The sequence below is a fragment of the Cupressus sempervirens genome, chromosome 6 (assembly GCF_028749045.1).
Source record: "Cupressus sempervirens isolate cs-2001-9-10 chromosome 6, ASM2874904v1, whole genome shotgun sequence".
NCBI lineage: Eukaryota > Viridiplantae > Streptophyta > Pinopsida > Cupressales > Cupressaceae > Cupressus > Cupressus sempervirens.
This window is the reverse complement of record NC_143123.1, coordinates 688,217,490-688,361,668: the sequence shown is the minus strand read 5'-3', so window position 1 is coordinate 688,361,668 and position 144,179 is coordinate 688,217,490. Positions and strand designations below refer to the sequence as shown.

General features: G+C 36.1%; 1 protein-coding gene across 2 annotated transcripts; it reads right to left on the bottom strand.

Moving 5' to 3' along the window:
- Positions 1-57,764: 57,764 nt before the first annotated feature.
- On the bottom strand, positions 57,765-121,575 carry LOC149554070 (U-box domain-containing protein 13-like). 2 transcript variants are annotated; one of them, XM_089789404.1, is made up of 5 exons: positions 121,317-121,575; positions 120,708-121,202; positions 120,109-120,225; positions 59,855-60,274; positions 57,765-59,766 (listed from the first exon to the last, which is right to left on the bottom strand). In XM_089789404.1, the coding sequence occupies exons 2-5, from the start codon at positions 121,107-121,109 to the stop codon at positions 58,693-58,695; spliced, it is 2,013 nt and encodes a 670-aa protein (XP_089645530.1). In that variant the 5' UTR covers positions 121,110-121,202; positions 121,317-121,575; the 3' UTR covers positions 57,765-58,692. The 2 variants fall into 2 exon arrangements, with proteins under 2 accessions (XP_089645530.1, XP_089645529.1); XM_089789403.1 differs by having other exon boundaries at positions 120,708-121,575.
- Positions 121,576-144,179: the final 22,604 nt, after the last annotated feature.

Genomic DNA, 144,179 nt, shown 5'->3' with positions numbered 1-144,179 from the left:
CTAGGGTTCGGTAAGATTTAATGAATCTATCCACTTTTCCATTTTTGTTTCTCTAGAAACTTCCTCTATCATAAGGTGTATTAAAGGGGTCACTCAACCATCATGGTCCATAGCTAATATTATTGAAAAGACCTGATCCCTTCTTGACATATTTGAAAGTGTCCACATCACCCATGACTACAAGGAAGCAAATTCTATGGTGGATTGGTTTTCCAATGAACTATTAAGGCAAGAAATGGGGATGATCTAGAATTCTAGCAGAAATATCCCTGAAGAAGTGAAAAGCCTGATTGAGCTGGACCAAATCTAGGGAGGTATGGTAGATATCTAACTGCTACAATGGTATTTAATGAGAGTTAGGGTTTAAGTAATTATAATAATAGTATTTACAAAAAAAAAATTTAGATGAGGTTATTAGTGTCACATTGACACGTTTCTTGGGTCGAATTCTTTCTCTTTCTTTACCATTTTGGGGGTAAAGAAAGACATATTCGTGATTATCAGAGAGGTGACCATAAGGGTTTTCAGAGGTTGGAGAAGGGTTATCAGAAGTTGGGGTTTATAAGAATAGCGAGTGTTGAAAATTTAGAAATGGTGGGGGAAAGAATTAGAAAGGAACCTATTGGTGAAGTAGAAAAATGGAAGCAAAGGACAAAAGTCTGGGAAAAGCTAGAGAAGGGTGGTATAGCCAACTACATTACTAAACTTCATGTCTTTGACCCTGTGATCACTAACAGTATGGTGGATTCATGGAAGGATGGAAGGGTTAAAGTGGAAGGAGTTTCATTTTAGGTCACTAAGGAAGTCATTTCTCTGGTAACTAAAATTTTGGTAGAGGGGTTGAAGTTTTATAGGGATAAGAAGATGTCAATGAACATTGTGAAGGAATTTGCAAAGAATACAAAGAAGAGAAATGAACTAATAAAGTGTGAAACTTACTACAAAATGGATTCTATCAAGAAGCTATGGAGGTGTGTTTTATGGGCCATTATAGAGTATATTTCTTTGGACACTAGATTTGATAGAGGAAGAACACATCACTTTGTTTTACTCAATCACTTTCGCTATGGTGTCAAGATTTTGTTCCCTTTCTACTTATATACTTCAATGTGTAAGAGTATTTCTAGGCATAAGAAGAAATCCTCAGTCAATATAGCCCTACATGAGGGATTATTGTTTCTAATTTATGAGCATTTCAAGGCTCAGACCATAAGAAAAACCCCCTGCAGGGCACGGATGCTTCTGTGGATACAAGAAGCTCTAGTTTCTTGTCTGATTTCGAGGATGTCCAAAGTATTAGTTTGGAGGGTGAAGAGAACATTACACCTACTAAGAAGGCTAAGGATGTAGACAAGAAGTTGCCTTCATCAATAAAAACCCTGAGCAAGAAGAGCCCTAGAGGACATGGGTCTAAATCATCAGGCCAAGTAGATGAAGAGTATAATGAGGAAGGGGATGATATGAACACTAATGAAGAGGTTGAAGAGGAGGTAGAAACTAATTCAATAGAACAAGTGACTAAAAAATAGAAGAGGTCAAAAGAGAAGGATCTAGAGGGGATTGTGGATTTTGGGTTGGAGCTCTCTACCATTACTCTTTCCCCTATTCATCCTCAGGAACAGGACAAGGAGAAGAAAAATTGTGAGGGAGGAGAGGTGGTTATTAAGGATAGGTGCATGGCTTGTAGAAACTTTAATCTTAGAACTTCTAAAATGGGTATAGTAAGAGAGGCAATGAACCCACAAATTTTAGAAGAAAAATAGGGTCAGCTCCAGTTAGAGGATCTCATTGATCCAGCAATGGTGGCCATAACAGATAATGCAAGGGAGACTTGCATGAATTTGCTTAATAATGTTAGGAATAGCATGATTGACAATTTTAGGTTGATCAAATGGCTTTACCATAAGTTAAAGGAGTTTAGAAAAAATAGGCCAGCTAGAACATAAAAGGAAGATGCCAAATTGTGGAAATTTCAACGAACAAGGAGATCGACTTAGTTTGGTTGAGAAGAAAATCTAGAATTTGAAAAATTACAATCATAATCTAGCAAATTAGATGATTACCATTTTGACTTCTATCAATGATAATATCTCGTCCCTTATTGGAATGCTGAAAACTAGGGGTCTTCTGGATGAAAATGAGGAAAAGGACAAAGAAAGAGTCAAAATGGAAGAGGAAGTGATGACTAACATTACCTTCAGCAAATTGGAGTGGGATAGTCAGAAGAAACAAGAACAAATAGCTGTGGAGATTAACAAAGCCTATGAAGCAGTGGAAACGAGGCAGGAGCTAGAGAGAAAGATAGATGAATAACATTGGTTTTTCTTTTCCTATCTTTTGGACTGTTAGATTGTTGTAGTTTTTTGTCTAGTTGGTTTGTTAGTCTACTATATCAGCCTTTAGGTTGGCCTTCATTTTCTAGCTGTGCTTTATCTTCTTATTATTAGCATTTGGCTTTTTTGTTGTCTGTTGAACTAGCCCTTTGGTTGGTCTTCTTTTACTAGTTGGGTTTTAACTGCTTATTATCAGCCTTATGATATGCTTTAACTCTTGGGTTTCAGGATCCCTGTTAAAAAAAAAATTCTTGTCAAAAGCTTTCTCTATAATCTTCCTTAAATTCACCTCAAAACAATTTACCTTAAATTCTATTCTACTAACTCATTAAGCTTATCTTCTACATGCTTCGCATAATTCAAGAAATCAAATTAGTCAGCTCAAATTTATCAAATCTTTGATTTAACACTTTTTGTTGTCACTCGACTTCTACACTATTCTATCACTCAAACAACACTAGTTCACTTAGCATATACTAAAGTTTACTAATGCTTGGTATCAACTAAACTTTACTTGACTTCCACTATTTTTCTTCTTTGTTTGGCACCTATTGATTTTCACTCAGCTTCTACCATTTTCTGCTTAGCTTACACTGTTTTCTCAATTAGGCTTAGCAAATACATTTTTTACTTGATCTTCTTCCAGTCTTTTGTTGAGTAACCTTTCATTACAGACTTTAAGTAGATAAATATACACTATATTATCAATCTCTTACTTGGTCATAGTGCTCATTTTATACACTAAATAACTCAACCTTTCTCTAATTTCTCTTGTTATCTTCTCTTTTCAAATCCTCTTCATCAATCAACCAAATGATAGCATTTAGACCAAAAAGAAATTGTCTCACTAGCAAGTATAGGTTTTACATCATTGACAAAAGAATGATTTATTTTTTATAGGTTTTACACTTCAAACAATATCTTTTCACATATTTTGCTATAGAGGCAACCAAGGAGATGATATGGCTTTAGCTCTTCCTAGAAAAATTGGTACACCCTTAGAGGGATAATTATTTTTTTACTAATAGCTAGAGATCCATTCATCTTGCGAATAATTTTGCTATGCATTCAAAGATGAAATACATACAGTTATTCTACCATTTCATTCGGTAAGTTTTGGATGATGGACTGTTAAAGCTAGATAAGATACATAGAGATGACAATCTGGCAAATATGTTTACAAAGGTAGTAAAAAAGGAGAAGTTGAACTCCTCTTCAACTTTGGTTGGTCTTCTTGAATAAACATAATAAAAGAATAGCTAAGTCCAAGATGGTTTCATCTAGTGGGATCCTTATGGAGTAGCGGCATTGCTACGAGATTAGTCTCCAAATGGGAGATTGTTGTATAGTGTGGAGCCTAATCAGTCCCCAAGTGGGAGATTGTTAGTTTTTAGTGATTGATCAAAGAAGTATTGTACATACTCCATAATTCCTTGTGGGACCCCAAGAAAAAACTTTTGGGGCTATTTTATCGGCATGTTTAGGCTGACATGTTGAAATTATATTTAACCCTAAAGCAGGAAAAGTACTTGTATAAAATGGCTTAGGGTTAGAGATTTCAAAAGGTGTGATGTGATACTTTTTTCTTCTAGTATTATTGAGTTGTATAAGGGATTATAGATTGTAATCAAGTTATAACCACTAGATAATAATAATATTGGGCTTGTTGTTTGGTGGACGTAGATCAAGGATTGGGTGAACCATGTTAAATCTTTGTATCTTGTGTTCTCTTCTATGCGATTTATTATTTTCTATTATTGGTTATATTTGCATGTAATTGTTATTTATGTTTGTGGTTAATTGTAACACAATCCTCAACAATTTTAACATTTTTACTCATCCTAAATATAGATGATTTTTTTCACTTAGTCATATTCATTTGGATTTCCTTGAATTTCACTCATATGTTCAATCACATCTCATCTTTCAAACATTGAGTCTGCTACTAGATGTTTTATGCATCATGCCATCCGTAATTCAGCTTTTAAACTTACTTCTCTTGGATCATGAACCTTTCCTTGAATCTCTTCCATCCAATCTTATCTAACCAATTTCATCTCTAGATTTCATGAACAAACTTTTCCTTAGAATCTCCTAGATTAATCCAGATACTCACTTGATTGTCTCATAATTGATATAATCAAAATTGTTCTCCTTTAATTAACTTGTGTTCTTCCTTCACCAAATAACCCCATCTTCTTGGTTAACACTATGTACTTGGTTGACACTATCTTGTTTAATAACACTTTCTTTCTTGGTAACTAATTTTAACCCTAAAGTAGAAAATACACATATATAAAATGGCTTAAGGTTAGGGATTTCAGAAGGTATGATGTGATAATTGCTTCTTATTGTGGTACTAAGTTGTAAGGGATTACAAATTGTAATTAGGTTGTAATCACTGGATAATAATAATATTGGACTCATTGTTTGGCAGACGTAGCCTAGGGATTAGGTGCACCATGTTAAATCTTGGTGTCTTGTGTCCTCTTCCATGTGATTTATTATTTTATGATATTGGTTATATTTGCATGTAATTTTTATTTCTATTTTTTGTTAATCCTAATAAATGGTATCAGAGCAAGGTTTTTTCAATTATCCTCTACAGAAAAGTCTCATGGTTGAAAGGGAGTGATAACAAATGAGGGTAAGTTGAAGGTTAAGAAGTTTAATGGGTAGAACTTCTAGTTATGGAAAATGAAAATGGAGGACTATCTTTATCAGAAGGATTTATAGAATCCATTGGAAGGAAAAACAAAGAAATAGGGAACTATGAAAAATGAGGACTGGGAGATTTTAGATAGAAAGTCACTTGGAAAATTTTGATTGTGCCTAGCACCATTCGTGAAATTTAACATTAAAAAGGAAAAGATGATGAAAGATTTGATGCAAACCTTAGCAAACTATATGAAAATCCCTCCGCTTCAAACAAGTATTTCTTATGAAGAAATTATTTAATATAAAGATGCAATAAGGTAGATCTATTGTAGATCATTTAAATGAGTTGAATATTGTTACTAGTCATTTATCTTCTATGAATGTTAATTTTGATGAAGAAATTAGGCTCTCTTGATTTTTTTTCTTTGTCAGAAAGTTGGAATGGCTTGGTAATGGTTGTGACTAATTCTATTTCTGGATCTAATACCCTAAAATTTGATGATGTGATTGGTGTTATTTTGAGTGAGGAAACTTGTAGAAAAACCTCAAGTGGATCTAAATCAAGAAGTGCTTTGAATGCACAAAGAAGAGGTAGAATGACTAAGATGGGGAAAAATTATTGAAATCATGGGAAATCAAGAGGAAAGTCAAAGGGAAAGAGGTGTCAATCTAGAGGGCCAAGAGATTTTTGGTACTATGGAAAACTAGGGCATAAGAAGAAAGATTTATGGACTCAAAATAATAATGAAGGATATAAACCAAAAGGTAACAAGGAGGAAAATTTCATAAGTAAATAAATCTAAAGAGGGTACTTTTCTTATTTCTTTAGAAAGTTTTGATGACTATGGGTTTTAGATTTTGGGGCTTCATTTCATGCTCCACCTCATAGAGGTTATTTTATTTACTATGTCCAAGGGGATTTTGGGCTTGTTTATTTGGTGGATAATGAAACCTATCATATTGTTGGAAAGGGGCTATGTTGACTCAGATTGGTAGGGGATATTGATACCAGGTGGTGTACTACAAGTTATGTATTTACCATTGGTGAGGCAACAGTGAATTGGGTTTCTCAATTATAGAAAGTGAATGCTCTATCCACTATAGGGGCAGTATGTTGCTATTATAGAGGCAGCCAAGGAGATGATATGGTTTTAGTTCTTCTTGGAAGAATTAGGACACCCTTATAGGGATAGTTATTTTTTTATAGATAGCTAGAGTGGCATTCATCTTGCAAAGAATTATGCTCTGCATTCAAATAAAAAATACATACAATTGTGGTACCATTTCATTCGGTCAATTTTAGATGATGGATAGTTAAAGTTTGACAAGATACATATAGATGACAATCCAACAAATATGTTTACAAAGATAGTGACAAGAGAGAATTTGAACTTCTCTTCAACTTTGGTTGGTTTTCGCGACCAAATAGAATAAAAGAATAGTTGAGTCTAGTGTGGTTTTATCCAATATGAGCCTCATGGAGTAGAGGCATTGTTATAGGATCAGTCTCCAAGTGAGAGATTGTTGTCTAGTATGGAGCTTGATAAGTCCCCAAGTGGGAGATTGTTAGTTTATGGTGATTGATTAGTGAAGTGTGTACATAATCCATAATTCCATGGTGGGCCCATGAGAAAAAACTTTTGTGGCTATTTTATTGACATTTTGGAGCCAACATGTTGAAACTAATTTTAACCCTACAGAAGCAAAAATACTTGTATAAAATGGGTTAGGGTTAGGGATTTCAAAAAGTTTTATGTGATAATTACTTCTCACATTGGTATTGAACTTTAAGAGATTATGGATTATAATCAAGTTGTAATCACTGGATAATAATAATATTGGACTCGTTATTTGGTGGACATAGCCTAGGGATTGGGTGAACCACGTTAAATATAGGTGTCCTGTGTTCTCTTATATGTGATTTATTATTTTTTGATATTGGTCATATTTGCATGTAATTTTTATATATGTTTGTGGTTAACTCTAACACAACCCTTGGAAACTTTAACATTCTTACTCATCCTTTATATAGACAAAAAATAATTTCTTAGTCATATTCATTAAGATTTCCTTGAATTTCTCTCATATGTTCAATCACATCTCAGCTTTCAAACATTGATTCTATCACTAGATGAGACATTTTATGCATCATGCCATCTATAATTCACCTTGTAAATTGAACTTCTCTTGGATCACAAACCTTTCCTTGAATCTCTTCCATCTAACCTTACCTAACCAACTTCATCTATAGATTTCATGATTAGAATCTTCTAGATTAATCCATATACTCACTTGATGTTGCCTCATAATTGATTTAATCAAAATTATTGTGCTTTACTAACTTGTGTTCTTCCTTCACCAAATAACATCATCTTCTTGGTTAGCATTGTTAACTTGGTTGACATTATCTTTCTCAGTGACACTTTCTTTCTCAATAACACTTATAAACTTTTCTCTCAAACTTGTGCCCAGTACACTTCCACCAAATAATGTCTTTGCTAACCGCCCACCATTTCAAGCTTGGTAGCACTTACCCATTCCTTGTCCTTGTACTTCACATTTTCAATACTTTCTTACCAACAAATACATTTGACCTGTACATATTTCTAACTCTTCATCAAATCATGTAAAACAATAAAACCATTATTACATTGTCAAAGAATAATTCATCAATTGCCCATTTAATCTTATATACTTAACATTACTTCTTTATTTCATTTTATGTCTATACCAAATATTTATTTTCTCAACACCACATCCTTCAAATGATTTTGCAACTTACGTAAATTAGTAAGTCAATAGTCTTGACATCAATGACAAAAGAACAACTGATCCAATTCTCCTACATACCATTCATAGCTTAGTGAACTAACCTTTTCACATTCTTAGCATCAGTATTAGGTTGGCTAACATGTGTCTCACCTTTATTTATTTATGTGATTTTCATTTCTTGGTAGATTTCTCTTTCCTTTTCCAATCAATTTTTCCATTAGATTAGGTGAAATATCATATAGGAACCAACCTAGGATTTGGAGGTCCAGAAATTCAAGTAGTTCACCCACCAACTCATGGTTGTTTCCATGTTCTCCAAAAGTGTTGATTTATTAGGAGCTTAGTATCAGGTGCACCTTTAGGAGTTACTAGAAACTTTATGAAGATGCCTTTGATTGAGAATATTTTGGGGAGAACATTAACAAGGGAGTGATTAATTTTTTTCCTAAAGTAGAAAATAAAACAAAAATTAAAAAATTGGAGACATGTTACATTGTTAAACTTGTCATAAAAAATAGTGGCTAAGTTGTTTTCCATGTGATTAACTAGTATTTGTAATAGGATTGTCTTAATGACCCAAACCGGATTTATTAGGGGGAGATACATCTAGGAAAATTTGATCACCGGCTAGAAGGGCATGAAATGGGAAAAAGTTAATGGTCATATAGTGGGGTATGATTTTTCTTGACTTTGAGAAGGCATATGATAGAGTAGAATGGCCTTTTTCCATTCGTACATTGAAAGTATTTAGATTCCCATAATATTTTTGCAAATGGATCTACTTTCTCTTCAAATATTCCTCCACAATCATTGAGATTAAAGGTGAATTGTCAAAATATATTATGTTAAAAATGTCAATTAAATAGGTATGCCCTATTGCCCCCACATTATTTGTAATTGTTTTTTATGCTTTACATTATATTCTCATAGCCTCATAGATGGGGCCCCAAAATAAGGCTTTTAAGATACCCAATGTGGAGGATATAATAAATATGTAATTTGCAAAAGTTACAATACTCTTTGTGGAGTTGCTTGAGGAGAATTTTGAGAATGAAATTAACAAACTACAACTCTTTTGTTTTGCATCAAGAGAAAAAAATTCTCCTCTTAAATCTACAATTATAGGGTAATCTAAAAGTAGTCTTAAATGGATTTCTAATAGAGGATGGCCATGGGTTGGTCCTATAATCACCTAAAAATGGTCATCTAGACTACTAGTCCCCTTCTCAACATTTTGGCTAAATCAATTAATCATTTTCCTAGGTCAAATTGCTAAAAATCAATTAATTTGGTTAAAATATATAGTTTGAAACAACAAGAGGCTTCCTAGACCAAGGCATCTTCTTTTATCCTTTCTAATGTTATTTACGGTGTGAAACAACAAGAGGCTTCGAAATCTCAAACATCTAAAAAAAAAACAAATTTGCTAAGAAAAGACATGTTTACACACACATGGGAAAACCTTATGAAGTGGTCTTGAAGACCTTACTGCAAAAAAAATGGTCAATCTTCCAAAAAATTCTCAACCCTATAAGTCACCCATCATACCCCCTTGGTGGAGAGAGGACCATATCTATAGTTATCATAGGAGATAAGGCCACAACACTGGAAACTTTTTTAAGCTCAAAGATGTCATTCAAGATCTCATCGATACTGGAATAGTCATCGCAGAAGGCCTAGTCAAAAAGTCTGATCACAAAGCTTTCAAACAACCATTACCCAAGTATGAAAAAGGTGAATCATCCAAGGCCAACAAGAAAAACCATGAAGCAAAGATAAACTATACATACACTAACACTGACAATGTTATAAACATGATAGAACCTATTGAATATCTTTGCATGGCGGGTCCTAACTCTAACAAGGAACCCAACTATGATACAGTTGATGAAAGGCCCAAGGTTATCCTAAAAATGAGAAGTTCTCAACAATGACATAGGGACACTTGACCTAAGGTAGTTCTTAGAGTGGCACAATCTTCTTCCTCAAATGGTGAGCAACTTAATGCTTTCACTAGGGGGAATCAAAAGTCATCCTTAAAGTTGTCAATTATCCTAAAAATGCTTCATCATCTAAACAAGCAGCTACTCCAGCAATCTCTAGTTATGATCTTGTTGGTCAGCTACAATGAACCCTACTACAAATATCCATCTTTGAATCATTAGAGCTATCTCCTTTACACAAGGATATTCATGAAAAAGCCTTACACTCTACCAACATCCCCATAGATATTGACACATAGTGGTTCCAATCTATGGTGAATCGCATTTCTTCACCCCATTATCTCACATTTTTTAAAGAAGACGATAGATCTCTCAGTCATCCCCATAATCTCTCCCTCCAAATAGAAGTCCAAATCTTTCATACTTGTGTTCTCCAAGTCTTGATAGAAAATGGTGTAGGGTTAAACATTATCTATTTCAATGATATCCAAAAACTAGGCATCTCACTTGCATATAATTTGTTGCTAGGAAGACCTTGGATTCATGATATGCAAGTAGTAACATCTACATACCACTAGTCTATAAAGTTTCCTTTCAATGATACTGAGATAGTTTTTCCTAGAGACAACTCAATATATATCAATAAACTATCTATTGTTGAAACACTGGTTCCTCACAATCACTCTTCTCATGAGCTCAAATCATTTTTTATAGTGTGAAGAAATTTGAAAATGATGAGCCTAGGTATGGTTGAGTAAACTTTGGATTCTATTGCTACTCTACATGTTTCTCCTTGATCTTATAGGAAACGTTCTACCAAATCAAATCCCTCAACTTTTTCTATGATTGTTTGGCACTTTTGTTTAGTCCTCATTTCCCCTACAAGCATAAACAAAAGACCAAGCTATCAAAGATTAGATATATAAAGAAGAGGAAGTTGTGGAGGAAGTCACGGTCAGTACTCCTATCTCTCCTAAGTATTATGGAAAAGAATACAATTTTTTTTTTTAAATGGGCTATCAGGGCCATGGGTCCTTAATTGATAACAAAAAACCTCTCATAGAACCCTTAAGTCATACTAAGGGTCACAAAACTAGAGATATTGTTGGCCTAGGCTTTGAGATAGAAGATGAAGTATTAAGATTTGACAAAAGAGCTCCCATGTTTAGCAAATTAGAGGATGATGAACCATATTTCACTAAAATTATTCTATAAGAAGAGGATTCTATGCCTCCCACTTCTCTGCTTTTGGGAGAAGAATCAATGATTACTTGCAATGATGTTGAGGCTTCTACCTCTAGACAGCATGAACATGATGACTCAAACAAAGAAAGGATAAGAGAGAATATTGTTCACTTGATTGCTAGGAACCAGAGTACAAATTTTGGTGAGTATGAATAGAAAAGTCTCTCAGATGCATCTTGCAAATTAGGAATGGATGTTATCCATACTATGCTACCCAACTGAATGTAGTTGAAGATTCTAGTCTAGGGACTAACTAGTTTGGTTTGCAATTTGATTTAGTGGATCACATTGATTCCTTTAGGTCTATTCCTGATCTAGATGCCTTTAGGACTTTCACTATAGATTCAACCTCTCATTAATCCATCCTAATCTCATAGATTAGTTTGCTCAACATCAAAGACCTAAAATATCATCTTTCTAGAATGACTATGAGATCACTTACTACCTCAATGCTATCAAACCTATGACATCTTCTACTTGTGAACCTGTGGTCAACATGATAGAAGCAGATATCAAGTACCTCAGTCATAAAATTAAAAGAAAAAAAAAATGTGGTCAGATGGAAAAAATCACTTTGTGGTGGTGTCCAAACCATAAAAAAGTAAAAATAAAGATGTATACAAAGGTGAAAACCTCTTTGAGGTGCCTACAGATGAGGTACTTGCTAGTCTACCAAGCTATTTCTAGGATAGATCTTTGGTTCTCATCGAACCCATGCAACCTATCAACTTGGGTATAGAAGAGTCTCCTAAAATCATTCATGTGGCTCAATCTCTATCAATTGAAGTAAAAGGTAACTTCACTAAGTTCTTTCAAGAAAAGAAAATCAATTTTTTGTAGACCTACTTAGATATGTCAGGTCTTGATACTGATCTAATTATGCACCATCTATCTATTTCTCTTGGTGTCAAGCCTGTTAAACATAAGTTGAGGAAGATGCACCCTCATGTGGCCCTTTTGGTCAAGGAAGAAATTGAAAAAATTATAAGTGCAAACTTTATCAGAGCTATTGATTATGCAGAAATGGATCTCCAATATTGTACATGTGTCTAAACATGAAAAGTCTATTTGAGTATGCATTGATTTTAGAGACTTAAAAAATTCATGCCTAAGGATGACTTTCCACTACCCAACATAGACATGATAGTGGACATGGCTGCAGGTTATGAAATGTACTCTTTAATGGACATCTTCTCTAGGTATAATCAAATCAAAATTGCTCTTGCAAATCAAGAAAAAAATAGCCTTTACATGTGCATGGGGTACCTTTTTCTTGAATGTCATGCCCTTTCGGCTAAAGAATGCTATGGCCACCTATCAACAAGCTATAATCACTATCTACCATGACATGATGCACAAAAATATGAAAGACTATTTTGATGACACATTGGTCAAATCCAAAAAAAAAGAGAGACACACATCTTGATGACCTTAGTTTGATATTGGACCGTATGGAACAATTTCAGCTTTGGCTAAACCCAAAAAAATGTGTCTTTGGTGTCATGTCAGGTAAATTTATAGGCTATATCATATTGGAAAAAGGCATAAAAGTTGATCCCAAAAAGGTGCAATCCATCATGGAAATGCCTTCTCCTAGAAATATTAGTCAACTCAAAAGTCCTTAGGGACATTTGTAATCAATTTGGAGGTTTGTATCTCATTTGACTGATAAAGCTCAATCTTTCAATAAAAACTTGCATAAAGGCCCTACTTATATTTAGAACAAAGATTGTCAACAAAACCTAGATCATATTAAAGGGTATTGGGCTAAACCTCCAATGTTAATGCCACCCATACCAAGAAAACCTTTGATTGTATATCTCAGCTACAGATTTTGTTAGTGTAAATTATTATTATTTATGCTTTACTTAAGTTTACTTAGTTAAATGCATTATTTATTAGTTTGTTATCTAGGAGTAAGAATACTCTTACATGTTGATTTGTTAACAACACAAGAGTTTGCACCTACCTTGTCATACTTATCCTCTCATCTACATGGAGGATAATCTACTTTTTGTAGATGTATGCTTAGTTGTCATGCTTATCTCCTAGCTCTTTCTTGCTCATTCTAGAATCATCCTAAAGGCCTTTATAAACAGGCTCTCCTAGTTTATTTTTAGTATAGCAATTTCATTTTTCATTTTTGGAATATATTTTCTCTCACTCCATTCAGACTCTCCAAGCCCTACCTTTCCTTCTTTGGTTTCTCTTCAATAGGTTATTTGCATGCAGGTGGTCTTGGCAATCTGTGAAGTTGGTTTTCACAACTTCTACATGGTACCAAAGCGTCCCTACTACTTCCTAGTTTGAATATTTCTAAAGTCATGATTTCAAGACACAAACCCTAGCTTGTTTGAGGTTTTTTCTTCAATCAGGAGGAAATGTTTTTTTTAGGGTACTTTGGGCAAAAATAGACACTGCCATTGCACTTAGAAGGCTTGGTATAGTCAAAATTCATATAAAATTTTTGAATTTTGGTCGTTGTAGCATTGAACAAAATTATTTTGGCCTCTTAGAGGGTCATACGGATGGAAATTGAAAAAAAATTATAAAATTATAAAAGGCAGCCACTCATGCTGCTCTGCCCAATAACCACTACTCCACCATCCCAGTGCCACCTGGTCTCAGCCACAGTAGGTTGTGTAGTCGCGACATAGCCTACACCCATCTATTTTCGATGGACCACCTTCTGGCCATCACTACCTAGCTAGGTTGTCACCTCTGTCACTGAGTAGCACCCACACACCACCGCCATGCACCACCCGAGACCCCACCACTGATGCTAACATCACCTTGATGATACATGAGATTATTTTCCATCACTGTGATGTTAGTTTGTTGGCTACACACATCACTTTTCTGACTACACACATCATCATTCTAGCCAAAAAAATTTGTTGATGCTGATAACATTTTTTGGCAAGGTGATGTCATTTTCTAATTGCTAATGTCAGCATTCTAGCTATTAGATTTTTTTCGACAATAGTTAGTTGAAAGTCGTATAGGCGTCAATTTTTTTTGCAATGACTATATTTTACTAGCAAGCTTGTTTTTGGAGTAGCATTTTTTTTTGTCATAACTTGAGCATACAAAACTCTTTTTTCAATACAAAAGAAGTGTCTGAAAGATGGTTCCAAGATGGAGACAATGATGCTAGTTTCATTTCATTTTGAGTCTATTTGAGCTCTTATTTTTGGGATTGAAGTAGAGGCTTTAGTCTCCTCCCTCTCTGTATCTAGAATCTAGGTTCTTTTCTCATTTTTTGTGCTTTCTATAGTTGTTTCTTTGGTATTTGAGGGATATCTTTATATGTTGTGGGGGGAGACTTTTCTTTTCTATAATTTACTTCAAAATAGATCCTTTTGCTTCTCTCTTCTTCTCTTAATGTTGAATCCCTCTATGATCCAACTAATGCTATACAACTATCACACCTAGAAAGCACAATGACTACGCTTCTCATGTCATGAGGCTTATGGTCATGTCTGGATGAGAACCACCCTATTATGTAGCACCCTTTTGAGGTTCTTCAGCACAAAAACAAAATGGATGAAGCCATGGGATTGATTGCATTGAACATCTTTGATAGTCTACTATTTCACTTGGATGGTTTGACCACTCCTCGGGCTATTTGAACCAAGTTCCACAACTTTTTTGGCATAGTGAATGAATTTTTGGCCCTATAGCTTGATGCAAAGTTGACTTCTTTGACACCTATCAGCTTCCCCACTATTGAGGACTTCTTGATGAAGTTCAAATCTTTGTGTACAATTTTGCAAGGATGTGGGAAAAATAAAATAGATGATGAGTGTATCTTTTTGATACTCTCAAAGTTGCAAGGATAGTATCAGAACTTCTCTTCCACTTTCTACTCCACTATGGATTCCTTGGGTGATAGACATTAGATGCCTTCTTTTGAGACATTTTGTGATTAGTTGACACAAGAATAGGTAAAGATCCAACAAATGGATGCCTTTGGCTCTTCCATCCAAGCATTGGTTGCTCGGTCTTCTATGGGAAAATCAAAAAAGAAAGCCAAACTAAAGAAAGATACACCAAGTACTAGTTATAAACCTCTAACTAGCCCTCCCAAGGGAAAAGATTCTTCAAAATCTACTAAGTCTACCTCCAAGACCAAGAAGAAATCAAGTAATACTTGCAATTTTTGTGACAAGGATGGACATCCCGTTTCTAGGTGTTGCAAACATTTGGAGGCTTTAAAGGAGGCCATGAAGGAGCATCACATTTCAGCTCCTTAGTCAACATCCCCCTGTAGGGAAAGGTCATGATCTTACTACTCAAGCTATGACTTCTAAGCCTACCTAGGTTCTTGATTATGGTGCCTCTCACCATATGAAAAACACTCTAAAGTTGGTCACCTCACTTGCTCCTTGTGCTACTTCAAAAATTATTGTTGGGAACTCATAATATTTTTTTGTTATGGGTTCTAGTTCTATTGCACTAGCTAAGGGTTCTCTACATGATGTTCTTTTTGTCCCTGACATTTCAATGAACCTATTGTCCATTTATCAAATTTGTCACTCTGGCTCTAGTAAGATAGTTGAGTTCTCACCACATGATGTGTTTATTTAGGACTTACATTATTCTAAGATGATTGTGGCTACTAGGAGTGTTGACTCTACATCTCGCCTCTATAGATTTGATGGATTTGAGTCTTCTGATGACATAGGTTCATGTCTAGTTGCACATCCAAATTCATAAAGTAGACTTTGGCATGAGTGTTTCGGCCATGTCAATTACAAGTATCTTTAGCAAATGAGCACATAGGCTCTTATTCTTGGGCTTCCCCAAATTTCTTGTATAGATGTTTTTTGTCAGGGTTGTGCACTTGGAAAGCAACATAGGGATTATTTTCCACATGGATGAGCCACTCGTGATTTGGAACCTTTGGAGTTGATTCATAGTGACCTCATGTCATTTCCCATTCTTTTTTCGGTGCTAGATATGTGCTTACTTTCATTGATGACTTCTCTAGACACACATGGGTGTACTTTTTGAAGTACAAGTCTAATCTCTTTGACTCATTTTGAGTCTTCAAGACATTTGTGGAGAAGCAGTCTGGTCTTTCTATTCAGCGAATTTGCATAGATGATGGGGAGGAGTATGTGAACCAAGATTTTAGGAATTTTTTTCTCTAAAGATGGTCTTCAACATCATTTTTTAGTGCCTTACACCCCTCAACAGAATGGTGTGGTAGAGAGAAAGAATAGAATAGTTTGGGAGATGGCTAATTGAATGATTCAATCCAGGTCCATGGATTCACGTTTTTGGGCAGAGGCAGTCAATTATGCCAACTATATTTAGAATCAGATGCCTCACAAGGTAGTTTGACATATGACTCCTAAGAAGGTTTTGTCTCATGTAAAGCTTGATGTATCTTCATTCTAAGTTTTTGGTAGTGTAACATGGGAATTTGTACCTAATGCTCAAAGGAAAGCAATGGAGTAGAAGAGTCAACCTCTCATTTTTGTTGGCTACTATGAGGATGTTAAGGCTTATAGGTTGTTTGATCCTAATTCCAGAGAGGTCCTATTTTGATAGGATGTCTAGTTTGATGAGAGCCTTCCTATAGTCCATACCCTACCTCCAATGTCTCCTTCACTTACCACTCCTCCCTCATCTCTTCTAATTTCTTTTTCAAATGATGAGGATGGTGATCTTGGTGATTCCCATTTACCATTGCCATAGGATCCTCTATAGATGCCTAAATGGGCTTGGGCTATAGTTGAGGTTGTAGGATCTCTAGCTGGTGACCCTTCTACTTCTTGTTGCACTCATTCTCATACTATGGGTTTGAGTCTTCTTAGTAATGCTATTTTTGATGATCCTTAGACATTTGTAGCAATGACAAGACATCCAGAGTGGGACCATGCCATGTAGGAGGAGTATTCTTCTTTGATGTAGAATCATACTTGGGAACTTTGTCCTCTTCCTAAGGGAAGAAAGCTAGTGTGATGCAAATGGATCTATCATACCAAGTTTTTTGTTGATGGTTTAGTTGATAAGAACAAGGCTCATCTTGTTATTAAGGGTTTTTCACAAGGTGAGGGTATTGACTACACCAAGACATTCGCCCCTATCACCAAGATGAATCCTATTTGCCTTGTCTTATCCCTCACAGCTTCATAAGGATGGCCCATTTTTCAAATAGATGTGAAGAGTGCCTTCCTACAATATGATCTAACTAAGGAAATTTACATGGAGCAGCCTCCAAGATTTGCACAAGATTCCTCCTTGGTTTGAGAACTTTGGCACTCATTCTATGGTCTAAAATAGGCCCCTCAAGCTTGATATGAGAAGATCAACTCCTTTCTACTTTCTAGAGGCTTCACCTACTACTATTCTGATCCTATAGTGTATATTCAGTGTCTTGGAGCAAAGATTTTGATTCTTGTCCTATATGTTGATAACCTTATTCTCATGGGTAGCTCATTGTCTATGCTTTAGGATGTTAAGCATGCATTGATGGACTAGTTTGAGATGACTAATCTTAGCCTACTACACTATTTTCTTGGTCTCCAGATTGTTTAGTCCTCTACTAGGATTTTTCTTTATTAGCAGAAGTATGCTCTTGACATGCTTCACCACTTTGATATGCTTGATTGCAAGCATGCTCCAACACCTTTTCAGTCTGGTGTCACCTTGACTACCTTGTGCTCTTCACCTATATTGGATGCCACCTTGTACCTACAGTTGGTCGGTAGCTTGTTGTACCTAATATGCACTCATCTTGATCTCTCCTTTGCAGTTGACCTTGTCTCTCAGTTTTCCCAGGAGCCTCCTAAGATTCATTGGCAAGCTACCAAGCACATTTTGAGGTATATTCATGGCACACTTATGTATGGAATTCATTACACATCAAGGACTCCTTACATTTTTGGCTACATTGACTCAAATTGGGCCGATGATGTCGATGATCAAAACTCTACTTCTGGCTTTGTTTTTTGTCTTGGCTCTGGTCCTATCACATGGTCATGCAAGAAGTAGCATGCTTACGTACTTTTATCTGCAGAGGTTGAGTATAGATTAGTAGTGCTTACTAATCAGGAAATTTTATGGCTTTGGTAGTTCATGAATGAATTTGGATTTCCTCCTGATTGTCCCACTATTCTATGGTGTGATAATCAGAGTGCTATTCATATTTCTCACAACCTGGTGAAAAATCAATGCACTAAACACATTGAGTTGCATATACACTTCATCTTTCAGCTGATCTAGGATGGTTTTATCTCTCTCGAGTACATTCCAATAGACATGCAAATTGTTGACATCTTCACCAAACCTTTTGCATTGCCACACTATCTTCAATTGTTGTCTATGCTTGGGATTATGGAAGTTGTCCTTGGGGGGTCTTGTTGAGACCTTCCTTCCTTCATATTTTTTCAGCATCTTTGTACTTACCTCTTTTTAGGGGAGGGTTTTTCCCATGAGGTCTTCCCTCTTTCCCCATTTTTAGAGGTTGCATCTCTCTGCATTTGTACATAGGTACCTAACATGGCCTAGTTGTTGGGAACCATTATGCATTTCATCATAGTTGTTGTTAGCTTAAGTGCATTCCCCTAAGTTTCACTTAAGGGGGGTGTTAGTGTAAATTACTATTATTTATGCTTTACTTAAGTTTACTTAGTCAAATGCATTATTTATTAGTTTGTTATCTAAGAGTAAGCATACTCTTATGTGTTTATTTTTTGACAACATGAGAGTTTGAACCTACATTGTCATACTTATTCTCTTGTCTACATGGAGGATAATCTATTTTTTGTGGATGTATGCTTAGTTGTCATGCTTATCTCCTAGCTCTTTCTTGCTCATTCTAGAAGCATCCGAGAGGCCTTTATAAACAACCTCTCCTAATGTATTTTTAGTACAGAAATTTCATTTTTTGTTGTTGGAATATATTTTTTCTCACTCTATTGAGATTCTCCAAGCCCTACCTTTCCTTCAGTAGGTTATTTGCATGCAGGTGGTCTTGGCGATCTATGAAGTTGGCTTTCACAACTTCTACATATTCCTCACTAGGAGCGCTATTAGTACAAAGTGATGAGATTGGAAAAGAATGTGTTATCTACTACATCAGTCGCATCTTGGTGACTTATGAGATGATCTACAACAATATTGAGAAGGCTCTCCTTGTAGTGGTATTTTCCTCCCAAAATCTTAGACACTACATGTTGGCTCACATAGTCCATCTCATTGCTAAAATTGATCCCCTAAAATACTTATTGAGTAAAGATATACTTACCATCCCTCTGGCTAAATGGATGATGATTCTCTCTAAATTTGGCATTCAGTATGTTGAATACAAAGCTATCAAGGGGTAAGCCATAGCTGACCAACTGGCTAATTTCCCAGTAGAAGATATAACTCCCATACAAATTGAATTTCTAGATGCTTCCATTATGTATATTACTAAGAAAATTTGGAAGATGTACTTTGATGGTTCTCATACCTAGAATGGGGCTAGCGCGGGCATTCTATTTATCACACCTCATGGTTACACAATCTCAAATGTTAAAGAAGGAGATTATTGAGAACATATTGATACAAGTATGATCAATATGTTTCAAACATTTTTTTGTCATTGATTTCAAACCTACTATTTTTTGGTAAGACAACTTCTTATATGGTTTAAGTACTATCACTTATTTGATCGATGAAGAGGATTTGATCAAAAGATGTAACAATAGCACCTAGAGGAAAGGTTGAGTTATGTTATGTAAAAGAGTATAAGAATTAGCTAAGATAGTGATAACATGGTGTATTGATAATCTACTTAAGGTTGCAAAGGTTGGTTATAGTAAGCAAGTTCAAAAGAACAAGTTAAATAAAGTTTGTCTACAAAGCTTGACCGAGTGGATAGTAGGTACCGAGAAAAGTCATTGTAAGCTAAGTAGGAAATCAATTGGAGTTGAGTAAAAGTCTATTCTAGTGTATGCCAAGAAAAATAGTGGATGTTGAGTAAATTTTAGTTGATGTTGAGCACCAATAAACTTTAGTTCTTATCAAGTGATTTTACAGAGGATACCGAGCAACGTAGTTTGTGTTGAGCATCAAAAGAAAGTTAATGCCAAGTAACAACATTATTTGAAAGATCATGAATTCTATGGATCTAAGTTGATAAGTTTGTTTTCTTGGATTGTGTGAACCAAGTGAAAGATAATATTGATGATTTGGTGGTACAAAATTCATGGTAAACTATATTGAGGAGAATTCAAAGAGGATTGAAGAAGAAGTTTCTAGAAGAGTTATGAAATATGGGAAAGATTCATTGAATCTTACCTAATATGTCCTAACCCTAAATTGGACAATGGAGAATGAATTGCAAAAGATCTTAGTTTCCTATTAAAAGGAATGGTTGGTCAGAAGCAAACATTTTCATGTGTGATAACCTTATGAAGACAAGGATTCAAGGGGTATTGCTTCATCAAGTGACCTAAGTGAAGAGTCTACATTAGCATATTAAGAAGGCTTAAGGATATGAATGATTGAAGGGTGAACAAGCTATCAAAACTAAAATGTATGAAAGCCAAGCAGAATGGAGGACTAAAATAGTGATATGTAATCCACAAATGGAGTTGTAAGTTATTATTAGATCAAGCTTTATTGTTACTCTAATAATTTTATCAGCCTAGGGTAAATTCTTTGGATTAAGGTTGACCTAACAGTCATTTGTAAATCCTTTAACTGGGTGACATTCCAAGTGAATGCTCTAAAGTCCTCTAACACGGCTCACTCCTAACAAGGTGATTGAAATCCTTTAACAAGGTCAAATTTAATATTGTGTATTGTAACCTTTAATAGGGTTGGCCTTTCATAGGGCATCACTTCAAAAGAATGAACAAGAGTAGCATGTTACTGGTGGTTCTTCCCAAATTGGGTTTCCACATAAATCATTGTGTCAAGTGTGTTGCTAAATTTTTTATGTTTCATGTTTACATTTCTGCAAATTGATTTGATAGTAACCTACAAGTTTTAAGTGATTGCATAACCTTATGGATGAATGCATGATGATAAATGTTTTATGGATTCACTAAGTTGTGAAAAAAATTATTTATACATCTGGACCTTGGATAACTAATTCATCCCCCTCTTAGTTATTCTAAAGAATTCCAACAATTGGTATCAAAGCTATCTACTTAAGAGGACTAGTTTCAAGGTACTAGAAGCACAAAGATCAAGATGTCAAAAAGAGAAGTATCCAAGCTTAATAGAGATAACTTTCCTGCATGAAAAATTTTGATGAAGTTACACCTTGGAGGACTTGGAGATCATGCATAATCTACCATCACTTCTGAGCATGTTGATTCGGTTGGAGCCCTACCTATTGAGGATATGAAAAAGAAGAAAGAATACAACTGGGCAATGCTAGAGATTGCCTCTGTCCTAAGCTATGTTAAATTTGATGTTATCAAAAATCTTGACAATGCAAAGAAAATGTGGGATGCCTTAACCACCATCTATGGACGAGACACTAATGTTCTAAGAGCTAACGCTAAAAGTCTTAAAGGTAAGTTTGATGATATGAGAATGCAAGAAGGTGAAAATATTGCTCAATATGCCTCGAGAATAAAAGACATTGTTAATGCAATAAGAGGAGCTAATGGCATAATAGATGATGATATTGTACTAAGAAATTTTTTAAAAACACTATTGCCCATATATGCTATTAGATTTTTGGAAATTCAAGAACTAAGATGTATACTAGGAAATAAGCTATCACTTGAAGGTCTGGTAGGTTGGCTCACTACTTTTAAACTATCTAACTTTATAAATTATAAACCTAAAAATATTGAATCTACTTTCAAAGCTAAGTTGTCATTGAAGCAACCCAATGATAAGAAGAAGAAAAAGATAAAGTATATGTCCAATGATAGTGATATAGATGAGGAGGATGTAGATCAACTTGAAGCACTACTGGCAAGAATATTCCACAGAGGTAAAGGCAAGTTCAAGGGTAAATTACCTATCATTTGTTTCAATTGCAATAAAGTTGGTCATATTGCTACTAGATTTCCTAAGAAGAACTACAGAGGTGGTGAAAAGTACAAAAGTGGAAGAGATGAAGACAACAAGGATTACAAAGACAAAGGCAAGAACTCTTGCTACATTGTTGAAGAGAAAACAAGAGATGAATCTAATGAATATGATGATGAAGTGGTGTATGTTTCAATGAAGTATGAATTTGATCAAGATGAGGCGCACCTGCACTTGTGACTTGTGTCAAAAAGAATGATAGGTGGATCATTGACAATGGATGTTCACATCACATGACTGGAGATAAAAGTAAGTTCATTACCTTGAATTGTTATGATGGAAATAGTGTAAGATTTGGTAATGATGCACCATGTTTGATAAAAGGAAAAGGTTCTATCAAACTCACAGAAAAGATTTTATGTGACAATGCATACTATGTTAAAAGACTCAACTATAATCTATTGAGTGTGTCACAATTGAATAATTTAGGATGTAAGGTTGATTTTGAAAACAAGATTGCTAATATATATGATAGTGATGGAAAACTGATTGGAAAGGGTGATTAGACTAGGAGTAATCTATTATATCTTAATCTAGAGGATGCTACTTGTCTACTTGTAAAATTTGATGATGTGTGGCTATGGCACAAAAGGTTATGTCATATTAATTTTGATTACTTGGTTAGTATTAATAACATGAGAAAAGTTAGAGGTTTTCCTACTTGAAGAAGTTTGATAATAAAATGTGCAAACAATGTCAGTTAGGCAAAATGACAAAGTCAAGTTTTAAGAGTAGAACTCATACCTCTAAAGAAATACTAGAGATTGTTCATACTAACTTGTGTGGACCAATTGAAGTGCAAAGCTACAAAGGAGATAAGTACATTATGTTGTTTATTGATGATTATTTTAGCATGATGACAGTTATGTTTCTGAAACAAAAATATGATGCTTTCCAAATGTTTAAGTGGTACTTAACAAGACTTGAGAAGGAAATAGATAAAGGACTAAAATGTTTGAGATTTGACAAAGGAGGAGAATTTACATCAAATGAGTTTGAGATGTTTTGTAATGATAGAGGAATCAAAAGACAAACAGGTGCTCCTAGAACCCCTCCACAAAATGAAATTGTTGAAAGGAGGAATAGGTTTGTAATGGACTATACTAGGACACTCATGATGGAGAAAAATGTTGTCTTGAAATACTGGAGAGAAGCTATAAGTATAGTTGTCTATACCTTGAACCATTGACAAGTCAAGAAAGGTACTCATTCAACACCTTTTGAACATGGTATGGATACTCACTGAATGTAAAATATTTTAAGGTATTTAGAAGCAAATGCTATATTCTAAAAGACTTTAGGAATGGTAAACTAGATGCAAAAAGTGAAGAAGGTATATTCCTAGGATATTCCACAAGAAGTAAATCTTATAAGTGTTTAAATGCTAATACTAACAAAGTTGTGGAAAGTGAAAATGTGAAATTTGATGAATATATAGAAGTATATGAGGCTAAACCTATGAACAAACCAAAAGAATACAAATCATTTGTATACTTTTATGAAGGTATGGTTGCTGAAGAAGATGTTGCAAATCAAGCTACAAACCAACAGCAAGTTTCAGTGATTGTCGAGTCACATACTATGAATGTTGAGTTGCATTCAGGAATGAAGCCACATTTAGATGTTGAGTTACAAAAAGAAAATTAGGTACATTCTGATTCTAAGATTAGTGTACATGAGAGAGATGTTGAACTACCTGATAGAGATGAACATAGTGACTTTGAAGTTGAAAGATCAAATGAAGAAACTAGACCTGAACCAAGATTGTCCAAATATGTCAAGAGATGTCATCCTGCTACATAAATTATAAGAGATAAAGATACCAGACCAATGACAAGGTACAAATTGAGAGATGATACATTTTTATTGAGCATGAAAGAACCTAAAATAGTGAAAGATGCCTTAGAAGATGTAGACTGGAGTAAAGCCATGGAAGAAGAGATTGAAAAAATTGAAACAAATAAAACATGGACTCTAGTTCCTAGACCAGAAGACAAAAAAATGTGATTGGCACCAAGTGGGTATTCAGAAATAGGCTAGATGGAAATGGTGAAGTCACAAGGAACAAGGAAAGATTAGTTTGCAAAGGTTATGCAAAAGAAGAAGGAATTTACTATGGAGGAACTTTTTCTCCTGTTGCTAGATTGGAAGGAGTAAGAACTCTGCTTGCTTATTCTACATACAAAGGTTTCAAAGTTCATCAAATAAATGTTAAATCTACATTTATAAATGGCATATTAGAGGAAGAAGTTTACATAGAAAGGCCAAAAGGATTTTTTGATGTCAACAATAGGAATATGGTATGTAGATTACACAAAGCTCTATATGGTTTGAAACAAGTACCAAAAGCATGGTATGAGAGACTTCATAAGTATCTTGTAAATATTGGATTTGAAAGGACTGACGATAACAACAATCTATACATAAAGAAAGAGAAAGAAAAAGGTATTTTTTTATCTGAAATTTTTTTTGATGATATCATATTTGAAGGTCAAGATGCTTTATATAAGGCTTTTGCAAATGAAATGAAGCAAGAATTTGAAATGTCTATGTTTGGGTAGATCAAATTCTTTGTGCATTTGCAAGTATATCAGATGAAATATGGTATATACATCACTTAGTCAAAGTATGTCAAGGAAATATTGAAAAATTTTGGATTAGAGGATTCCAAACCAGTAAGTATACCTATGGTGATAGGACTTAAATCATCAAAGAATGATGATTTAGCTAAGGTAAATCAAATGTTGTACAAGTCTATGATTGGAAAATTACAATATGTAGTTCATAGAAGACCTAATATTGCATTATATATAGGGATAGTTGCAAGGTTCTCTACTAATCCCAAGGAGAATCATTTGATGGTTGTAAAGAGAATAATGAGATATCTGAAAGGAATGGAGGAATATGGTCTATACTATAAGAAAAATGAAAAATTTGAATTAAGAGCCTATACTGATGCTGATTGGGCTATAAACATTGATGATAGAAATAGCACCAGTGGAGAAGCATTTTTCTTAGGCAAGAGGCTGGTTACATGGACCAGGAAGAAACAAAACTACACTTCACAATCTACTATTGAAGTTGAATATTTTGTTGCTTCTATAAATTGTACAAACATTCTATGGATCAAATTGTTGAAAATATAGATGAAGTAACTGAGAGGGGAGGGGTGAATCAGTTACCACAAAAACAAGTCCAAAAATCCCTTAGATGTCTAAAATGCTTATTTATTGCTAATAGTTGGTAAATAGTGCAGAAATACTTTAACTCGGTAAGTTAATTAGTTACTGTTCATCTAGCATTCAGATGTATTAATATGCATGCAAAGATTAACTAAATGAACACAAGAGACACTAGATTTAACATGGAAACCCAATATGGGAAAAACCACCAATTAACTAGTTACCAATTTTCACTTTTCTGAAGTGAGCCCTGTTAGGAGCCAACCCTGTTAAAGGTTATAATACACACTGTTAGGTGTGACCTTGTTAGAGGATTTAATCACCCTGTTAGGAGTGGCCTAATTAGAGGTCTTTAGAACAATCCAACTGAACTGTCACCTTGTTAGAGGATTTACAAAATGGCTGTTAAACCAACTCTGTTAAGAGATTTGAAGTCATTGCTACAATGGTTAGAAAGCAACAATGAATTGACCTGAATGATATGCAACTTATCTTTTGTTGAGTACAGATCTATGTTCTACTTTACTGGATCCTTGCTAATTAAATACAACTTTGCAGCTCCTCTAGGATATCTAATCCTTTATCAAAATTTGCTCAATTCGCTTATTCCAACCTTCTCCATATATTCTCATACACACACTCTGATTCACAACTAGAGTATCTATATATATACCTTTTAGATTTAACAAGTTGGCTTAAATATAGGTTCCAATAACTAAAAAATCAGTCGGCCACATGAAGCAATTAAACTTAATATCAAAACAGTAAAATCTTTTGCTGGCTGACCAAGCTCGGTAACCACTGCTTCAGAATGGTTTTCTAGTGTTAACCAAGTGAAGCTCAGTAAACACTGCAAAATATTGCAAAAGTCCTTTGGAGACCAAGTGAACTCGGTGAGCACTGACTTTCCTTTGCTATCGTAGTGAACTCGGTGGAAGTTAACTTCCCGCCGTATTTCCTTCGATGACCGAGTGAGCTCAGTAGAAGCTAACTTTCCTTTGTTGACCGAGTGAGCTTAGTAGAAGCTAACTTTCCTTTGCTAGCCTTGTGAGCTTGGTAGAAGCTAACTTTCTTTTGCTGACCGAGTGAGCTCGGTAGAAGCTAACTTTCCTTTGCTAGCCTTGTGAGCTCAGTAGAAGATAACTGATGATTGATATGACATTTGTGTAACATCAAAGACAACCTTCAATTAACAATTGTATCCAACACAAATAACTACTCAAAGGCATGAAGGAAGAGATCACAGAACCGGTGATACTTTATTATGATAATATAAGTGCTATAAACATATCAAAGAATTCATTGATGCACATAAAGACTAAGCACATTTCAATCAAGTATCATTACTTAAGAGAATTAGTTCAATATAAAGAGGTGAAGATGGAATATGTTAACACAAAAGATAAAATAGCTTATATCTTCGCAAAAGAATTACCTAAGGATGCTCATGAGTATCTAAGAGGTAAACTAGGGGTGATACCCCGAACAAAGGCTATCTAAGTAACAAAAAGAGTGTCCTACATCAAACAAGTTGATTTTCATATGTTACAAAATAATGCAATGGATCTTACTTTAGGAGCTGCCTAAAGTAATCAAAGAGATGGAACTACATGAGCAAGGTGATAGAGGGAGAAATTGAAGAAGTTTATAGCTACATATTAAGATGTCAAGTCTTTGGCATTGTTGTTAAAGAGGGAGAAACATAAGAGTTAAACTTATCCTAGAGGAAGAGATATACAAAAAAGAGGGAGCAATCAGAGATTGGAACTAAACAAACAAAGAGGGGCAAATCCTAACACATAGTATGAGGGAGAAATATATCTATTGATTACATCTACCTAGCAAGAGGAAGATAATGTAGAGGGAGATGTAAGAAGTAATTAAGAGGAGTCATAAGGATGACACAACAGAGCTCTGTAACCTATTTAGAAGATGGAAGTTGTTGATAGAGGAAGAGATTTCAATACAAGGAATTATTTTCTTTTTGGTATTTTGTTGGTCTTACTATTTTAACCTAGTCAGTTTGGTTGATCAGTTTGGTTTTCCATCAATGCCAAAGAGGGAGATTATTGAAGAAGGATATTATTGAAAATAGATTGATACAAGTATGATCAATATGTTTCAGTCATTATTTTTTCACTGATGTCAAACCTACTATTTACTAGTAAGACAACTGCTTATATGATTTAAGTACTATCACTTATTTGATTGATGAAGAGGATTTGATCAAAAGATGTAACAATAGCACTTAGAGGAAAGGTTGAGTTATGTTATGTAAAGGAGTATAAGAATTAGCTAAGATAGTGATAACATGGTGTATTAATACTCTACTCAAGGTTGCAAAGGTCAATTACACTAAGAAATTTTAGAAGAACAAGATAAACAAAGTTTATCTGCAAAGATTGACTGAGTGGATAGTAGGTGTCAAACAAAGTCAATGCAAGCCAAGCAGAAAATCAATTGGAGCCAAGTAAAAGTCTATTCTTGTCTATGCCAAGCAAAATAGTGTATGTCGAGTAAAGTTTAGTTGATGTCGAGCACTAGTAAACTTTAGTTCATGCTGAGTAATTTTACAGAGGATGTCAAGCAATGCAATTTATGTTGAGCATCAGAAGAAAATTAATGTCAAGTGCTAGCATTATTTGAAATATCATGAATTCAATGAATCTAAGCTGACAAATTTATTTTCTTGGATTGTGTGAACTAGGTGGAAGATAAGATTGATGAGTTGGTGGCACAAATTCATGGTAAACCATTTTGAGGTGAATTTGAAGAGGATCAAAGGAGAAGTTTCTAGAAGAGATAAAATATGGAGTAGATTCATTGAATCTTACCTAATATGTCCTAACCTAAAATTGGATGATGGAGAATGAATAGCAAAAGATCTTAATTTCCTATTTAAAGGAATGGCTAGTCAGAAGTAAAGTTTGTCATGTGCAAGAATCTAAGGAAGAAGAGTCAAGAGGTATTGCTTCATCAACTGACCTAAGTGAAGAGTCTGCATAGGCATGTTAAACAAGAAGGATTAAGGGTAGGAATGCTTGAAGGGTGAACAAGCTATCAAAACTGAAATGTATGAAAGCCAAGCAGAAGGATTGAAACAGTGATCTATAATCTGCAAATGGAGTTGTAAGTTGTTATCAGATCAAGCCTTATTGTTACTCTCTATTAATTTTATCAATCTAGGGTAAATCCTTTGGATTAATTTTGACCTAACAGTCATTTGTAAATCCTATAACTGGGTACATTCTAAGTGAATGGTCTAAAGTCCTTTAACAAGGCTCACTCCTAACAAGGTGATTGAAATCCTTTAATAGGCTCACATTAAACAATGTATATTGGTATCTTTAAGAGGGTTGGTCTTTCATAGGGCATCACTTCAGAAGAGTGAAAAAGAGTAGGATGTTACTAGTGGTTTTTCCCAAATTAGGTTTCCACATAAATCATTGTGTCAAGTGTGTTATTGAATCTATTATGTTTCATGTTTACATTGCTGCAAATTGATTTGATAGTAACCTACAAGTTTTAAGTGATTGCATAATCTTATGGATGCATGCATGATGATAAATGTTTTATGGGTTCACTAAGCTATGAAAAGTTTTATTTATACATCAAGACCTTGGATAACTAATTCACCCCCGCTCTCAGTTATTCTAAATAATTTCAACACCAAAGTCTTACAAACTCATGATTCCTTGTACTAACAATATTGCAGAGTATAAATCTTTAACAAATAGGATCAAAATGGCTTTAGAATGGAAGATCATAGAGTTGTATATCTATGGAGATTCTCATCATAAACCATGTCAACAATGAGTATCAAACCAAAGATTACAAGTTGCTCCCCTACAAAAAGTTGATTGATGTTCTACGAAACTTTTTGATGTAGAGAGCATTGATGGTATGCCAATTTGCATATCTTTTTTTCTATCTCTTTATGAACATAGATTAGAGGCTCATGCCTTCTTAATACTCCCATAATAATAATGAAAATTTTAACAATGTAACACCAACCATTATAGTCCATAACTTAATCATTGATTCATCTTACTAATATTTGATCATAATACACTCAATGATGATCCTTAAACCAACTCACCAAGTAGATTTACCCTCAATGGTTGTTACATGCCTCATGGCTTCTTGACAGATTGTGGTTATACTTACCACTCGATAATAGTAATACCAATTGCAGTATCAAATTTTCTAACCGACTTACAATCAATGATACTTTCATTTTAGGAATGATCATCAATATCATTCGCATCACCAAATACAAGTAACTCGATGACATTAAATTCTCCCTTTTAGTCTCTTCTCCAAGATGACTTTCATACGTAGCTCTCGGCTTCCACGCGGGCATGACCAAACATATCAACTTCTCAATAACCATTTCAAGATTCAAAAAAAATCATTACACTAATAGTATGATGATTCTTGAAACTGTTACAGACTTAAATAACATCATGAATCAACAATAAATTCTCCATAGGTAATAACAGCCTCTATCATCCCAAATTGGGATTATGGAGACACCCAACACAATAACTAGAATGGCTATTTCATAGTGGTTTTCAATGCTTCAAAACCCAATCCATTATGATGTTAAATTCTTCATCAAAACTCAAATACAACTTACAATAACTAGTTGATACCTCTAATATTTATGCATGGCTATGAACCAATTTAAAGAACTGAACACTTAGAGGTTATTGTAACATTTAAGCATTTGACAAATTTAAATCAAATTTGAATGAATGAGAGAAAGAGAGAAACCACCATTAATCGAACACAAGACATTTCCTATTCTTTTCATAATTTTTCTACTCTCTCTCGTAGCCTAATCTCCCTCTATTGACTCTGCTTCTATTTGATTACATTTTGGACCATTTTGTAATTCTCTTGGGTGGTTACAAAGATTATTCACATTCTTGATTAGTTACACATATCACATAATGTCTTTTTCTTGAATACATATAATGTAAGTTAACAAATTTATGATCTCATGAACTTTTTAAATGACTAATAAATAACCCATGGCTTAAATTATATAGAACTCTAAGGTGGAGGTGGTGTCCCTACACTACTATTCACATTCATGACATATAAACAAATTCCTAGAGCATAAAACAAGGTTGCAGATGTTATGGCCACCCTAGCATCTATTCTTCGATTACAAGAGCATGAGTCATATTTTGAGTTTCTAGTGGAAAAACTACATCACCCCACTTATGACTCCTATAATAACCACATGATCTTCACCATTGTTTTTCATGATTCATCTCTCTATTCGACCATTTTCTCCTACCTATATGATCAGAATATTCCTAAAAATCTCACGTGAAACCAAAACTTCCAAATCCTTCGTAATGCCTTGCACTACACCTTGGGCTCTGGTGACTTGTATAGGAAATGTCTAGACAGAATGCTTCTAAGGTGTCTAGATCTAGAGGATTCTAAAAAGGAATTACCCAAACTCCATGATGGAATTTGTAGGGCACACTCCAATGGCCTTGCACTTCTCAAAAACTACTTACGGAAAGTTGTTATTGGCCAACCATGCAGGATGACATTGATCAACATGCTAAATCTTGTACAAAATGTCAGCTTTACGGTAACTTGATTCAAGCTCCTAGATGTGAGCTCATACCTTCTATTACATATTGGCCATTTCAGCAATGGACCTTTGACTTGGTAGGAAAGATTCATCCAAGTTTGTCTAGTGGTCACAAGTTTATTATCACAGTGACTGAATACTTTACAAAATGGGTTGAAGTTGTACCTTTATTTGCTTCTATAGGAAAACATGTTGCCTTATTTATACTCAACCACATTATTTGTCACTACCACATCCCATCTTCCATCATTACTGATAATGGAGCACAATTCAAAAACAAGGACCTAAAATATTTGTGTAAGAAATTCAAGATCAAACAACATTGGTACTCAATCTATTTTCCCCAAGGGAACGGCCAAGTTGAAGCCTTTAATAAAATATTTCTCAAAATCCTACACAAAACAATTCACAAATCAAGAAAAGACTCATACTTGCAAATCAATTTGGCACTATGGGCCTATAGGACCACCCTACATACTCCTATAGTGGCCACACTCTTTTGCATATCAGTTTGCATCATAGGCTCATTTTTATCTTAGTCTTACATTTTTTCATATGGGGAGAGTTCTCTCTTCCTTTTTCAAATGGACATATCGGCTATTTTCTTTCATGCATCCTTCACTTTCTTCTCAAACATGTCTTTTCATCCTCTTGATCTTTCATTTTGCCTCTTTGCTATCCTATCATCACAAGGGGTTAATCTAAAAATCACATCTGATCTATCCAAATATTTAATTTTCAAAACATGAGTCTACATCATACACATAAGAGCTAAAATAATACATACATGAGTAGGAAACTAAAAAAACCACATGGAAACATAAACTCAAAAATGTTGAAACATCCATATACAACATTCATAGAATGAGGCAAGTACACAAGAACATCACTCGAATCTAGTAGCTCATATATATCTCAAATATGTCACAGCACATATACAATATGGGATCCAAAATCTAGATGAATGTCTCAAAATACTTATAGTACAACAAAATTGTCATCAAAACATTAGCCTGGACCTAAGACTAGCTTCCCCCCTCATGATTTGGTTGTGTCTGGGGAGAAGTTGATGGTGCCCTCAATGTGGCTGATCTGATCTACAAGCCCTCTCTGAGTAGATAGGTACTCATCAGTCCACTTGAACTGTCACAATATACACATTGTGTTAGTATGCCACCTTGGCCATTTTTCGCTCCACCTCCTACTAGGCTTTTGCTAAATCATCCCTCAGATATCTCTCTCGCCTATCAGCCTCTACTCGTACATCCACTAGCTAATGGTTTATGATCGCTATGGTCATCCTCAACCCTTGTAACTCTACCTCTAGGGCCTAGATCCTAGTATCCCAATCATTCTCATCTCCATCTCCTTTGAAAGGCTACTCCTATCATGCCTCCACCCACTGCACTTTCTTGTGTTTTAGTGGATGCTCCTTATCCTCATCCTCCTCATCCTCTCTCATAGCCTAGGCCCACATCTATCTCCTCCCACTAGATTAGGAACTACTCCTGACCTCCACACACCTACCACCCCTACCTCCACCTCTACCACCATCTCATTTTATCTCCCCCCTATTCTACTACCACAGGTGTGGCATCTAGTCATGTAAATCTAGGGAAAGGATGCCTTTAAATCTCTTACATATATGTCACATCTGCTCCCACATTTTCCATGTCATGTAGTAGTCCCACTGCTCCTGTATCAAATTTATTGTATCCATCAGGGTCACTTGATAATCTAGCATGGGCAACCAACCATGTGCCTTCTCATCATCAAACTATTCATAAGTGGTGGTCTCCACTAAGATCCCCTATCGCTAGCCAAACTGGTGCATGTTGTCCAATTTTCAATTCCGTTCTCTTTTTCTCTAGGATTGCATTCAATTCAATCTATTAATGTCTTGATTTTGAGTCTATGTTACCTCTAGGAAGATCTTCTTCTCATCTACCCATCAAGAAAACTAGGTAGGAAATCATGTAAGTGTGCAATTATTCAAGTGGCTAGGCGATTAGGGTTTGGGTGCAATCAAGCTTTCCTTGATGAGAAGAGGTCTATAGTTTCTATTAATCCATTATTCTATATTCTCAAGCATGTTAGAAATGAAGATTCACATTGGTCTATAGTTTAATGGTGAAGGATTTGGTCAAAGATAGTAAGAGTGAGCATGGAAATCAGATCAGTAGTGCATCTTCATTTTAGAGAGTTTTCCTACAAGTACAAGTCTATCTGTAAAAATCTCTTGAATTAATTCTACATGTTAGATCAAAATTTTTTGCATGGTTTCATTTGTAGTTAAGATTTTCCCACTTTCGATGTTACAAAGAAAAGACTGGTGAAGGATCGTAAAGGTAAGTGTTGAGTCTCCTGATCTTACAATATCCCATATAATTGTAGCATCGTGAGGGTTTTTTATGAGGGTTTTGATCTCATGATTGTCCTATTATTGTGTCATCATAAGTATCTTATGGTAAATTAAAAGTGATACGATGTTACGATAGACTAAAGGCGGTAAAGGCTTAAAAGAGAACCCATGACCATACAAAAATAGAAGGATTGTGAGATCGTAAGAACATAAGGTGTTGAGATTTTTTTAGGGTTAAGATCTTATGATAAATGGAAGATTGTGTAAGCATAAACATTCCTAAAGAGACTTTTGAAGATACGAAAGTAGGGAAATTGTAAGATCATAAGCAAGGAAATGTCAAAGTTAAGTGATACAATGCTACTGAGTGGGGCTAGGCACATGAGCATAAAGAATTTGAGACATGTGGCAATTAATTCTACCAAAGATATGAAGGTCAGATGATCATGAGATCACAAGGGAAAACTATGAGAGCTTCTGAAGTTACGAAGAAATGCCAAGTGTATGGTCATAAAGGATAATGAAAGTTAATTAAGAGTCTCTGAAGTTACAACAAAGGGGAGATAGAAGCTAGCATATAATCAGAAGGTAAAAGCGGCTATAAAGAGCCAAAAATAAGAAAATTTAGTAGATCACACCGTCGCATGAATAATCCATAATCAAAGATTCTGAGTTGCGAAACTGCAAAGAGTACATGATAGTTAAGATTAAGGCTATCACATCTTCCCAGCCATCAGATCTTAAAAGATCAAAACCTCTCACTTTCTCACTTTATAAATTTGCATGATAAATAACCAAAGCAAGAATGCAAGAATTCAACACATGGAGATGGTGGGACTGGACTCAGTCGTGGGCCGTAAAAAGGAATGTGTCAGAATAAGTTGTCCAGATGGCACGCTCATGTTGGTTGGAATTTTTTATAAAAGATCTTCACTTTGTAAAAGTAATTGGTCAAAAGAAGATCAGCACCTATTTTTTTCTCACTTTCAAAGATGCATGAAGGATAATCAAAGTGAGAATGCGGGCATTGGACACGTGTACATAGATGGACCCACAAAGGAAGTCGTAAAATTAAAATAAGGAGGATTGCTAGGTTTTAATCATGATCATTGATTTAAGATTGGTGGAATTCAAACTTGTTGTGACCCTTGAGAATCAAATTACATGGATTTGGTGCCAATAGCAGAATATAAAGGAAATGAAGATTTCCACAGGGTTTTCAAAGCTGCATGAAGATAAACAGTTGCCAGGTATTCTTAGAAGTGCCATGGGATCAGGATCATCATTGGGAAAGATGTCACACATCCATACCATGTTTTAGATTAGATATTTTCATATTTTATTCATATTTTCTTTCTATTGTGTAACTGTTACACTACCAAAATTGAAGAATGACATAAAACTATAAATATAATTTCGTCTGATAATGAAAAGGTTGGAAAATTTGACAGTGCAGAGTTGGTAATTCCATTTACCTTGATTTGGATTTCACGTTTGTTGTTCCAATTATAGGTTAGATTAGGTTTGCATTGAGGGCTTAAAGACAATTACATTTGGTACTGTGATTTTCTCTTGGATTCCATTCCATTATGGTGATTACAGCATAGGTTTTTCCATTTATCTTCCATGTGTGGTTCTTTTTTTGTACCTCCCTACTATATCTGCATTATTAGAATTAGTAGTCATGGTTGTAGAAGTTAAAATAGTTGCTAATTAGAAGTTAGATGCTTGAACTTTAAGATAACTTATAACAAACATTCCATTGGGGGTTGTGAGTTATCCAAATCCAGATTTTCCTAAATCATTTGTTTCTACAAGAATTTTGGTTAGTAGCCTCTTCTAATCTCAAGTCAAGAGCTTAACCTTTAAAATCATGATCAAATAAAGACATCAATTCATTGTATATTATTTCAAACTAAAGGGAGTTGTACCTTGTAATTCAAAGGGCAGTGATATAACACATACACTGACCCATTTTTTGGTGACATCTCTTTTGTTCCTCCAAATAATAGTTATTAAAAAGAGTCAGGTTATAAAACCTAACAGGAAAAGAAGCTGTTAACTAACAGTTTTTGGCAACTCTATTAAGAGAATTCAAAATGAAAGAGCTCTAAAGAATTACCTTTCATAATTAGTTTGCACTCTAATTCCTTATATATTTTGAGTTGCAAGATAGGTCTTGTGGAGGTGAGGTGTACCTAATACCAGTTTTATAGCCTCAACCTACTAGAAAAGGAGAAGGTAATTCAAAATTTTCCTTGATCACTAGGGTTAAGGTAAACTCAAAACACAATTTTCTAAGTAATTGATTCATCCTAGATCCCAAATATACTAAGAGTACCAAGGAAAGAGGAAGGATTGACCTAGCATACGAGGAACTCAAGAAGGCAAACTTTCCTATTCTAGAAGATATTTTTAGAAAAGGAAGAGCACATACAAGGGAATATGTGGCTAAAAGGCTCAAACTATCTTGCCTGTAGTTTTTCTACTAGAACAAGGAGAAGTCAATCATCTGTCCCTCCTATTGCTAGAACTTCTATTTTTCCTATTTGTAATTCTTTGTTATTGCATGGTGTATCACTCCCTATTTCAGTCACTTTCCAAACAAATCCTATTATTGTACCAATAGCTATGGCAGTCCATTGGGGAAATGTAATTGGTCCTCTCAACCTTGGAGCTAATAATGACTTGCCAAGAGCATCAAGAAAAAATTTCCCATGATTCAATGGTGATGGTACAATCTCTACATAACAACACCTAAGTGCTTTTCATAATTCCTATGGTATGATGAATCCTAAACATGAAGATGTGGTAATTAGGATATTTGTGGATACTCTTGTAGATAACATTGTTGATTGGCTTCAAGATTTACCTACAGGGTAAATCATAGATTGGAGTGACATGAAGCAAAAGTTTGAAGAACACTATAACAGTACAAAAGGTGCACAAGTGTGGTTGCTACAATTGGCACAAATAAAGAAAGAGCCATCTATTTCTATGAGGTATTTAATGCAAGTTTTAACAAACCCATCAAGAGAATAACTACTGCAAGTGCACCAATAGATATAATAAGAAGAAATTCTACATCAGCTCTACGTCTCCTTATCTAGGATATCGAATTAGGAGAACAAATGTAGCAATTTACAAGCTACCCAAATGTAGTTGTAGTGATGGAAGATGACATGATAGCCTCTGGTAAGTGGAAAAGAGAACTTCAATATTGAACCATAGGTAATGCAACTAGTACTTCAAATAATACCAATGTCATGCTCTAAAAGTTGTCTAATGAAGGTTATTTCATTAAAGAAACAAATCAATAGGCCTATTCATTCTTTTCACCAACCTTATCAAGAAGGTTCTAGACATCCAAATGGAGGTAAGACTTTGCAAATACCACCTAATCAACAAAGGTTAGCAATTGAGGCCACACCAAAGAGACAGAAAATGTGTACTTTCCACTTAAGGGCAGATCATGATGGGGATACATGTGTTGACATGATCAGGTATAAGTAGATGGTGGGCAATAAAGAAAAAATAGTGGAATATCCAGAAAGTGAAGATGATCATACTCCTTGCGGTGACTCTGAAAAATTTTATTTGGAGTATGAATCGTATTCAAAAACTAGAGGGGACTATTTTGCAACTCTAGATTGACCTTAGTTGGCAGTCATGACTAGGGGTCAAAAGGATAAGAACCAAACCTCCAATTCAATTCATGCCAAAAAATCATGCACCATCAAACAAAATAGGTAGAGATAGTGGCATGGTACCTTCAACTTCACAAAAGGAACACAAAGGTATGTTATCTAATTCCTTCGATATAATACAATACTATGAAGAGGTGAGAGTTTAGATATCTCCACTAGATTATTTGAAGTCTAACCTTGATCAACTTCAAAGACTTGTTGAGCACTGTAATAATAAAGATGGACATCATGATAGTATGAATGCTAATGTTGATCATCACAACAAAGCTAGTCCAAGTGGAACCTCTTTGGTTGATGAAGATCTTGTACTACCTAAGTTGTTTCAAAAAGAAGAGTCTATTGTCTTAGCTACTTCTCCCAATCAAAAATGGATCCTTTTTACATTTCCTTATTTATTAATGGAAATAGGTTGAGTAATTCATCATAGACTCAAGGGCTTCTGATAATTTGATGCCTGCCTCTATAGATAAAGCTCTAGGTCTGCCCCTGACTAAAACTTTTGATCATTGTTACTCAATGGATGCAAAACAAGTACCCTTGCTTGGACAAATAAAGGATGCTCAAGCTGCTCTAGTTGCTTATCCTTCTAAAAGGATAAAACTCACCATCTTAGTGGCAGACTATTAGGATTTAACCACAAATAGAAATAACGATTACCTGCAAATATAAACAATATCATAAAATAATAGATCACACAAAAAAGAACACAAGACACCAAGATTTAATGCAATTCACCCAATCCCTGGGCTAAGTCAAATATTATTTCAATCCAATGATTATAACTTGATTACAATTTTTAATCCCTTACATCTCAATACCACTACAAGAACCAATTTTCTCATCACACCTTATGAAACAATCCCTAACCCTAAACCCTTTTATATGAGTATTTTTCCACTTTAGGGTCAAAATTAGTTACAACATGTCGGCCATGAATTGGTGAATATAAACAATAGCCAATTGGTGAATATTAGCCATTGGTGAATAGTAGCCCACCACTAGCAAATAGTAGCCCCAAACCCCAAAGAATTTATGAAGTATGTACAGTACTTCCTTGACCAGTCACCACAAACTAACACAGACATCCCTGCAAGTTACGGAATGCTCCTAAGTAGAATTTTTTTCAAGGACATAGGGGAAGATATAAAATTAGACTAGTCTTATGCTACCATCCCAGTTGGGAACAAAAGGGAGAAACTAGAACCAAAAGAAAAAGAAAAGTTCACTGTCCTAAAACCAGATGATCCTAGGTCTCAAATCTTATATCAAGAAATGCAATTTGGTAACTATTTGTTATTTTTCGATACCCTTAATATTCAATAAGAAGGAGAGCAGACTAATGATGAATAGTTGTAGACTTCATAATTTGATGGCAGTTGTGCCAATGCTGGTTCAAGTGCAAGAGTGGTTTTAGCATCACCTAGTGGAGAAATAACTTGTTTGGAATATAAGTTAGATTTCAAGAATAACAACAATACTACAGAGTATGAAGCCCTTCTCCTTGGCATAATTGCAAAAAAAACAAAGAGGGGTCAAAATACTCAAAGCTCAAGGAGATGTAGAATTGGTGGTAAGGCAAGTGAAGATCCAATATGCAGTAAAAAATAAAAGATTGAAAAATTGTCGTAATAAGTTGTGGGATGAGATTGAAAGTTTGGATGATTTCTCAATTATAGTAGTACCAAGGGAATTGAATTCAAGAGCTGATTATTTGGTAATCTATGCATCTTTGCTCCTACCACATCCTAACTTCAAAGATCAAATCTATAAAGTGGAATTTATATCCAGACTCAATGTTCCTGATAATGAAGATTATTGGTAGGTGTTTGATGATGAAAAATGCATACAACAATTCATTGAAGGGGTAGAACCTTTTGCAGGCCTATGTTTTGAAGCACTAATTCAAGTGGTGATCCATTGGCAGATGACAAAAGGAAAATAGAGCCAGATATGATCCAACTGAAAGGTAACAATATCCCATCTCGTCTCATTTCTTTGGAAAAGCTTTTTGATAGACATAATGCACACATTGAGAGAGAGAGAGAGAGAGAGAGAGAGAGAGAGAGAGAGAGAGAGAGAGAGAGAGAGATAAAAAAGGAAAATCTTGTGGTGAGTATGATGGAATAAATATAGGGATAGAAATTAGTCCAAAAATGATAAACATAGGGAAGTGTTGCATGTTAGGAATAAGGTATCTCAACCTTGGATAATTCCTATTCTTATTATTTGTTTTGTAAATGTATTTTTTGCAAATAATGTAATTAAGTTTGAGTGTACATGTCTAGTTGGCATATTAATGTGTCACTCCACTTGTATGCATCAGCATCTTGAATGGTGTGTAAGGAGATCATGACTGAAATGGTTATGACGGATTTCTCTGATGCATAAGAGCTATCTCTAGAAGATTTGATGATGGGTTTGTTTTACCAGAAGGTTTTTTCCCACCATCACATCTTTGTGTTTATGCATTTCCTTTCTCTATCTATTTTCTATATTCATGGTTGACTGCAATATTATTGTTTATATAATATCAAATTTGAAATTGTAAGGATTTAATAGGAATTTGTGCAATACTTTCCTTAAGGGATTAGTGTAGGAATTTTTTTTCCATTCCTGAGTTTCCTTACATTACACACAAAAGGAGAGGGTAGAAATCAAGAAATTACTCATTGAATATCAAGATGTATTTTCTTGGAGCTATGAAGATCTAAAAAAATTTATGGATGGGAAATTCAAACATGAAATACCCCTTAAACTAGGAGCAACACCATTCAAATAGAAAAAAAGGAACTACAACCCTATAGTTGAAGGAGAAATATTTATGGAGATTTATAAAATGTTGCAAGCTAGGATCATATATCCTATTCACCACTTTACTTGGGTAGATAACATTGTGCCAATGAGGAATAAAAATGGAGAGATAAGGATTTGTGTGGATTTTAGAAATCTAAATCAGGCTTGTCTCAAAGATAACTTTGCACTCCCCAACATGGATCACCTCTTGAAGACTATTGCAGGGTTAGAAATGATGTCTAGATTTTTAGGATAGAATCAGATTCAAGTAGATGAGACAAGTTAGTTCAAGACAAAATTCACCACACCTTGGGGTACTTTTGCATATAGTAGGATGTCTTTTGGCTTAATTAATGTAGGTGCAACATTTCAACATGCAATGAATTTCAATTTTGGTGGTTTGAAATTGTTGTGTACCTTGATGATATGATGGTCTTTTCCAAGAAAAGAGAAAATCACATCAAATACTTAGAAAGAGTGATACAAAGGTGTAGAGATCATGGTGTCTCACTAAATCCCAAGAAATCATTTTTTTATGTGACAGAAGGTAAACTACTTGGTCACATTGTCTCTCAAGAAGGTGTGAACATTGATCCAGACCGAGTTAAATCCATTCAACAATTAAGTCTTCCATTGAGAAAAACTAGAGTAAAGTCTTTCTTTGGCCAAGTAAATTTCTTAAGGAGGTTTATACCTAATTTCTCTGAAATAGTTAAGTGTATAGTAGATATGATGAAGGGTAATAAAGCCTTCAAATGGACTGACATTGGAAAAAGGTATTTTGAAGACATCAAAAGTGCTATTGTGAAATCCCATGTCCTTGTTCATCTAGACTACACTAAGGATTTCATCATATATTGTTATGCATCAGAGCATACAATATTAGCTATATTGATGTAGGGAGAAAAAGAAGGAATACAAGCCCCAACTACTTTCATGAGTATACCATTGAAGAATCAAGAATTTAAATACTCACAAATGGAGAAACGTGCATATGTAGTGGTGAAAGTACTCAAGAATTTTAGATTCTATGTGTTGCATTCCCATTTAGTGATATAAGTGTCTAATCTTACAGTTAAAAGTATCTTGACACAATAAGAGGTTGATTGCAATAATAGAGGAGTTTGGATAGAAAAGGTCCAAGAATATGATATAGAAATTAAGCCAACCAAATTTGTGAGAGGAAATGCACTTTGTAAAGCCTTGGTAGAAGATCAGCAAGTTGAAGTAGAAGATATCCCAAAGTTCCTCATGGTTAGTCTACAAGATCCTTGGTTTTCAAATATTGCATACTTTATGACCTATGGTGAGTGTCCTAATGTATTAAGTGCTAAGAAGAGGAGAGATATAAAAACAAAAGTCTTAAGGTATGTAATTCATGATGATGTCTTGTATAAGAGAGATATTGATGGTACATATCTAAGATGTGTTTATAAGGAACAGCAGGTGAAGCTATTAAGATCTTTCCATGATGAAGTATGTGGAGGACATTTCTCTTCCACTAACACCGCATTCAAAATTTTGAGGGAATGCTACTATTGGCCTAGTATGTTTAAGGATGCATATAAGTGGGTTGCCAATTGTGAGAAATGTAAGATGCTTACTGGTAAACCTCAGCTAGCTACCTTGCCTCTTAGGCCAGTGGTGATTGAAGCTCCTTTTCACCAATGGGGCTTGGATTTCATAGACCCAATTAATCCTCCTTCAAGCCAAGGAAACTCTTACATATTGATTGCCATAGATTATTTTAGTAAATGGGTGGAAGCCAAGCCAATGAAGAAGACCACATCAGAAGTAGTGTGTGAATTTCTTAAAGAACATATATTTGTCAGGTTTGGAGTTCCTATGAAATTGATAATGGACAATGCATATTATTTCTCTTCCTCAGAAATTCTTGAATTTTGTTATGATAATTTTATCCAAATTGGTCATTCTACTGACTATTATCCTGAAGGAAATGGGCAGGCTGAATCTAGCAATAAGAATTTGATTAATATCTTGAAGAAATTGGTCTAATGTAATCAAAGAAATTGGCACAAGAAGATACATGATGCTTTATGGACAGATAGGATGACACCTAAAAGAGCCATTGGTATCTCACCTTTTGAGTTAGTTTATGGAGTAGAAGCTAAGTTTCCATTGCCTCTAGAGCTTGCCACTTGTAAATTGAAGATTGTGATTGAAGATGGTATATGCAGAGATGGATTAGGAAAGAGAATTTTGTATCTCACCAAGTTGTAGGAGGAAAGAGAAGAAATGGTAGATAAAATCATTAGACATCAAGGGAGAGGTAAAAGGTTATTTGATAAAAGATCAAGACCAAGGAAATTCATGGAAGGTGATTTGGTCCTGTTGTGGGATAAGAGGCATAAACCAAGAGGAATGCACTCCAAGTTTCATTCTTTCTGGAAAGGGCCATTTCAAATCATGCAAGTGAACCAGAACAACTCTTTCAAGTTGGCATATCCCACTGGAGAATACCTACCATGTGCTTATAATGGGCAAGATTTGAATTTGTATCAAATAAATAACTGAATCAGGTAACCCCTACATAGTAGTTAGTTAAGTAGGTTTTTTTTTCATGCAACTTGTTATAGCTTTGTTGCTCACTTTCTTAGTTGTTTTTGCTTTCCTAGATCAGTCTGTTCTTTTTTTGCCATGTTGTAGCCATGTTTTGCAAAGCCAGAGATTATTAAGATCCTTTTAAGAATTTTCATGCTTAATCCCCAAACAAAGCCAGTTGTTGCCCAGTATTCAATTAAAATTCCCTTTTTCTCTAAGATTGCAGTCAAGTCTTGAGTCTAAGTCTAGGTTATCTCTAGGAAGATCTTCTTCTCATCTACCCATCAAGCAAACTAGGTGGGAAATCATGTAAGCATGTGATTATTCAAGTGGCTAGGTGATTAGGGTTTGGGTGGAGTCAAGATTTCCCTGATGAGAAGACGTTTGTAGTTTTTGTTGATCTATTGTTCTATATTTTGAAGCATGTTGGAGATGAAAATTCACATTGGTATACAGATTAATGTTGAGCAATGTGGTCAAAGGTAGTAAGAGTGAGCGTGAAAATCATATCAATAGTGCATCTTCATTTTGGAGAGTTTTCCTACAAGTCCATCCATGAAAATCTCCCAAAATAGTGCCACGCACATTAGATGAATTTTTTTTGCATGGTTTCATTTGCAGTTAAGGTTTTCCCTCTTTCGATGTTACAAAGTAAAGGCTGGCAGAGGATCGTAAAGGTAAGTGTTGAGTCTCCTAATCTTATGATATCCCATACAGTTGTAGCATTGTCAGGGTTTGTTATGACAATTCTAATCTCACGATTGTCCTATTATCATGCCATTATAAGTATCTTATGGTAAATGGAAAGTCATACAATGTTACGATAGGTTGAAGGGCACATAAGCATAAAGGCTTAAAAGGGAACCCGTGACCATACAAAAATAGAAGGATGGTGAGATCATAAGTACATAAGATGTTGAGTTTTTTTAGGGTTAAGATCTTATGATAAATGGAAGATCGTGTAAGCATAAATATTCCTAAAGATACTTTAGAAGATACAAAAGTAGGAAGATTGTAAGATCATAAGCAAGGAAATGAAGTTAACTGTTACAGTGTTGTTGAGTGGGGCAAGGCGCATGAGCATAAAGAATTTGAGACACGTGGAAATTAAGTCTCCTAAAGATACAAAGGTCAGATGATCATGAGATCACAAGGGCAAACCAAGAAACCTTCTAAAGTTATGAAGCAATGTCAAGTGTATGGTCATAAAGGATAATGTAAAGTTAATTTAAGAGTCTTTGAAGTTACAACAAAGGGGAGATAGAAGTTAGCGTATGATCAGAAGGTAAAAGCAGTGATAAAGAGCCAAAATAGAAAAATTTAACAAATTGCACAGTCACACAAATAAGCCATAATCAAAGATTCTGAGTTATAAAACTGCAAAGAGTACATGATAGTTAAGATTAAGGCTATTGCATCTTTCCAATCGTCAAATCTTAAAATATCAACACCTCTTTCTTTCTCACTTTATAAAGTTGCACAAGAAATAACCAAAGAGAGAATGCGAGCATTCAACATGTGGAGATGGTGGGACCAAACTCAACTATGGGGTGCAAAAAAGAATGTGTCAGAATAAGTTGTCCAAATGGCATGCTCAAGTTGGTTGGAGTTTTTGACTATCATAAAAGATCTTCACTTTATAAAAGTCGTTGATCAAAAGCATATTAGCACCTATCATTTTCTCTCTTTTCAAAGATGCATGAAGGATAACCAAAGTGAGAATCTGAGCATTGGACACGTGCACAAATGGACCCATAAAGGAAGCCATAAAAGGAAACTAAGGAGGATTGCTAGGTTTTAATCGTGATCATTGATTTAAGATTAACGAACAAAATTCATATTTATTGTGACCATTAAGATTCGAATTAATGGATTTGGCACCAATAGCAGAATATGAAGGAAATGAAGATTTTCATAGGGTTTTCGAAGCTGCATGAAGATAAACTGTTGCCAGGTGTTCTCAGAAGTGCCATGGGATCAGGATCATCATTGGGAAAGATAACACACATCCATAACGTGTTGCAGATTAGATATTTTCATGTTTTATTCATATTTTATTTATATTGTGTGAATGTTGCACTGCTAGAACTAAGGAATGACAAAAACTATAAATGTAATTTCTTCTAATAATGAAAAGGTTAGCAAACTTGATAGTGGAGAGTTGGTAATTTCATTTACCTCAATTTGGCTTTCACATTTTTTCTTCCAGTTATAGGTTAGATTAGGTTTGCATTGAGGGCTAAAAGACAATTACATTTGGTATTGTAATTTTCTCTTGGATTTCATTCCATTCTGGTGATTGCAGCATAGGTAATTCTATTTATCTTCCATGTGTGGTTCTTTTTCTGCACCTCCCTATTATATTTGCATCATTAGAATTGGTAGTGATGGTTGTAGAAGTTAAAATAGTTTCTAATTAGAAGTTAGATGCATGAACTTTAAGATAACTTATATAAAACATTCCATTATGGGTTGTTAGTTATCCAAACACAAATTTACCTGAATTGTTTGTGTCTACAAGCAATTTGATTAGTAGTCTCTTCTGCTCTCAGCTCAAGAGCTTATCCTTCAAAATCATGATCAAATAAAGGCATCAATTCATTGTATATCATTTCAAACTAAAGGGAGTTGTACCTTGTAATTTAGAGGGTATAACACATACACTGACCCATTTGTTGGTGACATCTCTTTTGTTCCTCCAAACATTGGGTATTAAAAAGAGTCAAGTTATAAAACCTAATAGTAGAACAAATTGTTAACCAGCAATGTCATACTTAGCTGATGAAAAAACACTCCACTATCTCTAAATGTCTCCCAATTAGTGACTAACTATAGTGCATATACTCAAGTTCCCACATGTTAGACCATCTGTGGCACTCACGATATAGCCACTAGACAAAAGAAGTGAGATGCTAGTAGTAAGTCACATCTCCACTACAGCTCTGTGTAATGAACCCTATATACCTAAAAGTGAAGGGCTTGTTTCACTCTCATGGCTACACCTAGGGTCAAATCATGGAAATATGCTCCCACACCCATATCTAGGCTAGCACTATACCACATGCCCATGTCTGCCCCTCTTGATAGGCTATCTCATGAAGTTTCTGATACATATCTGCAAGAATCATGGGTCCCTATGCCATCCTCTGGGGCTGCCCCAAAAATCTACTACCAGTTTGCCCCATCCTGATGGAAAGCCCTTATGGCCCCTGTCGGTAACCAGAGCCTGAGAAACTAGTGAACACAAAAGGAAAGGTAATGGATACTGTAATGCCCCGCCCGGAGATCCTTGGAAACAAGGATGAAAACAAGTCAGAACAAATTTTATTTTATTTTTACAAGTGTAAGTGCACAAGATACAACCTACACAAACCAAAAGATCACAACGGAAGACTGAAAGACAACCAAGCACCAACGGATCTCCAAACGCCACTACCAACTAGAACACAACCACGAAAACCACAAAGACCTACCAAGCTGAAAGACATAAGATGACTCTTGGAAACTGGCTAAGTCTGAAATCCTGAAGCCCTGAAAATTGGCTAAGTCTGAATTTCTAAAGCCCTGAAATATCCTAGAATCTACACCTTAGCTCGTAGAGGTTTGAAACCCATCTCAAATGAATCGTCGCATATATTAAAATATATCTTAAGTATACGTCAACTTATACTTAAACGATATATTTTAAACCCCAAAGGACAACAACACAACCCAAAAACTGAATTTCAAAAGAAACCTCCTGAATTCAAAATGCAACAACATAGGCTTCAAGAACACCCAAAAGGGTATCTAGATCAACTCTCAAAATGATCGAAACACTAAAAAAAATGCTCGTTGTTGGCACGCGCAGGTTTTGACCAAAAGGCGTGCAACACTTTTTACTAAGGGAGGGCGACACTTCTCCCTTACTGCGTGCGACACTTCTCAAGAAGGCGTGCGATACTGGAAAAGTATCGTGCGACATTTCTCATGAAGCCATGCGACACTCTTCCAGTGTCGTACGACACTTCTCTAGTAATGCGTGCGACACTATTTTGTTTCGTATGACATTATTTCTATGGGCGTGCGATACTTTATCAGTGTCGCACAATGCTGAACAAATGTCGCCCATAGAAAATAAAAACACTTTAAGAAACTCAAAAATAGAAAAAAATTGACAAAAGAACGTCCACACTGGGGAGTACCGGATCCACATCTCGAGGCCAGAATACTCGAACTAGAATTGAGTAACTAAAATACAGAAAATGAAATCTAACCATCTATCAAACAAGGAAGGGAAAGTACAGAAAGGAAACATCACATTCAACTGAAATAAACATCGCAATAACATAGATAACATTGCAATGAGCAAAAATAACCAACTAAGTACGCGGTTCCTCCCAACCGTCAATGGCATCATAGGACCATCGTGGGCCCTAGCCATCCCCCGCGCATAACATCCCAAGCCACCGCTCAAATCATTGGTGCTGTCATAATAGGGACGTCACTACTAAACATGCTACAATGTAAGTAAATAAAATCTAACATGCTAGTAGTAGGCATAAGATAAAACTGTAATCAGATAACATCATCTACTACATGCTAATCAATATAATGAGGAATGCGTTAAAACTAACATCATCTAAACATGATAACATCATAATGAGAGCATAAATCACAAGAAGCATACTCTGTATACCGAAGTACCAAGTGACACATCCAGCTATAGTCATACTAGGACAACAGACCGTATCTGTTCACCAGTCCCTAGCAGTGGTGAGGGTAGCTATGCCTCCCAACCATGTGGCACCCGTAGGTCCACACCCGCCGTGCTGATGGAGATAGTGATCCAACCGCAAACACACAAAAACACAACAACCATGGCTAACACTCATGCCAAGCAGTATGATGACTGAAACCAAGACATAAACAATGCATAAACTACAGGTCCTGGTCAGACACCTCAATGGGCTTACTATGTAGGGGCTGACATCATGGAGAGTCGCTTGGCATCGACAAGCCCAAGCTCAGATCGTGTGTCCTCAAACTTAATTGGGTGCTCACACATTGTGTCCTCGAACTTAATCGAGTGCTCACACATTTTATTATCTTAAATTTTATTACCTCCTAGTATTTTCTTTAATTATCACTTATATAAAACTTCCTTTGCCAACCCATGACGTCATGATCGTCGGGCTGCAAAATAGAAGCCCCCTCCATATGCTACCCTACCCTACCCATGCTCATCCCATGATGAGTGCCCGTAGGCATGCAAATTCCCAACCCAACCCCAATGATCATAACTTTCGAAAGTGCTACAGAAGGTCGGGGCTCGCAAGACATCCGACTATGTACGCACACGTACTCGTGTGTGGTGCACCACCATCACGAAGATCAAATAAAAGGACTGGAAGAGAACACAAAGCAACAAGTCCCTCAATTGTAAACAAAATCGAGAGGACGGATGCAACACGCATCCCAATGCAAAAAAAGATACAAAAGTGGTCTAACTGGTATCCAAACAGATCACCCAGATCCACGAACCACAATGTGCCAAGAAAACTTGATAAAATACGTCAGCACGCAAAACGAGGTAAAAACCTCAAATTTTGGAAAAATTCCAAAATTAAAACCCATTTGGCCCTTGGGTTCAAAAACCCCAAAAATCCAAAAATAAATAAAAACGGACACCGTATGCAAAAACGGCCAGCATAATGGCCCAAAAACCCAAAACCCCATTTCAAAAACAGGGGAAAATGTTCATACCCGACCAACCGGGCAGAACTAGCAACTAGAAACGGAGGGGAACACTAGTTCTCAAACTCCTAACATATTGCTACAAGAAACGAAAGCTGAAACGGAGCGAAAACTATAAAACGAGAAGGCCCTACCTGAAGGAAAAAGAGGCAGAAACTAAAACCCGCACGATAAAATAAACCACCCACCAAAACAGTTGAAAACAACGGCAAAGCATAAACTCCTCGAGCCGAATCCAACGAGACCAACCTCGCGCAGATCCCATGCTCACAGCTCCCAGAACGAGCAAAACAAGAATCCTTCAGAAGAGGTTTTCCAAATTTTGCTCCACAATTCTATTTTCAAATTGTGAAAAGTGATTTATAAAATCACTTTTCCAATACTTATTCATTTTTTTGGGTGAATAGTCAATTTTGGAAAATAGCTAGCTGGAGTAGTTAAACTCCGAATTGACCCAAACGAAAACAGGTTATTATCCGCAACGGGATTTCACCTAAGGCAAAGTTGCCAGAAATTAAATTTGAAAAGATTAAAATCCGAAAACCCCAAAAACATAGAAAAACACTTAACACTTTCGCGACAAATGCGAACTTCTAAATACACAGACACACTCACTGGTCTAATCACATAATGCAAATGAGTTCGAATTTACTAATCACCGAAAGGTTTTGATCTAAACAATAATAACAAGGGTACGTCGACCATATAGGAACGACATGGGTAAATATGAATAGCTGAATCACTAACTCCATGTGCCACTGCCAGGGATATAATTCCTGCACACTAAAACACACGATCAAGTGCAATGGCAAATAATATCATAGCCGAAGCAACATGTATTAAAATACCTATTTAATCCATTTACATCACTCACATTCGCAGAAAGCGTAAAGATACAAGAATGAAGTAAATAACCAAAGCATAGAATCCATCTCATAACATAATCAACAAATAGGTCCAATACATCATATAACTAGATATCATCATAGATCTATTGTCATCTCAAAATGGCATCCACATGCAAATGTGATAAACTGAACAGTATAGCAGTAAAGCATCTATGGTACTGAATCCAAGTATAACATCCGACCCTCGGGTCATCATAAGGTACAAAATAATAAGAGTATCAAGTATCTCTCGAATCAAAATAGACAAGGCATAGATTGCAAACATGAGAGGCACTATAGATACTCAGCCTCGTACTCATTTATGAGCCTCTTCTAGCTCAAGTGGTGATTCAAGATGGTCACATCTTGAAATATCTGTTGAATTGCTAATCTCCCCTCTGTTGGGGTTTGATTGTAATAAACCTATGACATGCAAAAACTCACATTAGTACATCTGATATGGATATCAGAAACTTAACAACAAATGAGCAACCAAACATAAAACTTATTGGATCTTCGTAGCATGGAGCATGAAGGATATGATATACATCCTCCAAGGTGATGGAAACCTCACCTATCGGTAGATGGAAAGTGTTGTGCTCATTGTGCCACTACTTAGCTAAAGCACTCAATAATCTGTGGTTTTCCTGTATGTGGGGCATGTGTTTCACCCACTTCAGCCTCATGCTCAATATAGCAACCTTCTCATCATCATTTAGATGTTGAATGACGTGTAACCCCACCACTTTGGGGGCTCTAATATGAAGCGCATGAAAAATAATCTATAAACCTAAGACAAATGAACATCAGAAACATTGGGATATGCTATAAACATCATCAAACCAAGTAAAATGATAGAAAATAGTGCTCAAACATGAAGAAAAAGCTCAAAAATAGGTTGTACGACACTTCTTACTATGTGTGAGTGATACTTTATGCTAATTAAGTATCGTGTGATACTTCTTATAATACCTAGGTGATACTTTTTGCCCAGGCAATATTTTGCACCATGTGAGACAACATTTGGGTGTATCTAGGGTGATACACTTTGTGAAGCCGTCTAATACTTTCAGTTTGACAGAAATATCGCATGATATTTCTTAAAGTAACTATGTGATAATTTTAAAGTATCGCACGATATCTTTTAAAAACCCTTAAAATACCAAATAAATGCAATAAATGTTTCAAAAAGGTGAAAAAAATTGATGACTTACCCAGGCCTCCTACTCAAGTGGCCTGTTCTGTAACCGGTTGCACTTGAAACTGCATTTGTGGGTCAAAACACCTTCTAAAGCCCTATTCTCTCTTCAAATCACTCAAAAGCTCTCAAAACCACAAAAGACATGAATTGAAAATAACCCTTGGACCCTTTTTATATAGTCCTCCAACCTCATTTTGACTCATTTTTCAAACTCCTCAGAATTCCACAAAAATTGTACCCCTAGCTAATTTCAATGTCCTGGATCCATTTTTGGGATCAAAATCAAAATTCAAGTTCATCTTGATAGTCAAAATCACATTTCAAAATTCTACCTTCTTCTAGGTAGTTAGCTGACCTTTTGAGTTCTAATCTTCGAATATTCATTGGGACATCTTCATTTCTCCATTTGTTCATCATTTCTACACTCCATACCCACTTCAATTCACATATTTCACTTTTAAATCATCTTTCTACTTGATTTGACCTAATTTGCATATTGTATCCTTCGTGGTCAACTTTGGTCAAATTGGGGCATTCTATCACTCTGTCATAATCACTCTTTGGTCCTAATATCATATATATCATCATGGACTTTCCTATATCTCAATTTGTTCATATCTAGATTATTTTTGCATTCCCTTTATGTCATTTCGATTTCAATCTCGAGGGGACAGAAATACTCTATCATCATTTGCTACAACTATATATTTCTCAGAAGCACATGTTTAATCTTTTCATTTGCTCTTGATCTATCTACTTTGCTTGGTGTTAGCACTCCTGTTGAGTTCTGATATCATCTATATCCTATTGTTTAATATTATTGCTATCAGATTGTACATTCAAGACTTGCTATCTCTTTATGTATTTTGTTCTTCAGAATTAGATCTCTCTATCTATTAATGCCTACTTGACTTATGTATTCTTTGATGTCATGTTTTCCCAAATCGATCACACATTAGTCAAAGAGAGGCAAATGTAATCACCTAAAAATGGTCATCTAGAGTACTAGTCCCATCTCAACATTTTGGCTAAATTAATTAATCATTTTCCTAGGCCAATTTACTAAAAATTAATTAATTTGATTATAACCTATAGTTTGACTATGTTGTTCTAAGTTCATATTTGATTAAAAGAACATGTCCCCTTTTAATTAAATAAAAGACTCCATTCTTCCAACCCGCTCAATGTGCACACATAAAGTCCTCCTTTTTCTATTTACAAATTAAAAGAAAAGGCTTTTGTCTCACATGAAAAGTCAACTCTTTTTCATTGGTTGACTTGATCTTACACATGGATCATGCCAAAAGTCAACCCCAACCCTTGATTGTCCATCCCTTGATCTTGATCTCAATTGACCGTACACCTTTAAAAGAATCCTATGATTTAATTAACAAAGAAATCACCATAGATCACAAATTTACTTCATATGACGAATTTAGAAGGTAGACAACTCATATTCTTTCCCTTCTTTTTAGGACAAATGGTTTAAGGATAAGATTTGAACTCAAGAGTTATCTCCCCTCTCTTACCATTGAGATATTGCAATAGGGTACACTCATCCTGGCAATTTAGGGAATTCGATACCTGGTACCTGCAATTTGTATAAGATCCATGCATGTACTATGAATTCGTCTTGTGGATCTATGGTGATTTCTCTGTTAATTAAATCAAATTAAAAGAATATTTAATAATTTAATTTAATGAAAAATTATTAGGATAATTCAATATGTAATTATATTTAATTAATTGAGACATTAATTAAATAAAAGAATTAAATTTAAAGATAAAGTCATAGTTCTAATTTTGGGGCGTAATAATATTTATTTAATTTAATAATAATATATTTAGGAGATCAATTTTTAAATAAATGCTAAATATTATTATTACTTAATAAATATTTTTATCAAAAACGCTTTGAAAATTAATTAAAGAGAGAAAGAGAAATTAATTGAATAAAGATATTTTAAATTGTGAAAAGTGTGCATGAATATTTAAAAAGTAATAAAATATTAAAAAGAATTTGATCAACGAGTTCCCCCTCGTGATTGCACAATCAGAGCCCCAAATTTAAGGAAGAACTCTTTATCAGAGATCTAGAGTTCATTTCGCAAGGACCGCGGTTTTGGAGAAGGGATTTTTAGAGAAGAAGCTTTTCATAAGGAAGGGGTTTTCTCACGTGCTTCATGCATTTGCATGCTTGCGTATTAGCATCAGATTCAAGTAGAATCTTGTGATTAATTTGCGCAAAAGATTTCCATTTTTCAATCTTTTGTCTACTTTGTGTCTGGATAAATCCGTTCTCAGAAAATTGTAGATTTGTTTGATATCATTGATATATTCCTATTGTGAATCTTGGTTTAATTTCATTTTGAAGATATCTGTGTTTGAGGAATTAATACTTTTGAAACCCTCATTCTTTTAAACTTTGATTAGATGAGTTTTGGATTACAAATCGAATTCTAGAATGTAAATTCGAATGCTCTTTCTAGGTTTCCCTATCAAAATATTGTTCACATATATATATATATATATATATATATATATATGGAGGGGAGGGGACATTTGTTTTGCTTTTTTTGCTTTTATAAAAAAAATTTAAAAAATTAAAAATATATGATTTTGGTGGGCGTGGCTACCAACCCCCCCACCTACCCCTTTTTTCTATCCCCTACCATGCACGACAATAGAGCTGTCGGCAGCCATTCATGGCTACACATGGCAAACCCTACTACCATGATAGCAGAGGTACTACTACGACAGTACTTTGTTGTTGCAACAGCAAAGTCTGCTGCGGCAGCCACCCATAGGACAAGCCACCTTTAACACTAGATTAGTTTTAATTAAATTTATTTTTGTTATTTTATAAATTTTAATTATTATTTGTTATTTATTAATAGTTTTTCTATTAATTATTGATTAATTAATAATTAATAATTTATTAATATAGATTTTATCATAATTATTAACTAAAATAATTAAATAATGTTTAATTAAATTTTAATTAATGATTAATACTATGTAATAAGGTTTAAATTTATTTATTATTATTAATTAACGAGTTTGATTATTAATAAAATTGTAATCACTTTATTCAATAATCAATAATTATTATTTTAATCATTTAATAAATAATTATTCTTAAATCATTTTATGGTATTTATTTATAATCCTATATATTTTCATAAGTTAATGGTAATTGTGCGATTTGTTGAAATGGGAAACAAGTTAAGTTGTAAGGGGAAATTCGTAAACCTTATCAGTTCAAAAACTTTCATTGAGACAAAAACTCAAACCTTACTATAAACTCAAAACTATGTGTTTTCAAAATCAAACAAAACTATGAAACTACATTGTTTGTTGAATGCTTTCTTGTATGTCGGGTTTGAGGTTGACCTAGAAGTGTTGACCAGTTTAGGATGTCTACCAAAAGCCAGGAGTTATTGATTTGATTTTTACATATGATGTTATGATTTGGTTTATGTGCACTTTCTTGGATCAGTCCTGTTAGGATGATTGATTAGTGATGCTTGTATTTTGACCAAGCGATCTTGGGACTGGTCAATTACTTGTTTAGAGAACTGATGTATGGTATTTGATCTTTTGAGATCTTTTTGCTTTGTTGAGCTTAGGGTGTGTTATTTGTATGTTATGTTGGGAAGTGGCTTGCAATGGAGGTCGAGGCCCTAAAGTGGTTGACGAGTAACCCATTGTAGGTTATTTTAATAAGTGATAACAGTACATTAAATGAGAGTAAAATGAACTAATAAGAGTTTTTGTCTCTCCTCGCCCATGCCTTGAGTGCTAGTATAGACTAGGATGGGAGTAGAGAGGACGCTTGGTTGCAACCATGCATCGTTAGTATGCCTTGTCAGTACTAAAGGATACTAGTGCCGCATAGAGTCATTAGGGGACTGGAGGATTAAAAGACTAGCTGGGTAACCTTAGAGTTGGCTCATGCGATGACACTTGCCCACTAGCATAGTAGATTCCCTATGTGTCATTGTAGCCTCGGGGTTTAGATGTCGTTTATATCTTGGTACCTTTGAGTTAGATTATTTTTAGGTTTTCCCTTGACCTAGATATTACTTTTGACTTTTGAGTTTGATATCATGTTTGGGACTTGAGACTATCTCCTCAGCGTAATGGGAGTGGGTTTTTTTGGGTTACCACGAGGTCAAGTGGTATTGTTATTTACTTTTACCATTGAGATCCATCTATTCGATTGGCGTGGTTAGAATTCCCTTTTCTTCATCTCTTTCATTATATTCTTATGTACTATGATGGATGGATATACTTATTGTATTGTATTTGATTTCGTGGATCTTATGAGAGGTTGTTGAAATCTATTTTTATGATTTATATTCTTTCAGTCCTTTATACCCTGTGACCCGTAAAGTGGATGAAGGTGCATTATGATTATTGCCAAGTGGCATTCGAGATAACTGTTTATTATTTAAATGGAATCATACTTGTATATTATTATTTGATGTGGATTTATACTATATTGTTTTTAGTATTAATTAAACTTAAATGTGATTCAATGTCATGGGATTCTTAAGTAATGAAATCTATTTATGTGTTACTTATGTATGAATGTATGTTATTGCTTCCACTATTTTATAACTATTGTTATATATTATCTTTAAATAAAAAATGTGTTTGGCAAACTTAGTGAAACTTTAGGTTAGTTCTTTTGGGTCCCTTGGTGGGGTGTTACACCAAACTTGTAGTTGAGCCCCTTATTGGAGCTTTTGATTGTGATAAAGTTGATGTGAAAATGAGACTAATCAGTTTGTGGTCAAACTTTACTTATTTTTCACTTTACATATTTTGTAATTAGCAATCCAAAAATATTTGATATGTATATATTAAGGGGGGTTGGTGATGTTGTATTGATACCTATATGGTATTACCTAGGTGGGGGTTTTTTAGGTAATACTACTAGTAATATTGTCTTAGACATAAATATAATGTTTTTTGACGTGTAATCTATTTTACTAACTATATTCTAGAAAAAAAAAATGTGGAAACGTTTTCAATCAATTTTATCCAAGCCTGTTGTTAAGCTCATGTTTATTGAACATTAGAGTGCATTTTTTATTTCTGGGTGGAGAATTGGTATATGTGTTCCCTATGTCTTTTGTGAAACTGAATTTGACTATCATATAGGAAAGATATATTTTGACTTATGAGCTTAGAATAGATTATCTAGGTGTACAGAGGGGAAGAGGTTTGCAATAGGGTCTAGGTTCTAAAGTGGTTGTCGGGGTAGCTCATTGTAATTTGACTTAATAACTAATAACATAATACATTTATTAGGCACACATTAATAAGATAATTGTGATCTCCACCCATGCCTTGAACACTAACATAGGCTACGATGGAAGTGGGAGAAGATGCTTGCCACCTAAGTGGACTAGATATAACATAGTCGATAACCTTGTTTGTATGAGAGGTTACTGATTAGCATTGAGTCACAAGGGGGTTAGGATCCAAAAAAACTACCATCTAGGTTTCCCACATGTGTTGGTTGTCTCTGGAATTAGTATTCCTCACCTTTCCATTTTGTATAGTACCTCTTGAGATAGAGAGCTTTTAGAATTGTTTGCCTAGGTTTTGTATTGTTATGGATTTGGTGTTTTGTTATGCAAATGAGACATGATTTTATTTCCTTAGCACATGGTCAGGTGGTAGTGATTCTTTTACCATTTGAAATTCCAAAAGACTTGACCAATGCTAGATAATCTTTGAAGCAATTGTACCTTATTTTTCATCATAACTCGAGACTTGCTCTCATCTTTGAAATGTTGTATATTTATCATTATATCAATTGTGACCCTTATGGGATGTTTTAATGTATTTTTGTATTTGGATCAATACTACATACCATGTGACTTGTGCAATAAATGTTGTACCATTGTATTTATCTTATAGTACATGTGTGTGTGTGTGTGCGCGTGTGCGTGCGTGCATGCACATGCATGTGTGTGTGATGATGTATTTGATATTCATTTATCAATGTGAGAAATTGTATTTATGGTTAATCCAAATAGTAAATTAATACATATGTGATTCTACGTTAGGGAATCCTTGAGACATGTAATATGTGTTGAATTATATTTGTGAATGGACACATTTCATTCTATTGCCTACACAATTTTATAATTATTGTTGTGTATGAACTTCTAAGTGAAAATTCTTCGGTAAACTTAGTAACATGTTTAAGTTCATTTATCTTGGTTTCCTAAAGGAACATTACATAAAAGCATACAAATGTTATAACAAAAGACTAAAAGAGTAGTGGAAAGTGCAAATTTTAATTTGATTAATCAACTAAATCAATTGAGACTCCAAAAGGAAATAACACAACAGAATCAATTCAAAGTGAAGAGAATCCTAGAAGTGAATCTCAAGTAACCAGACTCTGACAAGGTATGCTCAGAGGTATCATCCAGAAGATGAGATCATTGGAAATAAAGACAACATTATGACTGGGAGGAGAATATAGAGCAAATGAACAAGTGCTTTATGCCTTATCAATGGGTGAACCTATAAACTATATTGAAGTAAGGAGAAAGCAGGCAGCAAGCCGTGGAAAAAAAGTTGTCTCAAATCAAGAAAAATGAGACATGGGAGTTACTTCCAATACCTAAAGACAAATATGTCAAGCACCAAGTGGGTCTTTAGAAATTAGCTAAAAGGAGGATAAGTGAAAGGTGTGTAGAACTCATTAAAAAAGCCAATGGCGCAGCCAAAGAAAAACTCACCGAGAGAAATCAAAGATGAGAAGAGAAAATCCAACATCCTAAGAAGGCTCATTTAATATGTCAATGTAGATTTATAAATAAATAGTAGTTTAGTAATAAATTAATATTCAAGGGTTACTTCCACATATGGGCTTTTCAAGTCGCATTAAATCAAATGTAGATCCTAATAATACGATTAGGAATTCTAGTCTCAATATAATTAGTATTTGTGTTCCTCAGCAATTATGTAATTTTTAAGTTTTAGCTTTGCATGCACTTCTATTTTTACGGAAAACGAGACAATTTAACCTATGCAACTTATCTGCGAAAAAAAGGGTGAAAACAGCCGTGACTTAAGAATGCCAACTTCATCGTTCACAATACAATAAAATATCACTTGTTTCTAACCCTATTCCAAGTTGAGTATTTATGAGTACATCACTGTAAGAAGTACAAAACAGTATTACAAATTAATGAATATAAAACTTGGGCCAAATAACCAAAATCGAAAGTCAAGACAATTTTGTTCCTACAAAGACCAGTGTGGAAGCACAAACATCAATAATCGTGTATCCAGGCTGTTATTGAGATCGGGGTAAGTGTGGGCACACCATGGCTAGTCATTTGTGCCATTGACACCGTAGACAAGTAAAATAAGTTAAAAGAATATGCTCCACAAAATGAGCATCAGCTAAGTAAGATGATTGGACAGAGTCAGCATCCATGAAATGGAGAAAGTTGAGACATCTCAAATTGTATATAACAGCATTCACTGCCACAGTTGTGAGAGTAGGAGGATCTGTGTCTCAACTTTATCAAAATCATGTCTAACCAGCATTTTCCCCACCTATATCATCCAAAAAAACAAATCAATATATTGGATAAAAATTATGTGTCAATAATTTTTAAAATGTACCGAGAAGGATCAAAGAAGCCTTTGACAGAACTTTTTTAATAGAGAATAATACTTTCACTCAAAATCCAGAAGTTTCAGAGTTCAATTGATTGTTGCAAAAGATTCACTAGCATTATCAAACATTGATTTGAAATGTTTGCAGACAGTTTTGTATTTCTAGGCTGCAGCTCCTCTCAACAACACCGTTTATTGCAAAATTGAGAGTCAGTGATAAATTAGTATTAGGGAACATACTTTACATTTGAGTGATTACAAAAGTAACCAACATAATGAGCAGCGTCTAAATATTAGACTCTAAAAAAAATGCATTACTCTAATTAGATTAGTGCAAATGGCATAATAATCTTGTGAGTTTACTTTTCTTTCAGTACATTCAGAGTCCATTGGATTCAATTATTTTCTTTCCCATGTTTCTCTCTCGATGCATGATAGAACTTATCAGTATTAGCCCCATCTGACTTGGATTAAGCAGCCATCAGTTCTTCCCATCTCATCTATCATAGACATCTCAAGTGGTATAAACAGCATCGTTCCTCATAACCACACAATCGTAATTCTCCTTTCAGTTTGAAGTGGTCATACGTTGTAGAACAAATGGATAGGTCCTGCCATTAGAAACTTGATTCCAATTGGAAAAGGGTATATACAATACGTGAACAGACAGAAGGTAGAAGTTTGGCAGAACACGCTACAACTCAGAACCATCTGCCTCATCTGAAAAATATATAAACTTGAATCCAGATATCTGAATGAGGTCCATCAAGGCTGTTAGATATCCATTGATAGTCAGATATCAAAGAACCAAAAGACCCGCCTAACAAAAATCTCTCAGGTCTCAAAATTTACAATTCTGCCAGGTAACTTTGCTCATTTAGTAGTGCCAACTGACACCCAATTAGAAATGGAGCATGAGGTTTGAACATGCAATATAAGTTCATCTGTTTGGTGTACAATGGGGACAAAATGACAAACATTCAAACTTATGGAACATGCTCTTGTTTACTCATGAGATCTAGAAGAGTGGTTGCTTTTCGTCTGGCTCTAGCAGTGCCATTTCGAGAAAGTTCAACTAAGTCTTTATATACACCAAGCTGCAATGCTGTCAATAAATGTGAGGAGTCATTTATGCCCAAGGCAAGCAAAACGGCAGCAGCATTCTCTTTGTTGCGAGCTGATCCTGAATGGATCAAATCAACAAGAATATGAATAGCAGATTGCTTTCCGATAGTAATCCTACCTTCTTGATGAGTAGCAAGTATTGCGAGAATAGCAAGAGCCTCATCCACCATTCCAATGTTTTGGTCAACAAGCAATGCCATTAGAGGAGGGACAACTCCAGCCCGAACAGCCCTAGATTTGTTTCCTTGATAAATTGACAGATTGAAAAGGGCAGTAGCAGCATCCTTTTTCCCTCTTGGTGTTCCATCACGTAGTAGATCGACCAAAGGAGGGATGGCTCCAGAAGCTCCAATAGTAATCTTGTTCTCATCCACAACAGATAAGCTAAAAAGAGTCGCAGCAGCATTTTCTCTTGCTTCTGTGCTGCCATGCTTTAAGACTTCTATTACATAACTGATGGCTCCTGCTTGAACAATCAATCCTTTGTTACTACCATGAATAGATAAATTTAGAAGGGCAGTCACTGCATGCTCCTGAATCTTCGCATCAGTTGATGATAACAATTTCACCAAGTGTGGAATAGCTCCTGCCTCTGCAATTAAAATCCTCTTATCTGAATTCCTTTTTGCAAGCAATCGAATTTCTTCTGCAGCAGCTCTTTGCACATCTGTCTCTCTGCAAGAAAGTTTCTGAACCAAAATGTCGATACCTCTTTGATCTTCAAAACAAACAGCAGAGCTGTTACTGCATGCATTGGAGCCACTGGGACCAGCTTTGCTTGGTACTTCAACACCATGAGTTTCACACCATTGAGCAATCAAGCTTCGAAGTACATAATTTGGTGTCAAAATTATGTGAGGCAAGACTTGTTGAGTCTTGGGGCATGTTTTGTGGCCTGAATCGAACCATTTCTGAATGTATAATCGGTCATATGTCTACATAAACCAAATTTACACTTGATTAGTCAAATACAAAACAATTGCACATGCAAATCCAAAAAGATACAAATATTATGGTTCTTACCTGTCCTGTAGCAACGATAACAGGATCTTTCATCAATTCTAATGAAATTGGACATCGAAAATCTTCTGGAACAGTAGGGGTAGTCTCTAAAGCAAGACATTCGACAGCATACTTATCTCCTTCCAGGCTCCCAATCTCCTGAATACCTTTCATCTTCTTCAGAAGATAGATAATATGTTCAGCAGTTTCACCCATATCACTACCTCTTTCTTTCATGAGATTTTTCACTACTCTTGACTCCGTTGCTAAATCAGAAATTGTAGATAGCTGCAGTTTGTCTGCTAGCCTTTCTAGAACAGCAGAATCTGCATTTCTACTGTCCTTATGTGAAAGGGCAATCATAATATCCATGAAAAGCTCAATATCCTGTGTATCAGCTCTTCCCTTGGATCTCTTTAACTGGAGGTGCATTAGTTCAACCTGAATAGGAACCAAAGGCTCAATAAGTATTCAAAATTCTTGGGAAACACAAAAGTCCAACATAGAACGGAACTTTGTCCATGATTATGTGCCTTTCAAAGACAAAGTACAAATCGAACTGTCATCTTGAAAGCCAAGCCCAGAAGAGTTAAACACATATTAAGAATGGAAAATTATATATGTGGCCTATAATTTAAATCCGCTTAGAATAGAGACTTTAAGAAGAAATGCATGAGATGAAACACGAGATTGCAGATCCCATAACCTTTGCAGTAGGATTTCAAAGTTTCCTCCAGTTATAACATGAATAAAAGATATAACTAATTTTAGAACTCCAAATGAGGAAATACAAAGCCAATGAACCCAAAAAATTGATAATAACAAGATGCATTTTAGACTCCTTCCAATGTTCAAAAGAAAACTACAATTTGGTTTTTCAGTTTGGAGATAAACCTAAACAAAATAGGTGATAATCTATGTAACCTTGAATTTCCACAACTGGGATGGTAGGGGATGGGGGGATGCATTTCCAAGTCTCCAGTTTCTTGGGATCGCCAAGGGATGGCAAAGGGGTCGGCTATATAAAAATAAGGAAAAATTAAAATATTGATATAACACTGAAAGTATTCACATGCACATTGTCAAACCTTAGTACATAACATATGTGTCAAACTGAGAGTTCAAATTAGAGTCAAAGTCAAACAAATCACCAAACGTGACAATGTCAAAACTTAGTTTAGATTGCTTTCTTAGTTCATTCTAAATATGCACATGGCATTAAAAAATAGTATACGAGCTACAAATAATCATACTTGCACGTAGAACTGATCCTTTAACAAATGAAGCAAAATACTCTTCCTTTAGTCAAAGCTTTCTGCCTATGACTTCCCAAAATTTTGACATCATAGAATGAACTACAATAATAGAGTACATTAAATAAGTTTTTCAATGATACATAAAGCACCGAAGCTCAGTGGCAAAAACCTTGCAATCCTCATAAGGATACTATCAAACAACTCATAAGTGTTACATCCCAATTTTTTGACCTAGCTTGAAATATAGCTGTTGAGGTTCGCATGAAGTCAATTGGCAGTTTAATTTGATATAATCTGGCGAAATGGTAAGATAGTTGGTCGTTATGATTTCAAGTGAAGATGACATGTTAGTTGATCATTAATCGTTAATTCACGGAATTAAGATGAAAAGTTAACTGTTATGATTATTTATGACTAAATAATATATAAATTAATTATGAAGAATTTCCTTGCAGGAAGCATGTCGAAGGGGTGAAAGCATTGTCAAAAAGGAATTAGGCAGGGCATCACCATCACTGGGCAGATAGGTAAAGGACCTAGCCAGAATACATCTGCGGGACTCACATCAGTTATTTAATTAATTTAATTAAAATAATTGAATTAAAATATAAAACGTATCTTAAAGGATTTTAAATTATCTTTCATCGTAGTATTTTTAATAATTGTTTATATACGTGCATTTAAGTATAAAAATGTTTTGGCATTTTTATATTTTAATAAAGTGATGTTTATAAGTACATATAAGATTTTAATAATATTCGAATTATAATAATATTTGAATTATTTTCGAATTACAACCTTCCAACCCTATTCTTTTCGATTTAATATTATTTGCTTTTTGATAGCATTTGGCATAAGTAATCGATTTAAACATTTGGCAATTTGAGTTTTTCCAATTTCTCTTCTTTAATTTAAATTTTTGAGGTATTCGAAGGGCTTCTTGTAACTGAAGGTAGCCGTAAGGTCTGGCTCAATTCTTTATTATGGACTCCTCAATCGTCTATCGGCCATCTTTCTTCTCTCGGACTTCAAGCTCCTTAAGTTTTCAAAAAACTCCCTATTAGCACCCTCGATTTGCAAAGACCATCCGTATGTGCATACTGTGTTAGCCGACTAAGATCACTTGTCACGGGTTTTCAGTAACAGCTAGCGGATTCATCATTGTTTCGGCATTCTCTATCTGAATACCTCATCGACCTTCCTTATTCTTGGCAACTCATGATTCCTTGTTAGCTATTTACAGAGGTTAAAGTTCGACCCTATTTGTAATCCACCTTGAAATCAAATCAATTGTTTCCACCACCACTGAGCCAGGGTAGACGGATTGATACCAAAGTGCAGACTCTTCTCAGGATTGGATTTTAGAGAGAGTCAAAAAGCCCAGTGGATGGCAAGATGTCCCCCTCTGTTCCGGGTAGGGAGGGCCTTTCTCATTAGAGATCGTGAGGGGATAAGATGGTTCGAGGTTGGGAGGTTAAGCGCCTGGCAATGTTCACCTCTCCCCAAGATGTCAATAGTGCATCAGACAAAGATAGGCTTTGCAATCAATTGTTTATCAAAAACAAGTATTATCACTTTTATTTTTTAGGAGGTAAGATTGAATTGAGTTAATTTCATTGTTACCATTATTTTACACCTAGATGCAAGAGATAGATTCATGGATTGTTTTTCATTTATATGAATATCGAATATAAGTATTTATCTAATCTTGAGAAACTATCATAGTTAAGCAATTCGAATGGAAAGGAATCTGAAGTCCTATTGAATCCGTGGTATCGGAAGCCCTAATTGATACATTGGTATCGGAAGCCCTAATTGAATCCGTGGTATTGGAAGCCCTATAGAATCCGTGGTAGCGCAAGCTCTAAATTGAATCAGTGGTATCGGAAGCCCTAATTGAAATCCGTGGTAGCGGAAGTCCTAATGGAATTAATGGTTTTGGGAGCCCTAATTGAATCAGTGGTTTCGGAAGCCCTAATTGGCTCAGTGGTATTGGAAGCCCTAATTGAATCCGTGGTATCAGAAGCCCTAAGTGATAGAGCGGTAACAGAAGCCCTAAATGAACCAATGGTAAATGATGCCCTAATTGATACAGTGGTATGTGATGCCCTAGTCTAAAATATAGTGGTATTTAATTGTAATTATCATTTGATTTTGAGATAGCGGTTTTTAGATGTTAGTCATCATGTGAAATTGTTATAGTGTATTTGTGGACTAACCCGGGTGGTTGCAGAAGCATCCCTAGTTTGATTTCAGTCTCACTTTTCCAAGGTATGCGGTTTTCAACTTTTGTAGTAATTTCAATTGATGGTATTTCAAGTTTTTAGTTAAGAAATTTTGTCTAACTGATTTTAACGGTAAATCTTATTCACATGAACCTGAATGATATAACTGTCTTCCTATGAAACGAAGTAGTAACTGTATTCTTTGAGTATGTTGGATGTTAATTTAGACCCGGGAAAATGGGATGTTACAATAAGACTCCCAAATAAAACAGATTTTATTTTTTTAATTCAAAATAGAGCCAATAGATGAGAATCGTACCAAGAATTAACACTGCAAGGCCTTCCCCATAATATATGATATGGTTCAAATTAGCAAAACAAGCAAATAAAGCACACTACACACAAAAAGATGAGTAGAAATACTAGCATGGACATATCCAAAAGGGTGCCAAAAAAATTCACTAAATGAATAGGTACCATTTTCATAGCTTTTCAACAATGGCTCCCTTGATATATTTTACCACATTCTTAGAAAATGGTGAACTATACTTCATATTTTCTTAGAATTGAAAAAAACATAACTCAGCCATCCATACGCATGACACCATCTCCAAAGTACAATTAATCTGGCAGCATCAACAAAAAATTCATTTCCACATCCTTTAATGTTACTTTTTGAAGGCGATGACTGGCTGTCCCCAAGACCTTTAGGGGAAGTCATAGACATCCCCAGCCTTCCCAGGGACGGTCAGCTGGCCCCTACCACACCCCTCCATTTTAGGGACATTTCTTGCCTCCTTATGATTTCTCAAATTTGGGGGAGGGCTAAGGGATGTCCCCTAGGCATCCCACCGTCCCCAGAATGCTCTAGAAATGTAGAGGTGCCTAAGAAGGTAGGGGATGCATCCCTGAGTTTTCTTGGTAATAATTGTCTAAAATTCTGCTATGAAACTCTACAGAAAATATACTAATATTTTCTATTATTGAATGCCTATTTTCTGGATAGGTTTCTACTTTCTAGAATTGTGCTTTTTCAAACAATTCAACAAGCAACTAATGCTTATGAAATAATTATAAAAACAATATTTGAAGTTGTGTGGCAGTAGAAGCGGCTATGCAAGCATTTTCTAAATAATTCCTAGATCATTGCAATACATTTTGAGCTCATGTATGAATATATTCCTGACTGACCTTGTAGCACAGAAGACCTAAAAAGACACTGGTAATTACCAAAATTTGGAGGACCACCTGGAAAAGTTGAAATTAATAGAGAGGAGAAAGAAAAGAATTTTGCGTGATTCATATGAGAAGCCTAGCCTAAATCTTCAATGAATATGTTTGCAATGAAACCTGTTTGAAAATTACGTCTGCCCTTTTTCCAATTTGCCATCCCATAACTGCTAACACAGGAACTCTATCTATTTTCATCCTAAATTATATAAGACCAATTTTCATTACAATTCATGATAATAACTACTAGCCACCATGCACATTGCTTGCCAACTCACCACAAACCACATAAGTGGCATGCATGCTGATGGAAACTATCCACTAATTATAGCTACTGAAATAGAGACACACCGTACATCCATGCCAGATACCATTTCCATGTTATCAAACAAGAACTTTTCTGAAAATGATTCCAAAGATGAGGTGAATTTATTAATTTCCAACAAAAGACTACAAAGAGGGTCCAAGGGACTGCCAAAACAGGAAAAGAGGCCGGCCCACAGCAAGAACACCAAATGGTACCCGAGTAGAGAAAACGACAGAAACAAAAGAAAGAAAAAATAGATAATCAACTACCAGCTCTGAGCAGCCATGAAAAAATTTGGAACTGAAGAATAAGCTATAGGGCGAGAAGGGACCCCGAGCCACCTCTGAAAACCCCTGGAAGAAGAAGACTGTTGCTGAGTGGAATCTCTATGATACCTCACGAATCCCATATGGCCATAAGGAGGACCAAGCTGCTGCTCGGTACCATGCACTGGAGAAAGCACCACAAAGAAAGAGGTGATAAGCTGACCAGGGAGCTGAACCGTGGGGTGGTCCTTAAGTCTCGAGGCCTCCTGAGGATAAAGCACCAAACACCTTTGATCAATGTACATGAAGGAGCAGAGAGACTGTCTCCCTAAACAAGCAATAGAATCTCTCTCTAATCTCATAGTAGATAGGACAGCGGAATATGAAACATGTTTCCAACTCAACCTCTACCATGTTGCAAAGCTGGAAAATCCTGTCCTCCCTATCCATCGAATGGTCGATCTGGATGCTCAGTTGATGTGATCCCACTCTAAAAGAGCGTAGTACAAAGCCTAGAAAACTAGTAAACATGCAATAATCAATTTCCAGTGATTCTAGGGTCAAACAGAAAGCAAGAGTACAAGAAAAGTTAATGTTAGTATCTCAAAGATAGGAGTTACCAGCCAAGTAACCAAAATTGTCCAATATTAATCTCCTAAAGAACTAGGGAATATCTCTTCATATGAATTGATACATACATAATATTTAAATCAACAAAAAGAAAAGAACATGATAGTGCAATATGAATTGCAATGTGGATTGGCTGGGCTAAGAGTCAAGAAAGGGATGAATGAAGAGGATGGACAGCGTCTGCAACTCGTCACCGAGCTAGGGCAGTCGTGCCCTAGCTCCTTTTTGCTGTGACTGCGACTGCGTAGGTGGGGGGTGGTTGATCGAGTGTGTGGGGGGGGAGTCGTTTTTCTGCTGTCGACGGTTCTGGTTATCCTTTTCTGGTCGTCGTTCTGTGCTGAGACGGTTTTTTTGGTCTGTGTATGCGTGAGGGGGTATTGCTTCTGTGTTTGGCGCCTCTGTTCTCACCTTTTCTGCCTGCGGATCTGTGCAACATCTGTGATCTGATCGCAGTGCTGTTGTGACAGGTCGGGGCTGTGCTGGGCCCAGACGGATCCCATTGCTGTGGGGTGTCCAAGGCTGGGCGGGTTAATGGCCAAGGGAGAGCCCTCTAGGGCGGTGCCTGGTACAAAATTTCACGAAACGGTGGGTATGAATATGCCGGGCCAGGAAGCAAGGGTTTTTGAAAATGCCCTCTTCTCTCAGAATATAGGGGCTACGGATCCAGGCTCACCTGTGGGATCTCGGATCACGAAGATTAACGGATGTCTCGAAAGATGCAAAGATAGACCCAAACTGGTAATTCCCTTTGAAATGATTGTTGAAGATATTGAATATTACTCTAAACATTCGTTGTATTGCAAGTTCCTGGGTTTAAGAGTTTCTCTCCAATTTTTGGAGAACTAGGCTCAGAAAGTGTGGGAACCAGAAGGCGAAATGGAGGTTACGCTGCTAGCAAACAATTTTTTCATGGTAACTTTTCTTTGTATGGCTGATCGGAATAGGGTTTTTGAGGGTGGACCCTATTTTTATAACCAAGTAGGGCTATTTGTCAAACCATGGCATGCAGGCTTTAATCCTTCAAAGGAGCTTCCAAATCGAGTTCCAGTGTGGGTTCGGTTACCCAGATTTCCTATAGAATGCTATCGCGAGGATGTTCTCCATATGCTTGCATCGATGCTCGAGAAGCCGGTGGTTCCTTCAACACAAACCTTGGGTAAGAAAGTTATGACTTTTGCTCAAATTTGTGTGGAACTTGATTTGAGTAGACCACTGCCTGATGCGGTGGAGATGTGTGCGGGCTCACATTCCTGGGTGCAACAACTGGATTATGAGACCCTTCCTTTTCGATGCCGCCTTTGTCATGAATATGGCCATCTTGTGAGAAGATGCCCAAAGGCCAAGTCAGTGGAACAGCAACTTTCGCCTCCTCCTCGTGATATTCCTGGTGCGGACAAAGGGAAGAACCCTGTTGTTGGGGAGGGCAAGGATGCTGAGGGCTTTGTTTAGGTTAAGGCTCGAAATCGGAACAGAGGCCAGAAGCGAACTCTAAGGGAGCAACAGGAAGAAGATACCTTTAACAGGTTCGAGATCTTGGATGAATTGGGTCAGCCAAAAGTTAATCTTGGATTAATTATTGAGGATCAACATGCAGGGGATTCTAGAATGGAGACTACTTCGTCCATTCCTCCTGCAGATTCTCATGTGGAGCCTACCATGCCTATGGTCACGGATGGGCAGACAAGGGTTCAGATGATATTAGAGCCAAATGTTGAATTGGGACAGGGGGTAGAGAACGTTTCTATTCCTGCACAGAATGCAGCTCCAGATTCGGATAAGTGAGGTAAATCTTCTCCTCATCTGGGCATTCTTCAAAAAGATGGTAAGAAGGGGGTCTCAGAGAAAAATGTTAAGGCGGGATGAAAGAAGGACCTAGAGAAGATTAAGATGATAGGGGAGACATTGGTGGAGTCAAGTTCTGTGAAGACCTTGGATTCCCACTTTTCAACTCCTTCGAAATGATAGTTATTTCATGGAATGTAAGGGGCTTGAACAGCGGCCCTAGACAAAAGGCTGTTCGGGAATTAGTTAGGAGTCATTCTCCTGATGTTCTCTTCCTTCAAGAGACTAAGGTTTCTATGGAATGCATGATGAATATTGCATCTAAGCTGTGGAGGAATGGTCTATGTCAATGTATTGGAGCTCAGGGATCTTTGGGGGGTGTGGCATGTCTCTGGAACCCACGAAAGATCCATCCTGTGTCCTGGATTTCCTTTAAGTCCTCCTTATCCTTGGTTGCTCTGTGCACTGAGTCGGGGGAATCTGTCCTTTTTTCTAATGTCTACACTCCTATTGACTTCCAAGGTAAGCTCCTTGTCTGGAATAATATTTTTTTGGTTCGTAGTTTATTTCCTTACTTGCCATGGATTATTGTTAGGGACTTTAATGCTATTCTTGATCTCACGGAAAAACGAGGAGGTAATACAAGGCTGGATCCATCTTCTTTCTTGCTCCGAGATAATATCTCAGCACTCAATCTTGTGGATATCAAGCCTAACAATGGCCACTTCACTTGGAATAATAGAAGGGAGGGTGACAAGTGCATTGTTGAACGCTTAGACCGCTTCATGGTTTCCTATTTTTGGGTGGGTGGACTGTGGTCTTCCAATTCTGAGATATTAGATTGGAGAGGCTCGGATCATTGGCCAATAAAGCTTGTCATTTCTTCAGCTCGCTTGCCTCAGAAGCCGCCTTTTAAGTTCCAACTTATGTGGCTTCGTGACCGGGACCTCTTTGGTTGTGTTGCCGAATGGTGGCAGGTTGGTAGGGCGGCTTTTGGTACAGCAATGTATGTTTTTGCTAAGCTTCTCCAATATGTTAAGTACCAGCTCAAACGGTGGAATCGACAATGCTTCGGAAACATTTACCAGGCAAAACATGAAGCTCAAGTGGAGTTGAATGGTATTACCAGATAGATTAGGGAGGAGGGGGTGTCTGAGTATTTGTTGCAGGAAGAAGCCAGAGCTTTAAAAGCATTGGAAGAATGAGAGCTGAGAGAGGAAATCTTTTGGAAGCAAAAAGCTCGGATTGAGTGGCTTCAAGAGGGAGACAAGAACACTGCCTTCTTTTTCAATTCGGTGAAAGCCAGACAACATGGTAATGCTATCTCATCTTTGGTGACTAATAGGGGGGAGGTTATTTCCTCTACTCAGGGTATTGCTAATGAAGCATTGCAGTATTTTGCTTCTTTATTTAGAGAGGATGCACAGGGAGACTCTGTTGCAGAGGCCCAGGTCCTTTCCTGTATTCCTTCTTTGGTTTCTTTGGAAATGAAACAACATCTTATGAGTGTCATAACTTTGGAGGAGTTGGAAAAAATTGTTTTCCAAATGAAAAAAGGTAAGGTTCCTGGTCCAGACGGTTTCCCAATTGAGTTCTTCCAGGAATTTTGGGACATTATCAAGTTTGATTTATTGGCAGTTGTTCAAGAATCCCAGAAGAATAAGCATATGCTCCGGGCCCTGAACTCTACCTTCTTGGCACTCATTCCCAAGGGGGAGGGGGTTGATCGGTTAAGTCAATTTCGCCCTATTTCTCTTTACAATGTAACTTATAAAATTATATCTAAATTAATTGCTGAAAGGTTAAAAAAGTGGCTTACAGTGCTAATCTCTGAAGAGCAAAGTGGATTTGTGGAAGGTCGTCAGATTTTGGATGGGGTGGTGGTGGCTACTGAGACTATCCATTCCATGGCTAGTTCCAAAGCCAAGGCTATGTTCATCAAATTGGATATGGCCAAGGTGTATGACAGAGTTCGTTGGTCCTTCCTTCAGAAGGTTTTGGGTGCCTTTGGTTTTGAGGAGGAATGGATTTGTTGGGTTATGAGCTGTGTGGTTTCGACTTCCTTCTCAGTTTTAATTAATGGGGAGCATTCTAACCTCTTTGGGGCCTCTCGAGGTTTGCGGCAGGGTGACCCTCTTTCTCCTTACTTGTTTCTTCTTTTGGTGGAAGTTTTGGGAAGGTTGATTAAAAGGAATGTTGCAGAAGGCTTTATTCAGGGCTGGCAGTGGGGAGGGGGTATTCCTGTTCAGTCTCACCTACAGTTTGTGGATGATACAGCTTTGATGGGTTTGGCTACTATTAGGGAGGCCTCTAACATGCGCAAAGTGTTGGATGTCTACCTTGCTGCTTCCGGTCAGTTAATTAATGAGGGCAAGTCTTCAATTTTTTTCTTCAACACTCCACCTTCAATTCAACAAAGAATTGCCCATATTCTCAGGTTCCAAATTGGAAGTCTTCCTTTGCTTTACCTTGGGATCCCCATCTCTACTGGCAGGCAATCTAGGGATTCCTGGCAGGTTATTCTGGATAAGTTCAATGTCAAAGTGAACCACTGGACTCATCGCTGGCTGTCCTTTGCTGGTCGGGTCCAGTTACTTCAATATGTGGTGCAGGCTCTTCCTCTTTACAAGTGTTTGATTCAGGTGGCGCCGGTGAGCTTTGTTAAGAGCCTTGATTCCTTAGCCAGACAGTTTTTATGGGCTGGTAATTTGTCATCAACTAAGTGGAGCCTTATTAAGTGGGAGACTATTTGTAGTCCTAAAAGATTTGGTGGTCTTGGATTACGACAATCATTGCTTTCTGGTACTGCTCTGGCAGCTAAATTGTATTGGCGATAGTGTGTGGAACAGGATCGGGTGTGGGCTAGGATCTTGTCTCACAAGTACTTTTTTGGGATCCCCAAGCGAGATATCCCTCGATATAGCTTGGCAGGGAAAGGCTCGACGATTTGGAATACTCTCAAGAAGGGGGCTGCGCTTATTAAGGGTGGTCTCTTCTGGATTTGTAAGAGTGGGACAGAGGCACAATTCTGGCATGATTCCTGGGATGCCTACCCCCCCATAGTTTCCCAATATCCTCACCTGAGTGTATTGGCACAGAGGTTTTGCGAAGCTGGTTGGACTAGGGTGTGTGACTTTAAGTCATTTTTCCTTCAAGGGCAGGTGGTGGAAGCAAGCTAGAAGACTTCAAGGGAGTGGCCTATTTTTGGGTTGGAGGCTGAGTGTGCTAAGCTTCATAACATTCTTTCGGGGCGTAGTTGTAGCGCCCTTATGGACAGTGATGTTTTGGCCTGGTCCCCTAATCCCAAAGGTACATACACTGTGTCTTCTGGTTATCAGGTGCTGCTCTCCCAGCAATTTGCTGGGGGGGAAGTCCATTGGTGGAAGAAAGTCTGGAATAATTTCTCTTGGCCAAAATGTAATTGCTTTTCTTGGACTTTGGCTTGGAATAGATGCTTGACCTGGGACAATATTTAGAAGAGGGGTTTTGCTGGCCCTTCAAGGTGTGTTCTATGTGGTGGGGGGGAGGAAGATTCTCCACACTTATTCTTTAGTTGCCCATTCACACTGCAATTATGGCACTTCTGGTGGGATGTCTGGAAGAGTCAGTGCTTTCATGCATCCTCCCTCGCTGAGCTTTGGATGAGATTGGGAAGGCCCCCTTCCTCGGCTCCCTTCTTGCAGGATGTCTGGTATGCTGGCCCTATCTTTTTGCTATGGCAAGTTTGGTTGGAAAGGAATCGTAGAATCTTTCGGGGTGAACAATTGGAGATTCAACAGGTCTGGACTAGAATTATGGGAATGGTACAAGAAACTGTGAAAGCTAAGAGTGAGATTATTTTGCCGTTGGAGAAAGGCGATGCGGAGATAGTTAATAGGTTTGGTATACAGGGGATATCTCCAGCCTTAACTTGCGTCAGGAGAAGTAGGCGTGTGAAACATAGAGTTCAAAGGATGGGGAAATGGCTGCCCCCTCCTACCGGCTTTCTGAAAATTAACACGGATGGTTCTTCTAGGGGTAATCCTGGTCAGACTGGGATCGGTGGGATTGGTAGGGATTCTTCTGGATCTGTGGTCTTTATCTTCTCGGCTAATGAGGGCGTGCAAACTGTTAATAGGATGGAAGGCTTGGCTATTCTATATGCTTTGAAGCGAGCTTATGCCCTAGGGTGGTGGAAGGTGATTTGTGAAGCTGACTCTCAAGTACTGGTTAATTTGCTCCTTCAGAGGAAGATGTCTGAAGTTAGTTGGCAACTATCTATGTTAGTGCAACAGATATTACAGGTTAGCTCTGTAATGGATTCGGTGTCTTTTACCCATATTCCAAGGGAATGGAATAGGGCAGTTGATTGTCTGGCTAAATGGGCGTCAGAAGATATTGATGGTCGGAGGATTGATGAGTGGGAGCAGTTGCCCTATGAGCTATGTCAGGATTTGGAGAGGATTCTTATTGAAGATGAAAGTGGTGTTGGGGAATGAAGTTCTCGTTCTTGTTCTTTCTGTAATCTCTAGTAGTTCTTGGGGCTTTGGCCCTTTGTTGTTTTGTACTCAGCTGTTCTAAGTTTCAATAAAGTTTTTACCCCTATTTTTTCAAAAAAAAAAAAAAAAAAGAATTGCAATGTAGGTGGCATTAATATTGTGCACCATAAATGGTGCAGTCACCACAAGCCTAATTTAAGTTGACAATTGTTCTGAAGTGGTGTAACATACTACAGTACAAAACTATTTACTCAGTATGCAAATGTGAAATATCAGTTGAGGTATGATGCGATTTACCAGTAGATTAAGGTGAGTAAATATAAATCGGAAAATGCACGATAAACACATAGAAACTAGAATTTACATACAGAAACCTTTCAAGAAAAAACTCCATTACCAAGCACAAGTCTATATATTATAATATGCCACAATAAAAAATCTAACTTTTCCTTTCAACCTGAATCTCCCATAGCATGCTGACAGCATATTCTTATCTCACCAGAAAAAAACCTATAAAACAGTTATCGAAGGCATCTAATTCATAGAGAACCGATGAGGGTAAATCATAAATGGATTCCCAAAACCAAAATCCATTGTATGGCAAAAACCTAACAGCCCCATGTGACAAATATCCAATGCTTCCATGAATAGCAACCATAACTGACAGCATCTTTGGCTAATGTGAAGGGTGGTGACAAATAAACAAGTTTGGCCCTACAAAATGGAGTGGCCAACTTATTTGTACCCCACAACATATAAAAAGATGCTACACTCTCCCATCTACAGCTAGAATCAGAAAAGTGATCCAAATGCATTCCAATCACTTTGAAACTACCATTGTCATAATCCACCTCCCATATTAATGCCACTAAAACAAATGTTCAAAGTTAACCGGGAGAAAAAATTAATAGATTATTCACCCAGTTTCCCCCAAGGGATCCATTTATTCATTTGTAAGTGTGAGGAGAAACATGAAGTGCATAGCATTTGCAAGGTTAATATCACCTTAAACATAACATTCTCCTTAACCCTAATTCTACCAGTTAAAATTATCCTTTGCAAAGATAAATACAAATAGGAAACCAAACATAAAATTAGGTATGGGATGCCAAGCCCATGGCCTCCCCACACCAACTGGACATATTTGCTCTCAATGGTTTTGTAGGTGAATCTGCAACATAATCTCAAATTGCAACCTTATGAATCAAAACCTTACCACTATCGATCATCTCATAAACAATGTGATAATGATTATCAATATGCTCCATACAAGCATGTTACATGGGGTAACATACATGGCCTTCCCACACCAACTAAACACCTTATGGTACTAATATGCTTGTATGGACAAGTGGATGATCTTAGAACAAATATTATAATATATGTATGTATGTGTGTGTGTGTGTGTGTGTGTGTGTGTGGATATAAAGGTATATAAATATAGATACAATATATATAGATATATGCATACATGTACATGTGTGTGTATAGATGTATGTATGTATAGATGTATAGATGTATAGATATGTGTACTTAAAATAGCTGCATGGGGTCAATACAACATATTATCATTTCATCTATTTAAAAACACATAATTATTTAACTTTAACATCAATTTTAAGATCTCCCAACATCATAATTTTTATTTGTACAATCATAATTGATAATAGATTAGATCTGGGTTGCCTCTCAATCATCAACAAACAATACCAAACAGAAAAAATAAAGCCCCTCTCAACCTTAAGCCATCAAACTCCTGTGACCAATTTGCATCAACTAAGCCCTACATGTCCAATTACTTGCCCACCATTAAACCTTTAATAATATAAGTAATAATCAAGCCCTTTGCAGGTATCTATGTACACTCCAATGCTCTCTACCACAATTAGACATAAACCTATTAAAAACTTCCACAGCTTGGACAATATCCAATCAAGTTTAAACCATTACATATGTCAAACTACCAACATTATTAACATAAAGCACATTATACATGTCTTCAAAACCAACAACTTAGAACACATTCAAGGAAACTTGTTGCTTACAAGAGATACCCATTGGTTTAAAGTCGTGCACAACAACCTGCTGCAACAGAGTGTCAACATACTTACCTTGATTTAGCCAAAGTTTTCTTTAAACTCGGTCCCTTATTGATTTCCATTATCAAAATAAATTTTACAACCCCTAAATCCTTATATCAAATGCACCTTTGAGCTCCCCAATCATCATTTTATTGTTACAAACTAAGTTGCCAATTTGGATTCTGGTACGGATGCAGGTTCAAAATTTCTCCAAAAAAAACTGGGTTGGTTTTGGGTTCATTTTGGGTTCATCCTCGCAACAACAAAAAAAACTGAAAAAAGTGAGTGTGTGTGTGTGTGTGCGCGCGTGCATGCGTGTGTGCGTGTGTGCATGTGCATGTGCACGTGTGCATGTGTGTATCTGTGTCTGTGTGTGTGTTTTTGATACGTGTGTACATGTGTGTGCATGTGTGCATGTGTATGTGTGCGTGAGTGCGTGTGTGCGTGTGCGTGTGCGGGTGTGTCTGTGAAACACGTGTCTCTGTGTGTCTAAGTGTGTCTGTGTGTGTCTGTGTGTCTGTGTCTATGTGTGTATGTGTGATAATGCTGCAGCAGATAAGTTCATACACCACTATGCTAATATTGAAGCAACTTAGCAAAATACACAACATATATTAACAATTTAGTTCGAATGACATAACAAAATGTCAAAATACACTACCATATCATTGTTTAGGTTCAAATGACAAAAACAATAATGTCAACAATCATAATCAATCAAATATCATCAAAAAAGGCATCATCATTTGGTTGTGGCAAACTAGAAGCACAAATAGTGCCACTAGCATAGAGTTGTTTCTTGTGTCTGTCGAGTATAGACAATGTTTGAAGATTTGGAGACTCTTAGTCTGTCAAAAATTGGTCATAGAATGCCTGTCATAGATTATCCACAAATTGCAATGTAAAATGTCTGCCTTGGATTGTGGATGCCCTGTCGTAGAGTGGATACAATAAAAGGATGTCTATCGTGGATCGTAGATGCCCTGCCGTGAACAACTACGCTTTGTCATGAACGATAACTATGGTGAATGATATCTACGCCCTGTCATCAGCAACAATTATGGTGAACAATATCTATGCCTTACGGAGAACAATAACTGTCTCTTGAATGCAATGAAAAAATGATAACTAACAAAATAATAAAAATCTTACCATTTCACTCCTGGGGAAAAACAAATGTTAAGTTTTAATTAATAAAAAACTTTATTATTGTTGACCTAAGTCAACACGACCTAAATTCGTTGTGCATTCTCTCCGGGCTCGAGCGGGCATTACCAAAGTCATCCACATTCGCAGTAAAGTCGTACAAGGTTCTATGATAGATTCTCTCCAAGGTGTGCTTGCACAATTGCTATCTAGGGCTATACTAGTCCTAGCCTTCTCAAGACCCTAAGCTCACTTCTAGGCCCTTACAAGTCTTGGCAATCCTAGCCTAAGACTTCCCTAACTCAACTCTATGAGTGAGTTTCCTTGTGCTTCACCTTGAGGGATAATATCATTAAGGGTACTTCAAACCTTCACTTTTCCTTGGATGTCTCCAACGACAATTTCACCATATTATTGTTATCTCCCAAATCTGCACCATAAAAAATTGCCTTAAGTCCTAAAACTTGCAGCGATTTTGAAGAAACATGGGATCAGCCAAAAGTTGTGGGTAACTTGAAACTTGATTGAACCTCCGAATTCTAGGCCGGTTCCTATATGATGTATCTGATACCTTACTTGCTTTAATGGAAAAAATAAACTTTCAGAGGAAAAGGGGAGAAAAAAAGCCTAAACACGGAAAACTTAAAGAACTAAGATGATACACCAAGATGATGACACAAATCACTGCTATACCTGAGACACAATGAAAGCTTTGATAAGACAATCACAAGAAACCCTTTTTTGAAGATCTATTGATTCATATCAATAATTTAAGAGAAGGTTTATAACTTGAAAATACATGAAAGGAAAATTGATTCACAATCGAATATATCAATAACGAAAACACAACTCAAAACCTATGAACAGCTATTTCGAATAAAGAAGATACAAGATAAGACATCATTCAGACAGGTCTATTATGAAAAACACAATTTGAATAATATCAATCACCTCCACGCATACAACTTAATCTGTTAACTCCAAATTTGGTCCCAAGGAAAACTTTTATTTCGATCAAAGGCCTCAAAAACAGTACATCTGCATATGGATCAGAAAAACCCAGACAAAAATGCTAAGGATGGGAATCACATAAGCACTTCTTCTCCCAATCTCCCTCTCTCCCTCCAAAATAAGAGGAGTATATATCATGAATACATTGTCCCCAAACAGGAAAAGCTGGGTCGAAATAATGAGTTAACTCATTATTAAAAACCACTAAAACTCCAAAAAAAAATGCTCAAAATACCCCAAACTGAGGTTCCACCATACATGCATGAGAAAAACTAGAAAAGCTCCCCAAACTGCCAAAAATCACTCCATAATGCACTCTAAAGTCTTCAGTCTGAACTGGGCGTCTAAAAATATCAACTGCAGCTGCCCCCTTTTAGCTTGCCTTGACTCTAGACTTTATTATTTTTAATTGCATGAATGTTTATTATTTTTAATAATTGATTTATAAGACTATCAATTATAAAAATAATAATTACAATCCCTTTTGTATGTTTATGCAATTAAAAATAATAATATAAGTCAAGAATAAATCTAAAATATCACAATACAAAGTGCCTTTCCTTATACACTTTTAATTCATCATTTATTATTTTAATCACATGAGTTTTATTATTAAATAATTGAATTGCATAAAATCAATTATAAAATAATAATTCCATTTGAAGCATGCGCAATTAAAATAATAAACTAAGAATTACAAAGGTTGAGTAAGATAAATAAAACAATGTTTTAAACAAAACATCTTCACCGCTTAACCTTCGGACCCGAAATGCTTATCAAATACGATTATGGATTTGATAAAAAGGAACAAGGTCTTCATTTTTGTTATTTCGAATGCAAGAGCTTGTGATAGGAAGAAAAACCCGCGGCTGGGTTAAAAATGAAACCCTAGCCGCCATGGAGTTCATTTCCTGTGCTTTTCTCTGTTGCTCAGACGCCATTTTGGTGCATTACGCTGCTGTATTCGGCCTTTACTGGTGAATGTGCTTCTTTGGCTTCTATTCTGGCGTATCTGTGACTTTCCAGCATGAAAGTGTATGGTTTTAAAGAAAGCCGACTGGTATTTTGAGCATGTTTTTTTTTTTTTAGTTGAACCCGTATTTCTTCTTAATTTGTCTCTCCTTTAGCTGAGTCTTTAAAGTTCCTTTACTTCCTTTGCTGTCAGTATGGCTGAAGATACACATTTGGTATGAAAAATAAAGGGGCTTTGCTGTAGCCATGGTTTTATTTGGCACTTAAAAGCTGAAAGTAAGTTTCTCTTCTCTTTTTGTTCTTAGCTCGTTTCATGGATAAGCATAAATATAAAAATGAACTACAGCTGTCTTAAAATCCTTCTTGTTGCTGTATATAAAAATATTTGCAAGACCTGTAGCTGGGTTTTATCCTTTTCCTCCTCATCTCCTTGTGGAAATTTCCTTGCTTCATGGGTATCTAAGAAAAATGATTCCAGCTGTTCATCTTTTCTTTCTTTTGCTGTATCTGGGCACCATTTACTAAGTTTTGAAAAGGATTTATCAAGCTAAAAGATACAATACCTATACATCATTTTACCAAGTCGGGCTGTAGCTATACCTTCTCCATCCGGGTTCTAAAACTTACAAAAATATTCAAACCTACCTCAGATCTGTGGTTTATAATGAGTTTCCTGCTTGTTTTGTCCTTTTAAGCATTTTCCCACCTTCTGTTTCTGCTATAGGCTATCAAGTATATAGATGCTATACCTCTCTCAGACCTGTGTTATATTTTGAAAAGATTTTCTACTGTGATTGAAATATCCATGAATTCCCCCTTTGTTTTCCTCAGCTTCATATGACATTTCATTAAGCCATTTGCAAGAAACCTGTATGTGACTGTGATACTCCATTTGCTTTAACTCTGTATTGGTGCTTGAACAAAATTAATGAGAGTTTTCTTTCAGCTGTCACACCAGATTTTCTCTATTAGTCCCTACTTTCATTGCTGAAAGTTGCCTGCTGTGCATGAAAAACAAACACCGTATATTCTTGCCAAAAAAATATATTGAGGTACTGCATTGATTATATTGATTATATTGCTTAACCTGTTTTCGCTTTACTGAAAGGAAAGATTCATACTAGAGTTGATGTTTTGCCTCTTTGCTGTGTATGAAATCCTATGTCACAAAAGATTTTAGTAAAATCTTTGAACATTGCTTGCATCAATAGCACGTTTCTGTAACATCCGTTCCTTCTCCTTTTTACACCACATATCATACTTCTTAAAATTCAGACCTCTACTAGCTACTTGCTCTGATCCTTATCTGATAATGATATTTGATTTGCTCACTCTGCTCTCTTTTAGTTGTTTATGCATTTCTTGATATGCTTTTATTGCTTTTACACTTGCTTTAAGTAAAAGGTTTCAGACTAAGGCTAGTTTGTCCCTTTGATACTTATATTTTTCTGCTATTAATTTGCATATCAATCTCTATCTGCTACACCTGTCTTGTTTTCACCAGCTCTTAATAAGTAAAAGGTTTCAAAACAAAGATGAATTGTCCCTTTAATACTTTAATTTTTTCCGATTGATCTCTCTAATTGCTGATGTATGCCTGTATTTTACTGAGATGAATACCATGTAGGATGATGAAAGTGAGATGAAGTGAGCTATCAGTATTGCTTAGATCCATTGGATCTAACCTATTCTCTTTTGTGGATGCAGGGATTGGAAGCACGGAAAGGGCGAAGTCCAGAACAACAAGAAGGTGGATGCGGATGGATGCCACTTCACCAGTCATTACAGGCAATGACTGGTGCCCATGACCTTTTTCTCCTCTTACTCTTCTTTCATGTTACTGATTTCAATAGAGTATAGGTGTATATCAGCACGTAGGGACTACTCTCACAGTCAAATGTGTGGGAGAAAATTACTTTCAGCATTTAAATTCTTTTCATGATTTGCTCTATTACGCAAATACTGAATATTATTTCAGAATGAATATAATATCTTACTTTAATGCATACTTCTGAATTTTACTTTGAAAATAAGTAGCATGTGTCTTCCTTCATTTGAGCACGTGTAAAAAATGAATAACATTTTGGCGACCTTTGCTGACTGTCTGCCTGCTAGACACATTGATCAGTTGCCTTTGACATCCATTGGGCATTTAGAGTCTGAAAAATGAATTCCTGGGACCTAAACCAGACCTAAGACGACCTTCTAAAGTTGCTGATATGGGTCGGGATGTATGCAAATGAGTCTAATGATAACTGACAGGTTATTATTAGACTCATTTTTATGCATGATCAGACTGTAGCATCAACTTTAGAAGTTGAATACATAGTTATCCATCCCAATCATGCATAAAAATGTGTGAATTGGATGGGTGCAGGTGATTAGTATACGTGTGTGTGTGTGTATGGTTATGGCTGCCAGGTATGTATGAAAGTGAAACTGAAAATGACTTAGAAAATGCAGCCCTAGGCGTATGCATATGCATGCGTATACTAACCTACATGTATGTGTTCAATCCATGCATTAGTGTGCATGATTGAGGTGGGTGAGTATGATATGAAACGACCAAACCAGCAACTTGACACCCCTAAAAACCTAAGGAACAAAAAAGGAAACTACTCTAGGAAAGGAAACAAAAACCGACATGTGCTTGGACAGCACTTTAGGGAAAACTTTAAACTAATATGCAGATGCATTTATTGAAAGCATGAAACCTAACCTAGAAAACAAACAGAAATAGAATCATACCTCAAAGCAAGCCTTGAGGTGAATCCCGTTAACAGGAATCGGTAGAACATCTCCTTGAATAGTGGCAAGCTGGAAAGCATTGTGTTTCTTGCATTCAACAATCTGAAAAGGGCCCTCCCAAAAGTGATCAAACTTAGCACGCTGCCCTGGTCTTGCCTTAAGTACATCCCACTTAAGCACCATATCTCCTTCTTTGAAATGACGATCTTTTGCCTTTTTATCAAATGTTCTCTTCACCTGTAGCTGCTGGTATTCCATTTCCTGCAGTGCCTTGCTCCTTTTCTCCTCTAACTCCATTAATTTGGCAAACCTTAGCTTAAGAGGATCCTATTCTTCAAGCAATATCAGCTGATCAGCAAGCTGTAACGCAGGAAATTCAGTAGTAACAGGTAACTTGGCCTCTTTCCCGTATACTAGAACGTAAGGAGATGTTCCAATAATTCGTTTAGGAGTAATCCTATCCAACCAGAAGGCAGATTTCAACTTTGCATGCCAATTTCTTTTATTCTCCTCTAATGCTCTTTTAATAATCCTTAAAAGGTTCTTATTTGTACTTTCAGCCAAACCATTACCTTGAGGGTAATAGTTTGATGAGGTATTCAGATATATACCTTTCTTTAGCGCCCATTCAGATACTCTTGCTCCCACAAAGGCTAATGCGTTATCAGAAATGATTGAATCAGGAACACCAAACCTTGTGGTCAACTCATCATAAAAATTAAGTACAGCTGATTCATTTGCCTCTCTTAACGCTACTGCTTCAGTCCATCTTGTAAAATAATCCGTAGCTGTGAGAATCCACTTGTGACCTGAACTAGAGTTTGGATTAATTGGGCCTATGAAATCAATACCCCACTTCATGAATGGCTGCTCAACCAAAATCGGTTTCAAGGGTAAGGCTGCCAGCCTTTCCTTGCCAGCAAACAATGCACATTTTTGACATTTTCTTGACCAGCTATGGGCGTCTTTGAACAGATCAGGCCAATAGAATCCCACCCTCAACACTTTATAAGCTGTCGTCTTTGGGGAAAAGTGACCCCCTTCATCATGAAACTGTTCCAGGATCTTGCTAGTCTGATCAGCACTTATACAACGTAATAACATACCACTATGGTCTTTTCTAAACAAAACATCATGAACCAAGACATAAGGAATTGATTGAAGTCTGAAATACCTGCGTTTCGCTCTATCCAACCTCAAAGGACACTCCCCTGTTTGCAGAAAATGTGTCATTTCAGTCAACCAGCAGTCCGATTGATTACCTTCAACCTGATTATTATCAACCAGCAATAGATTTTGGTGGATTTCTACCTCTTGAAAGCTATTTTCTGCCAACTGTTCGCATATTCCCTTGCCCCTAACCAGTTTGGTGATATGGATATCAACATCATACTCCATCACCCGAGTAATCCAGCCTGCTCTTTTCTCATTTAAATCTTTGCTTAACAAAAATTCTTTCATGCTTGGATGAGAAACCATTAGATGAATTTTGCTGTTGGAAACCAGGGGTTTGAATTTTTTAAGGCTTTTAATGACAGCAAAAACATGCTTTTCAACAAAGCTGTACCTTTGTTCGAAATCTTGCAAACCTTTGCTGGAAAACGCGATAGGTTGCTCCAAACCTTCATCATTTTTTTGTACCAGCATTGCTGAAATGGCGTCAAAACTGCCATAGGCATACAATATAAAATCCTTAGTAAAATCTGGATTAATCAAGGCAGGGGCAGCGGACAAGGACTCTTTAATTGCTTCAAAACAACGCTTCCCCTCCTTTGTCCAGCTGAAAATTGTATTTTTCTTTAACATTGCTGTTAGAGACTTCAAAAGATTAGCAATATCAGGTATGAAACGTCTCACAAAATTTATTCTACCAAGAAAACTTTGTAAACCCTTCTTGTGGCTGGGTAGTGGTAATTCTAAAATCGCTTGAACTCTCTTGGGGTCTATAGTAGTACCATGCTTTGAAACAATATAACTGAGAAGTTTACCTTCATGAACAGCAAATACAGATTTCTTTGGATTAAGAGAAATACCGAACTCCCTGCATCTTTCTAACACCTGTCTAAGATGAAAAATGTGATCCTTAGCCTCCTTGCTGAAAACAATAATGTCATCTAGATATACCAGCACTATTTTGTACATTAAATTTCGAAAAGCCATGTCCATAGCCTTTTGGAACGTAGCTCCAGCATTTGCTAATCCAAAAGGCATTCTTCTGTAAGCCATGGTTCCCCATTTTGTGGTGAATGCTATTTTAAACTGATCTTCATCTTTTACCAGCACTTGATTATAACCAGAATAACCATCTAACAAAGAAAACCTTTCAGAACCTGAAACATATTGTAAAATCTGTTCCATAGATGGTAAGGGATGCCTGTCTTTTAATGAAGCCCTATTTAAGTCTCTAAAATCTATGCACAAGCGTATTTCTCCATTTTTCTTTCTTACAGGTACTAAGTTAGAGACCCAAGAAGTATGTTTGATAGGAAAAACAATCCCCCCTTCTAAAAGTTTGTGTAATTCTTTCAGCATTAGAGGTTCTAGCTTAGGATTGACAGGTCTCTGTTTTTGCCTTATAGGTTTGGTGTTAGGTTCAAGCTCAATAGTATGCTGGGTTAATTTAGGGTCAAAGTCTTTTAAATCGGAATAATCCCACGCAAAAACATCATTAAACTCTTGAAATAATTCAATAAACAACTGTTTTTCTTGCGGTGAATTTATCTTACCAACTTTCAGCCTTTTACCTTCAGAAATTTCCAGCATTTCGTAATGCTCTTCTTTTACCAGCAAACTAGTTTTATCTTTTTTTACCTGATCATCTGGATCAAAGATAGTTTCTAAAGTGACCAAACCTTTAGGCAACTTGTTTGTTTTCAGCTAAATAATCTAATCACTATATTGCTGACTAAATCTATCCTGATTAGCAACTGAAAACACATCTTCTTGCAACAAGAAACATAAAATCTGTTCATCTGAATCAAAAACCTGCCAATTTATGTTGTTATCTGGTATTGAAGGTCTAACCACCACCTTAACATGATGTTGTTCGCTCTTTTTTGAGATATTTTCAACAATATCAAACTGTGCGCCTACTGCTGCCAGCCTATCAGCAAACTGATTCTTTGCTCTAGGTATGGATATTATATTAAAAGCTTCAAATTCTTCTATAATATCCCATACCCTGTTCTTGTACAGCTTTAAAGTATCATTCTTGACAGAAATCAAACCTCTAACCTGGTTTACAACGAGTTCGCTGTCACCAAAAACTTGCAAGCAGGTTATTTTTCTCTTCCTAGCCCATTCCAAACCTTGTACCAGTCCTTCATATTCAGCCACATTGTTAGAACATGCAAATGAAAAATGAAAAGCAGCAAAATACTTATCTTCTTGGGGTGATACCAGCATTACCCCCCCTCCAGCACCATTCTTGCTTCGTGAGCCATCAAAATACATCTTCCATACCTGATTTTCTTGTTCGTTGATCTGATTTGTATCTTTGATCATATTTGGAATTTCTGAACCTTGATCTAAAATCATATAATTTCCAAAACCAGCATCATGAACAACGTTGTTTTGACTATTAGAAACATTTTCAGCAGCCCATTCATCAAGCAAAATATCCGGGATACCAGTAAGGGGTGTTTTAGAATCTACCACCTCCGGTTCATCAGTATCAATTGACATCAGATTTGCATTTATAGCAGCAGGGACGTAAGGCTCTATATGGTCTTTTGCTAACTTTTCGGATTTAATAGTGATCTTTGTACCATATCTTGACCTAAAGAGCATATGAGACCAATCTGATGAAAAATAGCCACCAATCTTTGCAGTGAAATCTCTAGATAAACATAATGCAAAAAATGGTGGAAGATCTATGACATAAACATCTTGAGGTATTGAAAAATTTGGACAAGCATGCAAGGTAAGACTGGCATCCTTAATAACACCTATTGTGTTAACAGCTGACCCATCTAATTGCACCACACCTTTCTTGAGAGGTTGATATTTCAGTCCTAGCTGATCTGCTACCTTTTTGGGCATAACTGAACTTGTGGCTCCACTATCAATCATGCAATTATGAACCAGATTATTGCCTATGATCAAAGACACATAAAAAGGGGGAGGTTTGGCAGTTGGAACTGCTGTTCTGTTGTTACCTTCTTCATTATTCGCAAATACAGCACTTGGCATATTTTCACCAGTATTACCTCTTTTTAATAATTCAGATTGCAACATATCAACTTGACCGGGTATTGCCAAAGAATCCCACATACTGATAGATACATTCATTTTCTTCATATTTTCAACAACATTAAAAGGGATTGCTGCATGTACCTTAGGCTGCGATTTTGTAACAGCAGGTTGTGCTTGCTGTTCTATGTTGGCATGTGGATTAGTCGGCTTATCTGATCCTGCATTGGCTGTATTACTAATATTGCTGTTATTACTATCTTTCTGGTCCTCTAAAGCCCTTTTTTTTATTCCTGGAATAGACAGCAATATTAGGATCAGCGTTATTTATACCACAAAATTCATCTACCTGCCAATTTAGGAATGAAGCATCTGCAGGGGGTACATCTTGCTGTTGTTCTATTTCAGCTTCAGGTGCATGCTGCATACACGTAGCGTTTTGCACCATCAAAGCTTGATGAATAATACCATTTGAACAGGTGGACTGATTATGAGGTTGATTACATGGAAAACACCACTCATATTCAACAGCCATAATATTTTGCATAGGTACGGGTACCATATCTCTTACCGGATTTGCAGCATTTAAGGGAGCTGGATTATAAGGCCTATAAGGCCTTTGATTTATGCTCTGTTTATTTCCAGCATTGTACCCTTGAAAATTTGGCCTATTTTGGGGCTGTCCTTGATTTTGTTGTTGATATCCCTGATTATTCTGCTGCTGGTAACCTTGATTTTGCTGCTGGAAACCTTGATTTGCAGCGAAATTTTGAGACTGAAAAGGTTGCTTTGGCTGGAACTGCTGCTTCTTGAGATTAACCAATTCATTCCCAAAGGTTTGCATTAACCTTTCAATTTTTTGCTGACCTTGCTTAATCTCTTGCAGCTCCTGAGAAGGTGCTGTAACAGCTATCTCTTGGCTGGAAACAGCTGGTAATGGGCTAAAAGATGGTATCTGCAAAGACATATTTGACTGTATATTCGGAAAGATAGGCAAAGGAAGTCTAGGAGCGATTTTACCTGCCTGTATGAGGCTATTCTCTGCCCTTACTGATATAGCAAATGCTTGTGGCAGCGTATTTCCAGCCATAGACTGAATCATGACAGCAATGTCGCTGTTCAAACTCCTAAGATAGTATAAAAATGCATGATCTGCACTTGGTCTAACAGCAACAGGTATCCTATCCCACGTCCTTTGAAAACGTGTATTGAAATCAGTCATCTGCTCTTGTGGGGCCCTTTTTATGGTTGTTAGCTGCTCTACCAGTGACAAATGATCAGATTTGTCTTCAAAGAATTTGGTGAATGCATCGCCTAGTTCATCCCATGTGCTTATTGATGCTACTGGTAAACTTCTGAACCACTCCAACGCTTTACCCTTGAATGAGGCCGCCAATAATCTGATTGCTACGTTTTCTTGTGTCACATGATGAACGTTGCATAAAGTTGCTACGTCTCTGACATGCTCAAAAGTTGTAGTTTGGCTTTCTCCGGTGAAATATGGCACTCCTTTCAAAACTGCCAAAGGGATGTCATTATGTCGCTGGAGATTCAGAGGACTTCCTTGATCAAAGGGAACAAAAGCAAAATTTCTTGGCTGAGCCATTACTGGTAGCTGATAACTTATCTGCTGTTGAGGTATTAATGATACAGTTGGTCCAGAAAATAAATTTGCAGCCGAACTTGATCTTGCTGTTTTATCTGCAAAAAATGTAGAAAATTTTGATTCCAAAGGCTCGGTTCTCCAATCGGGACTTACTGAAAACGTGCTACGAGTTTTTCTTTGACAAACTCGAGTATCTTGTGCTGATTTTTGATGTCTCTTTGCTGGCTTTGTCCTAGCAAGGGTTCTACCACACCTTTTGGGTGTTTCAAGCTGTAAATATTCAAATGTATTCGAACTTCTGGTTTGCACCTTTCTCATTAACGGCACTGATCTGTACCTTTCTTCCCCACAAAGTCGCCAGATGTGCAGAAAAAATTATAACTCTGCTGTTTGCACATCAAAAGCAGCAGCAACTTCCTTAAAAAATAAGGCAAGGGTCCCACCGGGCGTGCCAAAAAACTGTTATCTCCCAAATCTGCACCCTGAAAAATTGCCTTAAGTCCTAAAACTTGCAACGATTTTGAAGAAACATGGGATCAGCCAAAAGTTGTGGGTAACTTGTAACTTGACTGAACCTCTGAATTCTAGGCCGGTTCCTATATGATGTATCTGATGCCTTACTTGCTTTAATGGAAAAAATAAACTTTCAGAGGAAAAGGGGAGAAAAATAGCCTAAACACGGAAAACTTAAAGAACTAAGGTGATACACCAAGATGATGACACAAATCACTGCTATACCTGAGACACAATGAAAGCTTTGATAAGACAATCACAAGAAACCCTTTTTTGAAGATCTGCTGATTCATATCAATAATTTAAGAGAAGGTTTATAACTTGAAAATACACGAAAGGAAAATTGATTCACAATCGAATATATCAATAACGAAAACACAACTCAAAACCTATGAACAGCTATTTCGAATAAAGAAGATACAAGATAAGACATCATTCAGACAGGTCTATTATGAAAAACACAATTTGAATAATATCAATCACCTCCACGCATACAACTTAATCTGTTAACTCCAAATTTGGTCCCAAGGAAAACTTTTATTTCGATCAAAGGCCTCAAAAACAGTACATCTGCATATGGATCAGAAAAACCCAGACAAAAATGCTAAGGATGGGAATCACATAAGCACTTCTTCTCCCAATCTCCCTCTCTCCCTCCAAAATAAGAGGAGTATATATCATGAATACACTGTCCCCAAACAGGAAAAGCTGGGTCGAAATAATGAGTTAACTCATTATTAAAAACCACTAAAACTCCAAAAAAAAATGCTCAAAATACCCCAAACTGAGGTTCCACCATACATGCATGAGAAAAACTAGAAAAGCTCCCCAAACTGCCAAAAATCACTCCATAATGCACTCTAAAGTCTTCAGTCTGAACTGGGCGTCTAAAAATATCAACTGTAGCTGCCCCCTTTTAGCTTGCCTTGACTCTAGACTTTATTATTTTTAATTGCATGAATGTTTATTATTTTTAATAATTGATTTATAAGACTATCAATTATAAAAATAATAATTACAATCCCTTTTGTATGTTTATGCAATTAAAAATAATAATATAAGTCAAGAATAAATCTAAAATATCACAATACAAAGTGCCTTTCCTTATACACTTTTAATTCATCATTTATTATTTTAATCACATGAGTTTTATTATTAAATAATTGAATTGCATAAAATCAATTATAAAATAATAATTCCATTTGAAGCATGCGCAATTAAAATAATAAACTAAGAATTACAAAGGTTGAGTAAGATAAATAAAACAATGTTTTAAACAAAACATCTTCACCGCTTAACCTTCGGACCCGAAATGCTTATCAAATACGATTATGGATTTGATAAAAAGGAACAAGGTCTTCATTTTTGTTATTTCGAATGCAAGAGCTTGTGATAGGAAGCAAAACCCGCGGCTGGGTTAAAAATGAAACCCTAGCCGCCATGGAGTTCATTTCCTGTGCTTTTCTCTGTTGCTCAGACGCCATTTTGGTGCATTACGCTGCTGTATTCGGCCTTTACTGGTGAATGTGCTTCTTTGGCTTCTATTCTGGCGTATCTGTGACTTTCCAGCATGAAAGTGTATGGTTTTAAAGAAAGCCGACTGGTATTTTGAGCATGTTTTTTTTTTTTTTAGCTGAACCCGTATTTCTTCTTAATTTGTCTCTCCTTTAGCTGAGTCTTTAAAGTTCCTTTACTTCCTTTGCTGTCAGCATGGCTGAAGATACACATTTGGTATGAAAAATAAAGGGGCTTTGCTGTAGCCATGGTTTTATTTGGCACTTAAAAGCTGAAAGTAAGTTTCTCTTCTCTTTTTGTTCTTAGCTCGTTTCATGGATAAGCATAAATATAAAAATGAACTACAGCTGTCTTAAAATCCTTCTTGTTGCTGTATATAAAAATATTTGCAAAACCTGTAGCTGGGTTTTATCCTTTTCCTCCTCATCTCCTTGTGGAAATTTCCTTGCTTCATGGGTATCTAAGAAAAATGATTCCAGCTGTTCATCTTTTCTTTCTTTTGCTGTATCTGGGCACCATTTACTAAGTTTTGAAAAGGATTTATCAAGCTAAAAGATACAATACCTATACATCATTTTACCAAGTCGGGCTGTAGCTATACCTTCTCCATCCGGGTTCTAAAACTTACAAAAATATTCAAACCTACCTCAGATCTGTGGTTTATAATGAGTTTCCTGCTTGTTTTGTCCTTTTAAGCATTTTCCCACCTTCTGTTTCTGCTGTAGGCTATCAAGTATATAGATGCTATACCTCTCTCAGACCTGTGTTATATTTTGAAAAGATTTTCTACTGTGATTGAAATATCCATGAATTCCCCCTTTGTTTTCCTCAGCTTCATATGACATTTCATTAAGCCATTTGCAAGAAACCTGTATGTGACTGTGATACTCCATTTGCTTTAACTCTGTATTGGTGCTTGAACAAAATTAATGAGAGTTTTCTTTCAGCTGTCACACCAGATTTTCTCTATCAGTCCCTACTTTCATTGCTGAAAGTTGCCTGCTGTGCATGAAAAACAAACACCGTATCTTCTTGCCAAAAAAATATATTGAGGTACTGCATTGATTATATTGATTATATTGCTTAACCTGTTTTCGCTTTACTGAAAGGAAAGATTCATACTAGAGTTGATGTTTTGCCTCTTTGCTGTGTATGAAATCCTATGTCACAAAAGATTTTAGTAAAATCTTTGAACATTGCTTGCATCAATAGCACGTTTCTGTAACATCCGTTCTTTCTCCTTTTTACACCACATATCATACTTCTTAAAATTCAGACCTCTACTAGCTACCTGCTCTGATCCTTATCTGATAATGATATTTGATTTGCTCACTCTGCTCTCTTTTAGTTGTTTATGCATTTCTTGATATGCTTTTATTGCTTTTACACTTGCTTTAAGTAAAAGGTTTCAGACTAAGGCTAGTTTGTCCCTTTGATACTTATATTTTTCTGCTATTAATTTGCATATCAATCTCTATCTGCTACACCTGTCTTGTTTTCACCAGCTCTTAATAAGTAAAAGGTTTCAAAACAAAGATGAATTGTCCCTTTAATACTTTAATTTTTTCCGATTGATCTCTCTAATTGCTGATGTATGCCTGTATTTTACTGAGATGAATACCATGTAGGATGATGAAAGTGAGATGAAGTGAGCTATCAGTATTGCTTAGATCCATTGGATCTAACCTATTCTCTTTTGTGGATGCAGGGATTGGAAGCACGGAAAGGGCGAAGTCCAGAACAACAAGAAGGTGGATGCGGATGGATGCCACTTCACCAGTCATTACAGGCAATGACTGGTGCCCATGACCTTTTTCTCCTCTTACTCTTCTTTCATGTTACTGATTTCAATAGAGTATAGGTGTATATCAGCACGTAGGGACTACTCTCACAGTCAAATGTGTGGGAGAAAATTACTTTCAGCATTTAAATTCTTTTCATGATTTGCTCTATTACGCAAATACTGAATATTATTTCAGAATGAATATAATATCTTACTTTAATGCATACTTCTGAATTTTACTTTGAAAATAAGCAGCATGTGTCTTCCTTCATTTGAGCACGTGTAAAAAATGAATAACAATTACCTTCACCAGTGTTGCAGGGGGTGTATTCCTCACCAAAACATTCGCTTGACTTCCAAATGACTCCATTTCAACAGGGCATCCAGGGTTTTCCTATTGAGTTCAAGATTTGCTATGGCTTTGGCCTAATAGGCCTAATTAGCCAATTAGCCCTAGACAATTGATTTTTTCCAATTCTTTCTCCAAACTTCCAAATAACCCAAAAGCTAATTTGATATTCAAATACCCCTTTTTCGAGACCTTGAAGATTTTTTAGGTCTTAGGTTCCTAGGTCATCTGTACAGTGGATTCCTAAAATGTAGGGCTAAAAGGGCTAGTTTTGTGTTGTCCTCTGATTTTTGCCTAGATGGATTGGCCAATGCATAATCTCACTACTAGGTGTCTGTAGGACTATTATGTTTCCATAACCATGCTTGGTTCCATGCTCTTTCTATTTCCCTTGCAATTGCACATCAAATTTGCACTGTCATACACCTAGTCGGGCACACTGATCTCGCCTAGGGTATGATGCTAGAAACACCAACCTTGCTTTTATGAGCTCCTCCTTTGACACAAACAACCTTCAATGGCTTCCCTAATATATTCCTCTGAGCTGTGATGATTTGTACAGTGGAAAACTATGGGGAAGCCATAAAACCGAAAACTGCCTACTTCTACTCCAGCAACTAGACTATTTACAAAACAAATTTAAAACCTAATCTAACGAACTCAACTCAAATTCAGTACAGAATAGAAAATGCTTAGAACTAACAACACTACACAAATCCAACACTTACTCACTCCATTCAATGCATAAAAACACACTTCCACTCAATGCAAACTGACTGTCACTGCAAAACAGAATCTTGAGCTCTATTCCACTTCAAAAATTCCACTACATCACACTCTACCTCGGCAAAAGGGATCCTAGAAGTTTACCCTCGAATTTAGGCCATTATGGCAACTACCCATAATGATACTATGAAAGGAATCCAATCTTGCCATTGTTGTCATACAACTTTCAAAAATTGCAAAATGTTGTCAAGCAACATTGTGACAACTTTTACATCTTTTTGCTAAAGTCATGCTAAGGGTCTCTAATCGACCTAGAATGATGTAGAAACATCCTAGGAACTATTTTAGGCATATTTCTACCTTTTCCCAAGCCTTAAAGACTTTAAGACCTACTTTTCCTATTTTAGGCCTAATCTAACACTAACAACGATTAAAGCATAAAACACCTAGGTTAGATTGAACATAGTCTAATCCACCTAGGAACACACAAACAAGACCTTCTAAGGTCAAAAACAACACTACTGACTTGGCTAAGGTCAATACAAGCCAAAATTGTAACAGGTTTGAGGGATGAGCCTAGGTGCTCCTGCACCATTCTATTTGTAGACTTTGTCACGAATGTCTCAAATAAATCGCAACTTTGCAATGAATGAGAAACAACTACAAATTTTGACCGAATCGCATCTCGACTTAGGGATTCTGAGATGAATGTGGTAACTTACAAATGAACATGTCATCAACATATAAGACACTAATTAGAATTTAATCACGAATACATTTAATGTAACAAAATGATCTTTGCCTCTAGAGTAACCAAGCCTCAATACAAACCATCAAACTTCTAACACCGCATCTAAGACAACTATAGAGAACTATAGAGAACTACAGATAACATTTTAACCTAAAAATAAAATAAAAAATTTCTTTTACCTCAAACCTATGTTACCCCGAGTTTCTAGGACAAGGAGAAAGGGGGACAAAGGGATAGGTTTCGGCGACAGATTGTTTCCTTGGAGTAGGAAATGGCAGGGAACGACAATGGAGAAAGATATATAAAAAAATAGGGAGATTTATAATTTCATATGAAAACATGGATAAAGTTTTCTTATATAAATTATAGAACCTTAGCATATAACATTTGTGTTAAATAATTTAAAATGAGAATTCAAATGAGAGTGGAAGTCAAACAAATTTTCAAAATTCAAACATTAATTTTATGGGACATGTTGATGTGAGTTTTAGTTCACTACAACATACAGAATCAAACACTCAATGTTTCAAAGTGAAACATCAAATATTCAACTCTCTCGTGATATAAAGTCACTTAGTATCTTATGCTAGTTCATTCAAGACTTGTCAACTTGACTCTAATGATTTGACTTTATAATGTGCAATGAGGATATGCTTTGATTTTCAACTCTCAGATTCTAAATTAGACTTAACTTCTACAACTACTTTTGCCTCTAATAATGAATGCAAGGAAATATTGATGGGCTTGGACTCTACTAGGTGTAATCTGGCCAGCGACTCCACCCACCTAGTACAAGCTTCTATGGTAGATACTAAGGATTTTCAAATAAATATTTCACCTTAAGTCCATTCAAGTGAATGCAAGCTAAAGATTTCATATCAATCAAAGTTATGGGTTTTGATCAACGGCTTACCACACAATGTAATTCTTACAAGCTAGTGGCCCAGATTTTTTCAAGTCTAACAAGTGAACATCCACAATTCCTTCCATCCACATAAACTAAACTACTCAAAGCAAAATCTACTCTAACAACTTGAAGTGAGATCTGATCTACAACTTCGAATGAAAATCTATTCTAAATGAGGGATGTAGATAACCATGCAATAATGCAAACTTGATCCCAACAATTCACCATGCAAGACACAATAATGAAAAGTAGAGCAAATTTTGTGTTATATCAAGAACAATTATCAAACAACCTCCCTTTATAGATGAGGGGGGATGGGGTTTATATAGGAGCCCTAATTACAATAAAAAGCCAAGATTGATTTAAAATCAAAGGCCCAGATTAATCCATTACAAAACCTAATTAGGGCAACCAAAAGTAGCCAATAGAAATGAAGCACCACCAAATAAGCCAATGAAAAAATTCAAAGGCTTTGGACCAATAGGAAGCGAAGAAGTTGCCTAGTCATCATCCAAGATGTAGACTTCCTCTTCTCCCTTCTAGCAAAATCGAGGAACTTGAGCAAAATTTTACGAGTTCCTCTGTAATGTCCCCATTTTTTTAGCAACTAAGTGGAGTTCTTAATCTTCACGTTCTCCAAAGGCAAAGTGGAGCATAAGAGGAAATTAAATTAATTTCCTATAAAGTCATTAAATAAATTAAAAATTAAAAGGTGACTTTATATTTAATTAATTTAATTAATTATTGTATTACAAGGGAGAAGCTTCTAGAGTGTGCATTAATTATTGGCAAGGGGGAAGCCTCTAGTAATTTAATTTTCTAGAAGCACAATTAATTATTGTATTGCAAGGGAGAAGTTTCTAGAGAGTGCATTAATTATTGGAAGGGGGAAGCTTCTAGTACTTGCAATTAATTAATATTTGATTCCTTTCTAGATGGGTGTAGGGAAAGTATAAATAGAGGTGGGAGAGTCATTGTTGAGCATCGGATGATTGTGAATTGCATTTGATAAGAACTTGGATGTGTGACTCACATATCTTTTCTTGGCATTAGAGGACGTTCATCCTCTCTTGTAACATTCTAGACGTCATTCCCTTTGGGGTTTGGCCTTTAGAATACATTACTATGTATTTGATTTTATCAATTGAGAACTAGTATTATTCCAGCAGCGGTTCAGTCTTCAATATGAGTCCACATATGAGGCTTTTACAGGGGATGGCGATGCAACAATAGTGGGATTAGAAGAATACAAGGATACTATCATATCAGTAGCCACTTTTGTGTCAATTGAACCATCCAATGAGGAGTTTAGCAGTATGTATGCAGTAGTTGACGTGTGTTCTAATGATGGCACACATGTTGATTATGAGTTTTCATCAACCATAAACTCGGTTCAGTTTTTTGTTGCAGCAGTTAGTGTTGTTCCTATGTCCATATATTTCGATGCGGCTACACTTATTGTTGGTACAGTTAGCATGAGTGCATATGGTTCACTTGTAGCTACATCTTTTTTAATGCATGTTGGTGATGATCAGGATTCCAATTCAATATATATCATGTGGGTGGATACAAGGAAGAAGAGATTTCATAGATCTTCTACGAAGTTGCCTTCTGGTGACATTCTGACTTCTACATCATCAGCACAAGTTTTGAGTGCTAGGTTGCAGGACATGTGGTTGGTCTTGATGATGCTGATTGGCAGTTGGTTTACTGTCCACAAGGATGTCACATACTACTTCATTTGGGATCTAAGTGGAGGTTGGAGTTCATTGTGTTGCTGGATTGCTTGAGGACAAGCAATTTCAAGGAGGGCGGACTGTAATGTCCCCATTTTTTTCAGCAACTAAGTGGAGTTCTTAGCCTTCACGTTCTCCAAAGGCTAAGTGGAGCATAAGAGGAAATTAAATTAATTGCCTATAAAGTCATTAAATAAATTAAAAATTAAAAGGTGACTTTATATTTAATTAATTTAATTAATTAGTGTATTACAAGGGAGAAGCTTCTAGAGTGTATTAATTATTGGAAAGGGGGAAGCCTCTAGTAATTTAATTTTCTAAAAGCACAATTAATTATTGTATTGCAAGGGAGGAGTTTTTAGAGAGTGCATTAATTATTGAAAGGGGGAAGCTTCTAGTACTTGCAATTAATTAATATTTGATTTCCTTCTAGAAGGGTGTAGGAAAAGTATAAATAGAGGTGTGAGAGTCATTGTTGAGCATGGGATTTTTGTGAATGAAATTTGATAAGAGCTTGGATGTGTGAGTCACATATCTTTCTTGGCAATAGAGGACGTTCATCCTCTATTGTAACATTCTAGATGTCATTCCCTTGGGGTTTGGCCTTTGGAATACATTGCTTTGTACTTGATTTGATCATTTTGAGAACTAATATAATTTCAGCATCGGTTCAATCTTCAGTTTGCATAAAAAATCTATTTCAGCAGTTGGTTCAGCGTTTGGGCATTTCCAAGGTGCCCATTACATCCTCCATGTCAATACTATGAAGGTTGTCATGTTGCATCTCCATGATCTCCAACTGCTTCATGCATGCCTCTAGTGTGTTATCCCAATCCGAAGAATGCAATTGTAGATCATTAATAAGGAACATGAGTGAGAGGAAGCCATTCAAGTGACTCTCCTCAAGAGAACCCATGCCTACAAAATAAATTGATTCCAAACTCTATTAACTTTTCCAAATCTAACTCACCGGCAGCATCAAAATCAACATCAAGCAGCGTCTTGATTGCAATAAGGACCTTCGAACATATCCCCAAGACCGGATCCTCAATAGCATTGCATTGCGTGTGAGCATGCTCGTATTTAGTCTTCTTGGTAACCAATGAGAGATACTAATAGCCAAAGTCATAGGTGTTCCCCCTATCAATGACTCCCTCTTGTATCAAGGTCGGTGTGGGGATAGCTCTTAATACCTTGAGATGAGGAATGACTTTCTACTTGATGGGCCCAAATTCCTTCCATATTTCTTCTAATCCCTGTGCCTTTTCTATAACTATGGTGGTCTTTTCATTTGTTCAAACCATTTTCGTGAGAAAAGCCTCTGCTTGCTCTCTAATATATCCTGCCCATTTCCTTATTATGTTGCAAGAAAAATGACAACCCTGGGAAGTAGGAACATATGGAACAAGTATTGAGTTCTCATGCCTCCCTGGATTCATATATCTGTTCATGATCTCTTTCAGCATCAAGTTTTTTTGTCTCCAACTCATCAATTTTTTTGTCAATTTACACATTGTTTCTTCTATAGTATCTGTATTGCCCCTCAATTCCTCAAAATATTACTCTATAGTAGTTGATCCAACATCGAATAAGGAGGTATGGTAATCACTAGGAGTGATCTCATCATCATGCTTGTCTCCTATCGGAAAAAGAAAATGCATAGTGCGAGAGCCTATCTCATCCTTAGTGATCCTATGAATCTTCTTTGTTGGTTCAAGTCCCCTTGTCTTCCCAATTCTGCTAAAAAATGTGTCAATATCTTCAATAGGAAGAACCTTTTCTTCATGCCTTCCTTTAGCCACTTGGGAACTTCAGACAAGTCCATATTATCATTCATCTGCTCAATCTCATCAGATCCTTTCAATGTTGAGGTTACCTCATCGTCCACCTAAATACTACGATTATGTGGCCTCATGTCACCACCCAAATCCACTACCAATCGCACTATAGGGGAGGACGGCAATATCTTTGCATCCTGTTGAACTAAATGCACGGATGAAGTTTTCCTCCTGATAGTCTGTAGGTAATATTTTTGCATCTCCACCTTGCACTAACTCATCATCCAAGACATGTATCTCCTAGTCAATGGAGAACTAGAAATAAGAGCAGGTGTGGTGGGCTTGTGCCTCTGGCTCCCAAATTCTCTATTGATGGTCCTGTCACTCAATACTTGTGATGCTCCACCATCCTTTGCCTTTAAAACTTGTCTTGCATCTTGAGTACATAATCTTGAAGTGCTAACAATTCCCTCACTACCTACATATTTGCATAGGTGAAGGTGATATCCTGACTCATCAGCCTAGTTAGTTGCTTGTCTATCCATGCCCTTGATTTATTAATTACATTTCTCATCAAAATCCTCAAACCTAAGGGTTCATCTCTTTGTGACAAATTAGATGGCTCGATTGCTTTTCTCTTCTCATACTCATAGCTGGGATGAAATTTGTTTACATCATCTTTAATATGATCTGGAATGGAGAATACCCCACATCTCCTTACGAAATCAACTGACATTCTAGACCACCTTTTCCTCCTCACAGCCTCTTTGTCCATAAGATTCATCCAATAATCATCTATGTCTACCTTGTGCTTGTATGTTAAGCCTTTGTGGGCTTGGCATCTTTTTGAACGAACCTAAATCCTTCCTTGCATGATATGTTCCCAACTGATAAAACTATAGCCCCTCACTCATTGCCTATAATGAAGGGCAAGACTCAAGCATTTTTCCCAAAGTGATGAATGAAAGCACCACCTATTTGTGTCTTTACTTCTGCATAAGATTGAATTCTAAAAGTTGTCTTACTACCTACAACAAGACTATTTTATTGGAAGGGTGTCTGGGGAGCCTATATGTTTTGGGGGGTTAATCTTTTGATCCTAATATAAGAGAAAGTACAAAATTGGATATACCAATTTCCATATTGCTGAATCAATTCAGTTGCATCCTTAGATAATCTCCTGTGTGTTTCTCCTTAAGTATGCAAGAGATGTCCATACTAAAGGTGTCATTTATTCTCCTATAACTCACTCCTCCATGTAACTATAATTTAGGGTGGCAACCATAGATCTTGAACTGATGTTTTTCGTTCCCAACCTCACCACAACATAAATGCCCAAAAATTTTAACTCCGCAACTTTTTAAAATAACTTTAATTTATTAAATACTACATTTTTTTTTTTTTACAAATTTCAATTACAAAATGCATCAAATGAGTTTTACTTTTTTTAAGATATGATTCTTGAATACATATGAATTACAAAACTGCATTGTCATGTGAAGCCAAATGGAATAGCAAGCTATTAATTGAAATTTATGATAACTTATTTTGAAAATCATTATCATAAATAGCATATCGAGGCAAATTACTTTATCCTACAATCTCCTCTTCCCCGTTCTAGTGAAAAATTGTGTAGTAGACAATATGGTCATCACACTCAGTTATGGCTCCCTATTTGGACTAGAAGACTGTGCCTATGATTCTACCTTGTTAATATTTAGCAATAACTCCTCTGCCAAGAGAAGAGAATAGAAGGGGAAGAAGGCAAGAGAAACAAATCTACCTCATTTGAGGTAAATGCACTATCCATTGTTCATTTGTCCAAACTCCTTTGCATTTTTTTGTGTGATTGTTTTTTGTTCTATGTCTGCAAATGATGTTGTTTTGAATTTTCAAAAGAAAGCAATAAGTAGTGATTAGGTGAGGGTGAAGAATTTCAAATTCAACATAGAAATTGTCAAAGAATTGCTTGATTTTTCTATGAGTGGGAATGTTGTAGGGATTGTGAGTTTTCAATGCCCCTCTAAACTCAAAAACTACGCAAAATCCTTATTCAATCCAAAAGATAGTGGGAATATTGTCTTACAATCCTACAAGACACACCTATACCTCCATTCAAGAACTAAGCACCAACTCCACATGTGAGATACTAATCCCATCATAATACAAGAGATGTTAAATGCGGACCTTTAGGGCTAAAAAAGAAACTTTTTTCTACTATGATCATCTTTAGAACATTATAATATAGTGCATATGATCTTCAAGCAAAACCACACAATAATTGAGATGCTACTCACATTGTATCACCCACGTACTTACACATTAATTGTGCACCTTTCAAATATACACACTAGGTACCCTAGGAATGAACACACACATTGTATGTCTATATGTATATATTTATGTGTAGATAATTAGTTTTTTAACCCGGTTATGTTTCTATATTAAATTGAAGTAGCAATGAATGAGCAGCCGAAAAACAAATTTACATCCTTAGAAAAACAAAGAAAATGCAAAACTCCAAACCCATGGGATAAGTCAAACATCTTTAGTATACATACAAACATATATACAAGATTCTTGGGTCCTTCCCCGCACCCCTGGGTTCTGGTCTTGTTTGAACCAGGTTCAAGTCCTAGTCTAGTCCTCTATGGGTTCAACCAAGGTCCTGCCCACAGTTAGTGGATTCTGCTCAAACAAACCCAGGTGAACCCGAGCAAAATTTCACCTCCAGATGTGTCCAGCTAGCGAATTTGGGTGTCTTTAAAAAAATTTAACTTTTTGTCGTAAGGCAAATCTACAGTAGTGACAAAAATATTGTCAAAAGTTAAAACCATGGCATCAAGGAATAATCTACAGGCCAATATGCTAGAAACAAAATAAAAGATCTAATATAAAATTTAAATCATAAACCCTTACATAATCAATCCTCAATATCCAATGTTATCGAATTTGTAACTATGCACTCAATTACCGGTTCGAGTTCAAGTTCGAAGAGCAAGTTCACCAGTACGGCAAAATTTTGGAAAGGGGTTTGGGTTTGTTTGGGTTCGTTCATACAGAAATATGTAAAAATTATAAAAATTATAAATACACACACACACACACACACACACACATACATATTCATATTTATGAAGCCTAGAAGCATAAGTTAAAATTAAAATGTCACAGTGTATCATAAAATCATATGATTTAAACAACAAAAACACCATAAACTTTAAACTTGTAATAATAGCATCATGAACCATGATCATACCATCATTTATTTCAAGTTCAACCTCAAAGATTCAAAACATTAAAATTAAATGAGCAGTAATTTGGGCATAACATGAGTATATGGAGTAATGAAATGGCGTACAGGCAAGAATGGAGACCGCTGCGACGAAAATCTAGCGTTGGCAATGATAGTTTCATGGTGCCTTGGCTCCATAGGGATGGCAGAAGGACAGGGAAATCGTCTTCACAGTTGCAGGGGCAAGGGCAGACTAGTTTTGTTGGCAGAGGGTTTGGAAGTAAGGGCTAGGGGGTCTCAAGACGATCCTTTAATATTCCCCAAGCACCACAAGTTAATGACAGAGTGCCTCCACGATGGAATGGTAAACACTGGGGTCTGGATGATCCTAGTTCTCAAAGGCCTGGAAGGAAGGGGAATGGGGCTTTTCTGCGCTCGAATGGCAATTTATCGGTCCCTCAACCCTTGGATTTCAAGAAGATCGAGCGAAAGTTTTGGCGACCAAAAAAAGCTCACCAAGAGAACATGGCAGCAGTGGGTATGTTATCTGAAGCCTGTAACCAAAACATTTGTAGGATTTCCACTCTCCCAGTGCAAAATCCATCCTAGAGTGAATCTATAAAACGTTTGCAATGTAGGGCTCTGTTTCTAAAATGGCTAAGACCCTAGCCCTCTGTAAGGAAGATTCAAGAGTGATTGAATGCAAACTGGGAAGAGAACATTGTGCTCAACCCTTTAGCTAATGAACTTTGAGGCCGAACTTCAATCCGAAAACTGAAAAGGTGAAAGAGGTCTTGATCTGGGTTAATTTTAAAAACCTACCTTGGGAGTGTAAGGATGAGGAAACCCTGAAGATGATTGGGGATAGCTTAGGAGTTTTCATTAAATCGGAAGAATCGTTAGATAAGAATCACTTGTATCAGTATTCCCAAATCTTGGTTAAAATGCAGGATTGTTACTCGGTTCCAAATTGCATTGCTATTCGTAATCCGAAAGGCGAATTTGCAATCAGTGTGGATGCTGATTATGCTAACCATTTTACGCTCCAAGAGGATATTGGTAAAGGGAAAGGACAGGTGGAGAATTATTGCTTGGATTTGATGAAGCTTTTCGAGAAGCATAGAGAAATCATTCCCCCATGGTCCATTTCATTCGAGGAAATGATATGCAGAGAGCAAACTTTGGCAGATCTGATCAATGAATTGGAGAATGATCCCAATAATGGTAGCTGCAGTTCGCATGAAGATGAGTTTTGCGGGAATGTTGCCCAGTCAACACAAGTGGTGACTAAAACCCCCTTCTCTCAGTTGTGTAATATCCAAAGGATTGGGCAGGTTTCCACTCCTCAGGGTCAGACTCTGCATGCCCTGGATACTTGCGACAAGTATATGGGTGAAGGAAAATCACAAGATGTGGTTGAGAGAGAACTAAAGCCACAAGAGGAGTGTGTCAATCAGGGGTTGGGGGAGACTATATCTCCGGGAGGCAAGGACTAGGTGGAGGAGGAAACTTTCAAAGATACCCAAATCTCTCTGATTAGAACTCTAAATTCTTTTTTGGATAGTGAGAAGGCACGAAGAAGAGATATTTTGGCTTCTAAATCGGAGTTTTTTGGTGATGAGGATATTGGAGTTGATGAGTGTGGGGTTATGGATTCGTTGGCTTTGGAAGAGGAACGATCAATAAGTATGACACCATTAGTTATCAGTAAACCGAAGGTCTCTGAGAAGAAAAAAAAGGGACCCTAAACCAGTGAGAGTCAAACTTGCCATGGCTGGTAATGCAGCAGACTAGGCCAAATTGTTGAGATCGGGAAGGGGATATATCTCTTCCCGGAAGCCATGAAGCTCCTTTCGTGCAATGTCAGGGGCTGCAATGCTCTTGACAAATTGCACTTGATCAAACGTGTGGTTGATCAAGCAAAGGTTGATGTGGTTTTTTTACAAGAAACGAAGTTAAGTGGTGAAGGTAGTGTTTTTCTCTCTAAAAAACTCTCTTCTTGGCAATGTTTGTTGGTGGATGTTGATGGTGCGTCTGGAGGCTTAGGGTTTTTTTGGAAAGAGGCTTTAGTTAGAGTTTCTTTGATTGAATCTAGCTCGTGTTGGCAATTAGTGAATATCTCTTCTTTTCAGCTTCATTTGAGTTTTTTGGCTTTTAATATATATGGGTTGTGTCAACAGACCATGAAATCATAGTTGTGGTCTCTTCTAACAAATACATTGATACAGTGGAATGATAGGCTGGTGGTCCTTGGTGGAGATTTCAATGCAATTTTATCTCCAAGTGAGAAACTTGGGGGGGTTGGTTAAATTGAATAAAGGCCATCAGGAGTTTGCTGATTTTGTTTTAAGGAATAATCTACAAGATTTACCATTTTCGAATGGAGATTTCACTTGGACTAATCGGAGGAAAGGTTTCACAAATATTACAGAGAAGATAGATCGTTTTTTGCTGGGTGGGGATTGGAGCAACACGGAATGGTTGTGCCAAGTTGATAACTTGCCCCTTACAAGTTCTAATCACTTTCCTATTTGTTTAAATGTTAGGAATGATTCAACTCTGGAACGTGCTCCTTTTAGATTTGAAAAGATGTGAATGCGGGAAGAAGGTTTTTTTGATTTGGTTAAAGGATGGTGGAATTCGGCTCCTAAACGTAAGGGATCCTTTGCTTTTAAGTTTTTCAAGAAACCGCAGCATGTGAAGGAACAATTGAAGGTGTGGAACAGGGTAGTGTTTAAGAATATTTTTTATGAGAAGTTTAAGCTAGAGAAACAATTAATGGAAGTGAATGAGGTAGTGATGGCAAGGGGTTTGGATGAGATTTTATTTCAAAAAGAACTGCAGTTGAAGAAAGAATATGAGGCAGTTTTACACGAGGAGGAAATTTTTTGGCGACAAAAGTCTCAAGAATTGTGGCTCAAAGAGGGTGATCGTAATACTAAATATTTTCATAATTCAGTTAAGGAAAGGAGAACAGTCAATAAGATTTTCTCTATCAAGAATGTGGATGGGGTTACTCTCACGGAGCAAGCTCAGATTAATGGGGAAGCAGTCAGGTTTTTTAAGAATCTACGGGGAACTCCACATAATAATGCCTCGGAGGAGGACTATCTAGGATTGTTGGATGGTGTTCCTAAGCTGATTTCAAATGCCCAGAATAACATGTTAACTCGCCCGGTCTCTTTGGAGGAAGTGAAATCTGCTCTTTTTAGTTTGGGAAGGGATAAGTCACCTGACCCGGATGGGTTTTCGGCTCTTTTCTTTCAGGAAGCATAGGATTTTGTTGGGCAGGAGCTCTGGGAGGTGGAGGAGGAATCTAGAAGGAAGAATTTTGTGTTTAAAGACTTGAATAATACCTTTATTGCACTCATACCCAAAAAGGGGGATGGGGAGACTTTCGGTGATTTTAGGCCTATTTCCTTGTGTAATACAGTATACAAGGTGATTTCGAAGGTAATTGCAAATAGGCTTAAGTTGATTTTACCCACAATTATATCCTCGAAACAGAGTGGTTTTGCTCCTAGGAAGTCTACCTTTGAAGGTGTCATTATAGCCCATGAAGCCATACATTCGTTGAGAATGAACAAGGATGCAAGTATGATGATAAAACAGGATATTTGTAAGGCTTATGACAATGTGAATAGGCTGTTTTTGATGAAAGTTCTGGATAAGTTTGGTTTCAGTAATTGCAGGTGTAAGTGGGTTCTTTCTTGCATTGATTCCCCCAGTATTTCGGTTTTAGTGAATGGCAGCCCCCAAGGTTTTTTTTGATATGGAAAGGGGTATATGTCAAGGTGACCCCTTATCTCCCTTTCTTTTTATTATTCTAGCAAAAGTATTGGGAAGAGCAATTTCGAAAGGAAGAAGGGATGGAAAGTGGAATGGACTGCAGGTTGCTAAAGGTGTTGATCCTGTTACACACTTACAGTTTGTGGATGACAACTTCTTATGGGCGAAGCTAGTCTTAGGGAGTCTCAATGTATTAAAAATGTGCTAGAGGAATATGGTAAAGTGTCTGGGCAGTGCATTAACTGGAGGAAATCAAAAAAAATCTTTTTTAATACTGCAAGCAAGATTCAGGCCAAGATATGTCGAACTCTAGGGGTAAGGCAGGGATTGCTACCTAATAAGTACCTAGGGATACCTCTGTTTCAAGGCAAGAATAATGCTAATCTATGAAAAGAACTAATTGATAGTTGCATTAAGTGTTTGGATGGTTGGAAAGGGAGGTGGTTGTCCTTTGCGATAAGAATCTTGCTCCTTCAAACAGTTATTTCAGCTATTCCAACCTTCTTTATGAGCTGTTTGAAGATTCCAGTGGAGGTATTAAGGTATATTGAACAGAGGATGAGGAAATTCTTGTGGAATGGGACCCAAAATGAAGAAAAAATTCCGTTGGTAGCATGAGAATCCTTGTGCAAGTCAAAGAAACAGGAGGGAGTGGGCCTTAAGAAGTGGCAAGTTGTCAATAAAGCTTTGGAAGCCAAGTTGATATGGGAGATGTATGAACATCCGAATCAACTATGGGTTAAAATACTACAAGCTAAATATTTAGATTCAAGGGATCCATTGCAAATTTTGACAGTTAGGAATCCTTCGAAAGGTTCAGGTGTTTGGAATTTCATGTTGGAGTGTAGGCCTATTATAACTAAACATATCCCTTGGCACATTGGAAATGGAGAAAAAGCCTCCTTCTGGCATGATTCCTGGAATGGGATGGGCAAATTAGCTGAGTTGGAGGGTATGGAAAATCTTATTCCTATGTTGGAGGCTGCCTAGGGTACCACAGTGGACTGTTATGTGGAGGAAAAACATACAAAGTTGGGCCCGTGTTGGGCTTGGAGGGACCTTTCTAATTTGCAGTTGTTAGATGAGCATAAATCAAGGTTGGAAGGCATTTTTAAGGAAAGGCAGATTATCTTGAGCAATAAGGAGGATAGGATTGTTTGGTGTGCATCCAAGAGTGGACGTTATTCTGCTAAGTTGGGGTATCAACTCAATGGTAATGTGACAACTCCAGAGGGGTGGCCACATAAGTTGTGTTAGAATAAATTATGCATGCCCAAGGCAGGAGCATTTGTGTGGCTTGCTTTGCAAGGCAGGATTCTTACAAATGATAAAAAGTATAAGTATGGGTTTGTGGGCCCGTCTCGTTGTGCTCTCTGAATGAAGGCAACGAAGTCTGTGAATCACATTTTAGCCCACTGTGACTTTGCTCAACAGTGTTGGATACGGTTGAAGATGCATTTATGCTGGACTACTCCTCTACTGGATTCGGTAAAAGGCATCTTTCAATGTTTGCCAGTGGATTTCAAAAAATCCCTCTACTCAAATATTTGGGTTGCAAGTCTAGCTTTAGTTATATGGGAAATATGGAAGGAGAGGAATCGGCGTATTTTTCAGGATAAAGTGGAAAGTGTGGATGGTGTTTGGGATAGAATTCACCAAGCTATTGAAGAATGTATGAATGTCAATGGAGTACTTCAACACCCTAGGAGATGTTTCAATTACTAGGATAGCAGAGTGCAAAAATTTTGGACAAGGATTAGAATCAAATGGGCAAATGATGGAGATTTGGAAGGGAAGCTAAAAATTGACAGTAAATAAATCAAGTGGCTATTGCCAAAAAGGAATGGATTAAAATCAACTATGATAGTGCGTCAAAAGGGAATAAAGGAGTATCAAGCGCAGGGGCAGTGGCTAGAAACGATAAAGGGGAAATCATTGGGTTTGTGGCTAAAAGGTTGGTGGATGGCAACAATAATGCGGCCGAGATTGAGGTTGCATTGTTAGCAGTTTTATTAGCCAAAAAATTAGACGTTACACATCTTCACTTGGAAGGGGATTCAAAAGTGGTGGTTGATACCATTGTCAGAGGCTCAATGTAAACATGGTTTTATCAGAACTCGATCCAATTGATTAGAGAGTCATTGGATACATTTACAAATTTTACGATGAGCCACGTGTACAGGGAGGGCAACGTGGAAGCGGACAAGTTGGCGAATTGGGCCACAACTTTTTCCCAAATTAATTCTGTTGAAGTTAATGATCTACGTACGATACAATTGGACTCTTGAGGTGGCAGCAATGTTTGGTTTCATCACTGGTGTCAGTCCTTTATTGCTGGTTGGTGGATTATTGTGGGAATTGATAGAGAGGCAATTGTGATGAGTGGCTAGGAGATGGCTTTATAAATCACCTAAACTGGTTTTTTAAGTTCTTGTTAGTGGTCGTATCTTTTAAGTGGCAACAGCCAATAAGTTTTGATTTTGTTTGGAAGATTTTGTGTGAGGCGAGTGCTTTTATAAGATGGCATGTAGGGCGGCTCATTTACGAAACGCAGTGTTGGTTGAATTAGGGCTCTAGTTTTTATGCAGTATAGGGAGACGATGTTTGCAATGGAAGCCTCCTTTCCTTTGGATTCAAACAAAGAGATGAAGGCGTTTAAAGGGCCAGTTAGTGAGGAAAGGATGAAAGGCCTTTTGAAGATTAAGACTGATGCAATGATGGAAGCGGTGTTCAGTGTGGTGGGTACTCAGTTCCAGGAACGAGCAGTTAAGCGGCGCTCCAATTTGGATGTTATTGCAATGGTGATAGCATGGGGATTAGAGTTAAACAATCCCACAAAGGAGGTTGGATATGTGGCAAGAGCTTTGTTTGCAGAGGATATGCTAGGGGGTTTAGACTCCATTCTTGAGTGGTCTGTACCAGGCATTGGCTCGGACCTGTTTGAGTGTTTTGAGGATGAGGATGAAGGTAGACGCTACGACTACATTCCCTTCTTGCAGTGGAGAGCAAAGGCAAACAAGCCTTCTTTATATAAGGCAGCAAAAGATGCATGGGGAAAGCTGTGGGAGGAGCTTAAAAGGGAGGAAGGTTGGGAGGCTCAGCCGGCAAATGAATGGGCCACCTTTCCACGTCGAAGGCACAGTCCTCAAGGTCAGCATGCTGCCTCGGAGACGCAGGGGTAGTGTTTTCACTTGGCAATGATATGGGCTAGGGTATGCTGGAAAGCTAAAGGTGTATAAAGTTATTGTGCAGGCAAATGCTATGTTTTTAGTTGGCTGATATGTTAGTGGTAGGGAGCTAAGGCTTGTAAGGGGTGGGTGGTTTTTGTATATGTATGGCTGCGGATTGTACTGAAACTAGGATTAGCAATCGGGTTGGGTGCTCAAGCCTTTAGGGCTTTTTGTTAATGATGTTTCCCTGATATTCGAATGACTTGTATGTAACTGCTTTATCTTTTATTTAATATATTATACCATTACCGTTAAAAAAAAAAAAAAAATTAAATCATAATTCATAACAACACGACCAAATATCATTGTTTCAAGTTCAACTAATGGATTAAGAAATTATTAATAATCATCTTCTTCTTCATCATCGTTATCTTCTTCTTCTCCTCCTAGTTCTTTGGCATTAGTTGACTCAGCAACAGAGCTAAGGCCAATGGGATCAACATCAGTAATAATATTATTGTCGTTAAAATCTTCAAAATCTTCAATTGAAAGCCAAGAAGCAGAAGCATCCAAGTCCACAAACTTTGCATTTACATCCCACCTCTTCATCTCCCCGTCTTTGCATTCTTTAATCTTGTGCGAGAGGAGACACAAGTTGTAATGCACAAATACCAAGTTCTCTACTCTTTTTGAATGCAACCTATTGCGCTTCACTAAGTAGATTAAAGAATATGTGCTCCAATTTCTTTCTGATGCAGATGAACTAGCAAACTATGAAGACATGACAAAGTAAACAATTAAAATAAAATTTAAAAATTATTAATCTTGAATCTTATAATTTCTAGCAATTTATGGATACAAAATAAACTAATAGTAATTTTTTCAGAATTATACTTACTTGTGATATAACTTTGATTGCAAGGGGCTGCAACATTTCGAATCTTTGCCCATGGAGGTACCATCAACTACAAGCATCCTTCCTAAACCGGTGACAAAGAGCATCATTATTTAAAGATTTTGCATCCATAAACTATATGAACTCATTCCTGATCAAATCTCACATATCATCATCGGGAAAGAGTATTTCAATTGCTGTCTTGTATCCATCAAACACTTCTAAATCTCTATAGGGCAGTAGCCTTCCTGGTATATTAGCATATTGGGTGCTATAGTATTTGGGCGTTGATGCATAGGCAAGCAAATGTAGAGTAGTCACTTTTTCTCATCATTCTATGACAATTGCTTGCAATCGTTTGAAAAAGGTCCATTGAGGATCTTGCTCTTTCTCATTTTCAATTTGCTTGATCTTCGCGAGCATTGAGTCTATGTCATCATAGATCTCTCCAAGGTAAGGCCAATCCATGTAAACATACCTAAGCAGGATCATAATGAGCTCTGTGAACTTAATGAGATATTCCACATGTTGCCACCATAAGTCATCCAATATCCTAAGCTTTATTTTGGATGCCCTCTCGTTGTTGCTTTGCTTACATAAAGCCCAATTGTTGCTGAATACCATATTGGAAAGTGCCTCTTTCACTTGCATAAGTCGTCTCAAGACAATTACATTTGATGCAAAATGTGTCTCAACAACCTGCATAAAATAGAGCAAAAAAATACAACTATTAGATACATACTTCTAGAAAAGAATACACATTACACAATCAAAAAATCAGAAATTGTAAGATACTATTTTTTAAAATTAAAATTACTAATTTGAGTTCAAGTTCACTTACCTTCAGTAACTCCAGATGTGAGAACATTCTGAATATTCCTTGAGTCGTGGTGGTTTCTAATGAACATTTGGATGTCCTCAACTTCTGCACACACCTCCTTTGATCCACTCAATACTCTTCCTAATCATTTGTAGCATAAAATTGAGCAAATGAACCGCACAAGGTGTCCAAAAAAATATAATGATATCTATCTTAAACCAACAAACCAGTAGCTCTACAATTCTTTGCATTGTTTGTTACAACTTGGACAATGTTTCTAGCACCCATTTCTTCAATGGCAAAGATGATAATATTAGCAATAAATGCCCTACCTTTTACTTGCCCCTTACAATCCACTACTTTCAAAAATATTGCCCCTTTAGGGGACACCGCCAAAACATTGATCAAAGGACAATTACTAGCATATTTTCACCTCTATGAAACAATTGTTACCCTTGTCTCAATCCATGAATCCTTTATGGGCTTCGATTGCTCATCAATCAACTTGGCCTCTTGTTCCAACAAGGTGGTATGTACTCTCTCAACTAGGACTTGAATGCCCTACAAGAGTTTCATTAGCACTTCTCAACAACCTCTTGAATATGGAGAGCAAACAAGATTAAAAAAAACCCATTTGCATACAAGCATCTTGCCACATCAATGTTGGCAATCTCCCTACTTTGATTTTGAAATGCAGTTTCTAGTGGTCCCTTTCTTTTGTGTGTCAGGGGTGCTTCATTTTAAGAATTAGGGGAAGCTAAGGTAGTATAGAAGGGGTGATCTTCTATCACAACATTTGCTATGGATGTCATTCCCTTTGTTTTACTGCTACTACCAACAATGGTATTTTGCTGACAATTCTTCTCTCTCTTTTGCTTCCTCATGCTCTTGAATATATTTTAATACTATTGAATTTGGCATAGGTGCATTTCCTTTTCCAAGACATTTCTTGACTCCTCTTCCATGGTATCCACACAAATGGCCCACCACACAAAAATATGAACTATTTCTTTCTATAATCACAACTCCAACATTTCCAATGAAAAGCACTGCCTTCTGGAAGAGGACGTACAATATTCACATACTTCCACATAGAAGAATCGAAATGCAGTTCTCTTCTTTGTTGCATATTGCCTACTGAGGAAGAGGTAGATCCCATTGTAGTTCCTATTCCTATGGCAAGAAATTGTATATATATTGAGAATGAAATTTTAGGGAAATCAATGGCTAGAAGCCTAGATCTTATTGGCAATTAAAGATAAATGAAAATAAAATTAAGCAAAATAAAACGGAACAAGGGCTTACCTCTTCTACTCATTGTAAGCTTGCAAAGGTGTAGGAATGAAGCACAAGCACTTCAAGATAGCTCACAAACCAATCTTCCAACTCCTTGCTCAACCACCTATTTGATCTTGCTCAAGACAAAATAACCTGATTGCACACCACAAATGAGAGTTAGAAGCCAACATAAGCCTTTCACTTACAATTTTTAGGGTTAAGGAAGTCAAAACATTATAATATATGCAAAAAACACTTTTCCACCGTCCACGGGGCTTAGTTCAACAAGTTCAAACGTAGTTCGATCAGGGCAAGACAAATTTGCCCGGGTTTGATCGGCAAAGGCACCAGTTTGAACTTGCGGTCTGATTTTCGAACCTTGATTGGACCACTAGGTGAGTTGTACCTAGACCAAGTACCAGTTTGAACCGAGGCCTAATTTGGAGGGTATTTCAGGGAACCAGGGTAACTAAGATTGTGCATGAATCATGTTTATAATTGTTAAGGACACTAGGTTGTGTATGACAGAGTATCAAATGACTGCCTTCAGCACTCTATCAAGTGTCAAAGTAGTGATCTCTAGATAATTGTGAACAAGGGTTACAACCATTTTAAAACCTTCAGGCCAATTCATTACTTTAAGGATACCTTAAGCCTTATCCAATCACAAAAAAATATTTTGCGAACCCGCAAACCAAACCCTTGAACCTAAACCCGAACCCACAAACAACCTTGTATGCATACACACACATGAACACACGGATATATATAGTTTAATTCAGTCATATATGAATGTTTATATTATCATTATGAGAATATCTATATTGGATATTTCTAAACATACCAAATCTAAGAATAAAAACTACTATAATATTAAACCCAAACCCTAACCTCATCACCAAAATTGACAATCTGGTTTTTTTTTTTTGCATAAGTGGCTAAGACTTTATTACAATCCACCTGGAAGGTAAAAATCTCAAAGTGGGCTCATCAACAATAGAAAAAGAATCTCCTTCACTAATGGGAACCTCACTCAAGATCACTAATATATTTCAGATCTCAAAACTTTTAAAGAAATTTCTAGTTGGATGACTGGTACATGTGATTCCTTTGATACAAGAGGTAAGTGTTATATTCACATTGAGATCTATCCCAAAGAAGAAGACATATTCACCATATCAATCAATCTGCTGAAAGACTAGTACAAACTCATGGAGAAAGATTTCAGATTCTTCTCTTTAGCATTTTACTCCCCTAATTAAATGAGGAAGGACTTCATCAAGCTAGGATGTTTCAAGTTTGTGAGGAAAACCTCAGCAATTTCTTCAAGCAAAAAGGACAACAAGTGGTTTGACTAATGGTCAAGCCATAGAATTAAGGTTGTTCTTGCAAGATGGGGAAAGGAGAAAAACTACTTTCATCTTTGCATAGTTGAGTGTCATCTTCTTCACCACCATCCATAGAGAGCATGTTAAATATGTCAGAGTTTTGGTTCTAACTTTAAGTGTTGGTCTTCAAACAAAGATTTCTCAACAAAAACAATGAAATTGAAGGATGCTTGAGGAAGAGGTCGAAGAAAGGGCAAGGCCTTCACCTTCTTTTTAAAGCTTCAGAATGCATGAAGATGGGTTCTTTCTCTGTTCATGGACCTAATACTAATCTTTTGAAATCAACTGATGTGTCTTTCAAGGCCCTCTTCCCTATCTTCCCAGCAATTATCATATCATCTTCTTATTAAGATAATATCTTTAATATCTTTATTAAGATATTATCTCCTTAGTTAAATACTTTCTATAATGGTCAACTACTTGTCTATAGTTCGTCTTTCAGTCTAGATAGGAATGTTTCCTATCCTATCTCTTTTGTCTTCAGTCCATATAGGAATGTTTCCTATCCTATCTTCAATTTTGTTTCTAATTTCGTCTTCAATCTACGTTGTTTCTTAAAAGAAACGTCCTTGTAATTCTTTATAAGGAACACATTTGTTCCTCTGTTAATCAATCAATCATCTAGAAATCCGTTAATTTGCAATTCTTGAATCTTGTAAATGGTATCAGAGCCATTATAAGAATTTTTTCGGAAAATCTTATAATTTCGTGATTTAAATTTTCGAAATTCTTTGGGTTTGTTTTCTTTTGAAATTTTTTGAAAATCCGGGCATAGTCTTTTCTGAGTGTAGTTTATGGTGTCTTTCTTGCACAAACAGTGTCGATTTGTTAAACAAAACTTTATTAGCTCCCACCAATGAAGTCGTTTTTTATGTCTTTCTTGCACAAACAGTGTCGTTTTTTACTTCACAATCCAAAAACAACTTCATTGGTGGAAGCTAATAACATTTTGTTTAACAAATCCGCCATTATTATCAAGAAATCTGAGTTTTTTTCAAGCTTTTTTCAGCCAAGGCCTTTTTTTCAAAACCCTAATTTTTGGGCTCGGAATTTTTTTCTGATTATAAATTCTTGATGGGTTTCTTGAGATCTCAAATGGGTCTTCATCATTTTTTGTGGGTGCCTTGTTTTTCGTGCCTCGATTTTCGAGCCGATGGATTTGAAATCTGACTTCAAATTCTTTCTGGATTATGTATCATTTCTTCTGGGTACACCTGTCGATTTTTTTTGGGTCAGCTAGGAATTTGCCTTGAAATCTGTGCCTATTGAATTTCAGTCTTGAAGTTTGTACCTGAGTTCTTCGAAATGGCATCTTTGACTAATCTAATGTTGGAGGGCAATCTACGATTCAATGGCCGCAATTATAACCACTGGAAGTAGTGCATGTTAACCATCTTCGAGTATCATCATTTGGATGAGCTTGTTCTAGGCACAAAGACTCGTCCGACCTCCAACCAAGCAAAACAAGACAAGTTTGATGAGCTTCCTAATCAAGGCGAAGCTGCATTTTTCGCCTTCTGAATCTGTTTCTATTTTTTCTGGGGGGTTTGTTGATTTTCTCCTTAAAAATCATTTCATGTTGTCTGTAATATGCAAGGTTGTGTGAGATTCTGGGTTTTACCGATTTTTCCACAAAAATGAAGTTTTGTCATTACAATCTATTTTGAGTCATAGCACTCTTCTGGCAAAGCTTCTTGGTTTCAGCATTCTGTAGATCCAAGGAGGCTCTCAGTTATCCCAGAATGTTTCGACATCCGTACGTTGACCATTAAGGGAGGGTATTAAGATATTATCTCCTTAGTTAAATACTTTCTATAATGATCAACTACTTGTCTGTACTCTGTCTTTCAGTCTAGATAGGAATGTTTCCTAGCCTATCTCTTTTGTCTTCAGTCCAGATAGGAATGTTTCCTATCTAGTCTTCAGATTTGTTTCTAATTTCGTCTTCAGTCTATGTTGTTTCTTTTAGAAGTGACGTCCTTGTAATTCTTTATAAGGAACACATTTGTTCCTCTGTTAATCAATCAATCATCCGAAAATCCATTAATCTGCCAATTCTTGAATCTTGTAACACTTCTATCTCCACTACTTGCAATTGAGCAACTTCAATGTCTAATATTTTGCTTCTCTTTAGGAAGAACCTAATTTCTGTGTAATACAATAGTAAAGAAGTAATGTGTTTTTTTAATACTTGGTCTAACATAGACCTTACCAAAAAATCATTTTCCAAGCTCTTTACTATGTGATACATTCATCTTTTGATTATTAAAACCACTCAACCGTGGATCTTCATCAGACCATTTAAATCACTAAAGGTAAATAACTCAGACTTCTCCAGATAAGTTAGATCATTATGTCCTAACAATAAATCGATTGGACAACCAGATGACACATGAGATTAATTAGAAAAATGAAAACAAAACTAATGTTTGACCCATTGGCCAATAACATCAATGAAGAGTGTGTAACGTGAAGTCTCACTACTGCCACATTGAATGTATGAACAACAATTGAAATCACGTGCCTTTTCCTGGAATATGATCTCATAAGGGAAAAAAATATGACCAAGATGATTAATTAAAGGTTATTATAATCTGAGAAGTTTGTATTATATATCAAATGTCCAAATTGAGAAATATGGTCCCCAAATTCGGTAAAGGCTTCCAATTGCTTTAAAAGGAAAGATTGGATATATTACTCCTATTTGCAAAATTAGAATTGTTTTGCTCAAATGGTAATTCAGCCATGCTTATTAGTTTAAACAAACTCATTGACCGAACCTCAATGTATCCTTGTGGAATAATTTGATAAAGGGTTACTACAACCGTGCATGCACTTGTATCATTTTTTTGCAAACCTCCTATGATGACCATATCTGATTGTACAATCCTCTCACAAGGGTTTCCAAGTATGAAAAATTCTAGCTTATTTGTCAAGCCTATGGAATTTCACCAAATTAACTTTAATGTCACTGCCTTTTTAAGTGATGCCGGACTGAATTGAAGAAACAGAGTGGCAAGCATTTCTCAAATGATTCACATAGCATGAATGGATCCTTGAGAATGAAAGATTATTTTTCACAAACTCCCATGCCGATCATATCTATATGCTCTTACCATTCACAATAATTTCTGCATGCAAGTATTTTATTTTATTCACCAGTCTTAGGGAGTTATATCAAATTGGCACTGATTTAACTCTATCATCACATCCTTTTCCAAGAAAATCTAATTGAAAATTATGAGAGTTAGAGAGAGGTAACTTGTTCTTGTAACTATTCTATTAATAGAATCACTTTTGGAAAGAACAACACCCAACCATAGATATCATAGTGCATTGTCTACAGCATATGTGGCTTCTAAATATTTATTAATAGACATTTCTCTAATTTAGCATGGTAGTGGATGAGATTCATCCATTATCAAATTGTGCATTTTGTAGATATTAATTTTTACAGATCAAACATATGGATTAAAACATTCAGTTTTGGTAGCTTTCCTCAATTAGAAGCTTTTGGCAGTAAACTGTTCTTGATACCTATTACTGGTAATGTAAATCTTTATATGTTTAAAAATAAAGCTACACCATTTTGTACTTTTCAATCCTGAACATGTGAGGGGCAGATAGTTTCGCAAGTCCGATAGTGTCTCACAAGATTTTCCTTCGCTTTGAGACATGTTTCCTCCGATTGTTTGTCGTGAACTAGTTTGATTGGAGCCTGGCAGGTTGTTTCCTCCTAGTGGTTGCGTTCTCGAATTGGTTGGATTGGATCTCGACAGGTTGCTTTGACCACCGTGCAGTATCCCTCCAACACTCCTTTCCTCGGTGTCCTCAACTTCCCTTGCTTCTTCTCCCCCTTCCCTTCAGTCACTCCAGCCTCAGGTTTCCTCCGTCTGTGGTGTGAGAGATTGGTTTATGAACTGCTCTCATTTTTCCTCAATCAAGTTTAGTCGTTGTCATGTCTCCTCAAGTAACTCCTCGCTACTTCTTACCCACCAATGTTCTCGAAAACCGTGGTGTTCCCCTTCAATTGTTGAACCTCCCATAACAACTTCGTGATCACCTTTTGTGACATCATTGTTGTTATTACACCAAAAGCTCGAGTTGTCAATGAATGCCACAATAGCCAAAGACAAGGATCCACGGGAGGTGATGAGGCATAGGTCACAAATCCATTGCTCTATGCTGAATGGTACCTTCACCTGGAGGGGACAAAGGCACCAACCTCCTATTAGAAAGGCCAAGGTTATTGTTGCACCAAAAGATCAACCTATCAATGCCTAATACAACCAATAGTCTTATAGAACCACAAGAGGCAGTTAAGCCATGTTGTGAATCCTGCAAGGGAGGATGGCCCATTGCCAACAATCCCCCTCCTAGCGTCACTCGTCGTAGCCTACGAGATTCAAACCTGTGACCAAGCTCTGATACCAATTGCTAGAAAGGTTAGGGTTGTCGTTGCACCAAAAGATCAACCTGTCAATGCTTGATACAACTAATAGTCTCATAGAACCACAGAAGGCAGTTAAGTCATGTCGCAAATCCTGCGAGGGACACTGGCCCACTGCCAACAGCTCCCAACAGGTAATTCAATTGTATTTATGATTCAGTTCTCAAAGAGAAAATAAGTTGGATCACTCATAAATACATTTTTCTAGGCTATTTCTAAACCTTGAAAAACATACAAGTTGTATGATGAGGCAGATAGGAAATTTATCATTGCTCATGATCTTATATTTTATGAAGCTTTCAAAAATATTGTGTAGAGTTAAATGTGGATTAACACCAAGAAAAAAATGCCAAGTTTGTCTCTCAAAAAGAACATCTTGTAAGACTCCTCACTTGAGGGACAAATAAAATATTTATTGAACCCACATTTGGAATCTCTATATCAATATATTCAAGATAAAATTCCCTCCAGTGAAGAATTTCAAACTTCTCATGGAAAAAATCAGCCTTCACATGGAGAATCTCAAGCTTTATGAGATGAACAAGGATTTAGGAAACTAAATGCAATAGTGCAATGCCCCCTTTTAGCTCACCTTGCTTCATAGTGTGGATTAGCCTATCAGTGGCCCTTGTAGGCTAAGTCAAATGGTTAGGGGGTCTCAATCGGCAAAACCGAAGGCCACTTCCAATTTCAGAGGACATGAGTGTTCAAGATTGCTCCTCCTTTGGATCAGTTTGGCACACATTTTTTTATATTAAGTGTCAATTTCAGGAAAGTCAAGATTTCTATATTTGGTAGGGCGCCTGGAATCATGGACTACAAAGTGGTTGACTCGTTCATCATTTGGCTAAGTGGAATGACTTTATTGAGCACATTGATAGTATTTATCATTAATAAAGTTGCTTTATAAATGATAAAGTCATTATAAAGTTATTCACTGAGTTCGGCCAATTGACTCTGTAACTGTATTAAATGAATATAATAATAAGAGGGCCTATTTAATGTTTTCCAAAGTCAACGTGAGCACATGAAAAGCAAATAGCATTTAATGATATAAAATGCAAAAGCAGTGTTTGGCGTGAGATTATATAAAGAATCAAAAGCAAAGTCAAATTATTAAAATTTGATTTCTTGACATTGTTTGGAATAAGATTCTTCTTGGGAATTGGTCTGACTTTTCAAAGGTTTCTGCACATTGGAGAACATGGTCCTTTTCAAGGAATTCAGCATTTCAGGTGTTGACAAAAACACTGAAATTTGCTATAGTGTGGGCTTCATTCAGAAGTCCATTTTAAGCTTATAGGTGAAGAATCAACATAGGGTTTGAAGCAGTTTCAATATGTTTTATTTACACAGATCACCATAGGCAGCCAGCAAATAAGAAACGCAGCCTTTACGGAGAATTTGTGGTGAATTTGAGGCAACCATTCCAACATTACAGCCTATGTGAGTCATAGAGTTTGGATGCCCAGCTTCTAAGACCCAACACATTCCTATTTGGGCTCTTTGATTGTCATGAGGATTGATGTCCAAGAATATTTAATTATGGCACGATAATCTGAAGCAAATTGGTTTTCTTCCATAAGCTGCATTTGCATCTAGGTCCATGAACGATGCAAAATGTCATCTCTTAATTTTCAATAATTGCAAATGTTGCTAAGTTATTATCAATTGACCGTGTAAAGATAAATTCTTGCCAGTCTTTTGCAAGCATTAAATTCATCTTATACATTGTCAAATAATTGCAAATGTGTGTGTATATAGATATATATAGAGAGAGAGAGAGAGATTCTCAATGATATAAAATAAATAAACCCTGCAAAAACAATCAAAATTCAGATAAGGTTGAGCAAGCAGGGCTCATCACAGTGGCATCAGAGCAGATTCCTGCCATCTTACAGGGTTGGATATTATATACAGACAGAGATTTGATCCCAAGCTAAGTCACAAGGTTCAAATTCGAATTCGAGTTCATCGATCATAAAATTCGAATGAAATTTGACAAGGGTAAAAATTCGGCAAAAAGAATCAACATTAGATTTTAGTTGTATATATTTATGTAGTTTTAAATATTAGTAATATATCCACAAAATTGTCAAAATAATTAAACATTGCTAAATAATACAACTAGATAACTCAATATCAGTTTAAAATAAGTAACTATTATATTAAATATCATAAAATTCGGATGAAGTTCGGAAAGAGTAAAAATTCGTTGAAATCCAATTCTCATGGATGATATTCGATGAATCCTGTGACTTAGATCCCAAGGCAATAGGTAATATTCACACAGGGAAAAAACAAAACCACAAACTGAACAGGTACAGTAAACACAATTGGGCACAATGGGTGACAGGAGAGGTGGTAATCCACCCAGGAATGCAGATTATAATGAGGATAGAGAAGCCATGGAAATATTTATGGGTCTTGCGCCAGGGCAGCAGCAATTGACTACTGTTTTGAAACAGCTTACATTGTCATCCTGCAGATGTCTTTGCCTAGAGGACAGACCCAGGACAGGGAAGAGCGTCGTAGTCCAGTTGTGGTCCATAGGGCAAGAGGAGTTCCTACAGTTACCTACGACAGGCCTACACGTCCCACATTCTTGAGGAAGAAATCTGATGCAGGGAGTCTAGAGGAAGAAGAAGGTGGAGCTTTTGTTGATGTTTTGTCCATGCATGATGAGTGGGATGCATTGCCACATAGAGTTAAGGATCGCCTGCCATTTGACAGATTCATGACCCAGAGAAGAGAGCAAAGCAGACCTAGGCAGGAGAAAAGATTAAGAAAGCAGAATGTTGATCTTAACCGTGCCACTACCAAGCTCACTCTTCCTATGTTTGATTCTAGTTTCCTAATGCATTGAGGGTCAGCTGTCATCACTTGGAAATATACAAAGCAGTCAGTGTCAGCTCTATTCTTTGCAGAAGCAGGATATAAGGTACCGTCCAAGGCAACAAGGGAACTATTATGGCTCCAAGAATTCTTGCAGATTTAGAGAAGCGCTAGGTTTGTCAACATCTCTCCTGGTTGACAATCAATCTGCAACCAAAATGGCTAAAAATGCACAACCAAAATAGCAAATAATCCAGTCTTTCATAATTGAACCAAACAAATCAACACAAAGTTTCATTTGATTCAACATCACGTGAAAGATGACAGTGTCCAATTTATGTTTTGTCCAACTGCAGACCAGCCAGCAGATATTCTTGTCGAACGCTTGGGAGAGAAAAGTTTGAGAATCTCAGGGGTAACCATGTTTTGTCTGTAACAGCTTCAGATCAAGGGTGGGGATATAAATATTGATCTTTCAAGGTTAATTCTATAGATAAATATATCCAGTTTTGATAGTTGGTCCTCTTTTAGTTGCTTTTGGCAGTTAAACTATTCTTCACTACCTATTAATAAGAATAAGAATCTTGATTTGTTTGACAACAAATTCAAACCATTTTGTCCCACTTTCCTATCCTGGCCTGATCCATTTACTCAGCTGCATTTTATATACTAACTAGCCAATCACATGACAGGGTTTAAAATAAAGGATGCAAGTGAATGGTATCAAAGGATGGTTTCCTGTCATATGGAGATGGCAACTGCTAACAACTAATTACTAGTTGGGGGCAAGCCTCGAAGACTGAGACAATGACAGCATCAGAAATCATGCAACGAAAATACAACACTCTGGAGTGACCTGTAGATCATACTTTATCTTATATCCTGCATTAAAATTTACATTCTTAGATGTGTATTGCCAGTAAGACTGAGGCTTTGTATCTGAAGTTTTGAACCAGTGATTTTGGACTCCATGTTTCATTTGTGCATATACCATAAGACAACTATTGATTGGGATGCCTAGCGAGCAGCATTTCACAAAAACTTCCTAATGCCTTTTTAGACTGGACTGAAAATATAAACTTAGTTTTGTATGCTCTTCATTGAAATCAAATGACTTGGAAAACAACATTAACTTTCTTAACTCTACTGCTGGAAAATGTAGATCATTCAGCACTGATTTCTTTATTGTAATACCGACAACCAGAAGTGACGATTGATTTATAGTGTGCCTGGGGCAAATATATTGTCAAATTATATTTAAATAGCAAGGAGTTCAATTCAATTTAACAGAAAAAAATTAATCAAAATTTTTGGGTATTTAAGACTCTAAGAGCATGTTGGGTAAGGGCACTTCACTGAAAAGCAAAATCTAATGACGTGTTGTGTTACTCTATAATAATAATCGCACTAAAGGTAATGAGAGATACTTCAGGGAATAAAAAGTCGAGTATGTAACAAAATGTAAGTGTCATTAAGCATCTCAGCAGTTATAAAATCAGACTGTTCTTGTAAATTGAAAATTTGTTCTTCCTTATGAATCACACACCAGCTTTGATGAACAACAATGAGACATATTATAGAGAATAGTGACTAAGTAGCATAAAGTGACAAGATGTCATTGCAATCAGCAGTTTAAAAATCCGGTTTTCATTGTGAAAATAAAACTAATTCTCCTTTTAAAAGAAACATCAGCTTTGCCTTCTCTAGCAAAAGAATAAAGCTGAGATGATTTAAAAACTCACTTTATATTTTTTGAAAAACTCGACATATATAACAACATGATTCTAATATATTATATTTCATGTCTACCTGCAGAGAATCACATGACATTTTGCCATCATAATGGCTTCATTGACTTTGTGCAGTATGCTATAAGCACAACTGAACGCCATACTCAGCCATCATACAATCCTAGATCATGAACATAAATTATCCACCCAGAAAACAAATGGCAAAGACTACTGAACAAAACATGGATACCATTACAAGCACCAAAGGCCTTGACCTAGCGGCAGCTCAAAGTGTTCAATAAACGCTAGATTGTGAAACACAGAGTCACAGCTACAGCAAGGACGTCTAATAATCGAATTACATGCACACAAATCTAGTTGCGTAAGTCCAAGCGTGCAAAATCAGACTTCAAAACTTCAAATTCAAATCAAAGGTAAGGTTGAGAAACCATTTCAAATTGAAGATGAGGTAAGAAAACTGTTCTCAAATTTAAGATTGACCTCAATAAAGTTGATAGGGGTCTATGCTCCCAATTAATGAGCGTGTGCCATGCAATATAAGCCAAGTTTATCAACTGTAAGAAAAGCGAGGATGAAATGGATTGGGGATCACTATATCACAGGAAATAGCTCCCCTCAACTACCACTCTAAAATCCAACAAAAACTGAACAAAACTAATATAAGTGTCAAGGCCTACCTGTTCTTTAACTTCATCGGAAACTTTTAGCAAATTATAGGGCAAGCCATCTAGAGCTTGATTCAGTTCTTCAGTTAATTCCCGAAACCTTCCTGCGATTGCCTCGCTCTCCAAGACCTACATTGTACCATAAAACACCATAGTACAAGATCCAATCATACAGAGAGAATTTTTTGGCAACACAAATAAGCTAGAATCCTACCCATACTGGCAGAATCCAACCAAAACTTCAAAAACCAATAAAAGTAAGCTAAACCCATCATAAGCCAACAAACAGCAGATATAAAATGCTATCGGTAGAGCCGTTATAAGTCAGATTAAAAATACTGTACCCATTATAGAGCAACAAAATTATGCGACGCCCATTTCCTAAATTCCACTAAAATGGTAGGTGCGTTACAAACCAGAAAACATAATGCATACCTACAATAAACCAACAAAAATATACGACAGCCATTTCCTGAATTCTGTAAATACTAGATTGGATCCATCTTATATGTAATGCTGATTAAAGTCTGTCACTGGACATAGTGTTAACACATCAAAAATGCGACGTCATTGTAGTTGAAGTACTAAAAAACAAGAAAGCGAGAAAATACCAGATAGAGTTTGCTTCCATCATGACAGAGTTGAAGCAAAGCTTTAGCAGATTGCAAGGCCTTTTGCAATGAAGAAATGCAGGGAAGAGCGTCCTGAGGCAGAGATCCTATTCCATGGTGCATGTCTTTTAATTCCTCAAAAAGAGGTAGAAGCAATTTAATTCTTCTTACTAAAGTTAAGCAGTCCTTCTTCTGGGTTTTCCTGTAGTGATCAATCTGAGCTATTTCATTTACCAAGTTTATCAATGATTGGCACTGAGGAGGAGAAGCAAGTGGTGGCGGCGTTGGCGGTGACACAGAAGGGCAATCTTGGTCTTGGAGAATGTTCACATTGAAGCTGTGATTTGTAAACACTGATGTTGCATCTGTTGCCGAAGAAGAAGAACGAGAGGAATCTGCCATTTCTGGTTCATCAACTGTCTTCCAAAAAGCTACTATTTTTCAATGATTCGTTCATTTTTCAAACTGTTCCAACTCCTCCTTGCAGACCTTTACCTGCTATCAATCCACCGATCAATGAGTAAAATATGCTCGCCAATCTCCATTCCTGCTGAAAATAAGGCATCGCACAAAAATGTTTATTGTTATATAACCGAGGATTAAACTCACCTAAGTAGTACAGCAAGTGGTGGGCTGTATCACATGGCAAGCACATTGGATTTGTATTTTTAGCTTGTTTTGTGGGCATTGGGTAACTATCATTGTTTTAACTTCACTGAATACAACTACACTGGTGTGATTGTTATCAGTAGTAGTCAACTCGGAGCACATGAAACTATATTTTTTAAGATTTATTATCATCGATCAGGGAGTGCTTGACGGCGAGGATGGTATTGGTGGTGCGTTACGGTAGGATGCTACGATGGTTGGGACTCCACTCTAGTGAGTTCCACTCCGGAGTGATAAACAAAATGAGAAAGTTGCCAAGGATATTCATACCTCTTGCTTTATATGATGATTTAAATTAATTGTGTTGTCTCCCATCATCAAACAATAAAATAATAATAACAAATGATAATAAAAAATTAAATAATTATAAAGTACTAGGCAGAAGTATTTAGTTTTCTTTGGTGTCTTAATAATGTTTTATTTTAGGTATTGTTAAGTGATTCAATTTTTTTATTCAAAATTTAATGATGATTTTGTTATGCAACTTTAGGAGTTTATCTATTTTCTTAAGAAAAGTTCAAATTAAGAAATTTCTATTAATTTTTAAGTCTTATATAATTTCTTGCACCAAGTCAAAATTGAAGAAACTTGTTCCTAATTTTTTTGCAATTTTTATGGAAGTATGGTTGGTTGAAACCAACTCTTCACGGTAAGGGAAGTAGAGGTGAAGTGTCACCTTGTATGGCTAATTTTTGTATTTTCTCTAAGAGTGGATCGTAATAAATATTGTGTGTGGTGGTGTTTAATGTTGTTCGAAGGAAGATTCATTGGTCCTTGCCCCATATGTGCCCTCTTAATCCCTCATCTTGAGCGACATTATGAGAATGGATGACTAATGGCCTCCTAACAATTGAATAGATATGGGAGGTGGTTTTAACATAATGGATAAATACTATAATAAAAGCTATTTCAACCCCCATAAACTCTTTGGAGAAGGGTTTGGTGATTGGATAATTACAAGGAGTATTATGTGAATTTATAATCCCATTGTAGATAAAAGAGATTGGCATATTTCTCATTGGCTTACTTATCTTAATCAAGTGGTGGTGATTTAAGGAAACTTAGTCATCTTGACAGATTTTATTTTCATGTCCCTTTCCAAAAATAGTACTTATTATTTATAGCAAATTTGTTTGTCTAGATATAACAAATCAAGACTTGTGGTTAAATCAGGAACACTATTGTTGTTAAATGGTCAAATTAGATTTAATGTTAAATTTAAAAATGACATTTAAAATATTTGGAGGCAAAATCTGGAGTGAAAAAATGGAAAGCTTGGAATGTAGGAGGCAATTTTGCATCCCCATATAGAGATATAAGGTACAATACATTTAGGATTTGAGGAGGTTTTTTTGGACAGAGGATGATAGGAGGGCTACCTACAATTCTATATCTCATTAGTTTGTTCTAGTGCTTGAAAGATACTATAAAGTTTTAGAATTTTTTAATACTAGCAATTAACATGCTCCTGTCTCACTCGGTATCTGCCTTAAGTTGTAGAATTATTTGTCTCTTTATCTCTCACTCACTTTACCCCTCTCTCTCAAACACTCTTTCTTGAAATATAGAGCTTTATCTCTATACCTTCATCTAATCCCTCAGTTTCTCTTTATCATTGTTTAGAATTCCTTTCTCTCCTCTCTAGTTTATAGTTTGCCCCTTCTTTTGTCCATGTGTCTCTCTCTAGGGATAATTTTAGTGGCGAATATTTACCTATTGGCGAATCTCGCACATCGACAAGTTGGGATTTGGCAAATAAATTATGCATATGGGACAAGGTGTGTCCCCTGTACTTTACAAAAATTAGATCACATTCTCAAACCCATCTCCCAACAATTTATGCAATTTTCTCCATTTTACCACAATATAGCCAATCGAATTTATTTTTTAGACACAACAAATTGAAAACATTCACCAATGATTTTCGAAGGGAATTTTTGATGGCCTAAATTTTTCCATTGTTTTATAAGAATTTATTTAGAGGAGGGCCAAAATTCTCCAGTCATTTTGTGGACACATGTCACAAAGTAATGTCATTTTTATTTACTCTATTATTCATGGCAATATAATGGATGGATCATAATCACCTTGAAAATTACATAAGGTGTGTTATTATTACGTGTGCTTTGCCAAATATTTGTATACGCTATAAACTCCCCCACCAAATTCGCCAAAAAGGATTTGTATAAATGCATTCATAGATCAATTTTATTTGACACTATTAAACTTGGTTCTCTAATTTTGATCAATATCAAACTCTCAGTCAGGAGCATTGGCAAGTGACAACTTGGCACAGTCCAAACAAGGAGAACCCCAAATTGAGATGTCCTACTTTGTAACTAACAACCATAGAATCTAAAACATAGAAAAGTGAGAGAAAATAAGCCATATTGATTGATGAATCTTCAGAATGCATCTGATGTATTAGGCTATAAGGTCTTCCTGGTTACAACCAATACATTAAATCACACCAGATCAAATGATCTTTCTTCTATTCACTACCACCTAGTAGGAAGTCCTATTTTTTGAATTAATCTCCAAATAAAATGGTACCACCTAAATGCAATGACAATCTACATCTATATACCCATGCCTTGAGCGATATTCAAGCTATTACATATCTCAATAAATTAGTCAACAAATTATTACAAATTAAAGTACCTAAACCTAGAAACTTCCAAAATCCATGAAACCAAAGGGGTTGGCCTTACTAAGAACCCTCTCGAGAATCCAACTAGAAACCTCCAATAGTTTACTTCTATAAACACAACCAATGAATTGCTTGTTGATGACAAAAACTACTGATAGGAGATCCAATCCACTAATAAAGATATATAATCATTAAACTAGAAGTGAAATCTGTTAGTGTAAATAATTAATTATTATTGCACTTTACTTAATTTTACTTAGGTTAATGCATTATTTTATTATTTATTAGGTTAGACACCTAGGAGTATACGTACTCATATGAGTTGTTGACAACACAGGAGTTTGCATATTTATTTGAGTTGTCATGTAGACAACATAGTTATTCGCACTCTAATTAAGCACATGGTGTCTACAACATCTTTTTATGTGACACACCTTTGTTAAGCTTATCCTTTCATCATCGCACTAACTTTTGTGCTCAATGGAGGATAATCCACTCCTACTGGACATGTGCTTAGTTGTGAGTCTTATCATTTTGCTGACTCATAGTCATTCTAGAGGCTTTTATATATAGGCACTTCTAGTGTGTATGTACATCAATTCAATTTCATATTATTATTTTGATCATACTTGATTGGTCCATATTGTACTAGTGCTTGAGCTTCTTGATCTTGGGTGATTTTGTGCTAAGGCAAATTCTTACATGGTATTAGAGTCAAGGGAGCTTCTCGTCACATAGCCATTGGAGACCATTTTTTGCTTCACCTCTCGGAGGACTTTGATTCAGATTCAAAGTGTCGCAGTCATTAGGAGCCTCTAGAGCTGAAGCTGACCTCACCATTGCATCTAGAGCGTCAATTCAATGAATTTTGACTATAAATTTGCCTACCCTAGGCTATACTCAAATTTGAGGCAAAATAATTTTGCAAATCAGAACTCGAAGGCTCAATTTGCGAAATTTGTATTGATCTTTTCAGATCTGTGCATTTAATTTTTAGATCTAAATATTTTTGCATCTCTATATTTTTTCTTTTTGGATTTGCATTTTATTTGCGAAAAAATTGGCCTTTTAGGCCAGTAGAAGAGATTTTTTTTGCAGGACAAGATTGGAGCTTGCTAGTTCAAATCAGATATTGGCATCATATTCAGAAGGTCAAAAAACCCCCAAATGAACTTTTGTTTATCAAAATTAGACATCTAAGGTGAAATCTATGAGCCAATTAATTTTTGGAGGTGCGATGACAGTGATTCAGGAAAAATAATTCCAGGCGTGATTTTCAAATAGTGATATCTCCCTCATACAGACTCCTTTTTTCGAGCAATTTTTTTTGTTTTCGAGTAGAATTTCGTGATCTACACATTTGTGTAGGGTGTTTGAGATCTTTGTTCCTAAATTTTTCTACAAATTGCAAATCCTAATTTTTGCAACTTCAAAAGCTTAGTTCAAGCTCATATGGACACATTTTCAGGTTCTATTTTTTTGAAAGTTCATATTTTTCATCTACTTTCCAAATTTGCAATCAGATTATAAGCTTGTGTGGACAAAAGACAAGTGTAGCGGCAATGGGTTCACCTAAAACTCCACTTTTAACTTCACACAATTATACTACATTGAAAGATATTGTCTGGAGTAGACTAATGGAAAAAGGTTTAAATATATATGTTGATGGTACGATTGTAAAACCCACTGATGTTAATGCACAAGTTGATTGGCAAGTTAAAGACAACCAAGCTTTAGGAATTATTAGGAGTTGTGTTCATAGAGATCTCTTCTTCCACATTTCCAGCTTTAAGGATGCCAAGGGTTCTTGGGAGAAACTTGAAGGTTTGTATGGTAAGGTGGATGAGGAAAAGCGATTCCAAATTGAGGATGATCTACTTCTATTGGATCCTAAGAATTTTGACACAATTCAAGACTATGTCAATAAAGCCAATGAATTGAGAGCACTACTTAAGGATTGTGGTAATCCCATCAATGATAGATTGATTCATCACATCTTGAAGAGGCTACCTTCAAAGTATGCATCTTTTGTTTCGAGTTACAACACTCACAGGTTGACCATGGGAAGTGCCTTCACTAAACCTTCATTTGATGCATTTGCAGAAATGTTGATGTTGGAACAATCCAAGTTTATAAAAATGGGAATTCTCAAGTCATCCAAGTCTACAACATTGGTGGCTAGTAATGAGAACCAAACAAATCAAGGTGGAAAAAGTTTTACCAATAGCAAGAAAAAGTAGTGGAAGCCAAAATCACAATCAAAGACACAACAATCTTCCTCCTCACAACAAGGCAATTCTTCTTCCAACAAGAAGGGAAACAAAAACAACAAGGATAAACTATTTTGTTCATATTGCAAGAAACCAAGGCATGATGAGCATCATTTCAAGACCAAGAGAATAGATGAGTTGGAAAACTTACTTAGGAAGGACAAAATCAATGTGCTAAATGCTTCCAAGGATTCAAATGCATCCATTTCAAAGGGAAAAGGGCAAGCATTTATGGCAAGTTCAAATTCTTTAGGGGAATGGATTCTTGACTCAAGTGCCTCACATCATATGGGTTTTTCAAATTGAAGCAGTCTAAGGTACCTCACATCTTTGTAGGGAATGATACATAGGTGGAAGTTGAGATGGAAAATAGAGAGTTCAAAGATGTTCTCTACGTTCCTAACCTTAGCACTAATCTCCTTTCAATTTACCAAATCACTCATTATGGAGGTGGCAATAAACTTGAGTTCCTTCCTGATTTAGTAATGGTGTGAAATCTTAAGGATGATTCATTGGTTGCAATAGGTAAAGTTAATCATGACATGATGCTTTATTTTTTTCCCACTTTGTGCCTAAGTCTCCTTCACATGCCTTGTTGACACATGCACATTCACAAAGTAAATTATGGCATGAGCAGTATGGACATCTTGCCTTCCACTATCTTCATCAACATAGCTCAAAAAATATGGTCAAAGGTCTACCTAAAATCAACTTTTAAACAGGTGAATGTTCAACTTGTTCAATGCATATGCATCTAGAAGAAAAGTATGACAAAAGGAAGTCTTGGAGAGCATCAGTTGTTCTTGAGTTGGTTCACACGGCTCTAGCAGGCCCTTTTTCAATGACATCAGTTAGCAAGGGTCACTATGTCCTAACTTTCATTGATGACTTTTCACACTACACATGGGTCTACTTTCTTAATCACGAGAATGAAGTGTTTGATAAGTTTCTAGCCTTCAAGAGTCATGTTGAGAAGTAATCAAGTAAAGCCATCAAGGTTCTTCGTATGGACAATGAAAGTAGATATGTGAACTCAAGACTTAGAGACTTTTGTGAACTTGAGGGTATTGATCTTCAAAATCCTATAGCATTTAGTCCACAAAAGACAAGTGTAGCAGAACTGAGGATTAGAACTCTTAAGTTAATGGTAAGTTACATGATTCAAGCTAAGTCTCTTGATCCATCACTTGAAGTTGAAGCTATAAGTAGTGTCAATCACATCCTTGATAGGTCTCCTCATAATGTCTTAGATGGAATGACTCCTTTTGAGGCATGGTGCAGAAGAAAACTAATTGTGAAACACTTTAGAGTTTTTGGTTATCCAGCATGGACACACATATCTTTAAGGGAATACAAGGCACCACCACCAAGGCCTTGTAATTTTACTAGATATGATGAAAGTGTTAAGGCATATAGACTTATGGATCTTGAGACTCATGAAATATTCATAAAGAGGAATGTTCACTTTTAGGAAAGTTCACCTAGCTTATCCTCTAATCCTTTCCATGCTTCATTCATTGTGGAAATTGATAGTGACAACAGTGATAGTGATTCAACAAATTCACATATGGGGGATCATATTAACAAATGCAGAACAAGGTCACCGCATCATCACATTTTGCATGCATACATTGCTATAGTGATAGGTCCATGCAATTTAGTATAGTTGGGTACACCTTGTCTTCCAGTTCTAGAATCAGGGGATGACTACATAACAGATATTTCAGGTTTGTTTGTGGAGTCCTACATAGCAAATTTGGAAGACATTATTGATGATATACATCTTCTCTTTGATGAAGAAGATCCTTCTTCAGTTGTTGTGAGGGAATACTCTGACCCTCTTGTCCATTATCTACATGATCAGTCTTACCAAGTTGATATGATTGTGGATCCTTATGTATAGTAGTTGCAAGAGGTCTCTTTATCATTCGAGGAGATAGTTGGTTCTTTGGGATATGTTCTACATTTATCCTTGCTAGATCTAAACTTATTCTTTTCAGTAGTGTTGAAAGGGGCGACCGTAAGTATCGACATAGGGACAGTTGAGCAGGTTTCAAAGACACAATTCATCTTAGGAATCCTTTCTACACATTGGGAAGCATCTCATATGTACCTATGACATTGTTTCTTCCTAAAGGGAGGAACATTATTCAACAGTCATGGATCAACTTCTACATTCATCTTGGAGCAACTATCACTGATTGCATTCTACATTTGTGGGGGGGGGAGGAGGGACTACTGTGTCTCCTTTCTTTCTTCTTCTTCTCTCTTATGGGGGAGACCTTTTCCTCTTTTGGGATTGTGTTCTTCTCATACTTCTCTATTGTATATACATGATGTATGTTGTAATAGGGGGGTCTTAATTACTCCATCCATTCATGCATCTTGTTTTTTCATCTCTCTTTTTGTGGGAGGGTTTTTCCCATGATGTTTTCCCTCTTTCTCCATTTCTAGAGAGATTTCATTGCATTTGTACATGGGTACCTAACATGGCCTAGTAGTCCAGACCCATCATGCATTTTCATGAGCTTAAGTGCATTCCCCTAAGTTGCACTTGAGGCGGGGAGTGTTAGTGTAAGTAATTAATTATTATTACACTTTACTTAAGTTTACTTAGGTTAATGCATTATTTTATTATTTATTAGGTTAGACACCTAGGAGTATGCATACTCATAGGAGTTGTCTTGTTGACAACACAAGAGTTAGCATCTCATTTTAGCACATGGTGTCTACAACATCTTTTTACATGACACACCTATGTTAAGCTTATCCTCTCATCATCGCACTATACAACATAGTTTTTTGCACTCTAATTAAGCACATGGTGTCTACAACATCTTTTTACATGACACACCTATGTTAAGCTTATGCTCTCATCATCGCACTAACTTTTGTGCTCAAAGGAGGATAATCCACTCCTGGTGGACATGTGCTTAGTTGTGAGTCTTATCATTTTGCTAACTCCTAGTCATTATAGAGGCCTTTATATACATGCACTTCTAGTGTGTATATACATCAAGTCAATTTTATATTGTTATTCTGATCATACTTTATTGGTCCATATTGTGTTAGTGCTTGAGCTTCTCGATCTTGAATGATTTTGCGCTAAGGCAAATTCTTACATAATCAATGAATGTGACTTGATAAGAACCCAAAATAAGTGGTGACTAGGCAATTGATAACCCAAAATGTTGCATCAATCACTCAGGGTAATATAAAATTAATTCTCCAAAATCAAGAATGTTGTCTAACCCAAACTAGATCCAAATGATCTACTCAGATTGAGCTCAAACTGTGAAGTCCACAATGAGTCTTCAATTGGTCTGTCTTTCCACTACACTAGATAATCAATATAATATCTTCCCCTTGTACCTCTACCAACTCTAGTATCCATAATATGTTCAACTTATTCAATTTTTTTCTTAGGATAATCAAGTTGAACATTAGGTTCTTCATCTAACTCATGATACTCATACAAATATGAAATGTTAAAGATAGGTAAAATATCCATAGCATCTGGTAACTCAACTTCATATGCATTAGCACTGCCAAACTTCTTTAAGATCTTACACAGACCAAACTTTTTAATTTGCAATTGTCTATATGTGCCAACAAGAAATCTACCTTTCTCCAAGTGAATCATAACTTCATCTTTGACTTTAAATAACTTAAGTCTTCTTGTCATATTTTTTGCCTCCTTATACTTTTGATTAACCTTTTCCAAACTAAGTTTCACTTCCTCATGCAAAGCCTTCATGAAATATGCAAAATTCTCACCTTCAACACTCATTTTGTCTTTTAAATTAAGTGTTCTCAAATCTGAACTACCTTTTTGATACATGATAGTAACAATATTAAATGGTGTCTTGTATGTATTCCTATTCACTGAATCAATATATGCAAACTTTTCTTGTGCCAATACTGAATCCCAAGTATTGGGTTTATCTCCAAGTAAACATCTTAAAAGATTACCCAAACTTCTATTCACAACCTCTATCTATCCATCACTATGTGAGTGAAAAGTGGAACTAAACTTCAAATTGGTACCCAACTTCTTCCTAAGTGTTTTCCAATAATGACCAACAAACTTACCGTCTCTATAAAAAATGATGCTTCTTGATAATCCGTGCAATTGAGCAAATTCCTCAAAGAAGAGATCTTCTCTATGAATTGCATCTATCATTTTCTTACAAGGAACAAAATATGACATATTTGAAAATCTATCCACCACAATAAATATAGAATCATTACCTATTTGTGTCTTTGGTAAGCCAGGAACAGAATTCGCAATAATGTCTTCCCAAGGACTACAAGGAACAGGTAATGGTGCACACAATGTAGTATTCTAACTCACTCCTTTTGCAACTTGACAAATTTGGAATTTCGCCCGCTAGAATATGCATGCAATATTTCAAAAATTTATGTACATACCTATGTAACTCCAACTAGAAGTACTTTTCTTTTAGCAAACTCAAAGTCTTATCAACACCAAAGTGTCTTGCTAATTCACCACTATGTTTCTATTGAAAAGAAATTGTTTGAAGTATAAAACTTATCATGGAAGAATCATTATTTTATCAATGACATCAAACTTGCTACTTGCTAGTGAGACAATTGCTTTTTGGTCTGAATGTTATCATTTGTTTGATTGATGAAGAGGATTTGAAAAGAGAGGATAATAAGAGAACCTAGAGAAAGGTTGAGTTATTTAGTGTACAAGAGGAGTACTAAGACCAAGTAAGACAATGATGACATTATGTATTGTTGATCTACTTAAAGCTAAAGTAAATGGTTACTTTAGCTAAGCAAGTATTTTCATAGAAAGTGTCTACCAAGCTTGGCCGAGCAAATAGTATATGCCAAGCAAATTCTAGTTTAGGCCAAGGAGAAAGTTAGTATGTGTTGAGCGTCAGTAAAATTTAGTAAGTACTAAGCATCGGGGAAATAACAGTGGTGATCGAGCTAAGAAGATGTAGTTAATGTCAAGTGACCCAAGGTTGACCGAGCATCAGAAGATTATTATTGTCGAGTGAACAGTGTAGATGTCAAGTGACACCAAAAAGTGTTAAATCAAAGATTTGATGAATTTGAGCAGACTGATTTGATTTCCTAAATTGTGTGAAGCATGTGGAAGATAAGTATGATGATCTGGTGACACAAAATTCAAAATAAACCATTTTGAGGTGAATTCAAGGAAGAAAATGGAAAAGTGGGTAGATCCATTGAATCTTACCTAACCCTAAAATGGATGATTGTGGTTAAACATCAAAAGATCTAAATTCTCTATTTATAGAGATAATAGGCCAGAAGAAAAGGTTGTCATGTGCGAGAACCTAAGGGAGGCAAGAAGTCTGGGATGTTGCTTCATATGGTGGCCAAATAGAAGAGACTATAATTAGCATACAAGGCAAGAAAGGGTTAAGAGATTGAATTCTTGAAGGGTGAAGAAGATGTCAGAGATGAAGAGTATGAATGCCAAGTAGAATGGAGGATTGAACCAAACATCTATAATCTACAAGTGAGTTGTATTGTATTATCATATCAAGTCATGTTGTTACTTTCTAAAAATTGTATCAGTCTAGATAAATCCTTTGGATTAGGTTTGACCTAATAGTCATTTGTAAATCCTTTAACCGGGTGACATTCTAATGGAATATTCTAAAGTCCTCTAAAAAGGCTCACTTATAATAGGTTGATTGAAATTCTTTAATCAGGTCACATTTAACAGTGTGTATCATAACCTTTAATAGGGCATCACTTCAGAAGAGTGAAATTGGGTGACATGTTACTAGTGGTTTTTTCCAATTTGGGTTTCGACATAAAATCCTTGTGTCAAATTATGTGAATGAGTTTGTAGTATTTAATATTTACATTTCTACAAAGTTATTTTGACCTAGGATAGTGACCTACTAAGTTAAGGTATTGGATGATCTAATGGATGCATGCATGATATGGTTTTATGGATATGAATTTTTTAAGCACCGAAAAGTTTTATTTGTACATTTGGACCTTGGATAATGGATTCACCCCCCCCCCCCCCCCCCCAAAATCTTTGTTATTCTAAAGAATTCCAACAATTGGTATCAAAGTGTTGGTTCTTGTAAGAAAATAGTTTGAAGGTACCTAAAGCTAAAAATCAAGATGTACAAAAAGGAGGTACCCAAACTGAACAAGGAAAAATTTCGTGCATGAAAAAGTTTGATGAAGCTACATCTAGGAGGTCTTGGAGATTATGCACAATCTACCATTAACACTGAGCATGTTAATCCTACTGGAGCCCCTATTGTTGATGATCTAAAAAGGAAGAAAGAATACAATCAGGCAGTGTTAGAGCTTGCCTCTTCCCTAAGCTACTAAGAGTTTGATGACATCAAAGGATGTAATTCTACTAAGAAGTTGTGGGATGCTATAGAGATGATCTATGGATGAGATAAGAATGTTCTGAGAGCCAAAGCTGAAAGTCTAAGAGGAAAGTTTGATGAAATGAGAATGCAAGAAGGTGAGACTATAACTTCCAGTATTACACTAGAATCAAAGATCTTATGAATGTTGTCAGAGGAGAAAAATAGTGTTATTGAAGATGAGACTGTGATCAACAAAGTATTGAACTCTACTACCTATCTATGTTATTAGAGTCTCTATTATACAAGAAATAAGGTGTATACCTCATAGTAATCTAACCCTTGAAGGACTGATGGGTAGACTCACTACTTTTGAACTTTCTAATTTTGATAATTTCAAAACTAAAAATGCTGAATCTACTTTCAAAGCTAAACTAACACTGAAAGAACCTAAAGAGAGAGAGAAAAAAAAGGTCAAGCATGTTTCTAGTGATAGTGATACAGATGAAGAAGATTTAGAAAAGCTTGAAGCATTGTTGGCGAGGAGATTTCACAGAGGCAAAGAGAAATAAAAAGGTAAGCTACCTATCATGTGTTTCAATTATAATAATGTTGGTCATATTGCTACTAGGTGTCTAGAGAGGAAGAACAATAGAAGTGGAGATAATTAAAAAGGTAAAAGAGAAGAGAACAATAAAGACTATAAATAAAAAGGAAAAAGTCTTGCTATATTGCTCAAGAGGAAACAAAAGATGGATCTAATGACCATGATGATGAAGTTGTGTATGTTGCTATGAAAGATGATTCTGATGAAGATGAGGCAACTACATTGATATCTTATGTGAAAAAAAGTGATAGTTGAATCATTGATAGTGGATGTTCACATCACATGACTGGAGATAAAAGTAAGTTCATTACCCTTGAGTATTACAATGGAAATAATGTTAGATTTGGTAATGATGCACCATGTTTGATAAAAGGTAAAGGATCAATCAAACTAACAAAAAAGATCATGTGTGACAATACTTACTATGTAGAAGGACTTAACTATAACTTGTTGAGTGTGTCACAATTGAATAGTTCAGGTTGCAAAGTTGAATTTGATAACAAGAAAGCAAATGATCTATGACATTGATGGAAAACTAATTGGAAATGGAGATCAGAGTAGAGGTAATCTATTTTATCTTGACATGAATGATGCTACTTGTCTTGTTATAGAATTTGATGATGTGTGGCTATGGCACAAGAGGTTATGTCATGTTAACTTTGATAACTTAGTTAGAATCAGTAACATGAAACAAGTAAGAGGTTTAATGAAACTGAAGAAACTTGATAATGTGATTTGAAAACAATGTCAGTTAGGAAAGATGACAAAACCTAGTTTTAAAAGTAAGACTCACTCCTCAAAATAAATTCTAGAATTAGTTCATATTGGTTTGTGTGGACCAATTGAAGTGCAAAGCTACACAGGTGACAATTACATTATCCCATTTGTTGATGATTATTCTAGGATGATTACAGTTATGTTTTTGAAACAAAAATATGACATTTTTCAAATGTTTAAGTGGTATCTGACAAGAGTTGAAAAGGAGACTAACAAAAGTTTGAAATGTTTGAGATTTGATAGAGGTGGAGAATTTACATCAAATGAGTTTGAGATATTCTGCAATGACAAGGAATCAAGAGACAAACTTTTGCACCTAGGACCCCTCCACAAAATGGGATTGTTGAATGAATGAACAAATCTATAATGGACTATGATAGAACACTTCAATGATGGAGAAGATTGTTGATTTGAAATACTAGAGAGAAGCTACAAGTATAGCTGTCTATACCTTGAATCGAGTACAGGTCAAGAAAGCTACAAATTCCACACCTTGTGAACTATGGTATGGATACTAACCCAATGTAAAATATTTTAAGGTGTTTGGAAGCATGTGTTACATTATTAAGGACAATAGGAATGGTAAACTTGATGTTAAAAGTAAAGACTTCCACAAGAAGTCAAGCTTATAAGTGTTTAAATACTAACAGTAAAAAATTATGGAGTTCTATTCTCAACTTCTCGAATATTACTTGGGTCCACCAAAACAATATAAAACACTATTTTCAGAGCTGGAATTGCCCTTCTAAGGATAATGATGTTGGTTTCTTGTCAAAAATTACTCTTCCTTGTCTCTACTGGGGAATCTAGAAAGAAAGAAATAACAAAATCTTTAGAAATAAAGAAATGCCTGAGTGGGTGCTTGGCCAAAACATTGTTAGAGCAATAAAGGAAAACTTCAATTCCTAGAGAAAGTGTAATGAAGATTTCCAAATTGACAATCCAATGAATATTAAAGGTTCTAAAATGAAGAAAGAAGATCAAAGACTAAATACTAAGTGGAAGGCTCCTCCTATGGGATGGATTAAAGGGAATTTCAATGGTGCTGCTAAAGGAAATCCTGCCAAAGCTAGCTATGGAGGGGTTTTGAGGGATCACTCTGGTAATATTATAGATGCTATTACTATACCTATTGGTACTTCTACTAGTCATAAAGCTGAGGCTACTATAGCTCTTTATATGATGAGGTTAGTAGTGGAAACTAGTTTTTGGTACCTCTAGATGGAAGGAGACTCCTTGAATATCATAAATATTCTTAATGGAAAAAGTTTGATCACATGGTCTATTAAAGCTAGTCTAATGGAAATTAAATCCTTAATGGATAAATTTGATAAAGTCTTTTTCTCTCATTCCTTTCGTGAAGGAAATGTTGTGGCTGACCGGATTGCTAACCAGGCTATCCAACAAGAGTGTAAAATGACTTGGCATGATGACCTAAGTAGGAGCATGGATTTGAAAGCTTTAATTAATTATGATAGAACTCACACGAAGGAAGGCAAGATCTTCTAAGATTAGCAATTTAATGATCAATGGAAGTGGAATTACGAAGAACAATGTTATATTCCCAAGAAATTACATAAATGTGATTATTATCCTAGCTTGGCACATAAGTGTTTTAATGAGTGCCTTGGTTGTTTTAATGAACACCTTGGCTTTTCTCAATTCTTCATATCTACTTGTCTACTCGACTTTGGTCTTTCGTAGACAAATGAAGTTTTCAGAAATGGGCAGGGAACCGAGAAAACATGAGAAGGGTAATGTCACTACTTACCTAGAGCACCTTCATGGCTACAAACCTCATGTCACAGAGGCATTCTTCAAAATTTGGATTTAGGATAAGGTTTCCATGAATGGGGTAATAGTTCACTTGTATAGGGATTTCATTGTTGAAGTCACAAGGCTACCTAGGGAGGGCATAAAATTCAACAAGGAGAATGGTGACTTTTACAAGCTGAGTCAAATAAAAGTCATCTGGCAAGACATCCTCTCTTGCATCCGTGAGTACTTCATTTTAGATGGTAGGGAAAAATGAATTCATAAATTTCATTTTGTGTTCCTATATCATTTTCAGTATAAGGATAGGATCTCATTTCCTTTTTATCTAAGGTTTTCTTTGCTTCAAAGTCCTCAAGCCCACAAGAAAAAAGATTCCCATTTGATTTTACATGAAGGGCTAATCCTTTTAATTGAGAATTACTATGAGATAAGGCTATTGTATCTCCCCCATCCTTTGAGAAAAAGAAATGCTCTGTTAGTGAAACTTATTCTAGGAAGAGTAAGGGAGAGGAAGGGGTTAGTGTGAGAAAGAGGAGTTTGAAGCAAGATACACCTCAAAAAAATGTAGAGGAAATTACCAAGTCTAAGAATTCAGACAAAAATGATGAAATGAATATGGAGAATGAGGAGAATAGGATATGGGAGACTTTAGTTCAAATTTGGAGGGTTACCCTGGTAGCAAAGGTGAGACTGGTAAGGATGAGGCTGAGGAAAGTTATGATAGAAATATAGGGTCGAAAAATGTAGGAGAAGAGGATAAAAACTAGAGTGAGCAAACCCAGAAAGTGAGGGAGGAAAATATTGAGGAAGAAATGGCAAAGGAGAAGGATGACCTCACTGGTAAGGGTGCTATGAATGTGGAGGAAGATACAGGGAAGGAGAAGGATGACTCCACTCATAAGGAGGTAATGCTTTCTTTCCTTCACACTTCCAAGCTCAAGTTAGACTCCTCTCTTCAAGGTGGTTCCTGGATGTACAACGAGTTAATGAATCTAAAAAGAAGAATGGGAAAGATACAGTAGGACCAAGAAGTTGACCATGCTAAGATCATTCAGCTGGAAGTTTAGGTTGGCAATATCCTAGAGAAGCTAAAGGAATATAAACATAAACTTTGTCTTTTGATAAAAAAGAGTGGCAACAAGATGGAATAGGTCACTTCAAGTATTTATGTGACTACTACTAGCCAAGTAAAAGAAATAATGATGAAATCATGTCTCCTGGTGGGCCAAGCAAGAGAACAAGACAGAGCTCAAGGAAGAAGGTGGCTAAGGCAACTGGGGGATCTATTGCTAACACTATCCAAAAAACTATGAACGTGGGCAAGGAAGTGGTAAAAATGATCAAGGAGTTACAATAGTTGCTAGTGGTGGTTTTGGCAACTGGTCTCAGATCTAGTGGTGGTTCTGGTAAATGGTCTCTGGTCTACGTTTTTTATTTGGCTTTTGTTCCTTTTGTTCAAACTCTAGGTTCCAGGTCCTTGTAAAACCTGGTTTCATTATCTGGTCTTATTTTGTGGTTTCAGGTCCTTGTAAAACCTAATTTTGTAACTTTTATACTACAGGTTTGAGGTCCTTGTAAAACCTAGTTGTGTGTACTTGAATATCTTTTTCTTTTCTATTAAGGGTTTCATGTCCCTTCAAAACCTTTTTTTTTAATCTAAAAACAAAGTTGTGGAAAGTGCAAACGTGAAGTTTGATGAATATATAGAGGTGCATGAAGCTGAACCTAAAAAGGAACCTGAAGAGTATAAAACCTTCATATACTACTATGAAGACATGAATGTCAAAGAAGCTATGAACCAAGTTGTAAATCAATGGCAACAAGTATCAATAACTATCAAGTCACATACAATGAATGTCGAGTCACATTTAGGAATTGAGTTACATTAAGGAACTGAGTTGCAAATAGAAGTTGGGGTACATTCTAATACTGAGATTAGTATACATGAAAAGAATGTTGATTTACTCGATAGAGAAGGGCACAGTGACTTTGAAGTTATAGACCCATTGAAAAAAGAAGACCAGAACCAAGATTGTAAAAATATGTCAGGAGATATCACCCTATTAAACAAATTATTGGAGATAAAGAAGCTAGACCAATGACAAGGAATATGATGAGAAAGTGATACATGTTTGTTAAGCATGCATGAGCCTAAGTTAGTGAAGGATGTATTAGAGAATGAAGATTGGAGTAAAGCCATGAAAGAAGAGATTGCTTGGATTGAGAAGAACAAAACATGGACTCTAGTACCTAGACTAGAGATCAAGAATGTGATTGGAACTAAGTGGGTGTACAGAAACAAACTAGATGAGAATGGTAAAGTCACAAGGAGTAAGGCAAGATTAGTTTGCAAGGGATATGCACAAGAAGAGGGAATTGATTATGGAGAGACATTTTCCCCAGTTGCAAGATTGGAAGGAGTGAGAACTCTACTTACTCTACATACAAAGGTTTCAAAGGTTATGAAATGAATGTGAAGTCAACATTTCTGAATGGTATACTAGAAAAGGAGGTTTACATTGAACAACCAAAAGGATTTTTTGATCCAAACAAAAAGAACATGGTATGTAGATTACACAAAGCTTTATATGGTTCAAAGAAAGCCCCAAGAGCATGGTATGAAAGACTTCACAATTATCTTGTAAAGATTGGTTTTGAGAAGATTGATGATAACAACAATTTGTGCTTGAAGAAAGGAGGTAAAGGGATTTTACTAGCTAAAATATTTGTTGGTGATATCATATTTGGAGGACAAATGTATTGTGTAGACATTTGCAAATTAAATGAAGAAAGAATTTGAGATGTTTATGTTTGGAGAGATAAAGTTCTTTGTTGGTTTGCAAGTATATCATATGAAATATAATATTTACATCACTTAGTCGAAGTATGTAAAGGATAAATTGAGAACTTTTGGTATGGAGGTGTCAAAACTTGTTAGTACTCCTATGGTGATAGGACACAAACTATCGAAAACTAATGATTCTGCTAAAGTAAATCAAAGATTGTATAGGTCTATGATTGGAAAATTACAATATGTAGTACACAGAAGACTTGACATTACATTAGCTATTGGGATTGTTGCAAGGTTTTCTGCAAATCCTAAGGAGAATAATTTGATGGTTGTTTAAAGGATCATGAGATAGTTGAAAGGAACATAAGACTATGGTCTTTAGTACAAGAAGAATGATAAGTTGGAATTAAGAGAATATACAGATGTTGATTGGGCTGGAAACATTGATGACAGAAAGAGTACAAGTGGTTGAGCATTTTTCTTAGGAAAGAGATTGGTCACCTAGACTAGTAAGAAACAAAATTGTACATCTCAATCTACTACTGAAGCTAAATATGTGGCTATTTTAGTGAATTGTACAAATGTGGTATGGATCAAACAACTACTCAAAAGAATGAAGGGATAAATTACTAAACCTATGGTACTTTATTGTGACAATACAAGTGTAATAAACATATCAAAGAAACTTGTGACCCACACAAAGGCAAAGCACATTGCAATCAAGTATCATTTTTTGAGAGAGTTGGTTCAAGACAAAGAAGTGAAAATGGAATATGTGAATACAAAAGAATAGATAGTTGATATATTCACAAAAGCTTTACCTAAGGACGCCCCTGAATATCTTAGAGATAAACTAGGCGTGATACCCCTATCCAAAGCTACTTAAGAAGCAAGAGTAGTGCCTTGCATCAACTGATTTGAATGTCATATTTTAGAATTTGGTGTAATGGATCTTCCTTTAGGAGCTACCTAAGGTAATGAAGGAGTTGAATCAAAAATTTATAGTCATATGCAAGGTGACAAATGGAGAACCTAAATTGATTATATCTGCATGAAAAGATGACAAGTCTTTGGAATTGTTGTCAAAGAGGGAGACAATAGAGAGAGATCGAAGAAGGAGATATAAGGTTAAGGGAGATATCAAAGAGATCAGATCAAAAAAGAAAAATAAAGAGGCACATGTATTCATAGAGGTAGAAATTTAAAAGATATTAATTTTCTTTTTGGTGTTCTTGTTGGTATTGGTTTTCCGTCAATGCCAAAGAGGGAGATCGTTGAAAAGAGATTGTTTGAAGTATATAACATATCATGGAACAATAATTTATTTTTCAATGATGTCAAACTTGCTACTTGCTAGTGAGACAAATGATTTTTGGTTCGAATGTTATCATTTGTTTGATTTATGAAGATGATTTGAAAAGAGAGCATAACAAGAGAACACAGAGAAAGGTTGAGTTGTTTAGTGTGTAAAAGGAGCACTAAGACCAAGTAAGACATCAATGATATTATTTATTGTTGATCTACATAAAGCTAAAGTAAATGGTTACTTTAGCTAAGCCAAAAGAAGTGTTTTCATAAAAAGTGTATGCCAAGCATGGCTGAGCAAATAGTGTAAGCCAAGAAAATTCTAGTTCAAGCTGAGTGCAAAGTTAGTATGTGCCGAGTGTTAGTAAAATTTAGTAAGTGTCGAGCATCATGGAAATAATAGTGGTGACCGAGCTAAGAAGACATAGTTGATATCGAGCAACCCAGTGTTGGCCGAGCATTAGAAGACTGTTATTGCTAAGTGAATAGTATAGATGCTAAGCGACAACAAAAAGTGTTAAATCAAAGGTTTTTTGAATCTAAGCTGACTAATTTGATTTCTTGAATAATGTGAAGCATATGGAAGATAAGTACGATGAGCTGGTGGCACAAAATTTAAGATAAATTGTTTTTACGCGAATTCAAGGAAGATTGTAGAAGAAGTTTCTAGAGGGACTAAAATGGAAAACCGAGTAGATTCAATGAATCTTACCTAACCCTAAAATGGATGATTGTGGTTAAACAAAAAAAGATCTAAATTCTCTATTTATTGAGATAGCAAGCTAAAAGAAAAGGTTGTCATGTGTAAGAACATAAGGGAGACAAGAAGTCTAGGGTGTTGCTTCATATGGTGATTGAATAAAAGAGACTACAATTGGAATACAAAGCAAGAAGGGTTAAGAGGTTGAATGCTTGAAAGGTGAACAAGTTGTCAGAGATGAAGAGTATGAATGCCAAGAAGAATGGAGGATTGAACTAGAGATGTATAATCTACAAGTGAGTTGTATTTTATTATTAGATCAAGTCCTGTTGCTACTTTCTAACAACTATAGTAGTCTAGATAAATCCTTTGGATTAAGGTTGATCTAACAGTTATTTGTAAATCCTTTAACCAGGTGACATTTTAATGGAATGTTCTAAAGTCCTTTAACAAGGCTCACTCCTAATAGGGCGATTGAAATCCTTTAACCAAGTCACATTTAATAGTGTGTTTTGTAACCTTTAATAGGGCTGGTCTTTAACAAGGCATCACTTCAGAAGAGTGAGATTGAGTAGCATGTTACTAGTTGTTTTTTCCAAATTGGGTTTCCATGTAAAATCCTTGTATCAAATTGTGTGAATGAGTTTGTTGTTAGAGAAAAAGGTTAATTTCATTTCATTTATTAAATTACCTTCTCCCTTCTTAAGATTTCTCCTTTATGCTTTTTTGCATTCACATTTAATAATTAATTAGTAATTATCAAATGGATTTTACCTCTTAGAGATTTCCTTTTAGGGTTTTGATCTCCTTCATAAGGATTGATCAATTTTAATTTCATTTATTCTATTTTGCACAAGTAAATTCAATCTTCTTGTTTATCAAGCAAATCTCTCTCTCTCTCTCTCTCTCTCTCTCTCTCTCTCTCTCTCTCTTTTTCTCGTAACAGGTTATTTTCATACACAATATCTAGGGATCTATGAATTTGTTCATCATCAAATTCTACATGGTATTGGAGTGCAGGTCACCAGTTCGAGTCCCTCAAGCCCTTTTACCCTTCATCCATGTAGGCTTGGATTATCAACATGGTATGTAGTGGGTGCAAATCCCACATGATAAATTGTTGTATCTAGCTCCATCTTGTGGGGGCTATCAGCATAGCAACTATATCCCTAATGAGATCCCTCTCCACCATTAGTGCATTCTTTTGGTGTGATGGCAAAATCTACATGGTATCATAGCACAGGTCACCAGTTCAAGTCCCTTAATCCCTTTGACCCTTCATCCACATAGGCTTGGATTATCAACATGGTATATAGTGGGTAAAAATCCCACATGATAAATGGTTGTATCCAACTCCATCATGTGCGGGGGGGGGGGGGGTGTTGGCGTAGCGACTATATCCCTTATGAGATCCCTCTCCACCATCAGTACATGTTTTTAGTGTGATGGAAAAATCTACATTTGTAGTATTTCATGTTTACATTTTTGCAAAGTTATTTTGACCTAGGAAAGTGACCTACTAAGTTAAGGTATTGGATGATTTAATGGATGCATGCATGATATGGTTTTATGGATATGAATTTGTTAAGCACCAAAAAGTTTTATTTGTACATTTGGACCTTGGATAACTGATTCACTCCCCACTCTTAGTTATTCTAAAGAATTCCAATAGTTTCTCCTTGATCAAATTATCCCTTGTAGAACTTCACAGTATACACAACTTAATACTTTTGAACACAACATCTTCCTAAACGAGTTAGTCATCCCACTTACTTAATCAATGAACTATCAGTGTTTAACCTACTTTCCATGCTTCTACAAAATTAGTGTCTACCTTCATACAAATCCTTCATTTCATCAAAACCAAGAACTTCAACTCTCATCTCGGTCAATAAGGATCTTCTTTTACTCAAAGCATCAACCACTCTATTTGACAATCCACTCCTATGCTTCAACACAATTGTGAAAGTCTGCAAGAACTCAACCCATTTCATATGTCTCTAATTCAACTTACTCTACCTACCCAAATACTATAAATCTTTATAATTAGTGTATAACACAAATTCCTTACATATCAAGTAATGTATTCATTTCTTCAAAGCTCAAACAATAGCATAAAACTCTTGATCATACACAAAATATGTTTTCTTGGCATCATTCAAATTTTCACTAAAGAAAGCAATGAGTTTACCTTCTTGACTCAAGACTGATCCTATTGAATTTCTACTTGCATCATAATCAAATTTAAATACCTTATTAAAATTGGGAAAATATGATACCATTAAGTCTATAACTTTCTATTTTAATGTCTCAAAACTTTTATCAGCTCCATGCATCCACTTGGAATCACTTTATCTCCTCTCATTGTTTCAATCATAGTATTACAAACAAAACTAAAATTCCTAATAAAATGCTAATAAAAAGATACCAAACCATGAAATGATCTCACCTCTCCAACAGTTTCAAGTGTAGACCACTCCATTATTGCTTTAACCTTCTTGGAGTTCGTTCTCAAACCATCAATTGAAATAAAAAAATCCAAAGTACATAATTTCTTGCTTCATGAAATAATCCCTTTTTAGGTTATTCAACAACTTTTTTCCTCCAGCCTCTGCAATACATGTCTTGAATGTGCCAATGCTTTTCTTTATTCTTACTAAATATTATCCATGTATACAATCACAAACTTACCTAAGAATTTCTTTAGAACTTCATTCATTAGCCTAATAAAAGTACTCAGTATGTTAGTTAAACTAAAAGGCATAACCAACCACTCATGCAAATCTTCTTTCATCTTGAGTTCACTCTTCCATTTTTCACCTTCTTTGATTCAGATCTGATAAAAACCAATCTTCAAATCAAACTTGATAAAATATCTTGCTCCACTCAAGCAATCCATGATATCATCCATTCTTAGTAACAAAAACTGATATTTTATGGTAAGCTTGTTTATAGCTTTGGAATCAGTACACGTTCTCCATTCCCCATTCTTTTCAGTTGTTAACATAGTTGGAAATGCATAAGGACTCAAATTTTTTTTTTATCAAACCTTTTTACAACAACTCTTTACTTGTCTATTCAATTATTCATTCTTGGTAGGGGTTAACTGATATGGTGCCTTATTTAGTAAACAGGCTCCAATGATAAAATATATGCAATGACTTATGCTTCTAATCAATGGAAATCCATCTAGAACATTATAACAAATGATCTCCTCATATTATGTTAGCAATTCTTTCATTTCTATAGGTGCCTCTTCTTCTATCTTCGAAACATGGTAATTAGGAATCAAAGCATAACAAACATCATCCCTTTTCAAATCCTTCACAAACTTCTTTCCTTCCATCAAACAAACTCTAATAGTAGTATAATTCTCACTAATGGATGCTATAACATATTGTGATGTGGAGCCTAATCATACTTGGAGGTTTAGTCGACATGGTTTCTCCCAAGATTATTTCTATGGGGGTTTGGGGGCAGCACCCCTGTGGGGTAAAAGGTTTCAACTGCTATTTTTCTATTGGGTGACTTATTCTAACCTTAATTTTGTAAGCAATAAAAAATTGTATAAAAAGACTCAGGGTTA

Bases quoted from the DNA above. Each gene is read 5' to 3' on its own strand.
- LOC149554070 (XM_089789403.1), bottom strand. From the start codon at position 121,109: ATGGCAGATTCCTCTCGTTCTTCTTCTTCGGCAACAGATGCAACATCA. The intron at 60,275-120,108 runs GTAGGCCTTGAC...GTTCCTATTCAG, and splicing joins CCGATGAAGTTAAAGAACAG to GTTGAACTAATGCACCTCCA. The intron at 59,767-59,854 runs GTAAGAACCATA...TGGTTTATGTAG, and splicing joins TTATCGTTGCTACAGGACAG to ACATATGACCGATTATACAT.